This window comes from Bombus fervidus, chromosome 4, assembly GCF_041682495.2.
Source record: "Bombus fervidus isolate BK054 chromosome 4, iyBomFerv1, whole genome shotgun sequence".
Classification (NCBI taxonomy): domain Eukaryota; kingdom Metazoa; phylum Arthropoda; class Insecta; order Hymenoptera; family Apidae; genus Bombus; species Bombus fervidus.
Window position 1 is genome coordinate 18,993,096 of NC_091520.1, and position 141,730 is coordinate 19,134,825.

A 141,730-nucleotide genomic window follows, 5' to 3' on the forward strand; every position below is an offset into this window, starting at 1 on the left:
CATTGACTTATACGAGCGGACAAAATACGCAACGATAGGTGAACGGGATAAATAAACAACGCACTAACATTTTTTTTTTTTTTTTTTTTTAACACGTATATTTCACTTTCCGTTGAAAAATAATGCCGTAAATCGTCGTAGGAAATAATAGAATCTGCACAAATCAACTCACTCGGCGCACCACTATTATTCGCTAGAGATATTTACAGTAACTGGAACTGTCTCATGATCGAGGTCTTTGGTTGCGTTCAGGGGGAGGCGGAATCGAAAGGAGGGCGTTTCGACCTTCTGCTCCGCCGATTTCCTCTTCGAGAACCCTCGTGGAAATTAGAGAAAGAGAGGGTGGACAACATTCACGTGGAGACACGAGGCTTTCTTTTCATTGTACAGAGATAGCGAAAAAGTGTGCAGCGCTAGCCTACCCTGTTCCTCCATTGATAAAATAAGACATCGAGGAAGTTACGATTACCGGATACATCATAGTGACGACGATTTCGTAAAATAAATCGACTTTAGGACGTCGTAATAAATAGTAGCGAGCAATAGTTACTTTAAATAGTAATATTAATTAGTAGTAGTGAAATGCTCGTAGGCAATAGTTACGAAGTGAGATGGTAGATTCAGCTTTTTATAATGCGTCGACGAAGAGGTATAGTCGAAAAATGGGGCTGGGAGAAAGGGACGAGAAAGAGAGAGTGCGATAAAGTTAATGGTCGTAGTCAGGAACATGCGACATTTACACATCGAGTACATTTAAACGTGTGTGTTACGTCATCTCGCGTCTTATTATGAATTTTTCGTCGCGATTATCGCTGTCGTTTCGATAGTTTTAAAGAAACCCAACAACAACTTTCCTCTTTCCTACGCAGCGAATTAAATATCTCTCTTTTCGCTCTTGTTCATTAACTTACAAATTAAACGTTATCCGCAAATTATTTTATGACTAGACGTCAAGCACAAAAGTAGATCGTTGATTTTGAACATCGAATCGACCGTGTTAAATTATCGAAACGATGTTGAACGACGTATATTCTCGGAATAAAATGTCTCTTTCGGTAAGCTCGTGACTAACGTTGACATATTACTAAACAATTAGACTAGGAAAGACTAGAAAATAGCTTTTTTTATCCTTAAATATATATGTTTGGTATCTTTAGTATCTAAAGATATACGTATATCTTTTGGAATAAAAATATCCTATTAATTTCTGTCGAAGTATCTTACGCTCGAAGAATAGGACTCGACAGTGATCGATCTACGCGGAGCGTTTCCTTCGATAAACGATTCGCAATTATATCATAAACGTATTAAACGTTAGTTTCGAATAATTCTTTGCGATTTTCCATTTGGATTTACCAGCGCATCGCCTATCGATTCGTCGATCAGCTGGAAATTTAATCGAGTAGTAAAACACGAGTCTTGGAACGTAACTCGCCGTTTGTTAAACGCGAAGATGTTTCACCACGAGATTTACGGTACACTTGTCACGAAGTTGGAACACACACGTGTCAAATGATAAAACTAGAGAAAAGTATCGCGGAGACAAACGGTGACAAGTGTCCGCTTCGATTAATATGATAAAACAGACTGGACGAATGGTAGGAAGAATAAGCCGGACCGCAAACGGTTAAATGCTCAGCGAAAACCACGACATTGCGACTTGTTTGACATGCTGCATAATTTGTGCAATCCGACGCGAGACGTGGATATTTGAAGTGACTTGCGCGGTGTGGCTAATAGGTACATAACTACAAGTACGTATAGTTCGACCGCCCATTTACGTAACAGTATATGCCTATCGAAGGTCAGATACGACAATTAGATTCCTATGTGATTCCCGAGCTTTGCTTTTGCTCTCTCCGTCGTTTCGGTTATTACGATTATACGAAAGTTTCGCAATCGCGATACTTAACGAACAACCATCGAATATAATCGTGATCTCGCGCACTCGGACGGTGCAAGCGCTTCTTCGAAGGAATCGAAAGGATTCGTCGAAATCAACGGTTCCATGTTCCCACATTGTTTGATCTTATCCATCGAGACAGGGAACAGTAGCGATATCCTGCTATTCGGACAAATATCGTTTTATAGAATTAAATTGCGATTAAAAAACATTCTAATAGGATGAAGCAAACACACGAGATAGATTTTTCTTCGAGATATATAAATATAACGAGCTTTTGGTATCTTCTTTTTAAATATGGCCCGCTGTAGATCGTAAGTCGCTTCTTTTCATTCGTCAAGAATCAATGTTGCGACCGATAATAGAATAGTATAACGCAGATATATCGTAATAAATTCGCACAGACAATCTTTGCGATAAATTTTTCTAAAGGTAATGCTGAAACTTCGCAATCAATGCATCGCAAACCTCTCGAGCCTCTTATTAGGCTCAAGAAACGCTAAACGTCCTTGTCCAAATAGAATCATCTTGATACTGTTTCGTGTCTAAACGGATAATATAAACAATCTTAAATTACATACGAAAATGCATGTAACGTTAGTTTTATAACTTTCCGCGTGATAGGCCTCGATCTTTTTTACGCAATACGACATTCGCATATTTGTGCTTAGATCGTCGCATCGTCAAGCTTTTCTGAAAATACATTCGCGATATCGGGCTTATTTCAATTTTTACTAAATTATTTGTATTACGTACTTCGTTCGAGGGAAATTATGTTCACGAGGTTGCGTTTAGGAATCTGAGTGAAATTATTTGTAAATGTTCGCACGTTTGCGAAAGTTTTAATAATCGGAATAATTTCCCGGAAAATGCGTTAGCAAGAGGCAATATACCGTATTCTTGCCTGTGTTCTGTCTCTCCCCTCTTGCTGCAAACTTTCCCCTTTTCGAGCTCTATGCATTATTTATAAAATCGTTGCGAGGAAATATTTTTCAGGTTAACGATACCACAGAAGTTAAAGATACCGGTCGAACAGATAACTTCATTTATAACTTGCCAAAACTCTAGAGTTGTTTTTCTTATTCCGTATGAAGAGTATATTTTTATGTAATTCAATATCGTAATATTATACCATAGTCGATATCGCGAATGTACTTGCGAAAAGACACTTGAGAAGAACGCAAGACTTTGTACTCTTTGCTTTGAAATTTGCTAGAAGAATTTTGCACGCGTAGCTGAACAGTCAAATATTGACGCGAATAAATGCGTTTGAAAATGTCTAAGAAAATAGACATCCGATAATTTTCGACCTTGCCAAGCAGCAGATTCGCGCATTTTGATCCAATACAATTTTGATTATAGAGATTTTTGACGCAGTGCTCGAATCGACGAGACCGTTTAAGTTTCGCGAAACATTTTCTTCCAAGTTGGGCAAGCGAAAATAGTTGCGATCTTTTCTAACACGGTCCGAGATTATGGAAAAGCAGCGACATTGTAAAATTTGGAAAAGAAAGAAACCAAGGAGAAGGTTGCGAAAGCGCGCCTGCGAACCGATGATGTAACGCGCGCAACGGACAGCGGTGATTGCGAGTTCACAGGCGCCGCGCGTTTTCCGTCGCGTTGCATCTATCTGTCACGTTATTAAAAATGTTGCGCGCTTCGAGTTCCTTTTTTTAACTGCTATGGACGGATATATCCGCATCGATCTTTTCGTCACCGATCGGGCCGCACTTCGTTCGTTTCTTCGTAATCGAATCGTTTTAATCCGCGGAATTGCACCCCAGTCTTGGTCAACCATCGTCACCTGTTTTGATTCTCCGGTTGCTCTCCAAACGGAATTTCGAAAACAATGTGGCCCGCCGATACGCGCCAGAGGGAACGTCGAGTACCGTTGCTGACAATCAATAATATGGGCAGTGATTTTCAATTCTGTACGATTGCAAATGGGCAGCGATTTTCAATTCCATACGATTGCATCTCCACTTTCGAGTCTCGTCTTTCTTTCCTTTTTTAATGAAAAACCACGCCCTTCTGGGCGGTGTTGGTTACTTTCAAAAAAATTCGTCATTCATCGCCGAGCTATCTTTATCGTGAGTCTCTCTCTCCATGAGTCTTCGTTTTGATTCCCGCTCACGTTGAATCCTCTTTCTTGCGTTCGGAACTCTCGCGAGGGACGTTGACGGAAAGGTTCCGCGACGTGATTCGAACATATCATTCCAGAATGCTTTGCCGTTTCAAGGAACATCGTGAAACGTTCGAGTATAAATATTTTAAACGAAGCCGCCCAGGGCATCGTGAAAGTCTTGTAGATAGGCGAGAAGTTGAGGCATGGTCGGCCGGTCTCTTGAAAGGCCTAACCAACAGACGGCCATTACGGCGAAAAATTCGTCCGGGCATGGCCTCGGTTGGGCCAGTCGATAACCATCTCGAAGACACGCCATCATTTCGAAAGGATCCACCTCGACGTATGGTTGCTGGCCCATCGTCGCCAATTCCCACAGGAACACTCCGAACGACCACTTGCAAAAAGGAAAGAAAAGAAAAGGAATAATTACTTGTCACGTTTGATAAGAGTTCGCTTACGTCGATGTCACCGAATTACTCGTATAATGGTTTTACAGCGAACGAACAATATAGCGTTTATTACTTTCTTACGCAGTTTCATCGAATCTGCGGTTCTCGATAAAATGTTTTTTTTTTTTTTTTTTTTTTTTTTTTTTTTTTTTATTAAAATTCGAAACTACGGAATTCCTCGTTATTCAATAATCTTGTCCATTTTGTCCATTTGTACGTCTTTATATCCGTAATAGCTTCTTTCAAAGTAAAAAACGCTTTTCGATAATGTCAGTTGAAAATGATTTACTTTGTTGCAAGTATCTACTTTCATATTTTATGTATCAGTGTGATAATATCGTAGCAAAAGTTACAACGTATGTTATATATGTATCTTTCACGAAGTATAAGCAAATTTAAATAGGTAACTATTTACGGAGTCGCTTCTCATTTAAATAAATTTCCTTTCTACGTTTTAAAGAATCTTTTTTCCTCAAAGAAGCGATCCATTGGATACGAAATATTTTTTTGTTTTCTGTCTCGTTTAAAAACGCATCATAATTTAATCTATCGCACGGATACAAATTTGACTAAAGTTTGTTTTAATATACACAAGTATATTTTTTAAATCGATTATTCGTTCACGATCGAATCGACCCGTGTACAATAGAACTCCGTTTATACGAGTTAGTCGAAACGTAACGTGGGAGAACAAATAATTTACATAATTCCAATTCATGCGATAAAAATCTATCGATTCTCTCTCCATCGGTTATGATCGGAACACGTACATTGATACAAATATTTGGATCATCAAACCGCGATAATAATTCCATGCTTCATAATCGTTATACTTGCGTATAATGGGAATATCAAGAGCCGATTAAATTGGCTTTTGAGAGCCGATACGCCAGCGATTTTCAACTAGAGTGCCGTGAGAATTTTTGAAACATCCGATACCTAACTATTCGGTTTACCTTTGTTTGCCAAGTACAAAAACGACTATCCCGAACCAAATATATTATACTTATTGTAATTTTAGTTGTATTTCTGTTGACTTTTGGTAATCAGTTTATACGTGCCACGCAGACGAACAAAGTTAATATATAATAAGATATAATACGAATAAAATAAAATATAACGCGACGATAAAACTGACATTTGTAATTGTCTATAGACTCGTCTCGTTGCTTGAAAATTTCTTTACGTTCAGATTCGTAATTTCTGAATTAAAAGTCAAATTCAGAAATTAGATTCCTCTAAATTAATAGAAAGGCGTCTCACTTAAAATATACGTAATAATATTTTACTTAAAAATGTATATATATAGTATATAATAAATAGTAAAAATAATCTTTTAATAGATAATTTAAATGTATATAGTCTACTGATTTTATTAGAAAATTCGGTCGTCCGTTATCGTCGGGGAGCGGTACAGCTTCAAAAGTTTATTGGAATTCAATACGAATTATGGTCCGTACCACGTCCGTCGCCGTGCTATACTGATTGTGCTGGAGAGTCTCCAAGGCCATCCAACGAATGGGTCTGTTCTCGTTATCACCGAGACAATGGTAATCCTGAGGGAAGAGATCTCGCGCCAAAGCCGTATCAGCTAATCGCACGCGAAGGCTGCTTGGCTCGATCAAACAGTTTCTGGCAGCGATATCCCTGCAAACATATTGTTGGTTATACAGGACGTTCCAAACCTTCTTTCCAGCCAAACTTTGTGTCAGCATGTTCTATGGTATAAATGGTGTTACAGATACGAGAAAGCTATTACACAGGATGATTTGGAAGCCGTAACATAGACAGAAAAAATATAGTTCCTCGCGTAATTTTTTTGCATACGCTCCATTTACAATAACGCTCTTTCTGTGCCATGATTTTCAAATCACCTTGTATAAATAATAGGTTGTTTTAACCAAACGTAAGTTTGATCAACATAATTTTAACGCGAATTGAAACAAAGGATTAAAGCACGTCGTTTTAATCTCTTCGGGGATAAGTTTACCGAACACGTTTATTTCTCATTCTTTAGTTATTTAATCGAGACAGATAATTTTGGAAAATCCGCTAAATTGGCTTGCAATTGCAATGTCGGCGTATGTAGTTAGTTATTATACATATGCCTTATTACAATTTTTATTCGCGCATTATCTTTCAAGCTTGAAACATACGATTGATTAACTACAAATATATTTTCGCATTCGTCGATCTTATGAAAACAGTACTTTATAATTCCATTTGAGAAGCAGAACTCATTTACACATTGTTCGCATAATTTACACCTACTGGCAACGAGTGGTATTTGTGTATCTTAGTCACTCTCTGTGACAGCAATTCAGTTCACATTCTAATCAATCTACCGAACAGAGAAATATGTAGATGCAATCACCTGTGCAAGAGCCCTCGACCGTGCAAGAATGCCCCTGCTCTAGCAACCTGCGCGCCAACGTGCACCAAGTCCCTGGTCCCAGGATGATGGTTTCCGTCGGTAAGGTACAACTTCAAATTCAACTCGCCTGGCGAACTCGTGTATGCCAATAACGGACAAGAACTATCCAGGCAGGCGGCGGCCAGCGAAGCTATGTTTGCATGCACTAATCCCGCCAACTGCGAGCCCTCGACCACCAGCAAAGAGGCTTGATAAGCCGATGCCACTTCTAAAATCATTAACATCTCTTATTAATTCCTGTAGTGATTTCTGTTATCCTTCGTGTTATCGTTAACGCGTTTGATAGTTGTAAAATTTAGGCTATAGGACGTTAAACAATTTATAATAATTACGATTTTCCCATTATTTTTGTTCTCTTTAACTAAAAGGATATATTCATTTTGTAACAGATTTTGAAATATTTTCCTCGTTTCGTTTCGTCGTTTTCTTTTTTTTTTCTTTTTGTTTCGTTTTGCGAATCTGCGGCAGATACATGATTTTCTACCTTATCGCGCGTCGCTAGCCTAGAGTAGTACAACTTGCGTTCAAATTTGAACACCTGTACGCATAATTGAAAATAAAATTATCGAATAATATTTTCAATTTTTCGTACTCGTGTTGATAAAGTTGTTTAACGTAGTACGTAAACGTATGCATATAAATCACCTGATGGTATTCAACACTTTGACATACAAATGGTAAGCAAAACGAAATGTCTTTCCTTTCATCGAATTATATATATCAGAGTTAAAAATTCGACGCTTAATTACACATTCAAAGATAAACGTATAAAACAACATTTCCTCTTTATGAAATTATGTTTACTACGCAGTGGAATTGCAACATTTTACTCAATTTTAATTAACATATTTATCAAAATAATGTCTGAATACTTTAGCAAATCGTAAGTTACTTAAATATGTATTATAAGGAGTTTTAAAAGTAGAACTTTGTATAAAAAATCTTTGTATAAAAAAAATGTTTCATCACGAACTTTATTAATATCGTGTTGGTCGATAGAATGACGTAAATTCTCGAATTTGTCTGATCGTAAAAGGTTCGAGCATCAAGCCTTTACAATCCCTACTTACGTACTTGCGAAACGTTTCAAGATATTCTAACGATTTGTACAAATGTTCCAATTAATTTAAAAAGTTAAGAAGAAAAAATACTTTGTACGATATTGATTTATTTCCTAAAAACATCAACGACTCTGTTACTATTGCTAAAGCGACGAGTCGTTACTATTCCTAAAGCCTGATATCACGCCTCTCCAACACGATACTAATACATCGATACCTGTGACTGTCTTTATGATGACTTCTTGTTCACGGCCAACCAATTCCAAGGTACCTTTGTAGACGCGTCCGAAGGTGCCCTCCTGTACGAGATCGCGACAGTAGAGCGCAGACCTCGATACCGCGAGTGCCCTAGCCTTCTCGCAAGGATCGGTCGACTATAAATTAACAGACAGGACACGATGGTATTAAGCGTGATGCGCACAGACACCAAAGAGATTCCTAAACAATTTGCAACCGTTCTCGACGTCTCTCGATCGCGTAACACGGCGTCTGCATAATTCATCACGGAACAAAATCCCTTCGCGGGGGAACTCATTAAAAAAGCATTTGTCGCCTGTAACAGGATACGAAAGAGGTCGCGAAGTCCCCGAAGGACAAGAAGAATGGCAAGAAGAAAAAAAGAGAAGGACCAGCTTCCCTTCGCTCCCTCCCCTTTTGCCCCACGTCCGGCCGTGTCATCGTTATATCGTCGTTTCCATCGTAGCCACATTCCCCTTTGTTCCTCAACGGTTTTCCAGCGGTTCCTGCGTTGCGAAGCGTAGGACAGCTCCGACGGGGAGCAAACAGGGCTGCAGGGAGACCGGTTATTCATTAATTTCAATTTTCCGGAGTTTTGCCTTCGGCCCCTCCCATTCCATTTGCACGCGTCTACGCGTGCACCGAGCTTTGTACGTGTACGTGCGAGACTAGCGACACTAGCGAGAGAAAAGAGGCGGAAGACGATGGAAAACCAGCTCTGAAAAGCATTGGCGGCGTGCAAATTACCGGAGGGCGTGCCCGATTTGAAAAGTAACGCGATGACCAAGTTGAAAAGAAAGATTCCCCGAGCCGGAGAAGGATGTCGCGGTTGAGATCATTCGTCGAAACTTCGGGGACAACGTTCGACGAGGATACGGCCGGCTAATATCACGACTTACCGTGCTCTGTAATTCTTATCCGACGCGACGACCGAAAAAAAATCTACTTCGAGCTAGCTTCTTTCTTCCGCTTTGTCCGCTGGTTTTCATTACCGCGTTTCGTTCCGCTCGTCGGTTTCATTCTCCGTTCTCCTCTCGCCGGTTTCAGTTTCTCCCTTCCTAATTTTCTTTATCGCTTTTTCTTTTTTTTTTTCTTCTTCTTTTTGACGCGAGAGAATTCTTGCCTTGCTCGTTTTTCGCTTCTACTTTCTCTCTTTTCCGTTTGTTAATGAAAATGCAATGAGACAATTTAAAATCGGCTAGCGAGCATGCCGAGAGACTTATAAAGGACCGCTGGTGGAATTCGAAGCGTGGAATTTGGAACGCGGAATAAGCTTATAAATATAAATAGAAAAGAGAAGCGCACCTTTGTTTAACTGATAATCGCAACGCGAAGCGACACGACGGCCCGGCGCGGTGCGGTATAGACAGAGAGAGAGAGAGAGAGAGAGAGAGGGAGGTTTTCCGGTAGTTGACGGGACGCAATAATTTCGTTATTATGGAAAGCAAAGCGGATGCTTCCATGTTGCTTTCGCCATGGTTTAAACGCGATAGCCGGCACCGCTGCTAGGCACTTTTAATTATATTGTTTGCAACCAGTAACGAGGTTTTCTATGGCGAAGCGAATTACGCCCGAATGCGCCGTGTGCTATAAAAATAAGACGCTAATGACGTTATCAAATGCTTCGCTTTATTCGCCGATATAACGCAGCAGTGATTAAATTATTAGAGCACTTTACGTGCAAGTTACGCTTTTGTAGTTTAATGCTATGACGCAGGCTTTATCAAACCGCGTAGGAAATCGGTTATAATGCATGGTCTCTGTTTCAAAGTTCTGCTTAATTTGTTCCACGTTTTTCTTTGTGCGTTTATAAAAAGTGTTAAATAGATCGACTCGCCGTAGTATTATATCGCTGTCATATACGCATACATATACATCACATTGGCCATAAGTATGGTATATATAATATTCGCTTTTTTTATCGGAAAATTCTAGCTTTCAACTGTTTTAATCGGTATTTCATATTACAACACCCATATGATGAGAATTAAGTAACAGATTTATGATGAAATAATATTGAAAGTAAAAGCAGCGAAAATAAAAATATCCCATTGCTCCCTCATCAACGCGTTTACTGTGTGGTAAAAACCTTAATATATGCACATGTCGAGGTTAAGGTCACAGAGACTAAATTTCTTTCTCTAAGAATATTTTTACGATATCTCCAAATCATATATCTCAAAAAATTACAATCTACGAGAAAATAAATGGAAACGATCCGTGCTGTGTAAAGTTTTATCTACGTGTGGCAACGTGATACATTACTAAACAAATAAGTAATAAATAAGAATAAAATGTACGTAGATGATAGGTCATCGACTGATCTTAAGAAGCAGGAAATTGTCGCGTGGAATAATTCGTTGAGGTTCTGTAGGAAAGGTGTGCTTTCGCTTGATATCACGTTTCGTATGTATCACGAGTACATGCTGGTATTACGATTCGATTGCAAATTGGAAGCAAATATCGTGGGCGACAGTGGAAAACGGCGCAAACGTGGTAAATGAGATTTCGGAAAACGAGTAATAAATATTATCCCTCAACGTTGATTATTGTTATTTGTTTCGTGCTCGGCCGCGTGGCGATTGTTTTGCTCATCGCTGAATTACTCGTCGAAGCAAATAAAATTTTTCAATGCTAACAACTACGTCCGACGCATAATTAACAAGCGGCTGCTATTAGTTTGAAAAAACGGATTCGTAATTGCCGCGAGAAACGAATGGGAAGAGGAATTGAACCGGCTGCAAACGTATTTTTTTGTAATGAATGTAGACTGACGAGTCGCTTTTATACAATCACAATCGGTCTATTGATTTAACGGTGCCAGCAGCGAACTTTTTGCCGGACGCGTACGATGCAGCAATTCGATTTATTTATCGAGAGGGTCTCGTCAAACGTCGTCGTTTGTTTCCCGTTCGAGCCACTTTGAAAGCATCGTTTTTAGGCACCGCCTAGCCTCCTCGTCACGAGGGTCGTGTTGGAAACTTTTAATTTCAATCCGGCTAATTAATAATACAGTTTCCGATTTAACTACGTTAAACCATCGACCATGGGACGAAAGACGATATCGTTCGGCCAGGAATTCGCTAAACCAGAGGATCGACTTATTCGACTTATTCGACGCGTTTAATGGCGACAAGTTTAAGAGCTGACTACCTTGCTCTTTAATTCTCGGCTAGATAGAATTTTATTCGGCAAAGAAACGAAGAAGTAAATCGATAAGAGAGGGAAAAGCGAGAGGATATGCTTTGAAATTGAAAGACACGTGAGACGTGTATCTGATTTAATCGAGTTCGATTTTAGGAATTTCGATATCGCTTGTAAGAGCTGGCAGAATTTATTAACTTGAATAAATGGGAGCGCATATTAAAACCGAAGTATAGAGTAACTTTACAACAAATTTACAATTTCTGCCAGTGTGTTTAAATCGTGTTCGACAACTGACGTTCAACGTTACGTACAGGTACGGTATAGATACTATCAAAGCAATCGGAAGATAAAGCGAAGACACTCGACATTTCCTTCTGGCACCGAAAGTTTTCCAATGTTTCTACGTCGTTCGATTATTTTTAAACGGAATAAAAGTTCTTCGTTACACAGAATCCACCTAGAAGCTTCGTGAATAACTACAGGAACCGTTTAAATAATTCAAAGCTTCAATTTCAGTCGACGAGTTTACATCAAGAAGCTTGATCGAAGATAAAGCGACAAGAACTTCTCGAGGCAACACTGACCCGAATCGTCGATTCGAGGGCCGACATTTACAATTAAGATACAAAACGTTAAATACGGGCTATCAGCCTATGCATGTTAAGCAGTTTTATCGTAGCTTCATCGTAGTGTAGTTTCGCGTACCATCGACTACAACTATTTTCTTATCTTTCTTTCGATAACGAAAGGGTGGTTATTCTCCGCGTCTATCGGGAAAATCAGGAGGAAAGCGCATCTGTTCTGAAACCGAAGGTCTCCGGTAAACAGGAACGGTAATGGCTTCTTCGGCAATGGGATCTCAAGCGTATCGTTTTACAGGAGGGATAAGACGTTGCTGCATTACATGACTGGCTGAGTTTGAAGAGAGCTCGCGAACGAGCGAACGAGCGAGCGAGCGAGTAAGCGAGGGAAAGGGTGCGGAATCAGGGCGGAGGACAAGTTTTCCCTAAGGATCGTGGTTACATACAAATATATGTTTGTGTGTGGTGTGTGTATACTTGTATATTCGCGTCTGAGGTGCGCGTACTTACGTCTGTACGCGTTTGTATAAACACTCGTCTCTTCGTGGTTCTTCGTGTCGGTGACGCACAGTCGCCGGTATAGCAAGAGGGTGGCGTTTCAGACGAGGACACCGAGGGTTCAGGCATACGCGTATACCCGGTAAATTGATCCAAGATCAAAGCCGAAACAATCACAGGACCCACTTGCAGTTTCTCTCTAGCTTCTCTCCACCTTTCACCCTGATTCAGCCCCTTTCTCTGCCTCTCTAACCGCGTGTGTAACCTTCGTCCGCCCCCCTTTGCCAACCTCCTCTTTGAATAGCCGAGCACAGGTGGTACCGAGCCGTTTCTTTTTCCCGGGAAATTAATGTAAAACGCTCGTTTCGAGCCGGAAAGTGCCGGCTAGACTTTGTTACGTGAATCGAGCCATGCCCGGCTGCTCTTTCTAAACTCCATTGCATATTTATTCGACATTTGCGCGATCTCTGTTTTTTCCTTCTCCTTCTTTTCCCCGTTCTCTTCCCTTCTATGTTTTCTTTGTTTTCGTTTTAAATACGCACCAAGCGGAAAGGCGAGTCACGTCGAGTTGTTAAAGAGGTTATTATTCTAGCTATTTCGCATTTACGGCATGTTGTGCCCCGTACGTCGAGATTTTCATACGTATATACGTTGTTCGTCGATGAATTTCTATCGTGTTATTTTGTTAAAATTGCGGAAATCACGAAATCTTCGTAGAATCTCGTGGAACGTCGTTGCATAAAGTATTCGATTTCTAGTTACCTTATCTTGTGTCTCCTGTTTACAGAAAACTATAATTAGTTCAAGGAATTAGCTACGTTTACCACTTGCACCGAAGTGTATATAATATACAGTAGTATAGAAAGAGATAAGAACTACGATAAAATGCACTAAAATGTGAATTTCTTTCCTAACGATGCCACAATTTTTCGATAAGTCGCTCGAAAGGAAGAATTCTCATCGAACAAAAGTACATCGTCTCCTTTCACACGTCCTTCGATTTCTGTACTTGATATTCCATTGAAATTTGAATTCTAAGCGATCAAAGAGATCAGCGACCGAAGCGTGCCTGGTCCGAAAGCAATGGCAGAAGCGAATAGAGGGATCGTGTTCTTTAATGGAGAACGGGAGAAGGTGAAAGGGCGAAAAGAAGAAGTCACGACCTCGCCCCGCGCCAGCGTCCGCGCCCCGTCGTCGTCGTTTCACCGCGTCGCCTCTATACGTCTTCTCGAAGCAGGATAAAAATTGTAAATTGTCGATTTATTCGCTTTATTAATTATTCACTCAAGCACCGATGATCGATTACACAGTTACACTCGGTTTCCCTTTGTACTCACGTTGGCATATAACGAGGGTCTTATATTTGCATTTATATGGAATTAAGAATTTAAATTAGGCAACGACGATGATGGTTTTTTTAATTAAAAGAATAATGTCACAGGAAAATTACGTTTCTTTTAATCGTTCGTCAAATCGTATAACTATACGTATATTAATTTTAGGCAGAGAATAATACTTTCGTGTCAATTTGCGTTAATTGTGACGTACATAAAAAGGCAGTGTGTAGATATATGATCTTGTGCTTGAATGTAAAAAATTTCTTTTCTTTAGTTTTAATAAAATTCTTTGCGAAGTTAGCCTTCCACGAGGAAACATGTTTTCCACATTCCATGGATAAACTGGATCGTTTATGATGAAATTTAATTTTTCTAATATTATTTTAAGTTCCAAAGAGACCTAAAATACTCTACAGTACTTATCGATATTAATACATTATATAAGCATTTGTTACATAAAGTCGAAACTTTTCGAAATTTCGTACAGATCGTCGACTCGCTGTTCACGGAGTATTAACTACATATCTTTACACTATATCGAACTTTACCTTAAATTCCTTTAATATTCTTCCAAATATCGTTTTTGGGACTCGAAGAGAAACATTTATCTGACCGATAACTTTCGCACACTTCTGTACGATTCCAAAGGATTTCAGGTATCTATAACCAACAAAATAAGACGAATAAAATGATTCTTCTCGTCGAAAGTCGCGTAGTAAATCAAGTATCGGATTACATGTAGACTCAGGACCAAGAAAAGCAGATCTTACCTTTTCCTCCGGGGGGAATTATCTCCCCGAGGAGGACGGAGCAGGATGCTTGACAGAAGCAACAAGAGGCAACGGGAGCAAAAGGGGGAAAGGATGCGAAGGAAAAGGGGTTTATCGCGTGTACCAATTTCTGGTGAACGGTGTGTGTTCGGTCGGTTAGAAGGAAGTTGTAGGTTGGCAGGTTCGAAGCAGCTGAATAAAGAGCCGAAAGGTTTGAAAGCACTGGGAGGAGAAAGTTGTTGGTAGAGAGTGGCCCCTACGACCGCAAATTCGATAAAGTTTTTGAATGCACCTCTCGTCTTGCGCGCGAGGCCAGACGAGACTGGCCACGCCGGAGAACAGAATCGTCTCGCAGTGTTCGCTCTCGCTACTGAAAGAACGAAAAGAGAATACGAGGCGGCGTTCGCGATGAACATGCAGCCAGGATAGAAAGAGAAGGGCTGAGAGAAAATCGGATTTCTCTATGAGAGTTCCTCATCTACCTTCGACTTTGTTTCGCGCACTGCTTCACCGCTTTTAAAGCCCATCACGCTATTCGAAAAAACACAATAAGCCGACATCATATTGAATTGTCCAATCGTATACGAGAGTCATAGTTTATGAGTTCGTGAAACATCGTTCTTAACTCGTTGACACGCTAATTTTTTCGCACTAACACGTTCCTGTATACGTATCTCGATAATAATTTCTTCGTCTTTATTGGTCATAGACGTCTGGAATTCTTTGAAACGTACAGTGGCGTGCGAAAGTTTCCGGTCAGAAAATTAAAAAAGAAATATCTTTTTAATTACTATAAGTATAGCATTTAAAAACACAGTTGAAAACACGATAATTCGCATTTTCTATTTTTTTTTACAAGAGAAGCAGTTTTAAACTTCGTTCGCAGCTTTAAAATCGATTCGATATTATCAAAATTGTCTTTTTATTTAGCTTTGGAGTTAAATCCCTTCAAAATTTCTTAAATATTTACTTATCAAAATATTACATAATGTTTGTTTTTGTTTTGATAATTATGATAATTTTCAATTATCATCGATTTGAAAGGATCGACACGATCGAGAGATTCGTCCAAAGAAACAAACATTTCTCGATTCCAGAGAATCAAATTAAAGAAGTAAATAATTAAAAAATTATTCAGGATGTTTTCTATAACAAATTGTAGTATCTCTTATTTGTCGCGTCCCGTTCATCTAGCAGAAGCATATGTTTTAAACAAATTGAAATTCCTCGCCTCTCGCAGTAATGCTTTAACAAGTAGCATGGAACCATCTCTGTTACAAAGAACCTATTCGAGTGTTTTATTTCGCCTGCCTTAAACGATAGAATACGTAAGAATTAAGCTTTCACGATATTTACTACCGATCTCTCTTTGCTCGGAGTTGCGTCGGACCTCTCGCGAGCCAATATATCGTCTCGATACTTTAACGCGTTTTCAAAAATTTAAACCAGCTCCATACGATCTCCATAAAATCGTATATCAGGTTCGATCAAATATAAAATTGATTAGACCGAAGCACGGATGTTTCGTGACACGTAAGGTAGGGCTGCACTCGGTTAAACTCGGAAACTTTACAGGCAACTGGGTAGCGCATCTCCTGCCTGGAGAGTTTCACATTCCCCCGGTTCGAAACCAACGTATGTAGGTACTTAATGCAATATCTTGCCGAAGTTTCCGTAAAATGATTTTGCACTATACCTGGCTCAGATGCGTCACATGGCTGGAAGCGTAGTAACTCGCTCTGGAACCGCAAGGTCTCGCATAGAGTGGCTCTAGGTCGGCAATGGTTGCGTAACTTCCGGAATTCGCGCTTCCGGGTCGTGGGTCGACCCTAACCAGGACAGAACTTCTGGCTAAGCCGCCGGTGTCTGCCGCCGAATAGCTACAGCAGGGCAGTGTTTTCCTGAAAGAACGGACGATCCTGTAGTCACCGGGTAATGATTATACACGAGGCTAATTATTTCTGCAATGCACGACATGCTTTGCACCGGGACCCGAGTTGCACGAGTTATAATCGCCAGAGACACTTGCTACCGTTGCGCTGCTGCTAGCTTTTTCTGCCTCGTCGCTACTTTCATTCTGATCCGCTGAATTGCCTTTGAAACCTCGATGCTTTTAAGCGAATTTCCAATAACGTTAGAACAAGGATGACAATCTCTCGTCTGTGATAAAATATCTTCCATTTCTTTTCAACGTCCTAACGGCGTAAAATGTATTATTTAAAAATTTTTGTTCAAAAGTTTAACCAGAAACATGTTGTAGCTTGCCAATGAAATTCATATCGTGCAATGAAATTTTTATGGTTCCACATTTTTATTTCCATGTAATAATAATTTATTCTACGAGATAAAATAGTTCTTTCTTGCGATGTTAATCAGTTTGAGAATCAAGTTTTATGACTTTGTTTATTATTCACATCGAGTCTCACAATGTCCGCATAAATCCCGAAGATCTTTCGTTGGTTTTTTTCCTTAAATTCGTCACTCGACGTAACAGAAGGTTTGCCAACGCATTCGGCAGCGTATCCGGTATGATCGATCCCGTGAAAAGTCCTCGTAGCGTGTGAAATTACCGCTTAGCCTTCGGGGAAAAATTTTCAAAGAGGGTCTCGTTCCCCTTTGCAGCGAGATATTAGAGCAGAAAGAGGCTCAAAAGCGGCGAGATAGAAGACGAGGAGAACGATAAACGGGGGTACGGATACCGAGAAAACTAAAATACTGGCAGAGAATTCGCGGAGGAACGGTAATTCCGATATTTCGTCGGATTTATTGGCCGTTTTTCCCATGTAAATCCACTACCGCGATTCGGCAAAAAGGTGAACGAAAAAGAGAAACACATTGCGCCAACGATTTCAAATATTCCACGCTCGGTTTTTTTTCTCCCAATTCTTTGTATTCATGTCCGAGGACGGGCTTATATTTTATGCCGTAGTACGAGTTCGGATTTAGTATGCCCGATTTACTTTATTTCGCTGCTAGTGACACATTCGTGCGCGATAATTTCTGTATAAATACGTAGCAAATACATAGCAAATACGTAGCCGTAATTTATTGGTGCATTAAATTAAAAAACGCTGTTCAATTTGTAACGTTCACAGTCGACTTTATCGCTACAGGCTATTTCAACATTGATACATGGATCGTTATGCATGAACCACTGTTTACATCTCGTTTCAATTTATTTCAAGTTACTGACATTTCTGGAACTAGTTTCACGTTTCAACAACGCGTACGGAAAAGCTGCTTCAGTTTCCTTCTAAATTTTCAAATGTATATAATTGTTATAATCGGATGTCAGTTATTCCGTTTAATTACGACGATCAATAATAAGATTTTGATATTTTTATTTTAAATATTCCTAACGATAAATATACGCGATATATAGTAAATTTTAATATACTTGATAATCGACGATAAGAGAACGTTTAACGGGTAATATTGGCCTATCCTATTAGAACTTGGGAGTATCGATATTTCATATGTACCGGTCTAATGAGATCATAAACTTGATATTGTATTAAAATAAAATGCTATACACATTGTTTGCGTAAAGATATTACCAAGAGCATAGAACGAAATATCCGCCGTACACGGGATATAAGGAAAAAGTGCGAAGAAATTCCTTGTCTTTGTTTGCGAATGGAATATTTCATCGCAAAGGACAACGTGTTCTCGTCCAATCTCAAAATCGTGCTTTGCGCGTAGAGTGGAGATCGACGTGGTAACGGGAACGAGGGTGCAAGGGCGGATGCTGTGTTTACTCGAGCGGACGGATGTAAAATCTGCAGCCTCGCCCCCGAAGGAGACGTATAAGGGCCGGAGAAGGATCCTCGTTTTCCCGCGCGTTATCAGCCTGGAAAGACTCAAAAGAGCTAATATATCCCTCGAGAGACAATTGGCCCATGCCGGGCCGTGACTTCCCCAAAGCGAAAGACGCCGCGGGAAACGAGGTAAGGAGGCATTTTCGGAACAACAAGGGCTACTCCTGTCTTCCCTTTCTCCTAAAATTTCCGTTCCATAAAAATATTCCTCTGTTGGGGGACCATGATAAAAGTGCCCACTCGATGTATTAAAATTTCAGATTACAGCCTTAGTGGTTGTGGACGTTTGAGGAATGGTCGAAAATTTATCGAAAACCGTTATTGGAACTGCAACTACTGTTACTTTGCGAAATGAAAACGAAACGCAATTCTTAGTAAAATGTAATATCTTAATAGAAGATACCGTGTTTGCAACTATGCTAGAATCGATGGTTCACCTAATACTATTTACAAAATATAATACGTGGTATTCTATATCGTATAAATGTAAGAGTAGAATATATTTTCGTTAGATACGCGCGTTTTGAATGATTTCAAAAACATTTTTTATGACATGAAACGAAGCTATTCTTTCGAGTAGGCGTATCTTCCTCGTTGTGGGAATATCGTAATAGGTAGATAATGCACATTTCCGTGTAAAAATTTAACGCCGCCTGCTTCGAAATAAACAGATTTTACAGTTACTTTCGCGATAAATATACTGCTACCAAGAAATAGGAGGAAAAGATATTTGCTAGAATATATTGCACTCTTGAAGTTGCGAATTAATTTCTAATTAGAAATAATTTCAACAAACTATTTTTTCAGAAATCACAGTTTCCGCTATTTCGCTATTGTAAGTCGCGACATTTTAACGTATGCTAATAGCGAAATAAAGTAGATTCTCCTTATATCAGAGTATTCAAGAAATTCGATAGCTACGCTCAAAAATTATTCACACTTACAAATTACAAGCCCGATGATTAAAGTTTTATAAGCTTCTACATATTGTTCGCGCGACAGAAGTCTACGATGGATAAATTTATCGCTTCTCAATTAATATTATTACCTTTCGACCAATATTATTAATTAAGTAAATTATCGTACAACAGGCTCGTGGTGTAACATAATGTGATGATTTACTGAAGTGTACGATCCAAGTAAACCCTCATATCTATAGATGTATTTTATAAAAAAAAAAAAAAAACCGTAACAACTACACAAACAAAAAGCGTATTTCGAACGTGAAATTATCAGATAATTCTGGAAATAACGAATTCATCTTTATTACGATTAATTAATCGTTACGTTATTATACTACGTTTGTTACAACGCTCGTTTTTCTAATCCGTATACTTAAGAACAAAAAAAGGACATTCGACGTTACTTTAACGCGGAAGTGAAAATTGATATATTTATGAGTCTGACATGAAAAGGATAATACGTCGAATGAATAATACATTTGAACACGACGATACTCTTGACCATAAGAATCAGTAGTAGAAAAGGCAGAAATGGGTACGTATTAAAATTAGCGGCTCGGTAATATTCGTCGTCAAAAGGGATGTTGAACTATTTGCTTCTTAAGAAAAATTCATGACGAGCAGCTTCAAAAGATTTAATAATGCCCGTCAGGAGACAATTGGTCTACTTTGGGGGAAATGGGAAAGGCGGCGTACAAAGGGAACGAAGATGAAAGGTCGGTGGAAGTTTTTGCCTTTTGATCTCATTTTTATAATTTTATCGTGCAATGAGATTCGTTTCATCGATATCGGGTAATCGAGCAAGAAAGTATTTAATTCGTTAATACCAGATATAACGGAGTTTCAATTGAATGTGTAATTGAAGTACCTACTTACGTAACCTAGAGGCTCTCCTACCTGCCTACCGTTAAGTAGATTTCTCGTACGCTCGAGCGTTAATACGTGTATTGCAAAGAGCGTCTCTTAATTAAAGTTAGACTTAGTACGGGTTTTAATCTAATAACGTGCTTCGTAGAACATTTATTTATAATACCTCGCAGGGTATTTCTGTTAATGAAACTATTTCATGCAGCATCTAAATTCGAATACATATTTCCAAGGTATTCTACTTGCAGAAACGAGAAGAAGGCGATCTCTAGACTTTAAATTTTCGCAATGACTAGGTAACACGTTCGTGGTTTTTCGGCTTTCGATCGAGTTTTTAATTTGATCGGCGAATTAAAATTTCAGATTTCAAGTCTGCCTTGAGAAAGCGAACTGGAATGTCCATGAAATGTCAGAACAAAGCGCAATAACAGGAAAAATTGTTTCGGTGTTTCGTAAAATAAAGCACGTACACCTTGGAACATGTTCGTAGAAATTGTACTTCCATCTTTTTTGGACCTACTTTTGACTATGTTATGTAAGTCCTGTAGGATGCAAACAGATTGCGATATAATTTGTCTATTAATTTGTATATTTGGATCATCTACAAAAATTATAGCGACGAAGTATAAGCGGTTAATTATAACAGAGGAGAAACAACAATTAGGAACGAATAGAGTGCAATGGATCGCGTTGCCGCAAATTTGAACGATACTTTTTTTTTTCGTAAGTCGCGTGAAAAATCGCATGCCAAAAGTCTAGGAAGAACTAATATATTCAAAGGAAGTATACGACGAGTCCGCATAAAGAAGAGAGAAACTGGAGAGGTAGTAGAGAACAAAGTATAAGAGAAGTAAAAGTTCTCCCTTCTTGAAACTTTGCCTCAGATCTTCTTTTACCGCAATCTTCTTGGATAAGTTGCTTTGCTATATACGTATAGCTAATAATTTATGCATCATGAAATAGGTTATAAAAGCTCGATGGAAAAACTATCTTTATACGATGTTCGGTTAATGTCTGATATCAAACACGTACTTATCACAACGGTATCTTTCAAAGTTTATAGTAACTTGTTAAGTATATAATACGTATATATATATAGAGAGAGATATCAAATTTTTGTAACTATCGCTTCTCAACAAAAAAACTACTATCTATATAAAAGTCAAACGTCTAACGTAAGAGAAGAGTGGAAATAATTTTTACAAGCTAGGCGAATCGGACACGAAGAAAGAAAAATTGCGGTATAATGACTTCATGAACCCTTCGGAAGCTTTCATTCCAGACGGATGCGAAGCATTTCAGTCGATCGGTACAAATAAGAGAAGCATTTTCCCATGATGCCAGACCGAGCTAGTTCGTTCGGTACATCTGCAAAAGAGACAAGTGGTTCGCACAGAGGGAAAGACGAGTCGAGCGGAGGCGAGATAGCAGGGGGAAAAGGTGAGGAACAGCCGAAGATGGAGAACGATTCCATCCCTCTGAATTCGCTGCTTACATTCTCTCCCGCAGGAGTCCTCTTTCGAACGGGGGCGTGTAGCCGTGCAATAAAATGTCGGCTGCCGTGGCAAGCGACCGACGTATCACCGGGGCTTATTGAAAGGATATTTCATGCGGACGAGTTCCTATCCAGCTTATCCCATGAATTTCCCGCGGGGGTGTAGAAATCTTTCTCTGCCCTTCTGTCTCTTCCCTACGGTGAACCGGGCCGAGAGACCAGCCCGACTCGGCAGTTGCCGTATCCAGCGGAAAATTCACGACAACCAGCAACGCGCGTCGACGACTTTTCACTCTCCGGTTGTTGCTGGGAAATGAGAATGCGCCCGGCGCGCGCGACGATACGTGAAAACCTGCCAACCGTGCGAATCTTACGAGCAGTCAGTGGCCTACGCGTCGCCGCGTTCCAACGTCCCGTTTGCCGCTGATTTTCATTTATTCGCTCGTGTCCGATTCTACTCGTGACACGATCAGCTTAGGTCGTTTAATAAGTGACTTTTATCCTCGCGGGAAGGTACGCTTGTTCGTACGTTTACGACATCTGAAATGCCAATCAGAATTTAAAGCGCTATTCAAGGTATTTATGTACTCTTCGTCTATACAAATATTGTAAGATGGTCGCCTTTAAGATGCCTTTAAGATGCATTTTGCAGTACTGTTTCGATTTCCCGACAGTGGCACTACAAAATTTTCCTGTTTGCTTTTAGGACATGTGCGCTGCTTACTTAAGACTACTAATTAAGAAGAACGATCATTAAACTGAAGACACATATAGCTTTGTAAGTACATCAATCCCGTAATATGTTTTAATCGGTTCTTTAACGTTTAATTCAAAGACAATAAATATTCGTTAAAGAACAGCGATTTAGTTTAATACAAAAAACTTTGTGTTATTCTTCAAAAAGAATGATAAAACAGCATTGTTGTAAAGTTTCTTACTTAGAAATGTAAGAAAATTAATTAAATTAACTGATCGACTTATTTTTGTTAAATTAACAATAAATAATTAGAAAATCGGGAAAGGAACGAGAGAAGAAATACTCGTAAACTTTTTTGTATTCGTAGCTGTGAATTTGACGTAATGAAATTATTCGAATAACGTCATGATTGGCAACTTGCAAAGTATATTTAACCATTAGTTTCGTCTAATCGAGTTAAAAATAAATTTCCTGGGTAATTCGAACGTGAAACCGGAATTCGTTGCAAAGTGATAACCGGCATATGGAAATTGTATATACTTACTGGGATTCTTGAATGCGAGCCTTGCTGTTGCGAATGTACATGGCGCTTGCTACGCTTCCAACGACTAATATCAAAGCGCACGCACATGTTGCGGCGATATAAAGAGCTCCAGCACCATTCACCAAAGGTCCTGGTTCCAAACGTACCGAATCATTTCTGGGAGGTGCTTGCACTCCTGCAACAAAAATCCTAGTAATTTCGTTTTCCTATCTTTGAGTCATCCGACTTATCGTTTCTATTATATCTAGCTATGTATTTCGTGCTCCGTAATACTCCGAATCAAAGTGTGGAAATTAAGTATGTACATAAATATTACAACATTTGCTGAAAATGAGATAAATAACGAGTTAATAATATTTTTAAATACAACGTTAAAAATTTTAAGAATTATTATCTTCTCTGAAATTTTAAATTAAGATATATGTATATAAAGATAGATGGAGATTAAATATAGATTCAAGAATTCATCTATTCGATATTATAATACAAATTTTAGCTTTATGACTTTAAATTTTGTTTTTTCCATTGAAGATTTTAAAGTTGAAATACTAAAACTTTTGAATAAGACGCGACAAAAAATTTCTCAATAACACATCAGCTATTATTATTATACATACGTTATAAGCTCCATTCTATAGAAAATTATTACATTTCCATAACCCCAAAAGCTCAAACATATATGATATATGCAATTTTTAATCTTGGTCAGAAGCGCTTTTGCCGATCAACTGATTAAATTTATATACACGTTATTAACGATAACCTATAGTCAAGGGAGCGTATCACGCGGCGTTGAAATCTCGTTAAAAAATTTGGCCATGCACTTTGACAGCGTAATAACAGAGAAACGCAGCCATTAACATAGATTCGTGAGCGATTTAACGAGCGGCGGTCTTCTGTACTGGCGTAAAATAATTGTATTACATTCGCAAAATGTGTTCAAGCCGCATTACGCCGTAGACAATCCATTTTACCGATCGAACCACACCCTCCCTTCTCCCTGACACGATGCATTCCGTGGCAAGCAAGACAGGCGATTTTATCGAACAATCGTTGACACGCTGTTCGATCGTTCGTTCTACGTGTATCGGACCACTATCGAACAGCGGCATGGAGCAACCGTGAAATAGCGGATTAAGAGTGTACTCGAACGCAAGCAAGGACATCTTTTTGAATCGGCCCTTCTGCCCTCAGTTTGGTTCACCACAAACTACGACGAGTTTTCTACGAGACGCGGTAAACCTTGGAAGCTCGTCGTATTTCCTTTCACGTTCGTTCGCGCTTTCCACCCTACGTAACTCTTTACCGGTTGCCTCCTTTGAATCGTTGCCATCTCGAGTGCTAAAAAATAGAGTCTTAGCATTTTCCTCCGGTCGTTTAAATTAAACGATTTAAATTAAATACGCGATTCGTGTCTTTTATGGAAATGTGTTTGTTTTATCGACTAGATCTCGAAATTTATATCTCGAAATAAGAGACACGTTCATATCGTTACGACTTTATTGGAAATTGATAAGCTTCTATTGCGTTTTCCACGCCCGGTATTCCTTTGATTTAAATTTCCGTTCCTTATCTTTCAGGATCTTTTCTGTTCCACAAACGGGATCGTAAAGGTAGGGTGAACTGTAATAAATTGCACCGGTGCTTCGCTTTGCTTTCGAAACTATACTTTCATTCTTTGAAGACATTCTTCCGTTTGTTCGACGTTTTTAATGAAAAGCCGAGCTTCGATTCCTTTAATAAAAGTAGAGTTATACAGGCCGCAGCTTTAATTTCACCTTTGAACCAGATTTTTCGATGAAATAAGTAACCGAAAATTTGTAAGATCCATTTGTAAGAGTAAATGGATGGTTTCAGCGTATTGTAGCAGGAAACGTACAAAGAGTGTAAATAGAAAAGTGGGCGCTACTTGCAGGACCGATTCTAGATATCGAGACAAGAATATCGAGACGCGGTCGTTCCAGACATTCTAATACGAATAAATCAGACGACCAATTTTTCTCTATTTCGCTTATACTTGGTGTTTCTCATTCCGAGGCAAACGATAAAGCAAAAAGATAGTTTATAATTAATTTTCCTGTTAGCTACGAACTGATAAAACATTACATTAATGGTTTCTTATTTGTTTTCCACGGTACCTACTATGTTATTACATGTTTCCACTTCCTGGACTTAAATTCTTAGGAAGCTCCATTTACTTATTTAACAGTAAAAGTACACGGGTCTGTGTATTTATCTAGATACAAAATACACGAGTAGGTACCCTTTAATACGTGGACATAAACCTTTGGAAACTACATGCGGGTAGTTGGCTTTGCAGTCACCCCGCTTCGTTCGCTTTAGAAATTCATTCAGTTGATTTAGGTCATGAGTGTTATCACGCGTATTTTATACAACGATATAACTCGAGTTTTGAGCCAAGTACTATTTTAATCAACGTATTCGAAATATCTTTAGCTGTGTTCAATTTTACGCTTAAAATATTTATATTAAAATATCTGTGTTATTCATTTTTGTTGAATATATTTATATTAGTAATATAATTTCTTTTTTATATATATACCTTCCTAGCGATCTCTGGCATATGTTAATTAAACATTTAATTTGAAAAAATAGTAAGTTTCGCCCTCGCAAGATCAATCATACGTATAGGTGTGTGATTTTCTCAACGATATCAAAGATAAAGAAACCGACGTCAGTAACGTAAACCACACGACGTACAAGTTAAGACTGCAAATACCAAATAAGATACGTAACGTCTGTTTTGTTCAAAAAATAAAGTTGCGTCGAAATTATTTTCAATTTATTTTCTAAACGTCGTACTTTAACAAAATCGTACTTTGGCCTTTCGCATACGCTATTTTTACATAATTCGTCATCTTCGACTCGACAAGAATGTAGATACGCTTAATAAATTAACTTACAACTTTCATGCGATAAAACAAGCTAACGTATAGCTACAAAACATATCTATTAAACTTCTCCTTCTTCTTAAATACTATAAATACGCTTCGTACGTTAATTTAGTTGACTTTTGCAACTCATTCTCAATAACTTTGCTTGCGAAACATTCGCCCTTGTTCACGGCGCACTTACACGCGCATGTTTTCATTCGATTAAACTACATCGTAATTTAAAACTGCAGTTTCTTCGTGAACGTATTCTCGCAAAGTGATGTAAAACTTTCTTAAGCATATTACCTGTAACCATGAGCAGGCAATTTCTCGATATTACCGGGATTTCTTACCGAAAGTACAAGCCGCTGAACAATGTAAATTCGTGTCCCGCTTTTAACGAATCGCATCCTTTTTATCCGCCTGCACTATCTCGTTTTGTTCCAGACAAAGTGGCAGGAAAAACAGGATTCGTGCCGTTGCCAGGATAAATAACGCAAAGCAGACAGACGAGCTTTACACGATAACGACGGAAACGTTCGCGAAACACTCGGACGAGGAAGAATTTGCTGAAGCGCGATGAGATTCGCGCAGGGACGAAGGAAAAGGAAGGAAGAATGAGAGGGGGCGAAGGGAAGGCCGGTGGAAAAAGTTAAATAAATCGCGCGGGCTCGTAGCTGCTTTTCCTGCTACGTCCAACTTCTTAGAGGAATCTTTTCTTATTTATTTGCAGGAACCGACATCTTTTTAAAATGTCCCCTCTTACATGGCACGATACTCACCGAAGCAGACCAGGCGAAAAACTTTGTTAAGTAACTTTGGTTTTCATTCTTTCCGCCGCGCGATCGCAGTTGCAAGTTGCTTTCGCGAGAGGCATTACACTTTTGTTGTTTCATCTTTTCGTTTCCCGCGAAGCTAATTGAATTGTTGATAAGTTTACCCGACCCTTAATTGTTCGTTTGCTTGTTCTGCCTAGTTAGCATACGTCGATTTAAATTATCGCGTCGTTCGTGGAATTGCTATTTACCGTCGCATTTACCGATAAAGAATGTTTAACATCCCTTGGTCTTGAGAATTTCCTGCTAAAGATCAATTGCATTAGAAACACAATTTGCCTTTATTAAATTGACGCTACAAGCTGCTCCAAGTTTTTCCAGCTAAACTTCATCGGTATATTCTACGATGAAACACAAGGTAAAAAAAAAATACGTCATATAAATACAGATAGTTTAGAGCTACATTAAAAAGTTGTAACAAAAATATTAAGTACAAAGGGAGTGGTAATGCATTTATGGTTACCGTGCCATGAAAAAAGAATAGGTGCACGGTCAATGTGATTACTACGCGTTAATAATCTATTTCAAAACGTTTACAGTTCGTGCCAAAAGAAGACTTTTTTTCCAAAGTTATCGCTACACAAAAGTGTGAAATTAGGCAATATTGGAGACCGAAATTGTTTTTTATTCGGATTTATTTCAGTTGTTTTATTATCACTTTGCAACAAAGCTTCGAACAACCCAAGTTCGTATAACGTTCCTTTCTTATTTTTACCCAAACTGACAAAGTTTACCATACTGACAGAGTTTACCTATTTGAAACACAACGTAAAAGGAAAAATCTCATAAAGAAGAAAGAGTACGTATACATAAGCGTTATTTTTTCTTTTATCAGTTATATTTTCCATTAATCGTCAATCGTTTCTTTTCTCCGAAGCTTTTCCAACGCTTATTTAACTCGAATAAGTCACAAATGCACGGTTTCGATTGTCGCAAAATTAATTTCGACGGTTTAGACGATGGTTTAACACGTCCAAAGAAACCGCAGCGCTTGATTTTTAATTAAAAACGTCGAAGGAAGAGATTAACGGTCGGCAAAGCACAAAGGAATCAATTTGCTCGTGCTGCTCGCGGACGGCGTAGGATCGATTAAACTTAGTCTTGGTCGACGCACCGACAAGAAACTCACAGGTTTAAGAACAAGTGCAAAGTCGAGAAAGCGCGTTTAGAGGAAAAGAGGTGTATCTCGGTTAAATCCCAGTAGGCGATGCCATCCGACACTATCAAACAAACCTTAACCGAGATTTACGAAGGTTCAGAATTAAGTCCCTGCGGGATTAATGGAATGACCCTCTTCGAACGGTGTTCTTCGGTGTTCTTCCGCTCAACCGCACGGCGTCTGCTCTCTTGAAACAAATTTCATCGCAAATTGCGGCGTTTCCCGCGGAGTGAAAAATGCTTTCAATCTCAACGTGATGAGTAATTTAAAATCTAGTTACCATCCTCCGACAACTACCGTAAATGCTACTACGTTCCTATTATAAACTTAAAAATGGGAGAATATTCAGTGATCGAAGACAGCAAAATATAATATTTTACTCGTTGCTCTTTTATAATACCTGTCCTTGCAATTCGGAATTCAACTATTCTCCATGTTCGAGTAAATATAACGTAAATACAGCGCAGATCGAAAGATTGTAATTAGCCTTACTGTGAACGATAAAATTCGCTTCTTTTTTTTTTTTTTTTTTTAGTAATGCTGTTCTTAGTACATGTAAGCGACTCGCTGATAAGTATTTTTATGGAACCAGTTTCTTAAAGACCAAGTCCCATATATAAAATTTCTGTATTGTTCGAAATACGATTGCTATGATATACATGTCGTATAATAATAATAATGAAATTTCTTTATAGAATAGAGTAAAGGTAATAGTAGTAGTGCTTTACCGTTTGATACTCTAGACTCTATGGTATGGTTTCTCAAATCAACGTAGTAACGAGACATTGATAATTACTTAGAAAAGAGCCTAGATATTCGGTATTCCGTCCGCTATGTCGAGACAATTTCACAATGATTTTAACGAGTAAAAATACGTTAAATCGATGTACGTTGCGAGAATATTAGGTATGTTAATCTTTGATAAATTTAACGTTCTCGATCGTTAAATTTATACCATGGCTACGTGTACATCGACGAGTACATTTAACGTTAATTTGTCGCGATGAAATTACGAAGAACATTTCGATTTATCGGCGAACATGACTTTGTTAATTTGTACTCCCCTGTCATCCGATTATTGCATAATACATACCGTTCCCCAGTGGTGAATTTAATAATTTTCTAACGTGATAAAATAATATTATAAAATATACGTAACTTTGTATCACTGAAATTGTTTTAACTAATAAGATTTACCGCGATATCGTTATCGTAGAGATCGATATTAGCGTTTCCGTGTATTTAACGTTCTCGTCGTTAATCGTCTGTACGGTTATCTCTTAGATAGGTACTCGTACGATCGAGCGAAGAATATAAAAAGTTTGCGTATTTTTTAACGCAACTAAATAATCAAACAAAAAGACACGATCCTCTTATTTTCCTCCGGTCTTTTCGCTTCTTTCAGAAATTCATGTTGCTTATTCAATACCTTAAATTTAAAAGTACAAAGAACCTCCTTCGGCCACCCTATTCGATGCTTTATATCGCATCGCCTTCGTTTTGCCCCTCTGGATTACTGAATTCAGAGAAAAGTTCGCACAATATCGGCATTTAAATCGTTCGCTATACCGACATTTTCCTTTTCATTCGGCGCTTTTGCCTGATATTTGCCGCAAGACCGCTATCGAACGTTTTCAACCTTTCGGTGTATACATAGCTGGAATACGAGCACTCGAGGAGCCAACACGAGATTCGATTATTTTTGAGTGGTCTCCAAACGATTTCGGATCTCCGCAGGACCTCTTAGGAAGTAAAGAACCTCGCCCGTACAGCCATGATGGACGGAGGCTACTACTAGAATCAAGAAGAAAACAAATTCTGGCGAGGAAGAAACCTTGGTCTACACGCGCAAGTACTACTCATCGGTCGACGAGTCTCGCCTCGCAGCGCTTGCTTACTTATTTCCCACCCTTCCTGCTGTCTTACTACCACCACCCCCTCATCACCCCCTCGCCAACCTCTTTTACTCCACTTTTCTACGCGGTCGATCCTCTTGATCTTAGACAGCGAGATCCTTCCTCTCTTCTCTTTCATTAAATACACCGACTCCTGACGAGATTCAATTTTATTCGGTGGATTGCTTTTCGTTGTAGCCTCCTGCACCGGTAACCAGATCCGGATCAGCGTCTGTCAACTCGCTCTTTCTATCTTCTCCTTCGCGTTTCTCGTTTTCCGCCTTATCTCGCTTCTCTCCTTTCCACACCTTCTTTTTCAACTCCAGCCGTTTCCCTTCTTTCACTTCGTTTCCTTGGTCTCTCGTTGACCCTCTCCTCTCGCGTTCGTCTCACTCGCTCGACTGTAAACACGTATAGTTTCTATCAGCAGCGAAGTCCGATTCTATCCACCTGTCTGACGAAACGTTGCTACTACTTCGAGATCCCCGATACTCGATGTTCTCGTCGATTTCCGGACGGGCAATGGGATGTTTCCACGGCTGCTGCCACGAGAATCACGTCTCTACATCATATCGTATCCTTTTCTCCACGGGAAACGTTTCGTTCGAAGAACCGAACAGCTGAAGCACGAGATTTGGAGATCTCGTGTCTCCGGAAGCGCTAGAATTGGATTCATAGCGAACAGCTATCGCGAATATCAAAAAATAATTCGTATTTCGCACCTAGTTGCTGAGAAATACTTCTTTGTAAAATAGAAGGTTTGCTATACAGTTTACAAAGGTTGTTCTGCGCTTCCTTTTCTCTTTCTTCGCATTTTAATTACCTCTTCTTTTATCATCGACGAAGTCCGTGCTACATCAATCAAGCTTGGCTAAACAAGCTCGGTAAACTGAAACTTTCAATATATTTAGTATATTTAATTAAGCTAGTTCGGTATATTTCAGAAAGTATGTTGCTGCGAATTTTTTAACCACTTGGTCAGCTCCGCTTCTCGTTGCCAAGCGGATAACAAGTAATTATCTGGCCAGTAATCGGTATCCAGTTGTTAACGTACAAAGGAGTAAACGAAGTTTTACCAGGTCGAATAGGATTAATAAAGTTACTCGACAGGTTACCAGGGTAAAGCGGTATATGGCACACGTGCGATGTAATTAAACGAAATTAGCCAGGCCATCGACGCGACCAAAGTTTAATCACTCGATTTTCACAGGGAGCAGGTATCACGGCGAGCGCGTTCGCATACACGAAATTCTGCTTTCAGAAATTATGCATCGGCGTTGTTGCCGATTGCGTGTTGCACAAAGGGGCATAAATCGTGCATAGAATTCGCGCCCGAAAGGGACTCGGAACGAATGCTCCACTCTCTCTGTTTTAATCGCGAATACGTCGAAATTGCGTTGCTTGTAACGAAGGTATTCAACGATCCCGGTGAACGTACTAATTAAATTTGCGATTGCGTAAGCCGACCAATTATCGACAGTTCGCCACACGGTGTTAAAATACTTGTATGCAAACGCGTTGACACGGTTTACACGTTTCGCGCGTGACATACGCACGGCTAGACTTTTATCGGTGTGCCGCGAACGCGTTTTCGCGAAAGCCAGAGATTCTCTTCTATTAACTTGTATATTTACTTCCATTAACAACGTGCTATTGGAAAACTAAGCAGAAAAATTTGGGAAATTCAAGCAATTTCTTTCTACCGAGTTATCCTTTTACGTTCGAGTATGAGTAACGTTCTGTTCCTAAGTATTTTTATCACTTCCAAATTATTGCAAGTACGTAAAATATACGTACTTCGAGTGAAAGTCTTTGATCTAACGTGGGTCTCTGGTATCGTCTCGGGTAACCATATACGATTGACAGGGTGTCGATAAAAATAATACTTCGTATTAACGATCATCAAATAACGCAGTAAGGGAGTAAGAGAGGTAAAAGGAAACAAGTTGCGTTAGATTTTATGGATACGTGTCCTAATAACGTGCTAGAAATATTCGTAGAGAGTGTATCTTTCAAATTTCATCAAAAAATATTGCTCCAACTTTGACGAAAATGAAATATTAACCAGTGGAAATAATACGTAATTTGTAATTCATGTAAATTAGTTCTGTCACTTACCTTTCAAACAAATCTTGTTTCTCTTGAATACTAAAATGGTATCGTTGTATTTGGTACCAGGTGGAGCTGTGACGTTCAACCTCAAAGCCAAAGGAATTTGCGCACTCACGAGACCCGAGCACGGTAGCCTGATCCTAAAGACTTGCAGCGTGACTGGCACCTCTCCCCTAGCCGACACGTTCACTCTGGGAGGAAGCAGTGCCATCATTCCGGAAACACCGCCCGGAACACCGACTACGTCGTAATCCAATTCCATCGAGTACGGTAACTGTAAGTAAACACAGAAATGAAAACAGATCTTTATAAACGCACTGTACGGTGTCTTGAGACGTTATAGTCGCGTTGTAGTCGCGGTCTATAAAATACTATCAGAGATAAATACACACGATCGCGAGAAAGGATGAAATCGAATCGAATCGCACTCCGATTTACAGTTTGTCGAGAATGAAACGGCTTTCGATCAGAAAAAATCGAACGTAGAAATGGCCAAATAAAAGCGGACGTCAAATGGAAAGCATTCCCGTTGTTCCTTGTTCTCGTCGAGTACGGCGTTTACGCGAGCCGACCGATTGCGGATACCTAATAAAAATAGCTTGAAAATCGTATTTCATTAGGCATACCAACGTGGAAACTCTAGCACGAGCTCTTAAAGCAACCTACGATTACAGACATGCGATATTTTATGTTTAATCTTCGATTGTTTCCTATCGTAAAGCAATTTGTAGCCTTTAATAACTTTCGAAATTGTTTCAAAGACAATACTCGATTTCTGACGTGAAATAAGAGAAACAAAAATTTACAAGACATTATTTTATAATAATTTTTCACTCTTTTCGGAACTAAATTGATAAAATATACTTTCATAACATTCCATATATATAAAACATGATTAAGTGCTGTTATAAATAAAAAGTTTTATCAATTTTCACTTAACCATATCTATGTCTTCCAAACGTCTACATTAATCAAATACACGTTCACGTGTATAATAAAAATGCCTTAGTAAGAACCCGTGCGTCGGCGTTGTAACGGCGAGTAAACCCCCTTTCGGCTTGCATATCATTACACGCATGCAATATTTCACACTGGATCCATTTTTATTTTACCTTTATTTGTTGCATGCTTCTTATTTCATGCTCGAAAATTGACGTTGATGCAAACAACTCCATTCTCTTCTTGCTATTTCAAACTACCAAGTTATTCATAAAATTCGATAAATTTCCAATGGAAAATTATCTTAGTCTATACTCCTCGTCTTACTTAACGTTTGAAAAGTCCAATTACGATAATACTTATTACAAGAACTCGTTTTCCCTTATTATTTACACAAGAATTAATCTTTCTCTCGGAATGAAAGAATCTGATTTTAACGTTAAATAGTGTTACAGTATATTCAAAATAATAATATTAAATAATATACAATTTAATAACAAATTAAATAACGTAGGTTTAGAACAACTAAATGAATTGGTCTTCTTTATATTTCAAACTTCTTTTATTAAAAATTCGGACATGTTATTAAATATTGTTCGTTAATTCCGTGAGTTGTATTAAATTACAAAATTTTTACAGCAAAAAAGAGCGAACTAACAATTTTTCACAGATAAAACAAGAGCTCGGTTTGAAAAATTCATTTATAAAACAATTTATTTGTAACGGAGAAATATTAATCTTTTTTTTCTCTTCAATTTATTTCGTTGTGTAACTACGCATATGTACATATTACTAAAGCTGATGTCTAGTCACGTTATTATTTTACATGTATATACAATATCGTTATTTAATTACGTTTCACACATATATTGATCACGTATATTTAATGTCGTTTTAAACAATTAAAATTTACGTATTATATAATTAAAAAGGAGCGTAGTTTATATTTTTGAAATTGCCTATGTATTATTCGCTTTCGATATAAAATTCTCGAACCGTGGTAAAATTGTAATCCTTATTATTTATAATTCTATCGCTAATGTACGATATCATAGTATTATAACTACATATATATGTATATAGTTACGGTATTGTAACTTATAAGGGGTTATAAATATAATGTTACAGTTTTACAGTATCATAAAATATGTGAGCAAAAATAAGAAACAGATATGTAAATGATAATAAATATATCTTTATATTATATCTTCCTCAATGGTAAAGTGTATTTTTTCATTCGATATCTCTTTCCTCGGTCAAAACTGGAATTTTGATGTCATGGCTGAAGATTGGCGCAAGGATCGCGCAACGTCTAGTCTCGTTCAACCATCGGTGATACAAGCAATACAACCGACGCGGCGAGCGGAGGTGGTGAACTTCGCGAACAAAAGTTACTGCCCCTTCTCTGATCTGTGTAACTTCCGAGCAAAAGGGGAAGAGCGGTGGGAACGAGTAGTGTGTTTAGGCACGCCACAAGTTTTACGAGGTGGCATAAATAATGTGGTTAGTGCTTCGTGATGCAATGTCAACGGAGGCGATTCCACCCTCTTCAACCCCTCGGGAGCCTCCTGTAATCGTCGTAATCGTCGCGCCGGGGGTTTGCGATGGCGTGACACCTGCCTATCGCATTCGTTCGGTCAAGATCTTGCCAATTCTTTCTCTATGTGCTTTTTCCTTTCTTTTTACTACTACTTGAACACACGCGCTGCGAACCGTACACAGACAGTTGATTCGCAATTTGATTTGCAAAAGCCACTTTGTACTTTTTCCTCGCGAAGCTTTCCGTCAACGAAGAATTATTAATGCACGTTAACCGAGGAACTTAATTATAAGCGAAGATAAGTCGGAACGAAATCTTTTATAGCTTGACCGTCTTCCATTTTTCGTTGCGAAAAGGTGGATTTATTATATCTTTCCCGTACTTTTTTAATTCATTAATTAGTACTCTCTTACAATGTAAAAGATTTTAAGTACCCTATTTAATCGTACAATTACGATATTATTAACGATAAAATTGATTTTTAACGATTCGGGCATATGTAATACTAAATAACGATAAACTTGATTATAGGGAAATATAAAGGAAATTCGTTGCTTATTATAAATGATTTATGAAAATATAGCGATTAGGTCGATTATTACAAGCCTAAATATGCACAAATGCGCCATTTATCATATTTCTTGACTAGGCGGATGCGACATACGGTGGACAACGATAAGCATTAAAAGCTTGTATTTACGCGATTTTTACATGAGATAAAGTGCGAGCACGTTATTATAGTTAGGGAGAAATCTCTAATACATCATCGTAATTCATCCGTTTTATTCGACATAACGTTAAAAGATAATTTGTTAATATAAAATGTATAAAAAGAGTCTCACATTGTATGTCACATTGAGACTAATTAATCAGAAGAACTGAGGTTTGAAATTTTGTCGAATACTATGTGTATTATAAAGAGACTTCGTGTTGGGAATATGTCTGTTTTTTACTCTCGTTCGAGTCGACGACGAACCCAAACGAGAGTACCTTGCCGAGGGATGTGACATTTCCCTCTTTAGTGCCCCTTTTCACATAATTATTATAAGGGTTGCGAATGATACGACATAGAGCCATTCGTCTCTATCCGGGGCTGACAACCCTGCTGCCATCAACGTACTTAAATCATGACAACAATTCACTGGGAAGCTTTGGAAGGAAATAGAAGCCGAGTCCTTGATTCGATTCTTCGGATTCTTCTGTCGAGTTTTGTTCTTGTTAAAATTTTCAAACTCCTAAAACGTTCAATATTTTAAAGGTACTCTTCGAGTATATCGCTCGAGAAATACATCGTTGCTATTTTTAAATTAGACAGTGATGTAACATCATCTTATTTACCAAATTTTTATAGTCGAATGTTTATTTAATTCTATCAACGAAGGCTAACGAGTCACTTGATGCTAGCCAGGGAAATTAACCGTAACTCTGATAAACACGACTGTTCTGCCAGGACAATTGCATCCCTGGATAATCGAGGAAAAGCATCTTTACGTAATCTGCGGAAGCTCCTTTCATCCCTGTAATATGTTTTAATTATATGGTAATTAACGTTTATTACTGCGCAATTACTTGATGTTGTTAATTACCAGAACGTTTGGCGATCTGTTACGTAAACGAAATACTTCGTACTCGATAAAGTTAGGTGACTTGTTCGCACAGAGTGAGAAAGAATAATTTTAAGTTGTCAAAATAATGAAAAATTTATCGACAGAAGAAGAGATTGATCTTTTCTTGTTTCATCGAAAAGTATCTGCTTATTAATAATTCACGAAACAAATGGTTTCATTCGATATTAATATTGGAAATTTCACATGTCTCATAATTATATCTGTTATTTTCCTCTTCGATACATGCTTATGAAATATTTACATATTTTATAATTTCCACGATATCACACTCTGATTAATTAATTTGTACACGAATTAATTCTGTCTTAATATCGTTTTGCTTATTTTTTATTGATATTACGCGAAATATTTATATTTTTCACACTTACGATCGATTTTTCTGTATGTTATTTATTTTAACGTTGTTACGATTAACACGTATTTACTTTTGTATGTAACGATCGAATATTATTCAAACAGAATGCCTAGTAGCAACGAATGCCTTTTCCTAACTATTATTATATGTATTTATACGTACGTATATAATTATTTATTTTATAATAATACTTACATAAATATATAAATGCTAATTACTATTGGTAAACTATCTACTGTACGAAGAAAATGTTCAAACAGGAATTGAATAGAAAGGATATTGAATAAAAGGAGGTATAATCTATGCGGAGATTATACAAAGGTGGCATATGTTTTCTTAAATGGTATCATATAATTTTTAATGACTAACCAACCGATGCGTTTTGGTATTCTTTATAAAAAGTTATTAACCTATTCTTAATACATTGAATATATTTAATATATTAAGTTATTATTTAATATATTATACACAGCTTAATATATCATATTTGCAAACAAATCTTATTAAAATATAAGATATAAGATTTTAGTAGAAAGCAATACTGGCCTAACATACGAAAGATTATATTTAATTCGATAATAAATCAACGTTTTGTTTAGGATTCACGGCATACGTATATCGCTGTCGACCAGCTTATAATCTGCAGATCAAATTAGCTTGTCCATTCCATCTATCGAAGAAGACGAGATAAGTTAATTTCACAAATGCTCGAGTAAAATTTCGTTGAGTCGGAGATTCGATGCGATGTCCAGGAACAGAGATCTTGATAGAGACGAGAACGATAATCGATCAACTGAGTTCAGTTACGTTCGTTTGCTTGATATCCACTTCAGGATCCTCGTAATAACGTAAAAACGTTTACTTAGGAAATGTCTGCTTTCATTCAGGGCCTGTTAACTTCGGCACGCAGATTTCGAATCAGCTACCACGAACACTTGAACCGCTTTCCAGCCACGCACGGCTTCGCGTATACTCCATTGTGTACGGAACAAACCTCCGTTCGACGTGAATCCGTACACCGTACATTATAGGCATTGTTGGTGACGACGAAAAGGACGCCGTGTACGCTACACTATCCAGCCCCGTGACAACATCAACGAAACGCATGGACCTCCTGATGGATGCGGACTGCTTCATTCGAATATTTCGAAATTGTTTTGGTGATTTTGTTATCGGTTGAACGAAAGAATACACGGTACTTTACGCGAGAATTCGAACGTTTACAGTGACGTAGAAATGTATCTGGCCAGATAGATTTTACATTTTATATTTCAAAAGCACAGCATCTAAAAGGATTTTACAGATACAGAATGGATTTACAATACCAATAATACGGAATTTATATTCGAGAATTTAGTTTCGAATAACATATATTTCACTCGTTATATCTCCATTTAGGTTTTATCTCCCTTTATCGTTTTCGTCTCTCCTCGTCATTTTGTAGCGTCCGAATATTACATAATTGGCCGATTAGAAATAATTTTAGACGATAAATTTAAAACTATCCGTGAGAAAAATTTTATCTAATAATAGGTATAAGAGCATGGAACAACTAAAGGAAAATAGTATCCACGACAAATAATCATTGTTGCGTGGTTATACGTAATATTAGTTAAATTTCTTTGAAATATCGTTTTTGAAATACAAAATAAAAAATCTATCCGAGCAAAAACTTTAGCTTAAACTTATCATTGCACATATGCACCGTATCAATAGACCGTATCGTACGTATAAAATATATTTGCTTCGTTTTTATATTTATTACATAACGGCCACAATCTCGCGATATGTTTTTGCATTTTGGGCAGTGAAAAGGTGAAATATAACGGAAGGATGTTACGATTCGCCGATCGTGATAAATTTGTGTCAAAACGATTGCTGCGAACGAAATGAAAGTTTTAAAACGATATATAATTATTGAAGTAAAATCGACAAAGAATCGAAAAAAATGACGTAAAACAATTCTTTTTATAATTTATGCGATTATTCCCTTCGATCTAAGGAAAAGTGTATTTCAAAAGAAAATGTAATATATAATTGTAGCAGCGTTATACTTATGAAAAGTTGCATTCAAATATGATATAAGCAATAATACGCTGCTACTTTAAGGATTACATGATCGTATTTATGTATAATGGATCGACATCAAAGATTTTAAATGAATCAAAGGTATTATCGACGTTTTAAATCGAATTGCTGATTATTCGCGTCCTTTGTGCTATTCCGGTGAACGAAGCGAATTGGTTGATTCCGAGCGATGTATTTACGCGCGTGCCATGGAGCGTGGGTGATGAAAAGTGTGCAACCATGCAAAAACTGCGCTGATAAATGCGGCATGTAACGCGGGGAAAAAGATTACCGATGACTGCTGTTTTGATGATTAATCGGCACGCATGGTTTACAATCTGTATTTCAATATTTTCAGATAGACACCTATAATCAATTATATCATGTTTCCTGAATGTAACGTAATGCTTTGATGCAATTTAAAATAGAATAATTTATAATATAAAGCCATGAAAATCGAACATTCGATCGAGGTGTCATTGATATAACGTGGAAAACGATAAATATTTCTATATACATAGTACAAATACATTAGGTTAAGATACTTTACGTAGAATATTATTAACATCTATTATCATTTGTAGAGCGTCGTGTGAAATATAAATAAAATACTGTAAAAAGAATAAAACTACGGAGTATTTGACTTGTCTTTAGCTATTCTTCGCACAAATCTTGCACATCGTGCATAACATATTCCTATATGTTCGAATACAGTTGGATAGGGTAGGATAGTACAAGCATTTCGTTTTTATTTCTGTTGTTTCCAACTTGCAGAAACTATCGTCGTTGGAAGACAATTTTAAGGAACAGTGCTGGCCATCGAAGACCCTGACGCGACGACAATTGGAAAGCGTGCAGCCAATCATCGATAACCTCCAGGGCGTAGAACGTGTTAAATTCATAGCAACTGCATCCCGTTTTTCTCCTCAAGTATCCGACTCTTTTTCATCTTCGACAAAGGCCTGTACACGCGTGACCTCGATTCGGTCGTGCGCAATCAATTGTCAGATTCACCGAGAATAAGGTACATAAGAAAGAAAGTGGAACGCGATTCGTCACGTAGGAATCGATTCAGAGACAAGCGGCAGAAAAGCGAAGAGCCACAAGAACGAAAGGGAGAATGAATGAAACGCGGCGAAAGACCTTGCGAGCAGCATTTTGTTGTTTTTCCATCTGTTGGCGCAATAACGAAATTCCATTGTTCTTTCCTTGTTTCGGGCTCTCGAGGAGGACAAAGACGCGCGTTTACGCTTCGATTCGACTTTCCGTCTTTGCCGTTCGTCCATGTAGCCCGTGAACTTATCCGTCGTAGAGCAGAAATTAAATTGAACTCTTTGACAGAAAGTGCGAATAGAGAGAGAGAAAGAGAGAGAGAGAGAGAGAGAGAGAGAGAGAGAGAGACGCTGATAACCAGAGATACTTCTTGCACGTCGAGAATTTTCAAATACAGATCAGACTTTGCTTCGAAGCTTCAGCGCATCCCTCGAAACTTCTCAAAGTAAGAAAACTTTTGGTTGTATTTGACATTACGTGTCACTGTTTGCAGCTTGAAGACAGAAATCGAAAAGCTATTTCGCGACATAACGACGAACGATCAAGTTTTTAACGATTTAAATAATTTAAATATTTGATAATATCGTATAGTGCACGGTTTCTCGAAACTATATTGCTGAAGATGGAAGCGTGATACGTTAAGCGTAATACTCAATAATCGAAAGCTTAGGCATTCGTAAATATCTACGTACATGTATATCACAAAGCAACTTTCCGCAAGAACCGTATTTAATCCATCATCTTATACCTCAGTTTCTCCGACATTTTCACGACGCATTGTTAAATATTATATTTACAGAATAGATGACACAATTGAAACGCGGACGAGACAAAGGTGTATCTTTAGTTCGGTCGGAAATAAAAAGAATTTTTTTACACGAATACAACGATAGACTTAAAAAGTACAGAATACGCTTCTTTCCAAAAAGAATAGAATTCTATTTTTTGTTTTCAAGTAAGACGATCTTCCAGAGCATTTGGCAGAAAAAGGTATTGTCACGAAATTTAAAATATTTCATGAGACGTTTAAATCGTTTACTAAAGATATTTGAATTTACATTTAGATACATCTCATTCGGCCAACTAATTATACATTTAAAACAAAATTTAATCTCTTGGCTTACCATCGAAATAAAATTATCGATTTTGACAAAGATCCAACTCGCTAAACTAATTTTTTTCCTCAACACACTCGCTTGATCGCGATCCTTGCCCTTATAATGCCAAACGAATGTTGTTATAAGTATTTCCTAATTCGCCTTGACCGCGATTACTATGATTGACTTTCTGCATAGCGTATCGAACCAACTTCCACGACCATGGATCACTAACCTCGATATAAACGATGCACAATTATTGGCCACGCAACTAACGTGATTAAAATTCCTTGGTAGAAAGTATGGAAATAAATCGCAAGATTATTCACATTAGATTACGTAGTGAATTACATCGGGTTTGAAAAAAGTATATTAAGTAGAAACTGTAACTCGAATTAATATTCAAACACAACCCTATTCGCGAAAGTACCTACCCTATATACTTACTTATAACTGTATCACTGAATTAATTCTATTGTATTATTTTAGAATATATTATATTTATATTATAATTAATACGTATCGTATTAAGAATAATAATAAACGCAAATAAAGGTAAATAATGCTGAAATTTGACGTTGCAAAAATATGCATACGTTTTAATGTACCTGTTATGGTAATATTAATATTTTATGGTTTTATCTAAGTATATATATATATAACGAAACGTCTAAGCGCATTAAATGCAATTTTTTTAACCGATTTTTTGCAATACGTCTCTGTTATTCTATTATGTGCTCTTTCAATTCTATCGTTCTATTGTTCTTATGGGCGTTATATAAAAGCGTTATGATCGACAATCTTACAAATTCTTCGGTGACCAAACGAGAGGGTACCGTATTTTAGATCAATTACATATATAACAAACATTTTTAGTAGTATTTTGCAAACCAAGTGCCATTCTGTGACCCATAAGGGTTAAAATGATATAATAAGCGATATGATAGTTTTAAAACTAAAATCGATAATAAATTTATACACGCTTTATGTTATCGTTCTGATCAAATTTAAAACAAACATACATCTATATCTATATGAATAGCACATTTCGTTAAAATACTATCAACAAAAACTAATTCATCTGCACCTGCAGTCAAGATGCAATCTCACCGCATTACTCTTCCACTGCCGTATCTCGTTGTCGGTTTCAAATTTTTAAATTGAAATTCTTCGTTGACTTTTCGCTACACCGCATCGTTCTTCATCCGTCTGATCCGAAAAGATTAAATTTACCTTCGTCTGAAAATATTACATCGTTCCATCACGATTGGTTTTTAGAAATATATCCTTTAGCGAAATTCAGTCTTTTCTTACGTTACCTCTTTTATATACTGTGGGCCATTAGAGCATAATACGTGATACAGGTAAGCGAAGTTTGAGAGAGATTCTACGTCTAAAATAAGAATAACGAAATTGCCTCAGGCTTGCGAACAAAAAATTTTAGTTTCAAGGAAGTTGAAGAAATCGAAGGATTTCTCGAGTTATGAAACAGTTACGCGAATTAAATAAATAAATAAAGTTTATGTAATTTATGTAAAAATCAACTAATTCGATAATATTATTACCAACAATCATAGTATAGAGCAATAATCTCTCAAACACCGAATATTAATGCGAGTCGTTACAAATATACTGCATTTATCAAGCGTGGCGTGGCGTCGCGTGCACGGTAGAGCATATCTTTTCTCGTTTGTGTCGTACCAACGGTTCTCTTGTCATCGTTCGGGTATTATTCGGAGACACGCGAATGCGTTCAAATCCTCCGCGATATCTCAATCACATACCTTAATGGTTTTATGCGTAACCCGATAGGAAGAGGATGAATTAGTCGTAAAAGGGATCCCACGTTTCCTTCCTTTCTCTCCTTTCTCCCTCTTTCGTTTATTTCGGTTAGACAACGTTTACACGTAAGCAACTCGTTGCCACTTTTAACAACACGATGAATTAATCATTAACCACCCTTCTCTGTAATGTACTAAAAGCCCGCCTCTCAGCGATCTCGCTTACCGGTGCATTCCACGTAAACAGGTTAAAAGCGGAAAAGAGCTTTCGCCACGCGACGCAACCGATCGAGAAAATCGTTAATCACGGCAATCGACTCGGAACAAATGGTAGAACGTGAAAGATCACCGTTTCTCCTAACTCCAACGGCTTCTCAGACGATGACTTAAAAAAAGAGAACATTTGATTATCTTTCTAGAGTTCATTCTTATAGTAAGAATGAGAGAAACGTTTCGACTATTTATTTTAAAACAGTCTTTCTTTACTTTATTTCTTCATAAATTGTTTATGATAATATAAATTGTTTTTCTTTATAGGAATTTCAATACCAATAGATACACCTATATTTTTGTAACATTGAACTACAGTGTATATTTACGATATGGTATAACAATATCATATGAGAATAATTTCTCGTCGTATTTGTAGTAATTAAAGTGTTGTATTACAACACTTAGCGTTAGAATTATGTACATTCAATATGTACCTAAATAAATGACGGATGAACGATTAAAGAAATATAATAAAGCAATATAAAATAAGTATACCTACACGGTTACCTTCTTTATTTCGATAAAAGTCGACATCAATTTTGTCAACAACGATGATACGAACAATTATGAAAACAAAAAATCCGAAGAAACGATGGAATGATTTTAATAGTTCTACGATTAAATCGAATATAACGTAAAAATCTCGATTTGTACTTGCAACGTACCAGTTATGGTAGATTCGTAAAACTTTCGTCTTCTTGTTTCGAAGGTACAGGATGTAACTTTGATAAGTTAATGCGCGGATTCTGGTCAGTGTCAATTAAGAGGACAAGCGTTACTAATTGCAGACCGAAGAAACGTTCTCGACGATGTAGGGCACACGCGGTACGATTTAACGAGCGGTTTTAGCGACTTTAATTATTAGCTTGACTGTACTCCGGAGGGTCTTTTAGTTTATGCAAGCGTGACAGAATGCTGAAAAGAAGGAGAGAACGTGAGAGGGAGCGAGCGAGATAGACAAAGGCTGTTTGCACCCTCGGTGTTAACGCAATATGCTCGACTCCGTTGAAGATGGAAGCGTTTATACGAGAACGCTCTGCTTGCCTCTGTCTGCCTGCACTTTGTCTTGTAATCGTTTGGCCACGTTTGTTCCTATTCCCTTTGTTCCTTTTTCCTCGCCCCCTCCTCCTCCTCCTACTTACTCTCTCCTGTTTCGTCTATTATTATCCATGCTCTTCAATTTTCCCTCTTAATCCTAAATTCCAACTTAATCTCTTAGACTTAATAGTATCGCGTGGGTATTTAAATTATTCGATTATTTTCCTTTTACGAACATTGTTTTTTAACCGCGGTTCTCGTTAAAATTACGTCCGAAGTTTCTTCTGCATCCTCGTATCTATACTCTCCTTCTCTCTCTCTCTCTCTCTTTCTCTTTATTTCAATCTAATACAAAATATTTTCTTTTTCGTTTCTTTCATCTTTTTGTCGTATTTCCCTCTTTTTACATCGTTTTCTCCCAGCGATAGAATCTCATCCTTATGTTGCTACATTTGTTCATTCGTCTAAAGAGCTTTCGTGTTAAATTCCTAAAAAGGAAGAGAAAAAATCGTTTTCCAACCATTCTGTCGACGTCGTAGTATCTAATCGCTTGTATTTTATATTTTTATCGCTCCATCGCATCGAGCTCAATTTTCTCGCGTGATCTCCATTTTCTGGCGTTTCATTCTAATACACCACCGCGAATCTTATTTGTCTCCTGTCGGAATCATCGACTATCTCCCAGACAGTCGCGAAACTATCGAGTGTCTGGCAAACATGGAAACAGAACAGATTCAGTTCGCGATAGCAATAAAGTGTCAAGCTTACGGAGTACCGTTTGGACCGTTTCGAATTCGCGTGTCTGCAGGGCTGAAAACTTTCACCCTCCGGCATTGTCCTGCCAGGATTCTCGGTGTCCCTCGGAAAACTGTCAAGCCGATTGCGTCGGCTACGTGATGAGGCGTTCGCTCGGTCGGAAGACGATAATATGCACGAAAGGAAAGCACGTTAAAAGGATGAAACTTGCTGCTGCCAGTGAAAGTTTTTTTAAAAATAGAACGACTACGGAGTCACTCGTTTGTGTTACTTATTGACGATCTCATTGTAATTTTTAATATTATTACTCATTACCATGTTCGTTTACTATTGGAAAAAATGTCGTTTCATTGCTTGCTTTATCGCATCGAAATGGGACAGCGTAAAGATTTTAGCATCAACAGAGACGAAACGTAGCTAGGAGCCTTAAGACAATGATAATAAAACTAAAACTACGAGCTCGTTGTTGGTTAACTTTATCAAACGTGATGTGAAACGCCGAGAACATTTGCGTCGAGAAAAATATCATCGCTGTTTATTCTTTCATCGCTGTTTCCTCGTATAACTGTTTTATACTCCTCTTTTCTTCCTCGTCGATTCATATCTGTTTCACCGTACTGTTGCGCGGCATTGTGTGCACGGTTTGCCGGATTCGTCTCCGCTGGAAAACAAAAAACAAGAAGAAAGGAAGACGACGGCGTTGGCCATAGTAATGGAAATTCGAACCGCAAAGAGAAATTAATTTCTTCGACGGTCAAAGGTCGATGAATTGTCCCCGAACGGAACGTTCGTCAATAGCGTTTCAAATAAATTACATTTTCTGAAGTACGAAAGAGCCACGACTCTGTTGCCCCTTCACCATCGACGAGATCTGCCACAGTAACGATTTGTACATTCCATACATCTTATATAATCTATATAATATAGTAAAACGGCGAGAAAAAATCGTAGATCAATTTTTGACCGGTTGTTTTACAGGGGAGATTTTCCTTCGCAAGATTATCTTAAAACAAATTCGATAAGAAGTTTTTTTAGCTTTGTACGATCGTTCGAATTTGTAAAATCTTCGAAAAGAAAAAGTCTTTTCACTTGCCCGTTCGTTACACGATGTAACAATGTCTCCGGAAGTAAAAGACGACCAGAGCATTACGAAAGAGGGAGCTTCGAGCTTTAACACGAGCGCGGATAGATCGTCGTACGATCCTTTTTTCACGAAGTTATATTAATTTAAATACGTTTAAATTCATTGCATTCGTCCTAACGATAATAAAGATTTAATTATCAAGTCAGAGTTGTACCCGTAACTGTAACTAAATACATAAATTTTTACGTTTGTTAATATATCTCCAAAAAAGCTTCCATTTATTCGGAACATATTCATACATATTCAATTACTAGAGTAACGAATATAAAATTACGCATCGAATAAAATAAAGGTGTATTGAAATAAGTTTATATATATTTAATTCCATATTTTATTTGTTTTCTGTTTAAATCTTTTAAAAATTAAATCCAATGATAGAAATTATTCAAAACTTTTTACGCGATTCCTTATTTTTATAACGAATTCTCGATACTCGATAATTTCGTCCGAAGAAACTGGGACTGATCTAAAAGAAAATCCTGCATCAAGACCAAAGTATACACATATGTGTGCGTGTTCTATTCTTTTGTTAGTAGTAAATAACGACAAATATTAATAAAACAAAGCGATAGAAGTAACTATATTTCATAAGTAAGTAAATAGTTCATAACATGCCAAGCAGGCAATTTATAAGAAACATCAGAATCGGACAAACTATTTCTCGGTCAATGTGCGTTCACAAAATACATGTTTGCTTTTCATTTGAAGCTAAATTTATCCTACAAGTAAACTTCGTAGAAACGTGTTTTTTTTACCGCCCGTTATAAAATTTCAGAAGCTTCTACATATCTTTTAAAGCAAGGATTAGAAAGATGTAAGGGATCGAATGGACAACTTTTTGCGACGTTGACCTTGCGTCTCATTGGTCGGTGGAAATCACGCGAGATTAATTCCATTAAAACTAAATTCGATTAATAACGTCCGTAGCGTATAAACTGCAACGCGAGGGTAATACAGCTTTCTCGGGTCAACGACAGGGTGTCCCTTAATGCGAAAACATTGTCTCCCTTCGGTGCTACAAAGCGGACGAAACTCGAGACCGAAGGAAGAAGTCACGTCGAGGATTGCGAAGAGCAACTCCCAGAGGAGGTTTGTGTAACGTCTAACTCGCTTAAGAGACCAACGACTTAATGATATTGCAACTAACCTTTTAATACAGCTTGATGCTTATTAAGAAATAAAATCGAAGCCAGTGACGAAAAACATTGTCTCGAAGCAGCTGATAAACTACGATAATGTAAAATATAAATGAAAACTATATGACATAAACTTCTCAACTGACAAGTACGCGTTAACTATGCGTTAACGTCAACTGCCAAGTCGAAGGACTTTCGAACAAATTGGTCAGAAACCAAATAAAGTTGCGCGTGCGTAACATAAATTTTACTTACGCGATCGGTATTACAAATATCTAGCATCTCGTATAAAATCTGGCGTAACGAAGAAAATGCTTTCGATGGTAAGAGAGTATGGTATCCGATTGGAACGAAAGGGCAAATGTCAAGGCTAAGAAATTTCATGTACAGGTACGCTTCGGTAGGATCGTTTATCGTCGCATTCGTAACACGGGAGTTCGGAATTACCGAAGTCCTGATGAAGGGCGCCAAGGGGTGGAGTGCGAGAGGGGGTCGAGGGTACGTAGGGCAATTTTCGCGTAATTCGACGGGGCGTGATCGTCATAGCAACTCCCGATACCCCCGTCCACCCTCTTTGGAAGCCGGAGCCTGTTCAAACAAGCCTCAAACTCCATACCCCGGGTCGTATCTAGCCTCAACCCCTCTCTGTTTCACTCTGTTACTCGTGCTATCTATCTGCCGAGTCTCCTTTCACGTTCCGCCTCAATTCTCTTCCTCTCCCTCCTGTTATTTGTCAGTTTCGCTTCCCGTAACTATCCTCCTCTCTCTTTAGACGATTCCACCACGGATCTGGATACGTCGTTCGCGGAAGTTGCAACAACTCAGATTTCCTCCGCGCCGTGACACCAACGGCTCAATCGTTTCATTGTAATTACACGCTCGTTAGCGGGCCGAGCACCGCGCCACTTGTTTTCGACGATTTTCACCGACAATGAGATACGCAGCTCTCAGACGGCGTATTTTGTACGTCGCGCTAAAAATTTTATCTTTGCATTAAAGTAACTGTATCTGCGTACGTGTAATAGAGATTACCGGTAGCCTAAACCGTGCCTCATCGATTTCTTGTTATTAGATATATGCGACTTCTAGTAACAAATGTATCGAATAAATCAGATACGCTAACGAATTTCGTCAACTTGTACGGCTGATAATCGAATCGAATAACCTAAGATTTATCACGAGTCAGCGCAAAGAGCAAACTGCATTTTCATAAAGGTCTTTGTATTTCTTAAATCGCGCTACCGTATAGCTTTTAGCTTATATTATTGCGACTAAGTATATCGTGCATAAACGATCTTTATATTTGTCAACGAATAAATATCGCGTGCACCTGTAATTGTTACAATACCAGTCCGCACGAGAGAGATATTACCATGGAGGAACCATTCTGATAAAGCGGAAAGGAAGATATATTATCCGAAGATACATTTCTTAGTAAAATTATCCAGGTTAATTGGAGAAGACCAAGAGCGTGCAAATCCTTTAAAATACTATGTGCGAATGCAAATTCGTGGGAAACTTTTAGATCTTTATTTTACGCTCTGAGTTACGACTTCTAAAATCCCAGGAAGAGCTTTTTTTCTTACGTATCGTTAATTACGAAAGCTATCTTCTTTGCTGTAATTTGAACTCATTTATCTATGTCTTCTTCGCGAGCGAAAATACATAATTTCACTTGGGTAATAAATCGAAGGCGGTCTATTTGCATACATTTTCAATCGATTGTAATTATACGGACTGGATTTTATACGCTAAAGCAGGAGGGCTCCATAACGAAACTCTCTGCATAATTCAGAAATTTCCCCCATTTCGCTACTAATTCGTATCCCTTTATAGCCAATTACTTGAAAATTATGGGGATAAGATACGTCAAGAGTCGAAGGTCTTTTCTTTTCCGTCTAATAGTCTCTTGCCGTCTCATTTAAATGTTTTAGTCGGTTCAACATGCTTTATTTTTAGTATAAAACACACTTTCGCGTCTTTCAATATTGCCAGTTCCTTTGAATTATACTACTACTTGTTCAAAATTATGAATATTAGCCGATCCATTAGCCAATGATAATACAAAGTTATTCGAATATCGTACAAAATGAAAGTCGCGTGAATCTGTAACATAAAATACAAATATCAAAGGACGACTATTTTCTTATATAATCGAATGAATTTAACAGCCATTGATAAATCGTATACAGTGAAAATTCGTTGCGGGGGCATTAACCGATGAATCGATACTTGAAAATCTTTAAATCCCAACCTACTTTTCTTCAATTTTTTGATACATCAACGAACACCGTTGTTTCATCTCGAGATACGTTACTTTCATTAACATCGATCAATCTATTTCGGACAGCAATCGTCCATCACCGATCGCTCAAAAATCATGATCGATGCTTTCGCCGTGCAATAACAGATAACCTTTTAGCGCGTTCCAGATGAAACAACGACTCTGCATTCATAATAGCCGTATCTCTCTGCAAGGAACTTTCTTCTGCTCTTTGATTTTAATTAACCATCTTACTTGCTAAACTATCTCACGCTGTGTATCGGAACTCCTTTTTTCAAGCGAAAAGAAACTACTCGCTACCTCGTTTCGTTGCCTTTCCTCTCTGTAACCTGTCCGTAGCGACGTGAATTATCAAAACATTTTCAAGGAACCCGAATGCGACTGCAGCCAAGCAAGTCGGGAAAAAGAATACGGAATAAGGAAAATCGAGGTGAAAAGCGAGACGGAGCTAGGCATCTTAGGTGCTACGGAAGACATAGGTCTCACAAGGTAGAACGAGAGATAAAATATGAACGAGTCACTCGTCTGGTATTGCGAACCCGCGCTTAATTATAAAACCGATAAATTCACCCTGTGGGACACTGGAAAGACGCGTGGAATCCCGGACGGTTGATAAACGAGCCCCTGAACCCGACTTTCTACCTTCTGTAACTATCCGAGCACCTTGCGCGTAGTTTCGCGTCGCGTGGCTCACGCGGGTCGCTCGAGTCAACCAGCTTCCCTTCGCGTTCGGTACCTCGAAAACCGAGGATCGTTCGGGACCCTTCGAGCCCTGTGTTTCCGTAGCTGCGAGACCGCCGCACACGCCTCGGCCAACTCGCACCGTTCGATGCCTCGAACCAAGGCGGCTACGTAATTAGATCCTTGCCTCGTAGAGCTATGTGCACGTAATTACATTTATGACGCGCGAATATGTGAATATCGATCGAGATGTCCTTGCTCGTGGCCACTCTCGATCGTCCACATCACGAAACGTGCGGCTACCTCTCGACGCGTTACCGTTCTGTTGTTATTGACTCGCCAATTCGTTGCTTATACCGCGACTTCGATCGCGCGAAAGTGAGGAATATTCGATACGTTTGTCTCTTTACGTACGTTAAATCAGGGTTTAATGCGGATGCAGATCGATATCTTCTTATGGAAGATTGCGTATATTTGCGAAAAATAACTGCAATATTTGCAATAAATAACTTCCTAGACTTTTAAACTTTTATTTGAAAAGCTTATTTCTTTAGCAAATTATCGATTCGAACGTACTTAATATTAAAAAAAAAAAAAAAAAAAACTAGAGCTCCAAAATGATCATCGCAATTTACTTAAATTCGCCGTTTCATCGCACGAACCCTTCCTCCGTACAGATCGGCAATTTCTTTTTCAAATTTTGATAGAAGCGGCGATTGATATCGCCCAAAGAGGCGACTATTTAGATAAATGACGTTTCAATATCGTACGAAACGTAATAATACAGTTTCGGGGATAGATAGTTAAAAACTTTTATTTGGAAAATTAAAGAAACGCGAGATCACGGTCTTCGAATTAGTGCTTGATATCGCGTACACGCATTCCAACGTTGAATCTATCGTTTGTAACAGTTCTGATTTCGACAAAAATATCTCAAAAAATAAGAAGTAATTAGCAAGAAGTAATCCAACCTTCGATGAATCCACGATTCGCCACAAATTGTTTTATCCAATTAATTAAAGACGCGTGATTCTGATACGATAGCATTTCTCTAAATTCCGATTACCTCGTCACACATCTTTGTTACAATTTACGTCATTTTGCACCAAAGCTTTTATTACAATCGTTTCCACTAAATTTTGTTGCTTTTTTGAGTAACACAGACTTCAAACTTGCTTTTGCGAAAATCAATTTACAAAATTCGACAACGTTTATCTTTTATGACGCGATGGACGGTTGATCAGGTTGCACGGTGGAGGGACATTTACTGTCTGTACTATATTGTTACAATTTGGTCGAAAATAGAATTACTCCCGAAACTTTATTGTCATAACACGTATGTCACATCTGGATACCGTGTAATTTTCGAAAGTACGGTCAAAGTTTTGAAAAATATTACAGGACGCATACTCTACACGCAGAAATTATTCCATATAATCGAATTCTGTCGCGCATCATCCACGCATATTCAAGCTTCGTAAAAGTTTGTTAATGTTTTATTGGTATGTTAGTTTATTAGATTTATTAGCTGTAGGTTAAGTATAAGGCAATAAAAACACATTTAAATCGTCGGGATTTCCTAGTTATTTTAACTCTGCCCTTTTATGTTCAGTGGTTCCCCTTTGTTATTACATCTAATGGGAAAATAAGTTGTTTCAAAGGTAAGTGTAAGAATAATATGCTGAGAAATTAATGGCGAGAAATATTGCAGCTAACGGACGAAATAAAATACTCTGGCAAATAATAAAACTACTAAACTGATACGCTTGATACGTTGTTCCGAGCTATGCAGATCATACCATTTCCACTTATGGGTATAACAAAGACAAAATATTGCACATATACGTATAGATACGATGCAAAATTTAAAAATAATATCGATCTCACGTTTATGTTTACCGAAAGGGAACAGTTTTATAATTAGTGCAATACGACAAATTGTTACCCATTAACTTCTTGCGTTCAATCTTTAGTTATTCAACGGTCCGTTCGATGCGCTATTACCTAATCAAAGTACACCTTCGAGGCTTAACATACTTCATCGACATAAAATATTAATAAAAGTCACCGTCATATAATATGCTTACCATCGAAATGATTCCAAAAAAATCTAGGTTTTTAACGAAATAAAAGTTCTTCGTTCCACCGTTGAACTTAATGACCAATTACGTTTAATAACTATAATAATTAAAATGTATTTGTAATAAGATGTATTATCCATAACGAAACGAATCTGGAGAAGGGGAATTCGTTTCTCTTCCACGAAAAATCAATTGCTACCACTTTAACATGTTTGCGTCGTTTCGCATTAATCTAGACCATTACTCCATTGCTGTAACCAATTAAGTTTTCATAATTAATCAAACTTTCGCTGGCTTCGACACGTTCCGCTCAAAATAGAAGAAACGACTCTCGGCGAGTCGTCGTGACTACTTAACCCCTTATCGTCGACCTTTATTAACGAGAAACTGATTTTAAAGCCTTCCAAGGTCTTCGATCTTCGATCACGCAGGCAAGAAAAAGAGGATTCCCTCGTTAATCACCGACGACAGACGACACGAAGGCAATATCATGCTGGTATCGAAGGACGCGTCAATGTTGGAAGGTGGGTGCTCAATTTGGCGTGGCTCCAGAGCGGACAGATGTCCCTAATTCTTAGTTTGACAAACGACCGTCTGATCTCGATTTTTCTAGCGCATCGCTTCGCTGTCTCTGACGGTTGGATGGTTAGACTGCGCATTTTTATGCACTTACATTTTGGGAAATTCGAAGGTGCAAACATACACAGAACGCACATAATAAAAATATGTATGAGAAGATATATAAAAATAGGTCAAATATCCAAAGTATAGTCTGGTTCTGTAGCAAAACGAGTACATACAGAAATATTAAAAAATATATGTATAGAATATCCGGGCTACTTACAATATCTAACAGACAAGAGAGACTTTTCTTACAATATCTGATAGATAAAACAATTTTCTAGCTACGTGCCATCTCTTAAATTAGATTCACAGAGGTATGGATTTACATAAATATTCGCGGTCTAGCGGCGGTGCTTCTTCTTGGTGGAGCAGCCGAGCCCCAACACGCGTGTCATCGTTTCGTGACGCTTCGAAGACAGCTCGGCAGGATGTCGAAATCGGAACGACTATGTAATTACGCTCGCGATTCTGAATCTGACACCCGACACACAACGACGCAAGCGCCGCGCCGTCCAATCGAACATGCCGACACGGCAACCACAATTGGTATAACACGTCCTGTTCTACGATTCCCAGTTCCTGTAATAATTCAATCTCGTCGACAGTTCTCAAATGTACCGGAGTTCCCGATGGCTGCACAGTAAGTACCACATAGTCGATAGAGCAGTATTCGCGAACTTCTTCGGGACAGCACGGTTTAAACTTCACTCGTGATATTCGTCGGTATAAAGCAATAATTCTCAATGGCAGAGCACATTTATACGAAAGTAGCTCCGATTTATTTTCTACCGTGGCTCGCAAAAGTATTTGAACATTTGTCGTAAAAAAACTCTTACGTGTATATTGTGTGTGTGTGTGTGTTATATACAAATAGTAATGAATAAAGCAAGTATCTAGTAAGTGTTGATGGCTCAACTGAATATCAAAGTCTATTGGTATAATGGATAATTAATTGACTATATAAATACATGCATGAATTACATATTTTCAGATATACGTATATGTAAGGCGTATGTATGTGAAATTAAGATTTAGAGTTTAGGGTATACGTAAATCTTGTACTGTCGCGGGTTCCATGAACTGTTACGTTACGGCGTTTGTGGTTTCAAAAGCAATAGACGCGCCATAAATCCATGACATAGCTCACTAGGAATTCCTGTACACGGAGTCTTCTTTTCCTTTGGCCTAGTCCCAACGTTCACCGTGCTATTATTTCGTTAACTTGTCATTTCTCAGATTGTGCATGATGCTCAAGATCTTAGGAGCACTATCGAGATCAGCGACGTCCACCGATTCGTTAACGATGCCATATATTTGATACAAATCGATATAAACAGGCATCGAGATTCTACCGTTCATTGTTTCTATCTATATCGTTTTATCGATATTCGTCGTCCTAATCGTTTGCATCTGACTTCTATCATTCATTTCTTCTGTTATATCGCATAATTCTTGTAAATCATAGCGATAACGTGAAATCGTGTCTTGTATCGTTTTTACCGTTTTCGGCTGAAATATTTTGTATTTAGTTATCGATAATTCGGTCTTCGAGACATTTTCGGACATCGAATCTGTTCAGAAAATTACAAAGGGCATCGTGGATATGGTTAGAAGCGTAGAAAGCAGTGGTGCGGACCCCGGCCTTTTCCAGAGTTTGCCAACTATGAGTGAACCTATCGCAACGACAAATTTCCTCATCTAACTTTCTACGCCGAGATGAGATGATCGCTCAATGCCACCATCACCGGCGTTGCTATCTTCACTATAACTCCACTCATCCACCAACCTGTTCCCCTCTCCTGTTCTTCTTCTTCCTCTACTACACCTTCGAGAAAATTAATGATGGAATCCGAGAGTTTTCTATAGGGAACTTCAACGTTAGATCCCCTAGCACGGAAGAAATTCGCAAAGAAGGTGGAATGGAAAGTAACGACAATAGATTTTTCTCGGCGCTCGATCCGTGAATGAACCGCTTTTATCCCCTTTCTAGTTCCGTTGCTTTTCCGTACAGCTTACGCCGGGACCAAATATCATGACTCGAGTCGTATAAATTATCCTACGATCAGTTAATCCTTATCCGTCCCTTGTGCAAATCTAACGCACGCAATGTGTAATAAACGTAAGAAAGCGGTATTAAGTACATATTGCCTTATCATTTGAGGATTCCAGTAGGAGGACAAGCAGTATAGATACATTTTTCTTGTTTCTCCGACGTTAACCGTCACTGTATCGTTAAATTAGGCAATTTTCGCGTGACATAATTGTACATTTTTTAAAAATATTCGATACGTTGACCAAGTTTCGAAGAAACTTACAAAAGGGTATAATTGTTAAACGAGCGTTATTTTGTAAATTGGCAATATATTTTCCTATAAAACTAGGTAAACACAAGCATATAAATAAGAATATTTTCTTTCTATAACTCGCGTGAATCCTTATACGTACTCGTACTTGTTACTAGTTATTTTTAAATTAAAACAAGATATATATATATACGTAATGTAAACAAAAAGGGAATACGCGTATACAGTTTTGCCACGAAATAAGCAATTCGCCATCCCCTCTTCTTCGTTTGAACTTGCCGACAGAACGAGAGATCGGAGAACGAGTGAAAGGTTCATGAAATTGAGAAGCCATAAATTTTTACGGTCGAACGAGCAGTGTCGTCGTTTAGTAAAAGACGAATAAAGAGTGTATAACGTTTTCTCACTCTAGTATTGGCGATTCTGACGCGTTCTCTATGCTGTATAATCGATCCCGAACGTGTTGTTCATTTCGAGACAAAACTGTACAATTTCACTGAAATTATCGGACGTACTTATTTCCTTTATTTTCAAAATAAAAGAACTTGCAAATTGAATTATTTACCTTTTCGTTGTTTGTATCCTTTTGTTATTTTTATCATCGATTTGAATGTCACGATGAGACATATTTTGTTCTATCGAGGACAAGGGGGATGGGACGAATGGGAGTTAACTATACGGTTGATTCGAATCGTAAAACAAATAATTTCGATTATCTCGTACAATTCAATGGCCACTTTACTCGCTTCGTTCTTCCTCTTGCCTTTTTATTATCTACAAAAGTGGTGTAGGAAACATGGATACATCGTACACGTTGCGTAGCCCGACCTACGCTACGGTGCAAGCATCGGCGTTGAGGTTGTGCACCGATTGACGACAACGAAGCCTACCCGATAAAACAAAGTCTGGCTCGGCAACAAACGTAGCAGAAAATAATTCTGCGATATTCTCTGCAAGATTCGCTGGACGAGTCGACGCGTCTTACAATTGCAAATTGTTTCTGTATATTTCTCACTGTGAAAAGTCTATTCTATTTCCTGAGAGCTTCGAAACGTCGAATAATGTCAGTAGAAACACGTTTGTTTTCTTAAAAGTGAATGAATTTATGGCTATCTGCTTGTTTAAAGCATCCGTCGAAGGGTAAATTAATCATCCTTTCATAGTAGGTGGTGAATGACGCTTCAATTCAATTGTGAAAACTGTCGAATGACTGGCTCTTTTCAGTACATTCAGAAAGGGGTTAACGCGATAAGCAATATTTTTGAGACTCCTTGAAGACAAGTCAGTCGGTGTAAAATAAGCTTTCAGCGGAAATTGAAAAATTAGAAATTTATAAGAACTACTCCTGCCGGAATTGAGAGGTAGGAGCTAAGAGAATCGCCTATTTATCAAATACTCTGCAACGACAAGATCGTCGCGATATTGCACGATTATTAATATTAATCGTAGCAGATTATTAGAAGATAAAAAGAAGATCTGAACGAATTTAAGAAACGAGCAGGATATCTTTCTCATTAAGAATCAAATGTTGCACAATTAAATTTTATTGTTACGGCGTAATATTAATAAAATTAACGACGTTCGTATTGTCGTACAACAGACAATACGATATTTAAATCATCCATTCTCATAAAAAGCGACAAATACAAAAATATGTCGCGCTGTGTCTCAGATGTTAACGTAACTCCGAGTATCTGGACTTACAGATCGTGTTTATTCTTAGTACGACCTAATTAAATTACAGAAATTAACTATAAAAAATTTGACGACAATTTCATTCTTTATTATCGTTGTAAGTCCGTCTCGTACAATGCTATATGACACGATAAAATTTGTTTGCGAAAGTTAATGCGCTGCAATGCCTGTAGTAGAATCGAGATTTGTAAACATCACGGAGTAATCCGGTTTAAAAAATTCTCTAGTTACTCCGTGTACTTTGAATATTTCTTCGACAGCACTTTATCCGTAACTTTCGAAGAAATTAGTAAGAAATTATAAATTAGTAAACTTATGTGTCGCAACCTCACGAAGATACGCTACTTTAATCAATTATCGATATATTATATCGATACTACAACCTTAACGATTTTCATATAATCAAACGTAGTTTTAATGTAACGTATGACTTTAATGATACCGACTTTATTAAAAAATGAAGACGGTTTAATTAAACTTCAAATTACACGTAATACGTAAACTATGGCTGTTCTTGAATTTGCTACCTTAATTATGAGCTTCGCCGTTGTGGACGATAAAATAAATGCAAAACGTCCAAGTGACGTTTCAGAAGCATCGGAGGAAATCAGAAGAAGAAAAAAGGTCGAAGAAAGGAAGACACGAGAGGAAGGGAAAAATGAAACAGAACAGAAAACTGGGATTTATTCTTTGGTGTAAACGACGGTCTACTTAGCGAAGAACGATTAACGTTTCGCAAATATCCACTTCGTTTTCTATCAGCGTCTCGACGGTAATGAGCTTCACCGAAGGGTATTTCCGCCACCAGAGCGTTTATTCACCTTCGCTTGTTTGTTCGTCGACCTTGTCACACGACTGAATTACAAACTCTTCGGGTGTAGCCGATGTTTCGCGAGTCTCTCTTCTTCGCCATCGGTCCTTATCCTCGTCGGAATTAACGAGCTCTTCGAAGAATCGGCTCGGAATTAAATCGTGGCGTTCCAGACGCGCGAGCGCGCGGGGTGCACGCAATTCCGCAACTTGAAATTGAATATACTCGCGAGAGAAAGAGGAGCGCAGGGGGAAGAAAGAAGAAACGAGAGTGAGCGTAAGCGCGAGCGGATTCGGTGCCTCGGAGAAGAGGCCTCGTCAAGGCCCCTGGAAATGGGGCTCTTGACGCGACGAATGAAATTATTAAAACGTCAACGCCACGTACCTGGCGATGAAGCTATTAGTAGCGCAGGCGCGGGAAAAAGACCAAGTTTCCACGGGTGAGAGCGAGTTCAAAAATGTGGCTTCAACTTATTCCACGAGACCAGCCAGTCAGCAATTTCCCTGTGAAATTCATTTTAACCTTTCGTCTACGATTCTCGCGGACCGTGTTTAAACCTCCTTTCTTCGCCTCGCTTCAAGTTCAAGCGGTATTTGAATTTTATCGCATGGTTAATAATACTCGGCGCGAGAGAAGAGCTCAACTTGGACCGAAACGACAAATCGACTTACGGAATTTTTCTTCCTCGAGGACTTAATTCGTTTCCCAAATACAGGAGTTTTACACGTCGATACAAGTTGTACGACGTTTTGTACTCTTTTCACAGACCAACGAACGCTTTTACGTCATTCAGTTTCTTGCGTTATTTTTCTAAATTAAAAATAAAATACACGTTGATCGAACATATAGAAATTAGTTAGCTAAACAGTAGTAATCCTTTCAGTACGGTACGATTTAACGTTTCGTAACAAAAATTGCACTTAACGTCGAAGATTGAATCTTACGAAGAAATCTTTCGCAATTTGTCGTAAATTACCGATCAAATTACCTACCGCTACAAGATGCGATGAAAAGAGATACGCATAACCTGTGGAAAAATCCGGAGAAAATGACCTTGAACATCTTTTCTACCACGATATTTCGCTTTCGAAACCATTTTCAGCATATCTTGAATATTTTGCGAAATCATTAAAAGTAAAATATTTTCAAGCGTTTAGACTGGGACAGTTTGTACGATATATAGATCGAACGAAGAAGAAGAATAAGCTAAAAAGTCCTGTTATTCCTAGCCGAAGGTATAATTGCTAAGATAAACGATACTTTTATATCTTCGGTATTCGAATGTCTTTCAATATTTTCACATTATGACATACGATGTATCTTTGAATTACGAACGGAGTGGAAAAATATATGTCTAGTCGCAAAATCCAATAAAAGGATAATTTTCACGACACAAGACTAATAGACGATGCAATATTATCAACTTTATCTTTACTCGCTCGCAATGCGATCTAACTTGTCAAGATGCTAACGAATCCCAATGTAAATGTACTTGAAGAAAGATAATGTTATTTGACGTATCGTTACGTGTTAGAAAATCGTGAATTATTACTAAACTGCAAAATCAAAGTTCGATAAGGAATCGATAAAGGAAGAGAGAGCTTTCGAAATATTTCTGATTGTAAAACAATCAAAATTAGCGTAGTATGGAGAGTATAAGATCAGAGAAAATATTGCTTTAATTAGCGCAGTTATGGTAAGCGAATCTGTTTCAACTTGGAGTAATTTCAATCCACGTTCGTCACTCGAAATAACAAATTCTGCTGGATATGCATGGAAATGACAGCAATCTTCGATTTTTCCCTCCGATATAGTATATGGAGTGCAAACAGACCGGGAAAGCAAGTGGATCGTTGTTATTGTCGATTGCACGAGCGGATACTACGCGGCAGCCGTCGTTTCCCATCTGCTTCGGGATCGGGAATCGGTCTATGAAGCTTCCGATCAGCGACTGCATTATACATTCACCCTCTAGGACCGGTCCTAGCCTACCGTATACCTTAACATAATAAGATCGCATTATACAGTATACACAAAATTTCCAGTTTAAACGCGGCCCACGTTCGAGTCTTAAGGTCTTGTCGAGCGGGCGTTTAAGTTTCGCAACTTTGCAGAGTACACGAAAAGTTAAGAAGTACGACGATATCGCGCGTGGTAACGGCACGTGCGTTGAACACCCGCGAAATCGAAAGTTACTCGAATCGCGTAACTCTTCCACGGCGATTCGCTCGGCACCGGTTTGCTTGGAACACCGCTTTCATCCAGTTTGAAATATTGTTATACTTTGTCGCGTGATCGCGTCGGGTCGTTCAACCTCTGCAGCCACCCTCGCTTTGGTATCGAGTTCAGTTTGCTAACGTTGGATCAGAGGAAGCAGTTACCGAACAAACTATTCGTTAAGAATTGGCAATCGTGCCTTGCTTCTAACATCTTCTTTTTTCTTCCACTTTGCAATACTCTGCACATTTAGCTTCGTTCTTTCTCCGTTCACAGCGTGATAGCGTATCCTTAACGCCATCATATGGATTTAATACGGTTTTAATGATATTTTTAATGCTACTTTTATGTTCTATATTTACGCTCTGCTGCACAAGTTTTTCTAACGACACACGCGCAATTTCATACCTAGTAACTCATGTAATATCGTATACATTGATAATTATAAATCGATGACTTACTGAAATATTTGACTCGAACAACATACATATTCGACAAGATGTTTATGATTCAACGTCGCAACAGCTCGCCTGATTCACCTTACGTATTATATGTATTACATATTGTAAAAATTCAATTACCGATCGAAATTCAGCGCAGAGAAATACACGGGAATTGTATTATTGCGAATATCGGCCAATGACAGAAGCTGTGTCAACCAATCGTATAAAAGATAACAAATTGAATCGAATTACATTTTTCCCGTCTTAATGAGTTTCTTAACAGGCATTCGCTTATACTACTACATATAGTGTAGAATAGTCGTTCCAGATCGATCAATCTGGTATCAGATCAACGGAAGTTGCTCAACTGTGCCACGGAAATTACAATGTGCCGCGTTCGTTCAACCGTTCATCGTTGGTCCGCCCGTCGCGTTCGATGGTCGGGTTTCGAGCGATTATGTCGTATAATCCGCAGTGGGTGCGTTTGTCATGAGCCAGGCGGCGTGTAGACCATTGGTATCGGGTGTCCCCGTGGGTGATATTCCCTGTTATCCGAAACGCGAGGTTGTTATCCCACAGGACTTACCACACGGAAGCGGCGCTCCGTGGCGCGAGGCAACGTGGGACGATGTGTGGCGGCGTGAGGCGGCGTGAGGCGGCGTGAGGCAGCGCCAAGCGCATCGGGAAGCAAGGTTAGCAAAGAGAGGGTGGCAAGAAGGGGTCGAAAGAGGGGCGGAGGAAAGGGTGCGGCCGGTCTTTGGATTAACAGCCGAGCGGACATTAATCATATCGCGTCGCCGGCCGTGAGCTCAGTGAATTTGCAATTAATTGGAAATTGCTGTCATCGTTGTGTTTCTAAGACGAGTAGTCTCGTTCGTGTCGTGCCGCGCCGTGCGCGCCGCGCTGCGCCAGCGAGAAACACGACGATTCGTGCGGCTCTAACAAGCGGCTGTATGTACGCGCACGTGCGACCACGTTTCCGTGAATACCTATCGCGTGACGTAATAAATTGTTTGCGGTTTCAATTTAATTAATTAGCGGTCGCTCGCATAAGCGAGCCAGCTACATGGGAGGTAGTGATTAAAATGAAAAATGGACGTTCGTCTGATAACGAGGATCCGAGTGGACTTTATATGGAGTTTGTTGGAACAGCAGGGACCCTGCCAGTTCCGGATAATTTGATTTGAAACGCTGTTATTTTCGATCGAGGGGCGGGTGGTCTCTATCGGTGACAACCTACACGATCAGAAATAGACGATGAATTACGAGAGCTAGATAATTCTCTCGTTCGAGAATTTATTAGATATACTTAGAAATATTGGCGGGACGCGACCTGCCGGGGTATTAACGTTCCGCTTGTCTCGTTCATTTAATTAATCGCGAAACGACGTGGAACGTGTTCGATTAAATCGCTCGTAACGTCACTTTGTCTTTTACATTTACCAATTTACGGAGCGGTTTAATGAAGATAATACTATCAGCGATGGGTAACGTTATTCGAGAAAAAAAAATGAAAAAAAGAAAAAAAATAATAAAAGAAATTGAATGGTCATATCGGACTACAGAATTTTCTGAACATATATTCTCGTTTGCTCGTACATTTCTCCTTCGTTAACGATTAGTTCGCGATATCGAACAAGATAAATGCTCGAATAATCTGTATTGCGATTAACGTTGATTGATCTTTACGCTTTGACAATTACAAATTAAGACAATCATTTACAAAGCGGACGAGCTCGCCGATTTCACCGAACGACTTTGAGATATGTTGTCAAGGTCAACATTCTGAACAACTTTCCCCTATACGTGTTACCGTCGTGCGGCTTTTAGTTACATTAATTCATCATCGATGAATTTTACGCGTCTATAAATATTACACGCATAGTAAAACGAGCACCGAAATCGACGATGGTTTCTGGTGGGTCATCGACTACGTCAAAGAACGATACGACGAGACAAGGGGCGACAGGTCGCGCCCTTCCGGACAATGGAGTGGAGTCGAGTCGATCTAGACTACAGTAATATCCTTTTTTCGGCCGAAAGTACGCCCCATCGAGTTCCCATCGGTCCCACGAGACCGACGGTATTACAAGTAATTGTCGCCCTGGGGTGGTCACGCCGAACTCTCCCTACGTTCATCCCGCCCTGCTATTCGATCCTAGGGTGAGACGGAAGACGAGGACCAGAACGACGGCAACGGCCACGACCAACGAGTAGAGTACAAAGGGCATTAATAATTTCACGTTGAAATAAAAACAAAGGAACGAGAGAAGATATCGTAGATAAGGGGGAAAGAAATTCTGCTATAGGAGAAAAACGAAGCAAAAAATATGAAAGGGTGGAAAGATATTCGGAATTCGTAAAAAGAACGCTAGACGAGTGGGAAAGGAAGAAGGAAAGAGAATAACTCGCCATAATTTTGCAGCGAAACGTCCTGACGGTACGAGTAGCGAACCCCACTTGCCGTCCAAAGTCCTAGCTCGGGGGAGAAAGTAGCGACGAACTTTCGCCTAACAAGTGGATGATTCACAAATCATCCCCAATTCCGCGTGCGCCATCCCACTCCGATGAGAAACTTCGTTCCAGTCTATAGCCCCGTCCATGCCGACCAATAACTTTCTTTTCGTTCGCCTCGTTGAATTGAAAACAAAAAGAAGAAAAGAACGTCGAGGGCAGAAAGAAAGGGACGAAATAGAAGGAGACGGACAATTTGATTCGCTGTTTCAGGAATCTGCAGCTTAATCGAGAGTGCTATCGTTGGAAATTTAGACCCTCTCTTTTATTTGTTTCACTCCCGATCCCTCTACACACGCTTCCGTTCCGACTTTCCCGTCCAAGACTTTCTTCCTCTTCGTTTCTTTCCTTCGAATCATAAGACTTTTATAATTGCTTACATTTATTTACGACTTTCGCATATATCTACATTATCCTACATTATCCTACACACGTTAAATCGCGCTAAAGATGTCTTACATCTTCGTACAAATATAAATAAGGGATTTAAAAAATTTTCATTTTGTTTGTCGTTGTTTTATTTATCGTTGAATTGCGTTCTCAAAAGAAACGTTCACCTATAAACACGTTACGGATTATGTTTGATTTGTTAGCTACGAGGAAGAAGAACACTCTTTGCGGCAATTACCAACGACAAATGTTTTATTCTTAACGCGAATTTACTATAGAATAATTATATATTTCACTCGTTCCGAAATATCGTTCGCTATTCTTAATAAAAATTAGTAAATTTCCATATTTTATGAAAGTGCATTACCTAGAATTAAATTATTAAACGTACTTAAAAACAACGTCGTTTAAAAGTTCATATCTGGATAGCGGACGATAAGAAAGATACGAGTTTGTAATATCTTGAAATCGTCTCAGCTACAGGATTGCGTAATAAAAAATGCAAGTTTGTATTCAACGAATCCAATATGATCTTCGTAAGACGTTGCATGGCCATCGCAAGATCAGGTAGACAACAGTAAAATATTTCACACCCTTGATATTTTTTCCTATTATTCATATTTTTCAAGATATTTGAAGTTTTTCAGTTGAATCGGACACGCTGTATGTAGCCTATCCGTTTGACAACAGATGGTATGATATGGCAACGGTTCGATTCTACAAACAAAAATAAATTGTAAAAAGAAGAACACAGTTTGTTCGTTCGAGGCTTCGTTTTTGAGAAAATAGAGTTTGAAATAGGAGTCGTCGACGCGTCGATGATCCATACGGAACGCGTTCTGTACGCAGTTACATAGCGGACAATGAGTGTACGTGTACGCACTCGTATATACTCGACGGATAATTCACACTTTCAACCTCCATTTACTCGAAAATTGCGTCCGAAATGAAAAAATTTTATTATCTTCTTCCAACATATCTTTTTCGTGGAATCCTATCCACCCGTTCTGAAATACTGACGATTATGCATACCGATCAATGGCAAATATATAAAATATAAATTTTACGTTTAAATATTATATTTGAATGAATATATACGTACGAATACAATAATAAACATTTTTTAAAAACATCGTGGTAAATATTTAACATAAACATTTCAAGGAGTTAAAGAACTCGTTAAAATCTGCGACGAGAATAACTTTTTGCAAGTTGACCGGTTCTGAAAGGTACAATCTGAACGGAGAAACAATTTAGAAGGAATCTCCATTTCATCCGCACGAAATCAAATGTCGGCGGTAAACGAGGCCTTGTTATTAATCGCGTTTTCGACGGTGAAACCACGATAAACGGACAAGGAATACATTTAACGATGATGTCGGATAAAGATCGGCGAACCGACGAGCCGATTCAGCCACTGAATCGCAGGGCGCTTGCATCAGGGTTGATCGTTCGCAAGATAAACGAAACAAAGTGTCGTGAGTCACGAGGGCGCGATCGAACTTTCTGGTCCAGATCGGATCAGATTAGACGATGCGCAATCCCGGAGACTTTTCGTTTGATCGCAGAACAGAGATAAACGAGACTCGATATAACGCGACGAGTCGGATCGGGCAAACCGCGACAGAAATTTTCTCCGAATTCCTACTGGAATCCTGTTACGAACGAAGAGGTTACACGAAATGAAACTGAAGCAACCATAAATGCTACGACCGAGTTACGTGTAATCGAGATTGGTCAATTTTCCATGAACACGGTGCAGCGTCGAGATAAGTTTGGATCGTGCTACAAAATCTCGACTGGAATGTAACGTTTCCGTCGTTGATCGAACGAGTTTCGCTTCATCGAGCGAGCAATTTTCTGCGATCGCATTTTGGATTCCATCGTATTTCCCGTTCCGTCGCGTCGTGCCGACCAATTCCAATGTAAATTATCGCTCGTGGCCGCTTACTAGTCTTTCGCTGCCCCTGTTTTCTATTTCACTTATTTTTGCACAAAAGCGACGCTTTTTGCTTACTTCAGAGAGATGCGATATTCTCGCTTTGGATCGAACTGTTATTCAGAAAAAATGGAACAAAGTAGAACGTTCGAACAGTCTCTTTGAAAAACAATTTATAAGAATCGTTTTTATGATCCAATTTCGTATTACCAAATTGAAAGTATACGTTACCAAACTTTAGCGAGCATAAATAAAATGATATCGCGTAAATAAAGATAATTAAATAATAAATTCTATAATAAACTTGAATGTGCATGCACGTGTTCTTCATTCATTAAAATACATATATTAATGTTAAATGATATAACATCATGATCGATTGATCATTAACATTTCGTCACTTTTAAAATAGTTACATATTTTACTAGCTAGCAGAATTTTCATGTTTTTCGTGGCTTTGATCAAATTGAAATGATAAAATCGCTCGAACGAAGGTTGATCTTTCATTAGAAATAACTTTTTAGAAAGTTCCAGCGGAACAAGGTTCGTCTATTACGGAAATGGGACCATAAGGCTAATTCCAATTTTTCTTTATCTGGATTCATAGTTTCGACCGAAGGGACGTAGGAACTGTCTTCGGGCAAAGAAGATAAGCCGAAACGGCGCTTTCGCGACCGTGAGAATGGCGAGATTTTGTGGTTAACCGAGTTACTGGCAAATCCGAGAGATAACAGGACGAAGGGATGGAAAATGCTCCCACGGGGTAAGACGGGCCGTCGCGGTGTTCTCGCAGCGACAATAAAGCGTGTCGAAACCGTGCATTCGTGTATGTACCCCTTTCGTTGACGAGCGTCACGCAACCGAACAATTTTACTCGAGAACAGCACGTAATGCCAATCTCGAAATTCAAAACACAAAATTTAAAATTCAAAATTCGAAATACAAAATTCAAAATTTAAATTCAAAATTTAAATTCGAAATATAAATTCAAAATTCGAAATTTAAATTCAAAATTTAAATTCGAAATTCAAAATTCGAAATTTAAATTCAAAATTCGAAATTCAAAATTTAAATTCAAAATTTAAAATTTAAATTCAGAATTTAAATTTGAAATTCAAAATTCGAAATTCAAAATTTAAATTCGAAATTCAAAATTTAAATTCGATATTCAAAATTCGAAATTTAAATTCAAAATTCGAAATTCAAAATTTAAATTCAAAATTCGAAATTCAAAATTTAAATTTGAAATTCAAAATTCGAAATTTAAATTCAAAATTCAAAATTTAAATTCGAAATTCAAAATTTAAATTCGAAATTCAAAATTCAAAATTTAAATTCAAAATTCAAATTCAAAATTCAAAATTTAAATTAGAAATTCAAAATTTAAATTCGAAATTCAAAATGCGAAGATGGTGCAAATTTTGAGCTAACGTTACTATTATTTTAATAAGATGTTCCAACCCAAGATAATATTCTTAAAGCGTCTGTCTCCTGTTTGTGATCAATATGTAATAATTCGACGTATCATCCGTATCTATTCGTTCGTAACGTATAGACTTATAATTAGTTTCAGATTTAGCATTGTGGAGGAAAGTAAGGTAGCGATAAAAAGTACAGTTGTTTTATTATGTAATCGATCAATATTGTACCAATGTGTACATCGCAAGATTCTAATCAATATCGTAGAAATACAGGAAAAATATTCGAATACGTGTAATCGCATTTTATTTATAGATTATCAACTTTTATCTCCGTGTAACCGCCGCTATGCCTTTGTTTCCGAGATATTCGGAGAAAACTTCATTTTTTTTTTTTTTTTTTTTGTAGTTTCCATTATGCTTAATTCCGACATACAGGTGGTGATCACATTTTTATACATCCCAATTTAGACTTAACTCGTCGATGCTGATCATCTTTGACGTAAATGAAAAAAAAGATAAATCAATTATACGTTGGGTTAAATTAATAGTCGGTCACCGCTTCGTGAGGCGGTCGGTAATGTTAGCACGATCTCATTTTTATTTCATACGATTTTCCGAGTGTATCGTAGATTCGATTACTATCATTTATAAATATATAGCTGAAAAATTAACATCGTGCATGGTTATCGTTAGGTTACGCCTGGAGGATATCTGCTGATTCTAGTTACGCTGGTATATACGTGACGCGACGCGATCAGACAAACAAGAGATAGCGCAACATTTCGTATATCAATAGATTCATTGAAAATTATCTCACGCTAGTGCTGCTGGACGGCTACTGTCTACTCCAGAATGAATAAAGAGCAGCGTTGTGCCGGGTGAATTTTTATTTCGACGATATTATGACTGAAATGTTTCCAATTAACGAATAATAATATATTATAAAGTTTCATATAAATGTTATTTTGTTATCCACTATCTGGACAGAATTTACTTGGGCCAAATTTAAAACCGAACTTGAAATATCTCGAAAATTAAAGCCAGGCGATAGTGGCACGTATAGGGAAAAGTTACTCAGAATATCGTCCTCTGAAATATATAGGATCAGATTTCATTAAAAACTTCGTATTATCTATATTCAACGGTCTCCACTCTATAGGCAGTTATTTGTCGAAAAGAATTCGTTGAAGCATTAATCGTAACACGGACGTTAATTAATAGAAATTATTTTTCTTAGCATCGTGAAAGCTAATTGTAAGTTACCAAGTAATTTAATTAACATAATTTATAGGTAAATCGAAAACAATTTATAATACCGCTACTTTAAAATCGCTTATGCACTTCGCTCTTCAACTTGTTTCACAAACTAAGCTATATTTCGTTACTTGCCTGATGAAAGAATAATTTAATTTAAACCGAAGCTTCCCATTACACCAGTCCGCTTATTAAAACACAATGTTTGAAATTAAAACTGCCAGGTAAACACCGGCAAAGGCGTCATCAACGAGGCGATAATCGTCTAACGATTATACGATTCCTATCGTTCGTATAATTGCCTCGTTCATGAAACACGCAACTCCGCGCGGTTGAACAACATCCTGATCAATTACCATTAATAAGGGCTGCCAACCCGTCTTCGACATTCAAGACGCTAAACCAACAATTACGTCCGGCAATAAAGTGGAGCAACCCCTCGTCAGAAATTAATACGGAATTCACGAGAACCGAACCGCGTAACGATAAGCACGTAGCGTAGGCCCGATTTCCTTGACGTTTAGCGTTCCACGACACAGGGGGTAAGAAAGCAAGGAACGAGAGGAGAGGAGGAGGAGGAGGAAGGTGGAAGGTAGAAGGCGGAAAGGGAGAGCGCACGACTTTCCGCGTTTTCCTCGATGCTGTTCGTTTCAGAGGGTTTCAGAGGGTTTCGACGGCGCGTTCGGTTTCCTTGGTGACCGAAGGGAATGCAAAACTGAACCGCACGGTTTGTATCAGCCACCCTTTCTCCCACTCCCCTCGAATACTGCCTGTTTGTATTTCATATTGATAGAGTATTGATACAGCCCTCGTGTAGCCCCTCCACTCGACAAACTCACCCCTTTGCCTCACCCCTCTGCGAACCATCGTGACGAACCGTTACTACCGGTCCCGGGAACGTAAACGAGCATGCCGCGAGTTACCATTTCGACCGAGTCACGTGTTTACTTTGTTCCACATTGTTGCACCTCGCTAATGGCCGGTACGAGCATTTTCCTCGGCTGTGCCGGGCTACGTGTACCGTTATGCGTGTCTCTAGTCGTATCCTGAAAGGCAGTTATAACCTGCACCCACAATGGATGGATCTCTTTTAGCGAATAAAGCAAGAGGACCGAGATAAAGCAGGAGTGCGCGAGAGCAAGTGGATGAGAAACGGGATACGAGAGAAAGGGTCGTGCGTTGAAACGAATGAGGCGAACTGTCCAAGTCTAGACTCTGGACACACCTAAATATCCTAGTTACCTTTGGACTAACGAAAATTTAGTCCGGTACATTTGGAACGAAAAGCACGGAGAGAATTTTATATACGTAGCTTAAGAGATAAACAATGATTGTAACGTACGTCTATTCGCGATCGTGGTACATTAGCAGACACGTTTAATACGCAATAAACGTCTAGAAGAATAAAAATATTAAAAACGGTTGCTATATATCGAAGTAATGTAAATAGAACAGTTTTCAGATAATAAAATCTATGATCAATATGATTAAAGGAATGAATTTTAATAAAGAATTACTTTACTTACGACTTTGTAATTTTAAAAGAGTAATAACTGCAATTCTCTCAACGTAAGAAATTACGATGCGGAGATATTTTATTTATCTTGAGAATGGCATCGCATTATTATCCGCATTGCGAATCTTGTTCGTAAAACCAATACCAGTCTATGGTCAACTTTCAGATACTATTTCATGCATTCGTTCAAAGATTCATGCAAACGTAATACATCGATACGATCCATCGATATAATTATTATCGATATACATACTGCATGTCCGGCAAGACTCTGCCAAGAGAATTCGAGATCCGCGATGTATGCAGGCACAGGCACAACGAAATTCATCGCGTACGTATTAACCACTCCTTCCCTGACGTAGTATAACTCAGCTTCGAGCCCTGAAAGCAAAACAGCAACGCATATCGATCGGTTGATCAATTATGAAGAGGCAATACCGACCACGCACCAACGATAGAGCAAAAGTTTCCGTTCTAAGTACATTCGTCTTTGTGAATCGACCGATCATAGGACACGTGTAAACCTCCCCTTGCCGAGGACATTGACCGGAATACCGTTTAAAATATACCTCCTATACACGGAGCAGGTTATAAGTACGCGGAGAACGTTATCAATTTTCTAAGTTGTAATAAATTTTAGTTTAAATTGCTTCCCTAGCTTCGTTAAAGTTTTAGGGCTATCTTATTTTCGTTGTACGTACGTTACTGGTTGTACAGATCGGTAGATGCGAAACATCTTTTCTTCAAAGTTCGAATTTCACGACTTAATATCGTCCGTTTAATTTTACATTACCAATTTTTATGAAAAAGCGGAGAAATTTTTAGTAACGTGTGTAATATATCGAAGGCTAATAAGATTTATGACAGAAGTATAATATCATAGAAACTCATTGTCGAAGTTTCATTGCATTGTCGATTAGAAATTTGAACTAGGAGAAACGTTATAAAAGTTACTGATCTAACGTTTCGGAATGATTACGTAGAAACGTACATTTCACACACGTGCCATCGATAATAATATCTAACGATATTTTAATAATAAACTAATTATAATGCGATATAATTTGTGCGAAACAGTTTGGTTCAGAGTTTGATGTTGCGAAACCAAAAAGATTCGTATCGTAATACGAACATGAAATAGAGATGTACACGGAGGATCAACGTTACTCGTTGTTCTTCTTATTATTATTCTCAAGTATCCGGATAAGCTTCGAAGTTAGTAGTAAGAAAAATATTTTTTTAATTCTCTTCCTCGACTGTTTACTTTGTTTGTGTTTCGGTGTTTCCCTGTTGAAACTTGAACGACTATACCACTAATGCGAATATATAAACGTTTGTATCGTGTCAAGGGTAAGTCTATAAAGCGTTGCAAGTAAACATTTTCGGAAATATAAATAAAAGTTGATGATTTAGGAATATAGAAAATGTTATCAAACTGAAAAACTAGCGTTGTTTGTATTCTGTAGAAGTAATTTACAGGGAAGTGTGATAATAATAGGATTATTAACTTTAAGGAACCGGTTAACTCCTAAAAACGGTTGATTTCGAAACGTATGCCATTATATTCGTCTTACCTTACAGAAATTCGTCGTATGCGTTGGTAAGGAAATATGAGACGTGTGTCGTGGTTAGACAAATGACGTTAGATCATCTTAAGTAGGTTAACATAAGACGCGACTAGGGCAGAACTGGTAATCCGGCACTATTCTGCGTCCTCCTGTCAGAGGACGTGGGGTGCTACGAACGTTTCTTCCACGCGTAAAAAAAGAAAAAAAAAAAAGAAAAAAGAAGACGTACATAGTCCGAGCCGTGTAATTTTACCTTATAGTCTCTTATTAAACAGTTCACTCGCCTTAAGCGATAGGGTTTGATCTTGAAAGCCATCCTTATCAAAAACCCCTACAAATATTTCACTTATTAACGTGTTATCGTCCACCTAGAAATATACGTAAAATACAAATCACGTTTATTATTTCAAGACCATTACGATTACCGATGAAATACGATTTCGTACCCAAGGCTCGTACAAGCCGAAAGTATTAAACTAATGGCTTACCGGTATCCATGAAACACGCGTAGTACGAACGTTAATTACAAGGTGTCGTCTAAAAGGCTGTAACAAATCACCCGTAGTTCTGCTATCCAGCCAAGTATAATCTAACACCGTGACGTGTAATTACACGACAAGGGTAAATAATCCATTCAAAAGTTGCGCAGCTCAATTTTCAGTTTCTGAGCGGTAATTATCCAGGCAGAATACCGAGTTACATTTAATCTACGTCTCATTTTATCTCTAAGCTACGGCAACAACGATCCTGAGCGCTCGAGCGGATTCCAACCCGCGTCCTTGACACTATCACTTCGCAAACAATCCGCTGCTGGTAGAAACTTATCCAGCGATTACCGTCGCTACGTTTGCCACGCGATAAGATCGTATCTTGAGGGTATACACCGCGAAATAACCGTGAGTATTTCACAGACGGATTTTGTAACGCGAATCCACCCGAATCCATCCTCTTCTTCTCGCGGTGTTCCACGTTTTTATTTTCTTTTTTCTTTTTTCTTTTTTTTTCGGTTCTCCCGTTCGCCACGCGTCTTCTGGATTCTGGATCGCGATCTACGAATTCCTGAAGGAAAGCTGGATCGTGCACACGTTTCCCGTCTCGTTCGCGGAAAATCTCGTAGACAGAATGGATACACGACGATCTGAATTTCCTCGGGCGATCGGTACGTCATCCGTCTGGCTTCACGTACGACTAAGCAATTCGATATCACGCTCGCGACAAGCCCTTTCGAATAAGTATGCATCTCTATTCGTATACACGCGTATGTGTTCGCACATTCCTGTGCTCATAGGAGAAAAAGGTGAGCGATAAGATACCTTTAAGGGTAGGAAATATTCTGGATCTGGAATACGTGTGCATTCTCGGGGAGAAAGGGATGGAAGGAGGAGAAAAACGATTCTAAAATCTGGTCGATGTAAAGCACGTCCCGAATGGACTGTCTTTTCGTAGAATATGAATCAGATGATATTTCTCAGTGAACAGTGTTATCGGATACGCTCCCCGAGAGAATAATTTTAAGCAGTTTAAACGACAGGATTTACGTCGAGTGCAACGATTTATATCGAGCTTACGATACGAATGCAGTTACGAGTCCAGTTTCAAGATTAGCTTTGAAACGTAGGGTTTTGATAAAGTTACTTTTATATATTACTTCTGTAAGTATTCCTGTCTTTCCTTGCCCCGTCTAGAACGCGAAGAATACTCTCGAATTTTCAGATCCTTGTTTCCTACGTCCGTCACATTCTCAATAGCCGAGAGTATCATAAACGCCAGCATTATTAATTATTAGCGACGCGTAACGTTACCTAATTGTTTCGCGTTCGTCTAAGTCTAGATATCGATCACCCTCCTTCCACCAACGGCGTCGCACGGTACTACACGAGCGATGCCCAGCGAACACGCTGACTGGATTTTTCTCGCGTTCGGTGAAAACCAGTCAGGGTGCATGTTTTGGTGATTTTCGCTCGGAGCTTGTGAGCTCGGTCGAGTCCGACAAGGCTAGTCTCCTATAACTTCTCCATTGGACGTATCTCAACAATCACGTTTATGCAGTCGAATATCGGTGAGTAGCGGATAGAGCTTTACATTCGTAAACGTTTCTCGGCGATCAGAGAGAATAGTTCGTTTGTCTCCAAGCAGACGTAAAGCAAAAATCATTTGTTCCTCTGTCGATCGGAGAGTGTAGGTTTCGTTCGGGGATATAAATCGTTCGTATTGTCTCGGCATTTAGTGATAGCAAATCGCGCGTTCATCGATTCGTGAACCTTGTCTCGGCAGCTGGAGACAGGAAGCGTTCGAAAACTTCTCATTGTTCAGAGAAGAACACCCTTTTGTGTCGTTTGACAATTCATTAGTCGGAACGTTCGCTGCTCTCGCGAATAAGTTACCCAGGGTTAACACGGCGGGTAATAGGTGCAGCGTTATCGTTATCGGCCACATGCATACACATACACCATCGCCCTTAGGTAACTGTTTTACTTAAATGATCAGCTATCTCTCAGTAGGTTTACCTACAGCGTGCCGAGAAATTGTTGCGTCTTATAATCGTTGTGTCACCCAGGCGCAAAGTGCTGCAGGGAGCAACTTAAACTACAAAATTGTAGACTGTGTCGTGAGTAAACTACTGGTTCGTTAGGTGGTGATTGTATAAGGCGGTGATTTGACAGGCTTGGAGGTGCTAATTTGTGGACTAACACTCAGCGTCGTGACTTTGCGAATTCTGGATCGCAGAATTATTCCGTACCGCAACAATTAGATATCGATAATACATCTTTAATTAATCGTGAGAATCAAACTTTTAGTTTTTACGCGGAATTTGATGGTACAGATAATACACAGAATGCACATAATACGCGAAAATATTTACAACGTCCAAGTCCTATTTTTTGAATTATATTCATAAACGTACGAACTTGCATAAACATCCGCTGTCTACCGACGATGAACGTTAGAAATTGCTAAATTTCGATGGAAAAATATACGTGGAGAAATACATTTGACAAGCTGAAACAATTTTAAGCGAAGAAATTTGATATCTTTCAAGTACATATGATACTTCCTACAAGCTGTGTTCGAATTTATTTTAAATACTCTCTTTTCCTTTAAAACCATCGTTCATAATATCTTTCTATTCCTATTAAAATATTAATTTACTACTACTGAATATACTATTGTAATAGTATAGTCGATTGTTTGCTACAGATCTAAGAATAAGTCCGACTTTAAACAGACTGTTACTACTGCCGTTTCTTCAAAAAGATCACGTTTCATATCCTGCACGTAGTAAATCTAGCTCTGAAGTTTCCGAATCGATATTTCAAGAAGAAAACTTGAAAGAAAGTAACGTTATCTTACAAAAACCTTCATAATGTTCCGTGATTTATCGCAGAACGTGAAAACGTAACATGAATGAAGAAAATATCGAACGGAACTGTATATATGTATGCGATATATACAAGATACAACGTGGATGCAAGGTGAATGTAGAGGATAATACAATTAATATAACTATTTTAGGAACAACTTCCAAAAAATACATTTGTACAGAAAAATATTTAAGAAATTTTAATTGCGTGTAATTTTCGATAATTTGAACTTTGAATATACGTACACATACAGGTTAACGTTATTCTTTATTTTTTTAAATAAGATCGTTTCTCGTGTGTGTTATATAAAGGTAGTGCGTATATCTTAAATTTAATGCATGTACCTATTAAAATGATCCGATCGAAACCTTCGTAATCTTCGTCGAAAAGCTGTATTCCATTAAATCTCGAGCACCACGCTCGATGTATTATATAACTTGGAACGAGTCGTATTTATAACGCGGTATTCGATATAATTAGCTTTACATTTTCCGGATATACGAGTACAGCGAAATATCAGCGAGCAGATTTCAGGCGGTATAGTCGAAGGTAAACGTAATAAGAGGATTAAGCAACTTTCTACTTCGTGATGCGTCACTTGCTAACAGAAAGACCAACATTGAGATTCCAGGAGAAGCCGATGCGACAGTTTGTCGAATATCAAAGCGTATCGAGCATCGAGTTGATCGAATTAATATGTCAGCGTTTCCATTTCATCCTGACGTATTCGACGATGAATTTTGCTCTTTGCACAATCGGCACAACACCGTTCGCATCGAACCATTCCTAAATTAATCGTTATTTCTGATATTTACACTTTTAACGTTCACGTACAATTACATGCTTAACTCGATGATCGATATATTCATCGATAATGACCATTCGAAGATGCTCGCGTTTATGACACGTTCGACTATTGAGAACGCGATGGACATGGAAAACGAAAAGCGTCGCTACAATTATCGAAAAGAAATCGACCCGAGTCCTAATGTCCCGACTCGATATAGTCTCTTATACCACAAAATAGCCTACGAAATGTGTGAATTGCGTCAATTACCTACGTGTGCCGTAAAATTATCTACGAAAATCCTCTTCTTTTTGTTCCTTCGAGCCGAACAGTTATATCTAATACTTAATAGCAATAAAAGATCATAAATACGCGATTGAACGTGGTACAAGCGTGAGATATGCGAAAGTTTCTTGCATATGTCCTGAAACATAACATATTTTCTTAATCTTCTAATCGCATAACTTTCTATGCGGCTTTTATCGTTCTATTTATACCCTATAACATTTTTACTTTAATGCGTAATATTTGTTTGACAATAATCGATTACCGATGGAAAAAATCGAGTTTTAATTTTCAGAATCGACAGAACAAATCTTCTTCTAAAGGTAATGCGTCGAATATTATTTCAGATCTCGGCAGAACCAACCGATGAACATTAATTAATCTAAGCATTGTTGAACAAGTCGTATTTTCTAATCAGCGTTAGAAATTCGTACTCAAAGGCTCTTTCTCGGATCGTGTAAATCGATCCATCCATTTTCGAACACGAGTTAATTTTGCGAAAGTAATACGTAGCTGCTACGCAACGTACACGACACAGCAAATGAATTCACAGACGTTTTATTGCAGGGCAGGACAAACGAGGCCTCATAAAAGAAGTTTGCCGTGATCGAAGGTTAAATCTTGGCGCACGCGAGATGTCTGAATTTTATAATTTCATTTAGCCTCGAGCGGATTTTACACGACCAAAGTAGCCGCGCCTCGAGATACGCCCGATGCAAAATCGTCGACATATTTACACGTCAGTTTATCAGCTGAATCTGTCCGGATATACCTGCAGGAATGCAGCACGCGCAAAAGTAAGAACAGGGGTTGGTGCACGTACAGATGCAACGGTGGCGCGAAAGCCAGTTGGGGGAAAAACGTGTGATTGCGTGGCACTGTTCCAGCACCGTGGAACGCGACACCACGTACACCAAAGGGATGCGAAGATTAGCGATGGGATCAAGTTCGATACGTTGAATCCGAATCAAATCCAATGCTTCTTAGATATTTCTAAGAAAATGGAAAATTGAAAATGCGGAATTGCACGGAATTGCACGGCAAAAATATGAATTATTCGATGTATCTACCAAGTATTCGATCTTCGTAACTTGTTTCCGAACTCCGAACGTCACAGCGGGTACTTGCAAGTTTCGAAAATCTGCTTAAAAATATCTCGATACTAGAAGAGTCGTAAGAATCTGAAAAGCAGTACATATTCTAGTGGATATAGTCAATTATTGAACGAGGCTGTAGAATTGGATAATGCGTGAAAATTTAGTGGCTTCCGATGATGTCAAGAGAAACGATTTTAAGAGAAATCTCATTTTCGAAATATTTATACAAGTTGGAATCTAGACGACCAACGTCTGAACCTACTTGCGACGTACTTGTGCCCATCGCTAGCGAGGATGTGTTCGTGCGGCCAAGAAAATATTTCAACAAGATATATCTTAGGTGATCCCTCGAGGAACACGTGCAGCTAACTCAGGTGGATTAAGTTCCACAATGGCGGCGAGGGATTCGAGCGAGCAACAAATGGACACAATCAAGTCCCGGTCCTCTTATGAAACGTTCGCTCGCGTTAAGTTACCGAGATTATGGCAACTTCTTGTTCAACCTTCCATTCGTATGCTTTTATCTTGGAAGAATCCGTTTGTCTTTGCCAGGAATAAGAATTGGCCGTTGCGAGAGTAGCGCGGCGCCTGAGCAGCTTAATAGAGATGGGGTGGATGTTCTTATCTGGTAAGATTAGCAGACAAAGTAAGATTGCACCCTCGTCATCGTAATTGATTGCCGTAGTAGAGATATCCACTAACCAGGATTACCACTAATTACCGTGTGTTGTGTGCGATTAGTTACCAGTTCAACGATACCTTTAATTAATGATTGTTAAAAATAACTTGCACAGTAATTTTCAAACACTTCCATCATCTCGTTCGCTAACGATTCGAGATGGTGTTGAATTACGTTTCCTGCTAAAGTACTTCAGTTCGGTGTGATAGATTTCCCTATTAATTATCGTAACTTCTTTTCAGTAACTTTCAAAAACATTGAAATCTGGCAAACGTGCAGAGAAACGATCGCTAACATTTTTGCCAGAACTGTATACGTTGATACATTGCGAAACTGTAAACGGTGCGATAAGTTTGTTTATTGCTCTACTATTTAGTATATTTATAAAACACAAAAACGCTTGCGAACTTTTTGGGCGATTTGATAAACGCGGCGATCCAAATCCAAAGTAAATAAGTGAATTCAGATAGATGTATCGATATGATTGCAGAAATACAAAGATTTAAAAGCGTGAAAACAGTGATTAAACGATACGAGAAGCGAATGCAGCTAAACAAATCTATGTCGTGATCATTTCTAACGATATTTCAATTCTATTACAGTAAAACGGTTTCCTCTCTTTGGATTTGTTTAGGTAATTGAATTCGCAAGTTCGCCGGACCGCGGTATTACAGGTTACCCCATAGATCAGCCCCTACGATAGAGCTTATTCCTTGCGAACCAACACTCTGCGATAATTTTCGATAATTGCTTCCTTCTCTGTACCAAAAATAACATCTTCCTTACACTCTCTTTACGCTGCTCGTGCGTAAATATTATATCAATTTTGATTCGTAACTTTATAACTGTACAAATGAAAAAAAAAAACAAAGCGCAAGGGGTTGAACGTGTACAATGCACATTGCACATTGTACATTGTTGCAAATAAGAAACTCTATCTCTGGATATATCATTTTGGTATTAAAGAGAGAAATTTTTAAGCCGTCTACCTACAGGTTTTCTCCATGGCGCGTCTTTGTTCTCCGACGTAATAGTATCGGAGTCAAATCCATCAAACGCAAATTCCTCGCAAGTACGTACCGATCGGGCTCCAGAGTGGGTCACGGAGCGATCTATCAATTTGGGTCTGAGATCGCGAAAGGAAAAATGCGGAAAAACGGTGGCCCTGTTCTCCTCCCGCGGGACTCGAGACGGCATATGGGCAAGAGGGTAGGAAACAAGAAGATAGGTTATGGGTTCCACTCGGGAAGGCGTCGATGGCTGCCTCTTCTGCCAGTGCTAAGTAGAAAATCATGTCTGCCGTATGAACAGGCAGCCACTACTGCCACTCACTGCGGACTACTAATGTCGAGGGAGTGGATGCATCTTAAATGCTCAGACCGAGTTAGACGATCCCGATGCATTTCGCAAAGTTGCATCAAGGTAACGCGAACACCAACAGTTTAATTCGAATTAGCAATTCTGGTTGACGCTTCTCCGTGGTTGGAACTTCCCGAAGTATTACCGAGTATTCCTTGGATTCATATCGATATTCTTCCTCATACTGTTTCTCGTTTTCAAAATTGCAAGCACGTTAGAACTTTGCACGATGTTCATAGACTACCGCGTCGTCGGTCTTTTCCCTTACTACCTAATTTCGACTGATTGCGTTTATTTCAGTCTGACACAAACTCAAGACGTACTTTAAAGTCGTAAACGATTAAACATAGAAGGATTACAACCGATAAACAATTTTTATTTACAACGCTAATTATTATTATTATTATTATTATCCTCATCTCATGTTACTAAAGGTCTTAAATACTACCTTCGGATTGTAATATCAACGTCTCTTTAACGCTTCCTGACACCACGACAGCATCAAAGTTTCAATGCGTTATTAAATTACACACACGATATTCATACATATTTTCTCATATTAATATCATCACAAATATAAACGAAGTCACAATTAATCTTCCATCGTATTTAAAACATTACAGGAAGATTTATACAATTTTTGATAAGTGGTTTCATTGCTCGTTTCATCTTTGCTATTTTTAAGCAGCGTTTTGCCAATTTAGATTTCACGTAAAATATCAGCTTAAGTTACGAAACATTTGATATAAATTTCAATTGAAATTTCGTTGTACAAGAGATACTGGAAATATGATTCTGGCAAGGCACAGTGTGTTAAATTAAATCAGCGCAGCATACAGATCGACGTTGCATCGTAGCCTGATGCAACGTCAAAATGAGTTTGAAACGTACGGATATGACTACATGTACATTCGCGTGGCGCCTGTCTTTACGAACACTACACGTTGCATTAATTTAATGGAAACGTATATGTATCTTACATGGTCTACGTAAAATTATGTTGCGCTGTAAAACGTGTACGTATGAATTGACGCTTCGTTCGAATTGATAGTTGCAATGGTTCTTACAGAGCCTTACTCTTTCCTTTGTATTTACAGAACGAATAAAAATTTCATAACAATTTACCCGTTTAATTAGGAAATACATTCAGAAAGTGCCTCGATTCTTTTTTCCAACATGCTGCATGTATATTCGCTGCGTTCGGATTTTCTACGGACTAACTTTAATAGCGCCTCTGGGCTAATATTTCATTTTCAATTGTTTCTCGATTGCCTTTTTACTGTTGTACAGGATATACAACAAAGCTCTCGTTTCGGATAACTTGGCTTTCGATATTTATCTGGCAAGCATTAATCTCACATTTGTGAATGCACGATTTTGTCCTATATCGAATTTCAATTAAATAAAATTCCTTTCGTAATAAACAAATAAAATTTATCATGTTATTTCTCCGTATCGTGTCAGTACTGTTAAATTCCAGCGTATAATATTCAAGCTAGTAGGTACGATACGTCGCAGTCACAGAAGACACTCGCAAACAGTCCACGGATTAAAATACACAATTTAGCCAACGATTAAAGTCGTATTCATATTCCACTAAGACAACTAATCGAGCAAGACGTTAAGTCCTATTTTTCTATTAATTTGCCCCTATTCGCGCAGCAAAGAAAATCTATTGGTAAACATATACATTTTTTCAATTTCTGAATATATATTTCAGGAAATATACACACGCGTAGATACTTGATACGTCTGAACGATAAATTAACGATCAGTTAATAAAGTACACAGATGTATCCGTTTCTGTTTCGCGGGATGCAAAGCAGTCAAAAGGACGGGTAAACACCTTTACATTTTGGCGTGTATTCGAAAAGCGAAGCCGGAAAGCGGTTCAACCCGGGTCAGGAGCCAAGGTAAACACATTAAGGACACAACATCCCTGGTAGGAAACATATCTCGGCCAATAGGGGAGCTCGATGCGATACGCTCGATTACGACGGAAATTCGAAGCGTCTTGAGAATCGAGGGTGAAAAAATCTACGGAGGGTTTAGCACAGTCGCAGCGTCCCGGAATTAATCTAGCCTCTGTAAATTCTGTTTCCTTTCCGGTAGTTCCCTTCTGTTTATCCATTCGTAAGTGGAGACAATCGTTTCCTTCGATAGGAACGGGGGATCAAAACATTACGTTCTCCGTGTGTTTGTACGAAAATCTCAGATAAGATCGTCGATAAAGGCAAATGGTCAATTTCGGCCGAAAGAAAATTAACTAGATCGTGGCATTTACGCAGGATTTATAAGAACAAATTATTGCCTTACTTTTCTGCTTACGTCATGTAAAAACGAAAGAAATATTTCGATCCCAAACCTTTGAAGTTTGATTCAAAACCTTTTTAGAAACTGTCAGTATTTTATAAAACGTCGATTTCCTAAATAAGGATAATTAACGTAGTCATAACTAACGTTTTATAAATAATATTAATAAGTTTTAGGTAGATACCAATAAATATCTCGATTGTTTTAGTTTGTATCCGCAGGGCGGGAGGAGGCGTTAATGATAATATTATATAATAGTTTTCGCCGATAAAAAATGAGAAGAAAATACAAATATTATGTAAATAAATGTACATTTACTTTTTTTTTTAAACAGAACAAAGTTCTTAATTTTGAAAAGTTGCAGCGCATCGTGCAGTCCGATGGTAGGGCGTAATTAAAAATTGGATTAAATGAAAAATTTTTGAAAACGCAAAAGGTTAAAAAATATCGATACAAAAGTTTATAAGAATGTTTAAAAGAAATAGGAAAAAATAAATTTTAAGATATTTTTGAAAGATTGGTTATTTCTATTTCGCTTAAATATAATTGATATGTATATAACTCTGGGACGGAGCTTTCTAAAACGTTATCTCTGTCATCGGTAAGATAATGTATTCCTTTGCTCTTATAATGCGACCAATCGGTGCACTGAGAAGCCTCGAGGTTCGATATACACTCCTCTTGTTCGCAGACATTTATGCGATCGCGAGCCGTGATCTCGAAACTTTTCCGGAATTCCTCGATTCGCTCAACGACGATCGACAACGAGCGAAAAGTTTCGTTGATTCGATGAAATTTAGTTACAGCAGGCAAAGTTTCGAGAAAACTATCGGAGTTTCCGTAACTGTTCGCCGTTACATTTTCATGAGTCAACGAAACTCCTCGTCGCGTGTAATCGATAGATGTTAATTTCATTCCGGCCGATTCTGGAAAATTTCGTTATCGCGGCAATCACTGGAACAGCAGGAGTTTGGTCGTTTATCTTGTTATCGTTGTCAACTTCGTTTTCGACAACGAGCAAGTTCTCTGCGCGGTATGCACAGGTTCCTGCGTTACGTAGCATCGTTATAGAATTTGTAGAGAATCGAACGTGTCAAAAGATGTTGATAGTTAATATCGGTAGTATTTCTAGCTCGCAGGTAATATTAGTCAGTAGTATAAATTTCTTCGAGTATCAGTTTTCGAGCGATACACGTTTAATAAGCAATTAAAAATAGAGAAACGAATAAACGCGTAATTTGCCCAAACATCTTTCGATTCCGCGCTAATGACTCGTTATCTCTTTCGTCGTTATTTCCTTGACGTTAAAAGATATCGTCGGCTTCGATAAAATATAAACAAAAAGCGTTATTGAATTTTTTATTTTACTTCTATGTTAAAGGTTTTCTTAAAACACTGAAATATAAAAAAATTCCGCGAAATTTCCAAGATAGAAACGGGACAGGATTAAGTGGAAAGAAAATTTTATAACACGTAACAAATACGCAACGTGATGTATAACGAGCAGTTTCTCGGGAAACTATCGTAATTCACGGTGATGGAAATCATTATTACTATCATATTCGTCGAGTAGAGTACAACAAAACGAGGAAAAGCTAATACAGCATAACGCTAGAGCGTAATAACAATTACGGGTGAAACATGCTTTAATAATTTAGCCCTCAACAACTCACCAACCAAGCTTATTTTATCCGAGTCATTTATCGCGTCGCGATTTACGTTTTCGCGTTTCCACTGGCGTCGAATGGAATTCCAGGGTACTCATTTGTCGTAACTTGGCGCCCAGAGTATGGCGTCACGTTGACTGGTCGAATTTGCAATAAAGAAGATAGATGAAACGTGGGGGATATCACCGACTAATCTTTTACTCCTCCGTTTCTCATCGTTTCCCTCTTTCATTCGTTATTCATTAATGTTCATTTTGTTTCGCTAACTAAGCCACGCATTACGTTACTTCTGAACTTAAGTTAAATATATCTTTCCTTTCGAGCTAGTCTCCTCGTAGCGGTACCTTAAGAAATCCGTTTACACCGTTCGAAACACTGTTCAAGACCGATAAACCAATAGTGCAGCATATCGACAAGGAAACTATATTTCCTTATACGTATACACAATTTAAAGTTATAATTCGCTAAGATATGACCTTCGTACAAACATCTGTTTCATAAATTATAATAATCGCCGATAATAAAATTACCCGATGTAAACGATATCAACGTACGTTTAATTATTTTATCGACATAAATTACCTATCGAGACTGCACAATTAAATAATCCTTCCTTTTTAACATTTTGTCTCTTTAGTAAGATACAAACAACGTTCTCTTGACAAGAAGTTACGTTGAATTTCCATGCAGCGTTAGGTCTACGTTAGGTCCAGAAAATCTATAGCCCTACGGCGCGGTGGCGCGTTGGTGCGGTGGCCCGGTGGCGCGGCAGCGCGGCGTCTCGACGAAGGAGATCCGCGTGCACTCGATATTCTTCTCCGGCGTTATCCCTTCGCGAAATTCCTTTAACCCTCCATAATCGCGGCATGATATTTTCATAATCCCCCTCGAACTTTTACGGGCTGGCCGGTCTATTTTGACGTCGAGTGTACTCTCAAAGTGGCCCATTTGGAAGCTTGTATCTAGCCTTAACGTCGAACGTAGCCAGAGAGAATCCGGATGAGAATGGTGAGACAAAGATGGAAGATCGTTTCAGCAAGCTGGCGTTACTCTTCGCAAATTATCTCGCCAATGAGAGCCCGGAGCACTTGGTCTGAAAATCATCTACGCTCATCCAACAGTGGCTCTTGTCTCTCTTCTTCCATCCCTCTCTTTCCTCCTTCGTGAAAATTTCTCTTCCTTTTTCGCTTCCGGCCACCTCTATCCGCCGTTTCTTGTCGCTTTCGCGTTCGAAAGGGTTGCGCAGGCTACAGTTACGTCGGATCGTTTGTGGAAAAAGTGAGAAAAGAAGTGCCGTGAGAAATCGGGCAAACTCGAGGAGACGAGGAAAGGAGAGACAAAGGGAGAAAATCGAAGGGAACGAGAGCGAAAGAACAAGCTGCCCTGCCGAAGGGAGAACCATTGTTTCCCCGAGTGGGCCGCAAAAGAGCGTCGTCGAGTTAGAGGGATGTTTGTCTTTAATTAAAATCAGTCACAACCCGTTTCACGTGCTCCGACGATCCTCCCTTTTCTCCAGCGGCCGTCGTTTCAACCCTCTATCTCACTCAGCCACTTACCGGTTTGTCAAGCAGAATTCTTAATATTCAATTATTCCATGCTGCTTTTAATTAGTTGCGCATCCGCCTTTCCGTGTTTAGTTGTTTTCGATTGCGATTCGTTGAAAACCGAACAGTTCCTGTGGGACGACAACTTTCGTAAATAATGCCACGAATCTCTTACATTTTAACATCCACTCGTTTGATAGAACAACGAAATACCGTAGAAATGTGTAATAAAGACTCGAAAAAAGATACATCGAATGTATTTCAATAGAGGCAGAAATTAACGTAATTTCTCATATCGTATCGTAATCTGAGTTTTAGAAATTGGAAAATCCGTTATAAGGAAAGAGCTGTAGACGCGGCAGTGGCCCTTCCAAAATCGATAACCAACTAAATAGCAAATAACGTATGTCAATAGCATGGCAATAGCAGTATGTCATAAAACACGTAGTTGTTAAACGTTCGGAAAAGAGCGTTCCCGTGTAGAAAACCACTCCACGTGGAGTTGGTGACTCGGGTCGAGGAAATCCGCTTTGTTGCCTATTCTTCACGCCCGCCTTGCATTTGTGAAACATTTCCTGATAAGGGTAGAAGGGGAAGCTAACGAAGGGTAGCATCTTCGGAAACCCGAGAAGAAAAAGATCACGTTTTGCTCAACCTCGGAAGAGAAAGGTGGTGGAGCTCGAAGAAACACGGAGAAGATAGATCGATCGCATTGACGCGACTCATATTACGCCTCGTCGATCGTATCTCGTACAATTTTCGCACGAAATAAGTCTACGTCTGAATTGAAATTTGACGATTCAAACTCTTAAATCCCGCGCGACGAAGGTTCCATTAATTCTGGCTCATTCCTGTCAACAACAATCCTCTATTACTATTAAGTGGCCAAAAAGTGGTTAACCATCTCAACAGATATCGCGCAATGCGAGCAGTATCGCAAGGATCGGCTTATCGCATGCTGATAGGCTTATCTCGGTTCAAATTATACTAAATATGTATTCGTCGAGTCTATTTTCACAATTCATAAATCTCATAAACGAATAATTCTTAAATGCCTTTCCGTCTTTTTCTTTTTAACTTTTTAAGCGGAATTGAAACGCTCTCTTCCTCTTTATCTCACACGCCCACGATCGTTATATTTGTAACAAAGGCTAAACGACTCTTTTTCGTACCCATGTTCGATCTATTTTCGGTCGAAGCTCAGTGCCTCGACGTATTTACAGGCAAAACTATTTAACGGTAACCGATTGTCAGGGACAACAATGAACCAGTATGTTTTATCATACACCTGCGCGCGCGACGAGAAAGGTCCTCCCGTATGGAAAATGCGACTCGAGCACAGCGTCGTGCATTAAAGCTGCCTGCAGGCGATGAACGTGACTAATTGAGAAACTTGAGGGAAGCGTTCCACAATACGGAACCTCCTTTGTAATAGGATTGCTTTCTGTCGTACGTTACTGTTATTTAGCGGCACTAATGTAAGGGAAAATTTCATGGCCCTTCGTGGCTATGAGAATATCGTTGTACTCGTTGAATAGAACTGAATGAAAGACGGCAACATGCTCGCGGGGCGTTTCTACGCGTGACAAAGATCTCTTACAACTTGATATTTTATATTCGGGGAACCGCGTGTATCGTCCCAGATTTCTATGCGAAATTTTGAGACATCCGTGTTTTTAATTCATTCTTAATTCGCGGAGCATCGATCCTTTACGCTCGAATATCTTTCGCTATAGGAAAGCAACAACTCGAAGCTGTCTCGATGAAATAGAAAGTAAACTAGAAGTAAATAGACTATGTAGAGATCATAGCTAAATTAGCGATAGTAGAGAGACAAGAACATTTTGCTGGAAACAAAACGACCTCGTGTAATGGCGTTTAGCAACGATGAAGAGAAAACATTACGCAATATTAACATGTAATACCTTTGATTAATTGTCGATTATTCTAGTAACCATATTTCTCTTAGTTATGAAAAACGAATAATATACTTTTATTAATTTTCGGGATCTAACTGCACTTTTTGTACTAGTTCTGTACTTCGGAATCTAACTACCCCGCTATACGTGGATACCTGTAATTCTTTGCTTAAATTTTATAATTAGCGCTCATCGTAAAAAGATATTCTATTTTTGACGATATGCAACTTCAAATACCGCGGACGACGACCGAGTATATGGCGGATTTCGTTCAATATGTAGATGCATATATTCTCATCGGATATATATTCTCTTCGTTATACAGAATATATCACTGTGCTTACAGATTACCTTTAATTAAAAGGGATCACGTATTTCTGGCATTATTGGATTTTTAATGAACTATCTAGTACATATAGGATGAATCAGTTTTCTCATAATGAGATGTTTCGTATTATTCTAGAAAAATTGGTTTCAACAGATATATTTTTTCCATTAATTCAATTCCATTAATTCAATTCTGCGGCATTTTGTTTTATCAGATTATACAGGTATCGCAACTTACGAATACGAAGAAATAAATGACCAGAAAGCAAGTATCGATAGCAATTTCTGTACCCTATGGAAACTACGCGCATATGTTTACGTATAAAATGTACCGAGATAAGACTATAATGATAAGTTCGTTCTCACTTACCACGATCCAGCACACGTATTTTACTTTTAAAGGCTATCGACGAAGAAAATCACGTTGCGCGTTCATAGGTGAAAGTTCGCCGCAGTGCGTTCTTTCTATTTTAAAAATCAGTGAGTCGATCAAACGCTCGAGTGCTTTATCGCGTTAATGCTGAAGAACAAATGGAACAGTTATCCTTTGTAAAATAATTTAATCAATTTGTAATTTCAAGCGGAAATTTTGTAGAAAATTCTCTAATTTAATCCTCTGTAAAAGCACTCCGAGAGACTGTCAGAGCGGTATAAAATCGAGACACAGCAAATGCATAAAAAAGCCTTCGATCAAATGCTCAACCACCAATTCCGATCGTTACCACTTCTTCTTCATTCTCGTGGAGCGTACGTAGCTGGCTTTCAAGAGTCGGCTATACAACGTACCCGAGCATCAACGAAAACATTCATTAAACCGGTCTCTGCTGTCCTGTTCAAATAACTATGTCGAACCGTCGCGTCGACGAGAAACGAAGAAAACAGTGAAATTCGTTTAAACGTCTCTTTAGAAGCAACGTTCGACGACCGATTCGATTGCTCTTCCAGCGAACACCGGCCAGATACGAGTGGTTTCGGTAAGTGCAAGTCGTGAAACACAATCAACGCGACGACACCGATGCTAGATCGATCCAAGCACAACCGGATGAACAGAAACTCCGATGGCTGGTTAGAAGGAACGCGTTAACGAGCCTCGTTATTCGAAGGAGGGGAAAAACACGATTGTGGTCCTCGGCCGGCTTAAAAGTGACACACGAAGCGTAATTAGCGACAATTATCGTCGCCCGTGGTTCGTTCGGATTTTCCTGCAACGCGATGATACATCAATTCCACCGAGTTGATTCACTCGCGTATTAAAATCTCCACTCGCGCGTATTCACGGCCTATTAAAGCATTCGCGAGGAACGAAACTAGAACCTTTTTCTCGCAATTCTTTTGTTCGGCAGTTTTACGCTTTCTTCGATAGTGTAGCATCGAATGCAAAACGACGTGGAATTTTTAAGCCGGATTTAGATCAAATGTGCTGCACTACGTCGCTTCAAGCGTTGAAAAATCGCGTGTGATTGTACAAGACGGTGTAAAAGTTTGGTTCGTGCTCGCAATTTTTCCATACTACGCAAAGAAAGAAAGAAAGAAAGAAAGAAAGATCGTGTAATATTCAACTAACTAAACCGAATGTCAGCAAACGCGCGGTTCTCTTTCATGTTCCAACGTGCATCGAACACGGCAGCACAGTTACATATAACCAGACATTTGACGAAACATTTACGGGAAATGTTACAGCTTACGCTTTAAACTAAATTTTATAAGCTTCGATAACGATCGCGTAAGAAGTAATAATATATATAAAGTAAATCACAAACATTTATAATTCACGGCAGAATTATTTATAGGTCAACTTTTTTATTTTATATTTCGTTATTTTAAAAAATATTCCGCTACTTGAAAGACGTAGCAGGGTTAAACGACGATACTCGGTGAACGCGTCCATTGCAGATATATCCTATCCACGACTCGATAACCTCCACGATGTTCCGATATTTCTATCATCCTTTGTTCGGATAGAACGATATTAGAAACGGTACAAGATATCATCCTTGGTTAACGCGAAATAACATACGAAAGGATGCGCGTTGCAAAACCAAACAAATAAAGCGCGAGGGTGAAGTACGAAGGAAACAGCGAGAACAATTATCAATTTAGCTGGAGGAAATAGCCGTCAATAGGCAACGGACAGAGAGCGGCTTTAGCGAAACCATCTTTGCCTCTTCTTTTACCTTCCTACTCTTACCGATTCACGTGGAAAAAGAAAGTAAAAGGGAAACGGGGAAAATGGTACAAAGAAAGTTGATGGTCGATGGATAAAAAAAACAACGAGGCAGCGGTAAGCGTCCGTACAAAAGCTTCCTTTTTCAGACGGTTCGCTTCGTTCTCGAAACTCGTCGATGATCACCACGGTTTCTTAATTAACCGTCGCTGATCGAGGAACCCATCGTACCGTTCGTGGCACCGGCGATAATTAGGGAAGCTCGGCAGCCAGTCGGAATTTTTAATTGACGAATACTGCTGGAACAATTTCTTTTCGCCTGAATCGGAGGGATGCGGAAACAACGAAATCGGAACTTTCTTCTGCCGAGAAAGTTAAATCGTCGACAAAAACGGAATTGCGCGGCATTTTCGTTGTCGCTAACTCTGTAAATCGAAATATTATTTCTCTTTCCGCTATATAGGGTGGTTTAAAAAAGGGTTAGATAAAAAAGGGATTATCTACTAGCGAAATGAAGAAAGTACATTTATCCGGGTATAAAAATTTATACTTTTAAATTTTTCGAGCTATCCCGTAAGTAGTACGGTTTTCCCGGTGTTTAAGCTAACTTCAAAAACAAAGTAATATTATTTTTAGTAGAAACACGACAAATTTACATAATTGTGGGAACAATGGAAATAAGTTACCGTACACGGTATGTAACGGTATAATTAGATATACGTTGGATATTACCGCAGAATTTACGGAACGAAATACCACTTGAAAATTACAGCCGTCGTTCTTGCGACGTCCACGCGTCTACATTTTCGAATATCTTACGACAAATTTACCATAGATGGTCGTGCACTTTGAACTAACGTTTCATCATAAATTGATCGTACAGTTTTGCGTGATTCAAAATTCGATAAAATATTTATTTTATAAGTCGTATTTAAGAAATTACGTCGAACTAGGAAACCTGACTTTGAAACGTTAGAAGAAATACATATCGTTTTATACGTTCCATTTAGAAAGCAATCTAGAAGAATAAATTTACGTAAAGGAAGTCATATTGATTTTAATTGTGCTTTGCAAGTACGCGGATACACCTTATGTCATAACGTAGCAGAACTTGGTCAAAAGTACAAAACTTTATATAGTCTGACCTAGTTGCTAAAATTATCCTCTATAGAGGTATGCAGGTAGATACTTGCAAGTTTTCCAGCCACGTTTTTTTATGCTTTTCGCATAGCTTAATTGTAAGTTATAATACGTTGCGTCGTTTGTACGTACGTAGAGATGCGTCTCGCATTATCCAAGTAACATCGTAACGTCTACAGCTTTTATAAAGTTCAAGACTCGAGTAGTTCCCTTCGAAACATCTTTGCTTTATCTTTCCGTTTCTATCGAGCATCAAGTAGAAAGTAAAATAATGCATTCGTAAACGAAATATTTTATGTCCAAGTTGTCAAATATATTTGTTATATTTGTTAAATCTGTTTTGCTCTGAAAGCTCGTGCTCTAAAAATATGCTCGTACAGTGATCGATCGACAAACAAAATCTTGTACCACGAATTAAACAAAGTATCGAGAACAAAAATGGATCGCAGCATATCCTTTCCGAATGTGAGTTTATCGCATCGATTCGCTGCGATAAATCGTATTACACACATCGTGAAAAATACAAAATCATCGTACAATCGTACAAAAGCGGAGTAATCAATTTTTTTCTAAATCGGAATTCGGTTGTACCGAATATTTTATATTTATATTTATTTTAGATAACGAATTATTCGGTTAATCCACCTTCGCTCTCGATGCCTCTGATATTTTATCGCAAATTCAATCGTTACTCTCCCCTTAACGTAAATTTACGATCGTTCGTTTGGAATATGTTGTTCGGCTTGATTTACCCTCGGAACGTGACTTGCACCGTATCCCCTTGTACAAAACTCTAACAATAGCTACAAATCTTAGACATAACCAAGCGGAGAATAAACTTTCGTCAATTTCTCCATGGCAGCAAATCGAACGTTTCCCTTCCTTTGTGCTTTCTGCATTAATGACGATAGATGCTTTCTCATAAGTCTCGGCAAGTTCCCGGCTGTTCTAAGCGGAATCCTGCTTCAGACACTCGTCACTGGATTTATTTCCTTGACGACGCGTTGCAGGTTACGTACGAGGCTTGTCGAATTGGATTTGCGTCGAAAGGATCCTCGCGCAGACGTCAAGAACTTCTCGCTTTCCTTCCCCTCTTCCTACACCGTTATCCTGCCAACTGCAGCCGGCGATGCACCTACCACTTCTACGATTCTCTCGACGATTCCCTTCTATTCCGTATCTCTGACTCTTGACGCCGGATTTATCGCACGGTAACACCCTGCTCGCTTATCGATACATCTGCCCAATCCACGCGCGAATACCTTCGCCGCATACAATTTCCCACTTTTGTGAGTATCGCGTACTACCTATGTACGTAATGGAAATTCACAAGCCTAACGTTAACTTCTAATAAATAACAATTCTAATATCTCGTAGTAGCTCTAGTATCTCGATCACAGATTATCGATTATCGTAACCGATACAGAAAATCGATATCGTGGACGATCCGCGTGTCAGCGATAAACGATAAATACGAGTCGCCTATTGAATATTCATTCGAAGCGCTCAATTATTTATTTTCCCAGACGTGTCGAGCTTTTCCACGATGCATTTTCGATCAGCAAAAATCCGCTACACAGGCCTGTTTCAAACTGGCGATTTATAGAAAGTCATCGAGTTGCCAGAAATTATAATTAACACCCGCGCCGTTCGTTTTAAATTGCATTCGACATGGTATGGTGTATCAACGCGTATATTCATCGCATCGTTGCTTCGCACAACTAATGACAGTATTTATTAGGTACCTACCAGAGAAACTGTAATAAATTTTCAATCTCTTTTAACGCAATTATACCGCGAAATTCTACCAAAAATGTTATTAACAAAATACCAAAATATCAAAATTTATAACGTTGCGTTATAAATAATATTATAAATAATAATAATAATAATAATAAGGAAATTTGTATTAATAACCCGAGTTACGAGTTATTAATGTGATATGTATGAGAAATTTGATTTTTAATACAGCGTGTCACTTGTTATTTTGTTTCCGATATAACTCGGAAAACAGTCACGAATACAAGGATGAAGTGCTCGTTCGCTATTGCTTCTACTAATTCCTTCGTACTCTAGCAAAACTAGTAACAAAAACTACACTAATGTCAGTGAAACAATATTTTTGTATCCTTGGTCAACACCGCCGCACGTACTGTCGTACGTACGTTAGAAACTAGTCGGCTACAACGATTCGAAATCCAATAATATTGCATCGATACAGTAATATGTACAATTAGCGAGTCAATATGCGTCAGATATACAGAGAATAGACAATTATCGATAGAGAACGGTTAACTCTTTAACGGTATACCCTTAGAGATACTCGAACGAGCAATTAAATGACGCAATCGTTACGTATGTATCATTTGTATCTGATATGAAAGATGTAGAGCAAACGGCTGGGTAAAGAGGTAATTATTTTCAAAATGCTACATTCTAAATTTTTGATCGTTTTATTACAGAGTTAAAAAGGTTAAACGATTGGTATCGTTTCAAAGACGACGATATACTTTGTTTATAAAAACCAGAATTATTTTTAACAGATGACAGCATCGTTAAACGATGCAATTTAATGGACTATCAAATGTTCATTTGTTCTACGAGAATCACCGGCGCTACCGGAATCACCGGAGTGAAATAAGAAGTAAAACGGGCGCGTTATCCACCTAATGAATTTTTTAGTGGACCAGCTACATCGGTAGTAGCTCAGCTGAAAACGATAAAGTACATGGTATTAGACGGAAGATTCTCGCGAAACGGCAGAAAAAGACAACGGCGGTGAAGAAAAAAGCCAGAACGAACGAGCGCGAGCGCAGAGGAGTGGAAACATAAAAAGTGTCGGAGGATCACGAGCAATTTCCATTGGATGCAGCGGAACGGGTATTACGCCTGCAGGCCGATTTTATGCGATGATAGAGTTCGACAGGTACGACCGTTTTGCAATATGCGCAGGCGCACGCCGCATGGCCATCCGACGATTTTCTACGCATTCTGATTTCCATTCGTCCCAGGAAACGCACGGTTCTTCTTCGAAACACGACATTTCCCTGTCATCGCGTCATTATCCTCCAGGCCCACCGTCCTTGTTTGTACGAGCATTATAGCTCGACCACTTTGCGAGCGCGGCAAGTCTAATATTTTACCAACGAGAGTACTTCGTCGCTCCATTTGTATAGGCGCGCTAGTTTGCATCGTGCACGTTGAAATACTTCACGTACGCGACCGAGCAAACGTAACGTTGCGTGAAAAAATGTTCCGGCTAAAAATTGCGCGCGTCGAAATGTCATGAATGGGAACGAACGCTATTTGCTCGGCACAACGCATCCTTTTTTTAACCGGTATTTTTTACTTACCACTGCGTTTACGACTGGCACGAGAAGCATTTACAGTTTCCTCCCGTTATTATTACAGAGATCGATGAATAACGGAAAATATTTTATGCTCTGCGTAGATATTACTCTCTTCTCTCGATTGAATACTTTGCAGAATTTTTAATACCGGCAAAGCTTCGTTTTTATACATTTTTGATTTCGTTCTTATCGTAGAAAAGTAAGTTCTCGGAGTAAGCTTCGAGTAGTTTGTCACACAATGATTTCAAACTTTTTTCCATTTTAATAACTTTAATAAAATGTAACGATGCAATGACAGAGAACAGTAGCGTATAAAAGTAAACAAGTTAATATGTAAGATATACACACGAGTCCTTACATAGATATCATAGGATACTTACGGAAAATAGGTTAAATCGACAAATTTGTTAGGAATTATTACTTTCTTTAAAACCATTAAAATCATTTTCTTCCCATATCAAATTTCTTTTGATTTTAATCGAATATAACAACGTATTTTATGAAAATTATTATATCTGAAATAGGTAAATCTATGCCGTAGATGTATACGCGTACGTATCGTATACAAATAGGAGAAGTACTATCTATGACATGGAAATAGATTTCAATCCTAACTGCAAATCCTATTCAAGACGTTTCACACACGCGTGTACTTCGTACACTCGTACAAAGCCACGTTGCACAAATGTGCTATATTGTAGCCAATCTGCATTAGATACACAAAGGATATCCAATCATAATTGCAATATGTACATACATATACTTAACGATACATGTATCGATATTAGCACACGTCGTATCGATGCAATATCGGTGGTTGCCTATCGCCTTGTTAATACTATCTCACGCATCGCTATTATCATTATTTTCTACATAAAATTAGTCGACGATATACACTGCCGACAATAAGTATAAAGATATCAGCATATCTTCTGATATTTAGTATAAATTAAATGCATTTCACTGCTTTCATTTTCTAGTTGTTTCGTTATATGTCCGTCGTTCCATTTGCTTCGTATCTGTCCTATAATGCGAAGTACATATTACCAAATAAAGTAAAATTTGTTAGGTCTCCGATAAGTATAGCGAGTAGGTGGTCCAATACTTGTGATCCGCATAGTACATCTTACGATACCGTAGAAACAAACAGTTTATGCAATGTCGAAGTAAATTTCTGAAAGTAAATTATCAACTGTAATTAAATGGCCGAATGCTTACAAACGAGGAACACGACAAACAGGTTAAATTGAATCTAAACACTGGCGAACTTAATTGCCAAAGCTGCGACGATTAATTAGTTCGATAATTAAACGGATTAGTCTGTTAATCAGTTAATAAGAGATAGATGGGAAAAAGTTGTAGGATTAAATGGAAAATATGCAGATACATGGGAGACAAACGACGATATTAGAAGCATCTTTCTAGATTTGAAATTTTCACGATGATCGGTCGTTGACGGTGTTTGTGATTCATCGGATTTCCATCGTTTTATTACCTAAAGCCAACAGAATTTCTTTGATAATCTTGTATCGATGTATCGTTCTAAGATACTAGAGCGTTCCGCGATAGCAATTTTCATAATCCCTTTTCGCTATACGCTTAAATTTATCTAAATCTGCCTGCCTTTCCCTTTTATTTTCTCACTGCTATATCGCTAATACGCACATACCTACATATTTATGTGCAAACGTGCTAAACCACTATGGACGTTATTCGTGCACCATGCATTTGGCACGTACCATATGTCACGTGAAAACCGACGGCACCTCGGTTCGATCGATGGTCCTAAAAATGTCGAGTAAGCTTGATGTTATTCGATCGCGAATAATATGTATTATAGTAGGATATTAATGTCGAAAATTTGAAATCAAATATATAAGATATAAGATATATTATATAAGATATAATAGATACAATCGGGTAAGCGTAGGAAATGTCTCGCTATGTACAATTATAATTATAATTGATACAATATGCGAAATTAACGGTATCGGATGAAACAATTAAGGAAAGTATTTCAGGCTATTAGGAGAAAACTATGCGCTGTTAGCTAGACATTTTAACAGCGACGAGGTCAGGCTTGCGGATTAAAGGAAAATCCCTAATACCATTTTCCTCGCCATTAGGGGGTTTATTGATCCTCCGGTTCCTAATGTATTCGAACGGGAACGATGCAACTACTCAAGAGTAATGCGAACAGTTAGCTGGATTGGAATGCCTCTGCGAATCAGATAAATCGTATTTTTCCACACAAACGCGTCGGCTAGACGCGTCCACCGTGAATTCCCCGATATATCTACGTGCTTCGAGGGAGAATAAAATTTTGAACGATTAAAATAACTTGGATAATTCTCGTGTTTGCTCGTGTCGACATCGATATAGTTTATATTCGCCGAGATTTATATCATTCTGGTGTTCGCGCATCTCCGCGCGATATTCCCGAAACCATGCGGAACTGGATGGCACCGCGCGGTGAGGTGGGGCGTGGCGATGGGCAGGGTTGGTAGCGAGGTGAAACGACTGCACTTCACAAACATAACCCGTCCGTACTCCGGGCAACGAAATTGTCCCGGCAAACAGAGAAACGGCTGATGAACATATATTAATTTGCCGTGCAAATAGGCGATCGCGAGGCTTAACTCGTTTCATCGACGGATCGATGATCCGAGGGGAGAATAAATTTTGACGCGTCTTCCGTTCTCGCGAGTGTTTGCGTAAATCACGCGCGCTCGTCGATGCGAGACACGTGTAAATATGTACGGAATCACGGATATGGAAGCTCGTGTATCGCCAACGCGTTCGTGTTTGTCCGTATATAAATTTCCCATGTAAACCAGCCCGATGGCGGCCGATGGCCGACGTTCGTCGATTGGATTGCAAATCACCTGCATACTTGCCGGTCGACGTATTAATCGCGACGCATCCTCTTACACGCGCAACCACTGCATTCAGCGTCAAGTGGACAGCGCGGAGGAAGCTTCGTCACGTTCGTTGCCCATCGATCACCGTATATTTCATGAAATCCAGCCTCCTTGCCAGCCATTATATACCTGAAAATCCGCCTATCCCTCCATTCATATCGGCACAATTTCAACTTTCTTTTTTCATTGTTCGGTTTTGTACGCCGTTTTCTTCGCTCTTGCGGACCAATGGAGAAAACGAACGTTTCGACCGAGCTACGCGCGTTCTATCGCGTTATTTACAGCGCGAGTACATCACGCGATGAAATTCGTTGAAGAACGACGAGATAAAGAACGACGTTGCGCTGTCAAATTAATTCTTCCCATTCCGCGTCCGACAGTGTAAGACAATAGTGAAATAACGCTCGCCGGTAAAATCGGTACATTGTTGCAAAATATTTTCTTCTTTCTACGAATTATTCTCTATCGGCTGCAAAATCATAACAATGCTTGTCAATGGTGTTCGTATAAATCTCAAAAAGGACGAATCAAAGTTAGAGATTCGAGTTAACGATTTCAAGTTCTACGATCGATGCCAGCAATTTCAAAGAAATTACTTTTTCATACTACGGATGTAAAATATTTGTAAAATATCAATTCTTATGGCCATACAGATCTAGTATTTTATCGCGTAAAGTACGATATTTTTCTAAATATATATTCTAAAACGTGCTTTATAATAGAATACCAACGGATGGATGAAGATGGTAGCGTATGGTGATAGAATAGTTGGACTGAAAATTGACTGTCTGGAAATGCGTTACGTAACGAAACGCACAAACTGATTCTATCGGATACAACGTTTAATAGATGGAGATTAATTATTACGTTTTACTGGTTAAGTAATTCCTAAACGAAACGAACGTACCAAAGGAAACGGATAATTAGCGTAACCTTGCCTCTATCTATCTGCATTGGGAAAACTCGAACGCTTCGATGACTACTTAACGGTATCTTGGTCGTCGATACTTACTTGCCGCATCTGGTGACCGCTGCGAGCAGCTGTTCGATATTTGCAGTCTACGTATCTTTATGCATAGCTATTCTTTTATATAGAGTAGTGGATTCGCGATGTAACTATACTTTGAATTGCTTATTCGCCATGTAGTACTTTCAAACGTGCAAATACGAATACAATATCAACGTAAATTGGCTAACGTAGGTTGAAGAAAAATATCAAACGAGTAAAACAGAAATAAACGACTTATAAGATATTTTACGTTCCAAGTCAGGTACCTTTCGATTCATACTTATGTTCTTAAATAATTAATTATAATTAACGTACTATTTAAGCGATTTCAAATTGTATCCAGTTGAATCTAACTTTCGACGAATTCCATCGAATACCGTCGATAAACTGTATTATCGATCGATTATTTCACTGCAAGAATAAACTCTCGGTACCCGTAATTTTTTCTCCTATATTCGTGTATCGCTCACAGTGAATTACCGGAAATCAGTTATTTCGTGTCATTCATTCCGAATACTTTGAATTTTTATTATTCCTTTAACGGCTTAAATATCAACGCTGTTTCTTTGCTCCTTATAGCTATAAGCTATAATTACAATAAACTATTCGATTTAAAATTTTATACATAATTTTACGTAAATTGATCGGGCTCTTAACGTAATAAACAATAATAATGCGGGAACCTACTATTAACACAGACTCCATGAAATTTTATTTTCTCCAACAAAGATTCCATTTTTATGCTGGTACTGTCAGAGAATATTTGTACTTAATTGTACATATTATGTTTAATGGGATGGCACTTTACGACAGACAATTAATTAGAAATCTGGTATTATTACACGAATTATTTCGAATGCATGTAAACGTGACAATATCGTAGATTAAATCCGATATAATTGTGATTGAATAACGGTAATAAATAACTACATTAATATGATTGAACTTAATAGGATTAAATTATTTCTCCTAAGTAGTTGTTTGACAATCGAAACGAATTACCGGAAGTGAGGAAATTACATGTTCTTCGCTTTATTTTCAGTCAATTACTAACTATCATACACGCGTAATATAATATCCATATAAATAGATACTGAAATATTTTCGTTTATTATACTACATACAGTGTACGATAATACGAAAACAAGGTGCCAATGTACAATATATTTAGTAACGATAACGATAAAATTTGATGGAAAAAGCAAGTCGACGAGATATCGGTCATGATTCCTAGACGACCGCCAGTGCTCGGGATAAACTGTAAATCTTTACCTCCAGTTTCCTCGTAGCTTATTTAAGACAACGTATCCCGTGTGTACGCGTATCAATCGCGCGGTTCCACCGAGCTAGCGGCTGTATCAATACGTAATGTATTTGCACTTGTGTCTACGTATGTCCTGTATTTATGCACATATCGACGGAATATGTGAATCTACAGGTACAAACGCGTATTCGCACGCATTCAACCGTGCGTGTGCACAAACACGAGACACGGCAGATCGCTCAGCCATAAACCATGGCGGTTTACGTTATCGTCTGGCCGGATCTACCCGTCGGCAAACTGCTGCAATTTGGCTAACGTTCCTTGCAGCCCTGTGTACTCGTGGAAATTGATAGGGCCGAAACGTCGCGCTTCTATCCACCTCCCTGCACCCACTCATCCACCGACGAGCAACGCTTTTTACCAATATTTTTGTAACACACCGAATGATTAATCATTCCTCCGACACATCTACGTCGTCGATTGAGAATCGAATTCCTAAGTCTATCGTTCGTCTAGTATCGTTCAGGAACGATAGGTGTACGGACAGCCTCGTGTTCAGTTCTTCTCTCAAACTCCATCGATCGACATTTATCTCGATCACGGCGAACAAAATGGACGTTGGAAGACATCGCGGGGGCGACGCAAAAAGGTAATTGCTCCTGAAATCGAGTATATCGTCTATCGTTGGTCACTTCTACGTGAAAACCATGCGACTAAACATGGCACAGATGCCATATAGAAATATTAGTAGTTTGTTCTTAGTCTATTCTCAACTGTTGCGGTAAATACGCGACAAACGTTAGTCAAACGTCCATATATATTCTCTTTACAGATTGCCTGATAAAATTACAATTTACCTGTTAACAGTAAGTTGTTAGAGTAAGCAGTGAGATTCTGTTCTTATGTAATTTCTAATAAGGACGTCCTGAATTTAGGTAAAGGTAGGTAAAGGTAGGTTTCACGATGGTGAAAATCGTAAAAATGATTTTAGCGAGTGAAAATCAAGTTACTGGATTTCAAAGAATTGTTCGGCGCATAAACTCGGGACAAAAATTTTGGAAACGACGAACAGCTCGAGATTCTGTCGCCTTAAACGTTGCGAATATTAAACCTCAAGAACCTTATACGGAACTATCGATCAGAATACTCTGAGCATTTTTCCAAATACTTGTACTCAAAATACTAGATGAGATAGTTTAATGCTTGTCGGAGAAATTCAAAATCGACCACATATGCAAACGATTTGACAAACTTTTGCCATAACGAACTTTTTTATCATTTACCCCTTTAATGCTGTAACAGAACACAAATACGTTTAACATAAACAAATGAAATATGGGAAAATAAAACGAGTATAAAAGCTGTATTAATTTCCACCTTGTTTCGCGATTGAATTTTTAATCCCTTGCCATCAAGCGGCATATTTCATATGGACTTTGCGTTTTCCGCATGTCCAGCGTTAATAAAAAATGTGGATTTACTCAATCTTCCATTCTTTTTTTATACTAATTTTCCACAGATTTTTATACAAGTTTTCATCGAGCTTTGTGCAGGAGAAAAGGCTTCCATTCAATTTTTCGTTTAATCAGAGTCACAGTTTCCACGTGGCACAAAGATTTTGTATGTTGTTTAAATCTTTCGATACCAAAAGCGACATCAATGGCAAGTGTAAGTTACGCGTAGATGATTTACAACTGTATGAACAATTGAAAAGGTAAAAGTTGGATCTTTGAGGAAAAAGTTCTTTGTGTTTTATGTTTACTTTAATTAAATGGACGTTACGATTATATAGCGATGTTAACTTATTCAGGAGTGCCTTAATATTTCTTGACCACTACTGTATAAATCAGTCACTTGTATAGAAAGCGACATCATAGGTGGCTTTCCATTTAACGTTCCGTCTACTGTTCAAAGGGGTTAAACTTGCCGAGTTTGGAATAGCAGCGAAATTACGTGTACATTATACAGAAAGTTGATCGATTCGTTATAAAATTGACACGGTATGCCTCACATAGTTAATAATATTTGATAGTAAGAGAGGCCAAAATATCGAACGATTCCAGACCGTTCAATTTTGTTCCAAATCTGACGATACACCAGAAAAAAAACAACTTACGTTTTACCATTAAGCTAGAGTCACGCGTTCTCGAATAAAAACATTAAAATAATCGAAATAGAGATACTATGGAAGGAACAAAAGGTGTAACATTTTATTTTAATCGCTACGTTTCTTGAAACACGTTGCTACATTCCGAACGTGTGACACGAATGGAAAATCATACGAAAGGAACAAGACGAAATAGCACGTATTCAAACTTATTTTTCAAAACAATATGTACTTTTTTTTGCTTCTCTTGCTTCTTCTTCTTCTTCTCCTTCTATTTTTAACAATTTGAGATAATGCAATGAGACAATTGATTTTCTTAATTTCCACAAAAAAAAAAATCACTTTTAAAATTAGAAAATGACTTTGGAAAAGCGTCTGCGCAAACAATGTTCGCGTATAGGAGTTTGCGGAACATTTTCAGAGAGTAAGAACTGTCGCACGATTTTCCATCAAACGCGTTCTTCTGGGATAAGTGATTTTCCCCTTGTCGTTTCCACTGACAGAGGTCGTAGCGAAATATCAACGGGAGTTGTTTTACGAGCTTGCCCCGACAGTCAACGAGAATGAACACGTTGCCGACTGTTTGTCGGTCGGTTTGTTTCGCGGTCCAGACGAAGCAAACACACTGAAACCGATTGCGCTGCACGCACCGCCGTGTCTGGGAGCAAATTAAAAATCAATTCCAGGACCCGGTAATTTGAAAGTGTTCGACCGGCTGTTTCTCCGGACGCGTAGCGAGCTTTAGTCTGCGAATAATTTGCCAAAAGGTTGAATGCCGCGCGCAAGTCGACCGTCACAGAGGTTGTACCGTTTGGGAAAATATTTCTGTCCGACATAAACGGGTATATACCTTCGCGGCGGCTTAATCCACGTCGGTGATTTAATTAAAAATTGTTTGACCACGAATTTTAAACGCGACCATAAAATTTCGCTATTGCGTCGTCTCTACGCGCAATATTTTTTATTCACGACTGGCTTATCTTCACGGTGGACGTTCAACCGCGTGCGCCATCCATCCCGATATACCATATACGTAGGAATCCCTTTTGTCCAGTTTCGATTAATCGCTGAAAAATATTTATTCGATCGGTAACCGATGAAATGCGTTGAAGTGTTTGACACTTTAATGTGTAATATATATTTACGAAATTACAAACATAAAAGATATTTCAAGAGCATGTGTATATTGTCAAATATTTAATCAATACGCGATATGACTTTTTTTGCAATAATATTTGTTAAATGCATAAACGAACGTATGTGTGATCCATACATGTGAACGTACATACGTTTAAAATGGGAATCAAAAATTTAGAAAAGAAATTTTTCCGATAGAAGCGTTATTACTCGTTTTTATTATTAATTAAAAAGTAATCGGGTGATCGTGTTAACGGATACTTGAGAAATTCCAACTACTCGTCGATTTTACTCGCACATATTCGTGTAGAAAATAATTCAAATAAATATTTATAATAATGTTGTATCAATTTGTGTTATATAACATTATATCAGGTTGATAAAAAATATTTCTCTTTACAAATATTACAAGTATTAAAATAGTGTAATTTCTTTTAGAAATACTACCGATCAAGAATACCGATTACTTGTTAGTTTATTAATTTTATTTCGAACATTTCTGCCAAAAGTATCTAATTGACAAAGAACGGGGAAATAGTTTTTCATTAAAATACGTATTTTTGGCGATTCCCGATTATGGAAAAGATTTTATGACACAATCTATGCACATAAAGGCATATTATGTATGTATGTAAAAGCATATTACGTATATATGTAAATGCAATTTCAGTTTGTAAAGGCATATTATTATTCATCGAAAATGAAATGTAGTTATCGGTCAACGATATGATATCCGATCGATCGATATTATAAAAAACACGTAAAAGTTTAATGTTTAAGACATTTCTAAAGTTTAAGACATTTCTATAGCAATTGTTACAAAGTATTTCACTTACTACGTTATTGCTTTATTATATTAGTTGGGAAGCCACACGTTTAAAGGTTATCTATTTGTTTCGAGTAGCGATAAATGCAAATTTCATCTCCATCGATGAAAAATAAAGCAGGTATTCCCAATGAATCGGAAAAATACCCTACCTATATATCTGTGATAACATGGTACTATATGCAGCGATAGTAATGCAAAAAAAGATATTGGAATCGCAGGGGAACATAATTTCCCGTCCCCCGTATTCGCTGGGTTTGGCACTGATAGATTTCAACTTCGTTCATTACAATGTAGTTTAGATGAGAAAAGTTTGAATAATTTTCGAATCGTGGAAACGGCAGCGCGTTCTTTTTTGTAACGACACCAGAAACTTCTTGTCCAGAAAACATTAGGTATCTTGTTAATAAATAAGAAATTGTTAGAAATTACAAATGCATAGATGGAAACGCGTATAATTTAAAACACGTAAAACATGCGTAATTTGAAAGGCTATTACGAAAGCTACTACAAAGGCTACTACGAAGGCTATAACGAAGCATCGGTTCGACTATGAACAAGATCTGTATATTAAATTTGTGTATTAAGTTTCAAAATATTTAAAAAATATTTCGCTGCTTCTGCAATATTATAATTTTACCTGAAAATATTTAAAAAGTATAATAAAAAAAAAATGTAGAATCTCCGCGTTCTTAAGTAGCAAAGATCTCGTTTCATCGCCGTAGTTCAATTCACCTTAAAATTTCGTTCAGTTTCGTTCACCTTAAAATAATTGTGAAATACTTGTAATAACGTATCTGTTTAACACGGAACATCCGGCGAGTAACTTTCAATTCGGTGGCGTTTCCACGCTTGTGCCCGTTTCACAGTTGAAAACTTACTTTTTCGATTCTCTAACTAGCTTGGCTGAAACGCAGAGTAGCTTCGCGATAGTCCTTGTGCTTCATCTGTATAACCACAGTACGCTGCGAGTCCTCCATCGAACGGCAGGCGTACCCTGTATAAATGTTTGAAACTTTCTCCGGAATACGTGCCGAGTTCGCACGATGAGAGGCGTCAGCCAATGATGTACTTGTATTTCCGTGCTCGAGCAGGGCTGTCTGCTTCAGGCTAGAGCGAATCTTCTGTCTGCGTACGTCTGTCTCTCTTCCGCTTGCGCTTTGTTCGTCGATGCTACTACTTCGCCGTCCTCTCTCTCTCTCCAGTTACCTTTCGCTCTCTGTCACCGCGCATTCTTGCTCGTCTTCCCTTTTACCTCCTTTTTTCGGTGCTTTCGAGCAATGCTCCGCCAGCGAAACGAAGTTTTCCGGGGAAACTAAAGTCATTTCGTTCGTGCAATCTAAGTTAAGTGACTTTCGAGAGCTCGGACGACTAAACGCGCCCCCGGTGGGTCGCAACTCGCACGACGCGATCAACCCTTTCTCTTTCTTCTCTCCGCAGCTTGCAGGTTTACGGAGGTCAAGTGGAAGAGGGGACGAGGGCCGGAAGGATCCAAGATCTGACGAGGATTACGTCGTCCGTTAGGTTCCACGGGTGCTTAGCTGGCTGAGAAATCGACTCTAAAGCCACCATTCTTTCCGACGACGTAGCGGCACCATGGTTACACGTCGTTTCGTTCGCCGATGTTTCGAGATCCTTGCACCACGGCTAACCGGCCGACGAAGACTAACGGTTTAAAGTTGCATCGTCCCGTATCAGACATTTTTCAAGGTGACAGCCCACGGTTTTATGCTCCGTAGAAGCTGTGGCGCGGGCGTACTTTTGTCGAGCCGACGACTGATAAGTTTGAGCCAAGTATTTGCGACACCTGAATACCTTGGTCGATGCCAACCTAGCTTCCAACAACTTGAGACGTTCAACGTCGTAGATCGTCAAGTAAGAGGTGACTTTCCTTTTTTTCTTTCAAGAGAAATTCTTTCGAGGAAACGAAGACTTGGCCAGGGTCGACAAATTTTATAACTACGAAGGATGAAATAACAGTTTCTCTTGCCTCGGTTATTTTCGTGATTTTCGTGATTTTCGACAACGTGATACGGACTTTCTGCAAAACGACTATATTTCAGCAACAATAACGTTTAATTCAAAACTTAAATACGAAAGAACCCGAAGAACTTGGGAGCAATTTTGTATAATTTACCTGATACCGGATAGCAAATTTATTTCGAAAACACGAGCATACTATTTACCGCGTTAGAATAAGCTATAAAACAAATTATATCTTGCTTTAGCGAATATCTGACTTGTTTTCAGTTTATCGAGATGGTAAATCTGACATCCATTTCAGTGGAATGTAACGAATGCAAACGAACCGTGTATAAAGACAGTAAACGCGTTAAGAGATCTAATCGTATTATCGCAATCGCGTATGGCTCAACGATATCAGTCAGGCACGCTCAAATTCGTTGCATTCTTTCCGATCTACATCCAACTGCCTCTATTAACCGTTGGATAACGACGTATCGGTGTTAACGCAAAACCGTGGAAAAGCACACAGATATCCGACCGTAAGACCATTGACACCAGAAATGAGCGATGAAGCCATTTTGAGCGACGCGACGCGACGCGACGCGACACTGGGATTGGCTCGATTTTCGAAGAGTCACGAGCGACTGCTCGCTCGTAAATACAGCTATTCCACTTTTTCCTCTTTTCCGCTAGTAGAAAAGTGACGCGTCCAAGCTGTGTGTACATAGGCTCGCTACGTTCAGCCAGATAGAGGCGTATGAATCATGGAACCGTAAAGTGATATCGAATGGAATAGAGACTAAGTACGTACGGCACGGTACACAAGTCTCTGCTGTGTGTGCGTAGCTGACCATCAAAAACGAACGCCTCCTACAGCAGATCCCACCGTGTATTCCACGCAGCTCACCGACTCCTAGTGTGATTTAGCTGCACTTCGAAGAAAGCGTGGGAAACGCGGTTTGGAATGGTCTTAAATTGAAGGAAAATGGCCCGAACGTATGTTCTACGACCGGCCTCGTAAATCAAACTACCGCAGAAAAATGAGGAAACGATAAATTCTCTAAATCAAATGCAGTTTAATGCTTGAAATTTAAAAACGTCACGATGAAACGTTACGTAACGATCATTTGCTACGAACAAAGTTAAATTTCGGAAAATTATTTAGAAAGAAATGTTTTAACCATCTTATTCTCGTCGTTAGATCGTTTCGTAATAAATTTTTCTTCCCATATAAATAGGATCGCGAAATAACTTTAACAAATTACTTTATCGTCTTTCCTCTGGATCGCGAGATTCCGTCTCTCGCGTTATAAAAATATAGTTTGTTTTAAATAGAAATTAAAGTATCCGATCGAGGTAAGAAATAACTCGATTGATATATTTCTTTCTTCTACAGTTGCATTGATTTCACTTTCGTAATGGTAATCGTGTAACGAACATCATCAAAATGTATTTATAATTATCCGTTAGAATTAAAAATTAGGTTTCCGTATCTGCATTCACTTTTCACGATTTTAATTAAGATCTGCGGCGAAAATATCAAAAGTATTATCACATGTTTCACATCTATGTATTATAATCTAGGCTAAACTATTTTTTAAAAAGATACAGTCATAGGATAAAACCCTGCAAGGTGAACCCAATTCCATAATTTCAATTCAGTCTTTCACACAGGATTATTTCACTGCCGATTGTAACACAATTTTCATTACGCTTCCTCCGATAAACGAGTTTATGACATTTTTCCCGACGCTGCTTGACATTCCATTAAAAATGCCGGACCAGGAGGATTCGATGTGATTAAGGCGATGTTAAACTCGCGCACTGTTAAATTCAGTATCGTTCATCAATGTTATCGTTAATTCGATAATCATACGCGGTCGTGACTCGTTACCGAACGGTCGTGCAACGATTCTAATTAAAAGTTCACGATACGCATCCATTGCGAATGTAGTTTTAGTTTATCTCTATAGATTTTGCTGAAGCATAGCATTGATGGCAAGTTAATTGAGAGTTCGCGGTTCTTTTGACCATATGGTCGGTCGCCGCTACGTCGATAGAATGCTTGCATTTAATTTGTCACGCTCATCTCCTCGTCCATTCCGCTCTTTCTTTCGATTTCGACGATGACAAAACGTTACAATTGTAACGAGATCCTTTAACGGCCGCCGCGAACGCAAGATTTCTTCAAACTACCATCGAGTCCTCTTGTATTTTTAAATTCGTTTCATAACGAGGAGGGACACTGTTTCACTTTCGTCTTAATTGAAAGTTCTAATTAGAGAACCGGACATTTGTAGAAAATAACTTTTCGAGAGGACTTTTCATCCTCCGCTTACAGCATAAGATATTTCTATGTGCATATTTCTTTACTCGTTTCTTATGTAACTCTTGCACAAAATTGCGCAGAACGTAATATGAAAAAATAATTACATAGTATAGTGCTTCCTATAATAATTGCTAGGTAAAACGATATTTTACCGAGGCTGTACTTTTTAAATTATATTTTCAAAACTATCTATTTGAATAAAAATACGCAGTTTAAACGTATACCATTCAAATATATTGTTGCTAGGTTTCGAGCTAACGTAACGACAAAACAATTGAAAATTATAATGAAGTTAATGCGACATGTAGTTGCGATATATAGCATACATCTTAAGTTTTAAGAACATTATAACATATTCGTTTAAAGGCGGTTAAGATTTATTCCAAACGTTAAATAATTAAAATCTTGCGCGAAAAAGAAGCTTCTCAGCTTTGAAATGATGTACGATAATATATATCTACAAAGAGAAAAATATTTATTGGGAAAAAAGAAAAAAAAAAAAATACATTTCAAGAAGAGATAGAATAAAATTGAGTATTTCACGTGTCATAACCTAATAAGCGGAACCCAATGGCAAGCGTACGAAGTAAATATGCAACGAGAAATTTAAATAAAAGGAAGCGTTATCCGCTGTTTCTTTGCCTTTTCAAAGTAACCGATCGTTCAACGAACTGTATAAATTAAAAATAGGTGACTACTTACCCAACAGTTTCATAACCTGAGACTGGCTGATAAAAATGTTCAAGTATCCATCGCTGCAGCCAACGAGAACCAAAAGAACGAAAAACTTGCATCGCAACAGATCACACGATCCATCACCCCACCGCATTGTCTCGCATAATAACATCACGCACCGACGTAATCATACGCGCAAAACGTACCACTTTTATTCCGTTTCTTGTTTCCGTTTCACGTTATACACGTGACAGCAAGCGTGTAAAAGTTCTGTTGACTTTTTTCGCAAACGACGACAAACATCATCCATATTTTTTCTATACACAAAATCATCGTTCGATATAACGTTTCCACGTGTTTGACTCGAAAGTTTTTCAAACTCTTTTACCAACAACTATTTCATTTTTAAGATTGCATTTCTCCTAAGCTATTAAACTTTCGATTTTGTAAGCCATTAAAATGTATGATATAGCAAAGAGATGTTACGCTCGATTATTATGGATCATCCATGGTCGAATGAATATCGAGGAGAGCGACGGTCACATGGTTACGTGATCGACGAGACATGAAGGAGAAGTATCAAAGCACAGGAGAAGCGATCACAGCGTCGTCGGCGTCGGAGCGCAACTGACGGACGTCGCTCGGTAAATTGAAGGCGCCGCGAGACTCGCGCCTGCGCCCGCTTAGGGGTGCGACGCCGAATACGCAAACGGCCAACGACGAATCATTGGGTAATACACGACGCGCGTACGCCCTGTAAATCGCGGTAAGTGTAAATCACACGTTTGGATGGCCAACCGGCCGTGATGCGCTATCAGAATCGCCAAAGTATCAGAATAGGGGAACGTACAATTGCCTGCGATTTAATTGTGTTTTTGATATATGGTGTAGGGGAGACACAAAGAACGGGTTATCTGGGTAAAACTAAGGTCTCTTCTACTATTCCTTTTAAAATGATCGAAAAGAAAGTTTCGAACGGTAAAAACATCAATGAAATAAATGTCGATATGGAACTACTATAAAGATATACATACATAAATTTATTAACTTTCGCATAAATGATATTCTTAGTATAAATACTATAATTAGTATAATTAGTATAATTCTTGGTATAAAGTAGGGAATGTTTTGGCAACGGTCTCTGTACATCTAAATAATAAAAAAAGTTCCTATAGACATTTGTCCTGCTTAATTTTGTTTTCGAGTCATAGCGGATTTTGTCTCGCGCCAGAACACTTATCGACATATTATGGTCAAAAAATAAAACAAAGTTTCCAGCAAATACGAACTAGATCTGGACACGTGGGAAGAGCAAAACAACAGTCGTTCGTGAGACGTCTGCAGGCTTACATTGGGATGCAAGGAAACACCAATTCCAACATCTCTTGTGACGGGTAATAAGTCGAAAACAAAGACAAATAGAACGTATCGCTGCTGCGCTTCGATAGTGGCACAACCATTTGAATGTGAACTTTAGAGGAGAGGCGTTTTAAAATTTACAAAGAAATATTCGCGACTGGTTTAAACGACTTAACACAAGGCATGTCGTATAATATAATATACATGCAAAAGACAGAATATTATATATAAATTAGGCTATGATACAACAGTAACATTTTTTTAGTCAGAAGAACTCACTTTTTGTTTAATATTTTAATTGAAAAGCTGAGATTAAAACGCACTCAACGATCTTGAAACGAAGATGAAGATGAATTACAAGAACAAAATAAACATCGTAATCGAATCATCCAGGTACGATGTAAGATTTTTGGATTGGAGCCAAAAATGTTATTACGAGACGCATTTTGTTCTCAATTAGATACGTCCGTAACTATCGGTAGGGAAATGGGTTTTTTCTCACAACGCTTTCATCGAATCTTCGATTTTCTATCGACGTTTCGATGAGAAACGCATAGCAGTTTGAAAATGGTAGAATGGTAGAATTTAATTAAAGATCTTTTCTCTCTCTATAGCCATTAAATCCCCTTCTCCCTCAACCTTCCCTCTGTCCTTCGCTGTTTCCCTTTTCCGTCTTCCTCTCTTCCATCCTTTGCCTTTATCCGACCGTCTCTCTCTCTCTCTCTCTCTTTTCTTCCCTCACTTTCTCTCTCGCTCTTTCTCTGCTTGTTTCTCTCTCGCTATACGACTGCACGGGCACCATGCACAGTTTGCAACTAGGATTCACGATTTGATCTTCGTCAGTTTAACTTTCATGGTGTAGCAACGTTCCCTGCCGACGAAACGGGACTTTAATTATACCACGGGGTTAATTAATTCCGTCAAATCCTGCGAAGCGCGTCTCAGTATCCTCTTTGCTTTTTCCCCCCTTTTCTGTTCATTCTGCCGAGCTTCGAACCTGAAATTTATCCTCTAGCACGATATAACCGCGGAAAATATCCTGATTTTTCATCTATCGCCATCGGATGCGTGGATAAACTTCTTCATCGTTATTCTACGGATTATAGCAGAAACGACTGGTAGAAATTTCTTTGCTTGCCGCGTATTTGATCCATATATTAAGGTGCAGGCACGTTATCTATTTTCTTCTATGTACGCGCAATGTTTCTAACCCCTTTGTATTATGAACGTATTATTTAAAAAGTGAACATAGTAGAGAAACGAATGTGACTAAATGATCGACAAATTGAGATTACCAAGACTCTCATCTTACGTTACTACAAGAATATATAATAAGAGAAGAGATCATTTTCAAATGTGTTACTTCGGCCGACTCTCTACCTAAAGCAGGCCACTCACCGCGGGCAAGACGGCATTCAAATGTCTACACATCCTTATTGCTTACCCTCGATAGTCTTAAGGACCGATCATAAATCTCAGAAATTTTCTAGCTAAAGTCCTTCAGATCGAACAAAGATCCTTTTGCTAAAGCGTTTTCTAAAGTTTATCGATTACTACGAGAAGACGCGGGAAAGTTAGTTCTTCAAGCGTACGATGCTTCCCACTAGCAACTTTCTATCGAGGGCGGCTAAGTCCACCTAGTCCACCAACCTTCTTATAGAAACAACGTCTACTGCCCTCGCTTTCCTAACCAAAGTTGTCATCAACAAATCCGATGGTCCCGTGTGCTAGACACACTCATCGCTAGCTTTCCTCCGACACAGCACCGTCGCTAAACTACGTTTATTCTTCATCGTTAGAATAGTCAACATGTCTGTACCGGGTCTCTACCCTTAAATCAATCACTTACTTAACTTGTACCTACGCAGCAGCGTAACTATCTTCTTTATAAAGTTGTTGGAACGAACATTAATTTATACGCGTTAATTCGGTGTAAACTCATTTGAACCACCCTTATTATCTTAACAGAAATAAGAGGATCGATCAGTTCGTGGCGTCGATTATCTAATCGTAACGGGATTTTACGACTCCCGTTCACCTGCTTTCTCGCGATCGCGTCTCTCCGCGAATAGTCGATTAAACAAAATGTAATTACATATAAGAGAATAAGATCACGTATTCGATGAAAGATTTGTTGTATTGTAGTAATTACCAAGTATGGGATAATCAGTTTTATATTACTCGCTATTCTTTTTAGTACGTGTAATTTTTATTAATTTCATCGATTTTTATCGTTATTAGGATAACAATGACAATTACGACGACATTTAAAAGTGATAAAATACATATATTACTATAGTACGAGTACATATTACTTTTTATCATATTTGTTCCATTTCTTCCATGCGTTCATAAAAATATAAACTTTCATAAACAACCGCAGTCTGGTTAAACATTTAAATCATCAAGGTTACAGAATTTTATTCCTATCAGCAACATTTTCTAATAATGAAACTCGATTTATTCATACAATAACAAAGAACAAACAAAGTTTAACAGGATGTTGACAATTATTTAAAGAAATATCGGGAATATGAAAAATTTTCACGTGGAGGAATAAATACTTCGTATAAGACATTTTATAGAGATATATGAAGTATTCAGTAATTTTCCATTCTAATTCACGTACGACGATTAATTAATGCTCGTTTTGCAAAGTGTTTCTTCACACGGACGATTGCGAACGTTAAATTGCTTTCGAATTCAGGTGTCTTCTTATTTATTCGAAATGAGGGGAACACGTGTGCAACGAGACGGAAGTTTAATTATACAGGCGAAATTAATTAACTGCGTGAAATCTCGCGGAACACATCCAGAGGTAGATCAGTGTCGATCGACAACTAATTAATGGTCAATCTATTTTTTCCTTATCGGGTTCTATGGCTTCGCTTCGGTTTCAATTCGCGCGTCAAACTGTCGTATCCATCGTTGCCACGAAGAGAAGCTATTTTCTTTATACTTTCAATTCTTACTTAGATATTTCTGCGTATGGAAGTTTCTTCAAAATATAACGTTTCACGCTGTATCGGTTAAATGCGTCATACGTTATATGGAAATTAACACAAATCAATACCAAATTATCGCACTACGTGTTCGTACGATATTAGTTCCCCTTGTTCTTCTCATAAGGAAGATTCGTAAAAGGTATAGGAAAAAGAGAGCTTTCGCTATCTTTTAGCACGCAATACCATGACCGGAATGAATTTTTCGAGTCATCTGTGATTTAACGACGAAATTATGAATATTTTTAAATCGATAAGTATAATTTCTGCCACATTAATATACGAAAGCAATTGCTGTGTCGAGTTCAGCGAACGGCGTACAATAATAATCAAATATTGAAATACGAGATTTCAGCTGCTCAGTTTTAGCACCTTTTAGCGCGTATGAAAGGGATGTACAGTAATTTGATACTTACTACTTTTTGAATCATAGTTTCTAATCATATCGAAGAGTACAAAGAATATAATGCATTAACTATTATCGTCTCGTCATGACTCGAAGATCATGACGAGTTAAATAGATCTACTCAGGGGCCAGATTACAGGGTGCGGCAGTACAACCTCCCACATTTCGTTTAGCTATTATTTTCAAGTCGCAATGGAGTTTTTCGAGCACATACGACTCGCGATTTTTAACCCCTGCTATATCTGAACGGGTACGAACGGGTATCCGTTAGCGAAGCGTTTATAAAAAAAAAGAAAAAAATAGCGACACTGCGATCGCCACACAGAGAGCTTTTCGCACCCACTTCGCGATCGACTGTTGTTATGGATCGAAAAAATCATATTGCTATAGCTTGAAAATTTCAGGGCCACAGGTTTCAGCGTTGAAAAGAATAGCACGTGGAAGAACTTGAAGCACTCGAACGCCGCGACGACACTACCGGAAATAACCTTGGTCTGGTGACGAAACATTTCAGGAATCGTAAATCAAGGCCACCATCTTGCGACATTGTTTTCATAACTACATGGAAACAAACGTAAATCCTATTTACTTTTTTCTCCTATCCTATCCTATTTAGCAAATTTTTTATCGAGTTCTACATTTTTCTAAGGCGCGGCTTAAGGACTTCGACAAGAAACGTAAACGTGAGATGATAGACATAGAAAAGTTAAAAAACGTTAAATCATTACGTTGCTTTAAACCGAATCACGTTTTTTAAAAAAATTTTTCGTACTCGGTCTACGATCAAATTCGATTTATTTCAATCGCTGAATATTTGAATTTGTATGCGCATATGTATGTTATATCCCATTTTTGCATTTTCGCGTCAGCCCATCCAAAGGTAAAGATCAGGCCGTAAAATGCAGGAGTTGTATACATAGTTTGCATAGTATTATAGAAGATAATTTTGTATCGAACAAGGGCTCTGTATTTGATACCAATTTTTATATTTATACTGTACTTTACACGTAGACTGTTTGTAAAAGCAACAACTATATAGATTATACCATAAATAAGACTACGTTCGTAAAATTTTTCAGAAACGTATTACACTTTTTCAAAGAATCAAAGTACGCGATCACTTTCAGTGAATTTTTCTTAAAGAGATAGAAAACTGTAACTTTTAAAATGTTCACCTAATCTGTCACGATCATTCGAATATTTTCTAATTATTCTATTATTCGTTATTATCGTTATTTCTTTTTTGAACTGAAGAAACAGCTTTTTCCGCCATAGGAAGAAGTGCTTTCCTTTAGAAACCCATCCACTTTATTCGTTGTAGACATTCTTTAATTTCCGCATTTCAGGCTGCTAAGTATTTATTGTAAACTGTAACGATCGCTTTTCTTTTCCTCTAGTTCAATTTAGAAAGAGCTGTTTTATACTGCAGCGTAAATACTTTACTCTTGTAGAATCCAATCGTCCCGTGAGAAACTTTAATTCTTCGGTAATAGTTAACATTTATTTAAGCTTCGACTAGTATCGCCGGATTGTAGATTATCGCAAAGGCTTCAGTTAGAACGTTTAACTTTATTTCGTATACTATACTCAAACGATAAAAGCCATATATAAGTACGGGCGGAATACAAAGCGAAACTAAATATCCTACAATTAAGTAATCTAACCTGTTACGGATACGTCATGATCAGACCATACTTAACGACGAATTGCGACTATCGTTCTACTAAATTTTATTTCAACAGAAATAAATTACATCACTCGTATCAATCAAATTTATTCGATCATACCAATCTTTTACGTTTCGAAATAATAACAGCGATAATTTGAAGCCTAATATTATATGAATATTTTTGTGACTCGCGATACGTCGATGGACAGTGAATCGAGTGAACAGCCTCGTTGGTAACCTTTGACGATAAAACGATTGTTCAAACGAACACCTGTAAAAGGCTGCACGTCCCACGAATACATGACCGTATAAATTGAGCTGCGAAGTCATCGTCCACACACAACGGAGCTACTCCACTGTATATAGAAAATCGAGGAGTAGATGTAGCCGAATCCATTAAATATTTGAACGGACGAAACAGGCGAGGGAAGGTAGACTCCCGGAGGAAGTCTCCCTTCGGCTCTTAGCCACCATACAGTATCCGACTCCCTGTATTAATATTTACATTTACATTTCTTCGTCGTCGTTCCTCTTATTTCAACTTGATATCGTGCTACAGCTTTTAGGACACCGACTTGAACTATCGCTTCCTCTGCTCGCTCTCTTTTGACGTATTATGATGGCAAATATCTTTTGCCGAGCACACGCTTGCCGGCTGGTCCTATCTAAATCATGTAGCAGACAGTAGCTTTAGTTTTAATCTTGAATTCGCGTTTGTACAGCGTATTTCGTTTTAAAGGTGAGTTTTACGCAGAAAAAAAAGAAAAGCAAAAAAGAAAAAAAGCAGCATCATGAAATAGTTTAAAATATACGCTCAGGGCATATGTTTTGCGAGAAATATCGTTTTGTTGCGAGTGTAGTAGAATTATGTTCTTTCCATTTTCAGACATTCTTTAAATACAGGACGATATATTTATGACCCGTTTCCGTTAATATGCTTCGATGAAAGTTTCTTATTATTCACACGTTGGACCTCATGCGAATTTTATATATTTTGCCTTGGAAGTCGCAACAGATTAAAATATATTACATCGTAATATTTAATTTCTTGTTAAATACTATATGGTAATAGCGAACGTTTTTCTGACAATGTTATCCAAATAATTCTTATTGTTGAACGTTTCTTCGTTCATGAAATTTCTAAAATATTTCAATAATTTAAAAATGTTTAGCGTTGTGGTTTATCGATGATTACCGTGGCAGTCAACGCGTTGATTTGAAGTATTATTTCAGTTTTTCATTCATTACGATACTTTAATTTTTGTCAAAGTTATAAAATCGAGATATAATGTATATAATATATTACCACGAACTAACGAAAAAGTTAATGCATTCCGCAAACCCAACAGGATGCACAAAAAACGATAGAATTTTCCAACAGAGATTAATAATTAGTCGCTTATTAAGTCTAATAAGCAAGTCAACACAATGTATTCAACAAATTTTGTAACAAAGTTATATTATTTATCGCTACATATACCGTTTTCAAGCTTTAAATTTGCGCAAAGTGTAGCTTGTTCATTTAGTAACCAACGGTAAGAAGTAAACGATAAGAAGTAACCGAATATTGTTAAAATTATTATAACGATAAACGTTGAATATTTTGCGTATTTTGCCATGCAACTGGGCGGATGTTTTTAACGATGATGATTATAGATGAATAAAAATATCAGAGAGCAGGAATAAATGAAATGTCCTATATTTCCACGTTACTTTTCTTTTTGCTTTCTTCGTGCATTCATGTTCCTGCAAAGCATACAGGGCGTTTGTGGATATCTTGGATAAATTGATTTATACAAGAAGGATTATAAAAGAACGTATCTATAAAAATACACGATAGAGAAATATAGAAGATGCGTCGCTGAAACATTTTTTTTATCTCTAAGGACTTTAAAGAAAATATCTCCGCCTCTGTGATTAGATTCGACGCTTGAATCCGATACAGTTGAATCGCTTCAAAAACACTAGCAAAAGAGTATGGCCGCTAATTACAAGCAAAACATAAAAAATGAACAGAATAAATGGAAAACGCCGTTAGCTGGAGCTGTTAAACGAGCCGTAAACGTTTTCTGTAAACGTGTTAAAAAGTAACATGCGCTCGTCCGCTTTAACGCGCGAGAACGAAATTCTCGAGAGACGCTGAATAAGCGGCAGAAAGGTTGGATGTAGCTTCAGCAGAATATTAGCATCGAGTGTAATTAATTAACCAGCGTATCAGAAGTAGGAGGAAACTGCATGGTGGTGTAAATTTTTAATATCGGAACGAGAACGAGGGACCGGAAGTGAGAGTGGCGCGCATTAGAATGCCCTGGAGACGGTGAAGGTTGTCTCAGGATCCTGCGGGAAACGGTAACGATCCAACACGTTGGTAATGAAAAGCCCGAATACAATTAGCGGTGAATTTATTTAATTAACGATCACCAGGACAGTCGGTGAAACTGGCGCGGCAGACAGGACGAATGAACAAATATCTATATCGAAGAGGCAGCCGACACGAGACTAACGAGGTCCTCGAGACGGTTCCCTCCAATCAGCCAGATCATTAACTCTGATAATTAATAATGATTGGAAATCGATCGTCGGAGCTCGTTGCCGATTGTTTCGGCACTATCGCGAACGGTTGTACTTTTAGAAGTTTCATCAGGGACCAAAGCAATTGGTGTCGACGTAGCGATTGTATAGAGCACGGAAAGAAAGTGACAGTGAAATAAAAACTTCCATATAAGCTTTTTAATATAGAAACGTTTCAGTAACTTTGGTAACATCCGGCGTATCGACGAGGCTCAAATACGCAGCGATATATTTGCCAACTGAAGTCGCTGATAACACGTCCGACAAGTATTCGAATACTTGTGATTAATAATTCTAATAGGTAACATCTTTAACATCGCATGTTTCTAACACGACACGAGCTTTATAGCACAACATCGGTAACACTCTTAAAATATATGCAACAAATTTCACAAACATCGTACTTTACGTACTATTTATCGTTATATGAAAAATTCTCCTGCCCTTAGAATCACAGGTAATTTCTATTCCGGTTGTGCTTAAATTACGAAGAAACGCTACATAAATCTCTCTATAATGATATTAAATGGCGATGAAATTCGCTGATTGGCAATATCTTGGTTTATCGTATATTTTATATTTTTCAATGTAAATTGTTCGCGTTATAAGCCGTTATATCCGTCTTCTTGGTGTACTTTTTACGAAAGCTGTATTAACGTCACAACGAAACTTTTATCATGTTACATCAAAGTTCAAGGTTGCATAAAGGGTATTCTCCAATTCGATATTGATCCACGATTGGTCTTAATAGACAATCCACATTTTTATAATAAAACAACTATCGAAGCACGCATTATTTTTGTGCAAACTAGCCCCAAACTGTCGATTAATTGTACGTAATAAGATTGTGTACTTATTATTCGATTAATAACTAAAATTGTTAAGTTTTTAATCAGATATATATTACATATTTTATTATTGTCATTAATCTAAACTGTAAAAATATTAATCCACTTCGAGAGATAATCTTTCGTCAAAATAAAATTTCCTATCTTATCTTCCTACCTTATTACTCAAATTAAATTTCTTATTTCTTACATTAAATCTTGAACATATTTTTAATATGGAACTTCTCTTTTCAATGAGCGTGAGATTTATAAGACTTCGGTAAGCAAACAAGTTCGCGTTTTGCTATAGCCAATCCATCATTGTCATCCCTTATAAAAAGATGTAATACGTTTCCAGTAAAATGCGTTGGAGGTTTATCCATGGAAACGATATTGCACCAAACATTTTAAATAATTTTAAATGATTAAAATAATTCATTTCTATATGCTTGATCGCATAGATTTACTTCGAGTATTTCTTACCTTATCGCGAAATGATTGTCACATTAGTTATATTTATCAGACGCTTTACGTATAGACCACCATCGTTTTTCCTCATTTGAAAAAGCATCAATCTTAAAAACAAGGGGATACTTTTCTTTTCTCTTCCCCTTTTTTGTCTTCGCGTGGCGTATTTTGATAAAAATGAATATTAATTCGAGATTTCTCGAAGAAATTTCAGCGTCGCGAACTGAGACAGAAAATTCACGTTAGAAAGTAATGAAACTGCGTGTAAGAAACTATTCTTGGACAGGATGCAGCGTAATTTAGTTCGATTCTTGATGGATTCAATTTACACCTATTTTAGTATTTATAGTATTATCATTGTACATGGTATTATTTCCATCACGAATACCCTTAGAAACTTTTAAGAGAATGCACGATGACTGTTTTTTACTTTAGTAAATTTTAGTAAAATACAAAGCAACGTTCATTTATAAGTCTAAATTTCATTAATACAGTTACTCACATACCTGCTAACTACATTTACCATTTTCGTTATTGAATTCTTATGAAGCTTTCGTTTCAAACGAAAACGAGTACTTTACTTCAAGAACTAAAGATAATTTCGTGACTGCGATCAAACTGCAACAAAATGCACTTATTTGTACGTGAAAGTATTTCAGGTTTGAGTTTGCGAGAGTAAAAACGTTTTTACACGAATCGACAAATTGTGAATGGTAATTGCTCTTAAGTAAATAAATAAATAAGCGAGCGATCGGTATGAGCATGCGAGGCAAACAGGAAGAAGAGAGTCGATGGTCGTTGCTGGAGCACGCGAGCGATCCATTTAAATCATTCAAGGTACTTTCAATCGTTTTCCCCTGGAAACGTGATCCGATGCAAGTAACTCGTAGACGGGAAATTCTGTTTGAGAACTTTCCCGCACCCTGTCGTATCTAGCTTTGAAAATAATTAAAAATGGCAAAAGTACGTTCGCCGAGTGTTTTAAAATGTTTTACGATGAACGGTACAGTCAGTCGCAAAAGTTTACGCGCATTTCTTACAAGTAAAATATTATAATAAAAGCGTTGACTACGAATTTTTTCGTACATTCGGATACACGCATATCGCTGTGAATGTAACTAGACTTATTCGCTTTTAGCTTTATTAAAAAGTATAAATATACAAAATCTAATGTTACGAAAATCACATACACCTACTATATCTACATAAAGTGAGAAAAACTAGTAGACTCACTGTTATATAAAATATTTTGTATCCTACTTGATTCTCTACTCCGTTGATTCGAGGCAACGAACCCTCCACTTGACTTGCGAACAGATTAGAAGGCAAAGTGGTTGCGGGAGGGATACTTTTAACGATGTTTTCTATCATATCGGCAGTGACCTTTGCTATTTGGAGGCCTCGAGTCGATTTTCCGTTCTAGCGGATGTCGTCGGTGGCCAAGCAAATCCGGGGAAATTCCGGTCGAGCTGGTTGAGCGTCGGTGCGAGAGAATGAGCTTTCAAAGAGTTTCACAGGTTTTTTGGCGAGCGCGAGCGGTGTGCCAAGCCAGTAACTACCGCCGTAAAAGCGGCTACGTTTCAACGAGGATACGATGATGTTACCACGGTTTCACAGGGGAGACCTATACCCTGACGTGTATCGGCTCGATCGATATTTGCCGAGACATAACTCGATAGAATATCGAATGAACGCGTCAAGCCCTGCAGGGCCACGTCGATTCTCCCCTTAGTAATGAGTCAACCTCACGGAATTGTCCTGCGAGCAACGACAATTTTTCATAGACAAAACTTCTCAATGTCAATATCTTTCATTTTATGCGACTTGTTTTCTAATTTTCACATTTTCGCATAATCTTTGCTTCCATCCATGTTCCCATAAACATAAGCTGATCGATAGCTTACAGATTTCAAATATTTTATGGGCAAAATTTTGAATTGGTCAAGCAAGTATTTGATATATTATAGGAAGGGAAAATTAACCGTACCAGGAAATATAAATCTAACGTATTTGACTGGAATGTCCGAAATATGAAATACGAAATACGAAATACGTCGGATATCTGTAACCATGAGTATTTTTGTTGCTTGCATAAACGTTATTTTGTTCGTTAATCAGCGTGTTGGTAATAATTCGTAAAACGATTCGTGTACCACGATTATCGTTGAAAGTCACTAGAAAAACTGACAAAGAAGAAGAAAATAGAAGGTTTTTGCCTGCTTCTATTTGAGTAGAGGGAATCGGAAATATGGAAATCTTACTCTAAAGAGTGTAGGGGGAGCCTGGCACTGCGACTGGCAAATCGAACGCATTAAAAGTCCATTATCGGTCGCTCCACAGAGAGAACGAGGCAAGCCGAGAACAGAGAGAAAGAGGCCGATGGAAAGGGGATGCAAAGGAGAATATAACGAGAGAATTAGCACCCTTCTACTTGTTGACCCTTAACTCGGCAACTTCACTATAGTCCTTGAACAGGACACACGTGTGCAACGTACACGTGCTCGTCGACACGCGTATCATCGAATATTGCCCTAGCGATTTGAAAGTTTGGACGAAAATTTTCATAATAATCACATGTGAAACGGTCAAGCGTATAAGTAGAGAAAGCGCTTATGCCAAATTTTGCTCGTACCTGTAACTCGATTTGTAGGCTTGTAGGCTTAATTTAGCTTGTAATTATTACTCGGAAATGATATTTGAGAACCGTGTGTGCATGCGTGTGTTTTAAATTGATTGTTCCGTCATATCAACGATTATCATATCGTATCAGTCGAAATATCAAATTTCGCCGTTTCCATCTTTTTGCGCACAATCTTTTAACAAATAGTTGCAAAATAAATAAACTGTAAAAGCAACGCAAGAGGAATCTTTTAATCCTGAAATTGATGATTCTTTCGAAAAAATTCGAAGGCGATTGTATCCTCTACATACATATTTAATATTTCTAGGATATTGCTTGAAACAAATTTCAAAGCAATCTGAACCTAGCGTGATTCTTTTCTACGATTATTAAAAGCAACGAATAGAAATAATTTAATTTTTCCATGGATCAACGAACGTTCGAAACAAAGTTTCAAGGAAATCTGAATTCCGAAGTTTTCAAAAATCTCTATGAGAAGGTAAAACTATTTTCTTATTTGACGCGAGTGTCGATACTCTTCAAAGTTTTGAGACAGCGACTGCAGTTTGCGAGAACGAGTCTGACTTTCTTTAAGATTGCAAAATTTTTCTTTCGCGCTACCGAAGTAATTTTCCAACGTTTGAAATATTACATTTCTATCGCGACTTTTTTCTCAAATTCTCCGATTGTACGTGTCCTACACGCGATGTGTCACAGGCGATGCATCGGTATTAATAACCGAACAAAACAATGAAGGATAACGAAATAACGAATTTGATATTTTACTAATTACCTTTATCATAATTATTTAACTTCTCCGTTATTAAGTATTAGGAACAAGTATCGGGTATTGGCTAGAATAGGTATTAGAAATTAACGTTATTAATATAATATTCCTTTCTCTTTATCTTCGTTTTATTCGAATCAATTCACGAGTATCCTCCCCCAAAGATAGAAAGCACTATTGCGTTCACTCCATTAAGGGAATATATGGGCAATAGGAGAGCGTTTTCCAAGTTATACGTCATAAGCATTACACATAGACCTTTTGTAAGCCACCATATTTCTTTTTATAGGATAATGGTCAATTTATAGTAATTGAGTAATACCATTAATACCATTCATCGATTCTCCCTTTCTTTCTAAGATGAATTCTATGAATAGTTATAAATACACGTATTACCCTTACTTTTTCCCCACTATAATAAATAATTTTATCTGTAACTGTTTAACGCTGTTAACGTTATCAACAGTTACGAATACAATTAATAGCTACATCGAGAAATTCCGCTTTTTATATTCCGTTTTTTTATACTGCTATATAATTACACATATACATACAAAGATTACAGAAGAAAAAGACACGATAAATTACATTTTCTATTTATTGACGACAATTTCGCGTACGTTCTTAATTAATCTCGCGTCTTTCCAAAATTGTCCTCTTATATAAAATTAGAGCTTTTTCTTTCAATTCTACGTTTTATGGATTAGTTACTATCGTGTTCTAATCTTCTAATTTTCTGATATTAAAAAATTTCCTAAATTTGAAAAAAAATATGAAAAAATCATTGATGATGTGCGTGATATCTCGTTTCAATTATATACTAAAGTTCCTATGAAAATATTAAACATATGTTCGGTCAAAAAAGGAAAACATTATAAAATAGAATTTCAGTGACCGTATCAAGATTCGGAAATTCAATAAATTCAATAAAATATACGAAACAAAGGTTAATTTAATTTAATTTAATTTAATTTAATAGATCTAACAATAAGGCATTTATGGCATGCATACGTTTATTATCAACGCATTAACAATGATAAAAGACCTAATCAACAGGAGAAATAACGAAAATTAAGATTTCTTGTGCTATTAATCTAAAGTGTTGCAGTCAAAAGGGTTAGTGCTTGATCGATTCATCTTCGTCGAATTAATTCGATTATATGTCCCTCGTGATAGAATAAAAGAAACTTGCTCGGTATCCCCATTCAGACGTGTTGGTCGTCGAAAGCTGTTTGCTCGGTTATAAGGACTAAAGAAGGGCGCGCTCTTCGATTGGAATGCTGTCTGTTAAAGATAAGGGTAGCTACCCCTCGACGAAAAGGATCTTACAATATGCTAGACACCACACTGTCACATACCGGGTGACCATTTTCTAACCACCTACATACTAGATTCATTAATCAGTATTTATTTGTCAATCTTATAAAAAACTTTACAGACGAAGAGAGTTTTCAAAATCTCGTCAATAATTTATCTTTATTCAGAATACCGTATCATTTGAGTTCATGCATCAATGTAAATCCAATATATATACAATATTTCGCTTAAAACAAAGTGGAGTTGATCTTCAAGCCTTCAAATCTCTATTTGCAGAGAACTTTCGGCATGTATGTAATTAACATAAATCTACGAAAAGTAACTTTTAAATATTCGTTACAATCTCAGACACAAAAAGTTGTAGAAAATGACTTTTGCTATTTTCTTCGCAACTTTGACTAATTGCAATCTGTTTGAAATTCTTTACAAATTGTCTAGTGAACTAATCCCCTTAGCTTCTCAAAAAAGTTCTCTAATTTTCATCTATCTAACTTTAAAAAAAAGCACGTACGAATACCTTTTGACCCTTCGTTGCCTTTCAAAAGAATTTGTAGAGTTGCTGCTGTAATATTTTATATTTCTGGACTTTTGTAAGTGACTGCGTATCGAACAATACTTTGTTAAAAGACACATAATAACGTTGTTAAATCTCATTCAACAGGCTCGCAAAGCACCCTGTAGAGGCTCGTAAACATGAAACGAAGGGCAGATTGAAGGGCGGTCGCCTTATCACATAGCGCCACATTGACTAAACGACAAAATACCATTCCGCACTTTGTTTCCGCACGCGGGGGCTGATAATTGCACGGGAGCGAGAGGTATTGCGCCGCGTCGCGTCGCCTAGATTACGTTCGCCTGGTGCCTTCTTTGAGAATGGCCACGAATTGCTAGCGGCACAAACGGCCAAATTTGAAGGCGATGAGCGCGAATAATTGCTTCGCCAGTCTCGAAACGAAGGGACGAACAGGTCAGTCTGAAATGAAACGGATTTGTGCACGTACGCGAAAAAGCAACTGATATTCTCTCTGTCTTCCTCGTTTATAGCGTCCTCGATTATTCTGCATTTTGTTTGCTCAACGTCCGAGAATATTAACACATTCAGCGTGCACGTGGATTTAACGCTTCGAGCTCACGTTTTAGCTTAGGCTATAATTTCATGCGAGTTTTGCAAAAGTGACATGGAAAATTTGCTAAAATCACACATCCGTATACGTTATTTGTTTGTGTATACTATATATGCGTGTGTGTGACAGGTATATACGTATCTTCGAATTAACCGAGTATTAATTTATCCAACTAAAGATTTGATCTCGTACGAAATGGTTAAGAGCAGATCTACTAGTATAGCTCTTTTGCCAAAATAATGATCGAATTAGTTTTAGCGTCCTATTTTCTGATCTAAAATCATAATCAACTATAAGTATACTACAAAAACTAAGAGATTGCAAATTTACATAAGAAATACAAGCACAAAATTACATAATAATATAAATACTAAGAGATTACAAATTTACATTTACGCCAATGTCTTTATGATATCGGTTAAAATTAAGCCTAAAATTAAGCAACTACATGCGAACGTAAAAGGGTTTTTAGTGCGCTTCGACCTAGCCCTGCCGCTTAAATTAAGATAAACTTTGAATCGTGCATCGAATGTATCAAACGTGCTTCGTATACCAACACGGATATATCCCTACAACGTAACATTAACGTGTTGCAGCAAGTATCATTTTCTGCTGTATCGCGGCATCGTTGGTGTAAAACTTTCCAACACGATGCTTCTAATATTCCTGCATTTACGTGCAAACACGACTTGTAATACGACATTTATGTTCACTGCGACGACGAGATATTTTGTACTTCGCATAGTCTAACTTTTATTTTTCTTTCGTAACGAGCCAACATATTTTCCGATCCTTTTTGATATAAAATTATTCGGTAAAATAATACAAATTGAATATTTTTTCTTTATTCTTATGAAATTTCTCGTTTTGATAAGTCGGGATAGTTGGATGAAACTTTAAATTTTGTTCAAAAATATGGATTCACGTATGGACATTTATAACGACGCCCATCTCTTACACGTACATTTTAAAAGATTTCTTTTTTCAGAATTATTTTATATAACATAAAGCGTACAAATTTTAGCATTAGCATTGGCATCTGGAATTTTTGGTACGATTCGTTGACTGATATCGAAGTTGTTAGTTAAATATTTACTTTTTTCTATCTGTAAAGATAGTTTTCCTATGCTACCTTTCGTAAAACGGTATTTCACAAAACATTACGGCGCATTCAAGATATTAGCATCTGCAAGGTATTATTTTTGAAGGAAATCGAAATAATCGTACAAAATGAGAATGAATAATTACAGTATTTCTAACCATCATTCTGATATATATACACGTATAAATTACGGAACAAAAAGCGTCAATTTTCATACATGGCGAAATCAACAATAATCAAATCTTTTCGTTTTCTACTTCTACTAATTTTCTATTTCAATTTTTATGGTCCCTCTATTAATACGTTTTTATTCGTTTGTAGAATATTCCATAGTCTAGCTCGAGCCTCTGAACATTTTTATACTTTTTGCGTCATTCGTTCTATATTTTTTTCAATGGACATGTGGTCGAGTGATTGGTGCGGTCATTCCGTTACTTCTGTTTCTCCTGTATTTTGTATTTCTTCTAAATAGTTTCTACGCATCATCGTTCTGTGTTGCAATCATAGCAGACACGATTAAATTTACTTGAAATAAAAATAGAAAATGACAACTCCAAATAATAAGCGAAGTTTCGGCTAATTTATTACTTTTACTTTAATTCTCCAATCATTTTTTATCCTAATTAACATTCTCAAATAAAATAATAAGTAATTTAGAACGCTAAATACTGTATATTTCATATTATTTGCTTAATTACTTTGAAATAGTTACGAGTTAAATAAGAGAGTACATTATTTAAACAATTATTTTCCAAATATTTTATTAAAATAATGTACGAACTCGCGTCATTATCATGCGTGAAAATAAAATTGTTTCTAACTAATCCAAGAGTCGCATAACTAAAAACACTTTTCTTAATAAAGTTTTAATACAGAATGGAAATAAAATATCTGAATTCATAACATATATGCAAATATCCACAAAGTTGAAAAATAAACATCGAAACGAAACTGTATATGTGTACTAGCGCGATGTACGAAAATATCCCATTTAACCTGAGAAGAAAAATGGTTTCCGGAAACGTTCTCGATCTTGTTGAATACACGCGTGAACGGAAAATTAAATCCAGACGCAAGTCGAATACTTTAGCGTACGATTTGTAAGCTGTCTTGATATATTTTTCATCTCGATAAGCGATGACGAGCGTCTAGTATCGTACCGCATCATGAAGTTGTTTAAAAGGAAAACAAAGTGATTTCACGGCATTAAATTAATAGATCCGACAACCGGGGAAGCTGTTTGCGACTTAAGTCTCCCTACGTGACTCCCGTTAAGACCGCCAGCTTATTTTCTTCTCTTGTCGATCATACCGAGCAAACAATTGTATCAAAATCTGTTTGAAACAATTCGATGTTCACCTTTTTCGCGTGTACTACTTTCTCGTATCAACGTTACCCTTCAACGGGTTACTAACGCGTATTAATTTAAAAATTGTATTCTGCTTATTTCTAACATTTTAAGGAAATTTGAAGGAATTTCCTCGAAAGGCACAAAACAGCCGGCGACGCCACGCTAGTGCCTGGTATAAGTGTTCATTTTCTACGTACATATGTATGTATATATGCACATATATGCACGAACTGATTTAATCTGTAAATGCAAATTACTAGTAAATTAGTAAACTATCTGTTACCCTGTATAGAAAATGATTCAGACAGAAAATGGATGGTTTCGAGATCATTTTATCCTGTATCCTGAGTACCATTTTTTCGAATATTATTATTCTATCATGCTGGTTCTATAGTTATGAGAATAAAGTGAACTAATTTTCTATCGATTTTTCTTCCAACGAATGTAATCTATCCCTTTTTGAGGAAGAAAATTAGGTATAAATTATTTTTCGATACGATACGATTTGCTGTGCCGCAGAATTTTAGTAATGAGTTTATTTGTGCCATGAGATGGAAAACGTTGGAAATCGCTTATTTCGTATCGTAAAGCTACCAAGTAGAAAGATAATGCCACCACATCTATAAAGGCAAGGTAATATTCATCGTAAAAACTTAGCTATCACCATAGAACTCGATCGAACGACGCACTTTCTACGTGACGATATAATCTTATACTGTAATGGATGTAAATTTTTGTTTGAACTCTTAGCCATGACAGCATAAGATATGTTTATCTTTCTGGATATTTGTCCACGCAGCAAGTACCGCTTCATATTGTCCGGGAAGTTGCGACCAAGGTTCCCTGTGGGTTAAAGAAACATCGGAAGAAAGAAGGTGAATTTATAGTTTATTAGTTTCGAAGCAACTAGGAAGCACAGGCTATTGAGCAAAGTCCATTGAAACTTCCCAATCTATAGGGATAATAAAAAAGAAGAGTAAAGCAAGACGGAAAAAGAGGAGGGGCAAGCAGTAAAAAAAGGCAAGGAAAGCAATAGGACACGGACAAAACCCGCTCATACGGGGTGAAATTGGGAAACGCACAGCAACCCAAGGTATTGTCCTACTGAGAACATTTCGGACAGCGAAGGGTAGAGACCGGGCAGTTGCAAATTTTTTTGCTCTACTCACAAAACGTAGAAATATTCTACTCTATTCTTCTCCAGTTCAGAGACACGTACCTTCGGTTTATTAAAAAGAATGTCTCGACTAAACTTAAGAAATTTAAGAAATTTAGGAAATTATTCGATCATTTAGGAATTAAAAAATTGTTCCCCCTTTAAAGCGTAACTAATAATCTATGGACTACCAGGGTATCCAGACTATCGATATACGATATTATTCGTATGTACTTATCGATTACTATTTGAAAAAGTATTAAAGCAATGCTATTTTAAATTGTGACATTGCGCTGGTCAAGTAATTTATTGAAACTCTAACATCATCTCTCTAGTAAATAGTTTACTTTTAGACTCGGTTCTCCCGGATATCTGAAAATTAACGATTTATCGAATCGTCGATATCATCTTTATTATTTAATTCTCTTCGTCTTTCTTAAAAAGTAAATACTAATATTTTATCGATCGAGTCATCTCTAATCAAACGATTATATAAGTTTAGAAACAAATGTAGTCCTAGACATTTTTTTGTCGACTTTAAATATCATTTTGAAGTTATTCTTCGAAGCTTTTTATAGTATACTTCTACTCTCTATTTATTCGTTGTTTTAAACTTACACGTTATACGTTATATTACGTTTATAAAAATATAAAATTACACTGACCTTTACAGTATAAGAAAAGAGTATAACAAGAAGAAAAGTTATCTTTGTAAATAAATAATTACTAATAATAAGCTGTTTAACTTCTCTAGTTAAAGATAAAGTTTAATTTGCTACGCGACAGTCAAAAACGACATCGTGATTGCAAAAAATATCGATGAAACTCTTGCTATTCACGGGAGATTTCGTTTCCTGGTGGAAAGGTGGATGAAGTGAAAATGGCGGTCGGCCAAATTTTATATATTCCGTTCGTTCATTCGTCGACTGCAATTTGCAGCTCTTTACGATGTTCGCGGGGTTGAGGTCCGTTCTTCTAAAGGAGGTATACGATTGGCCAAAACGCGTCGTCGGACACCCCCTTCCCTGTGTTGTTGAAATACGCTCCTACAGGATCACATTCACCCCGATGGGCTTAGGTGGCAGGGGATATTCGGATAGGAGGCTGAGCTTTTACGAGCTCTTGGCTCAGTTGAAATTTGTCTGGATGCCACCCGACTATCCTCAACGTCGCTCTCTCTTCCCTTTCCAAAAGTAAGGGGCAAATCAAGAGACAGCAAGTAATAAAAGAGTTGAATCACCCTTTCGCTCCATTCTTTCTCTCTCTCTCTCTCTCTCTCGCTCTCTCTTTCTCTCTTTCTCATCGCTATTTCCTCACGTTCCATATGACTTTCTTCTACTCGAGAAAATATATCGCCGCCTTTGTTGAGATTTCACGAATCGTTAAGGAATCCGTGTCCAACATGAACGAGCGATATTGCACGCCTCGCTAAAAATTTCCCGACGCTCGTACGATTCGAATGGAAATTAGATATTTATGGAAATACATGCCGCGCGTGTATTTTAAAAGTAACATATTTCGAACCAGTTTTTGAAAGAAACGTGAAAAACTAATACTTACAACAAAATTATTTATATATATATATATACTTAATATAAAAGCTGGAGGAAAGTAATAATCTCTAGGAAACAACGGACAAATATTATTGTCGTAATATTTGATTCTTAACCCTTAAAATTCCTCTTTGACCGTTTTCATGCTCTAACAGAGGATTGAATTTATTTTAAATTACGACACTTGTCAAATATGTGCGATATATAGGAATAATTGATATTATAAAAAATATTAAAACGTTTTATGAAAAACTTAGTTAATAATATTGATTCAAATTATAATCAATTTTGGTGATATTAATATTACGAACGTAAAATACATCTTTTCGAAATAAAAGCTACTTCTTTATATCGAAATTGTATAAAGAACGTGCAACTATTGGTTTAAGCATAATTGTCATTAATTGTGCAAAATTAAAATTATTATCGGTAGAAATTTTTAACACGCTACATATTTCCCTGATTAACGTTACATACGTTATATTCGCTCAATCAAATATCCGCCTTGAAAAAGAAAAAGAACTGCGATTTGTAATTAAAGAAATAAATATATTGCTGGAATCGAAGGATCATGAACGATACACCGCGTATCATATATTTTTACGTGTCGTCGGAAGAGACACGGGGTATCCTTACTCCGATTCGTGACTTCTCGACCCCGAAACGTTTTGTCACTGCGTCGGCCTCTGAAACATTTATCACCAACCTTTTTCCGACCGCTTTCCCGTATTTCTTGTCCCTCGAATCGCTTCTTTATCCTACGAAGGTTCACAAACGAAACGGAAGAGATATACTTGAAATTCTCTCTCTTTCTGTTTTCTCTTTTTCTTTCGTTCTCAAACCGGACCATCTCTTCTCTTCTCTTTCCTTGTGACAAGAAGTAAACGAGAAAATGCAAGTTGCACGGCCGCGAGCATATCTGTGCGAACGTTCGTAAAATATGACATCCAGAGGGAATATAATTTCATAGGTGTATTGTCATGGAATACATAATTCCATGAGTTTCTTTTGATAAAAAGGCGGGAAACGCCGTAATTCGAACCAAACAATACAAAAGTGGTACTTTAATAAGTTGTAAAATATATAGTAAGGAATTTCTTTTTGATTTATATTCTCTTTTTGAAATGAAAAATAATAATATTGACCATCGGGTACCATTATACAACGGACGATTATTTTTCACATTCGATAGTCAGAGTAATGGATTCGCCCGAATTGCCCAACATACGTACGCAAATTACGGATCAATTACAGATATAAATCCAATCAAATCGTGAAAATAATACGCCCGAGTGGAGCACGAGGGGTATAGAGAGAAATAGAAAATCATAATCACTATGTGATTAAACACGAAACATCGCAATTGTGAAGTTACCTATACGAGCTATAAGCAGGAGATTTGCGTTCATAACCGAGCATTACGTTTTCTGCATGCGTCGCATTGGTTCGGTTATTAATAAAATTAGGTGTAATTAGCGTATCGATTAAATTATCAAGTGATTAAATTTTCATTGATTTACAACCAGCGGCAAATGCACGACCAAACAATCGACCATTATACCGGTGTAAATATCGCACGCTCGTTTACCGTGAACGCCGAACAAAACCCCATGGATAATCGACGCGCTACGATATTATCAAAATCCACGATAATGACTCGCCAGCGGTAATTCGACGTCGTATCCGCGAACGATAAAATTAGCATGAACGAGGCTTTCGTGCGCGTACGTACCTAGAGTTCAAGAGTAACGGGCCATGAATGAGTACGAGCGAATTGCGCGAGAAATGGTGCATGAATGGCAGAGCCTTGAAAACACACTCACAGCTTATGACACGTATATATTTCATAATTTTCGGGAAATTCATCCGAACTCGTGGATGGCTATTACTTTTCAGCAATATTTGCAATTTCTTATGATAAATTCCAAGTTGTTCCTGTTTCTTTTCTTTTATTTTTTTTTTCTTTTTTTTTCTTTTTTTTTTCATCAAAAGTAGTATCCTTTTCTTTTCGTAACATGTGAAATTTCTAAGCGTATTTATATATTGTACGCGCCGGTTTACAAATTTTTATTCTGTAAACAATTTTTCAACGACGATAGGTATATTGGTTACTTGGTTATTTGACTCTAGACCAGCTGAAAATAAAGCGTAACACTCCATACATCAACCGGTTCATCGGAAATTATTTCACGTTAGCGTTGCCGGGTAACGGATACTACTCTGTCCCGACCCATAGTCAATCGATTTTCCTTTTTTATCTATACAATATCAAAATCGAAGGATTAAGTTTAGATCGAGTTACATAAAAATCCGGCCGCCTACCGCAGAAGGAAACGTAATCGTGGTCTAAATTTAATTCAAGTTTTTCCAAATATATTTTGGTAATTAAAGTCGCGCGACGATTATTCGTATAGGAAACAGTTCTCGCAGCTATTGAAATTAGTGTAGAGACGAAACTTTTAAATAATTATCTACGTGAAAGTATAGAAATTAATTTTTTGATTGGTTCGAAAATAATTATATAATGCCGCTTTCTTTTTTTTAATACAGAATCGTTCTTGGAAGCTCTCCAGATCACTGAAGAACCTTCCTTAGGTTTAAAATCTTAATCCTCGATCAATGGTATCGGCAGCTACGATGGTTTGGATGGAGTTATTTAATTCTAGATATTATTATTAATATTTCACTGATGCAATATACCACAGTTGCATTGATATGAACACCTAGTCAGGATCGCAACCAATTAGCTCATATTACTTGCCATATAATTAATAATTATACCATTTATACAGTTAATTGCTTTTCTCTATAGTGATACAATTAGTAATTATATATCAAATAATACTGATTGAGTGGAGACCCACTCTATCCGCGACCCATCCATCCTCCTTTCACGCAAAAGATCTAAAATTTATTCATCATCAAATAAATGCGCCTCTTGGTGTGCGTTTGTACAATGCTCAAAATAAACAGCAAAAGGAGGTTTAAGAAGAAAAACCGACGCGGAAGCTAGAAACCTGACTAACGCGTGAAAACCTAAAATCTATAAATTATATTAAATCTGAATCTAGTTGTAATTCTATATGGGGCACTGTTTTACATATATATCATACACATATATGTATGTACATCACAATTTTCGACTTTTATTGTCGTGAAAGAGAAAACTAATTGATTATGATTATAATAATTAATTATGATTAAGGGTTAAACGAAAAGGACAAGAGAATAAGATGAAATATATGCCATATATAATTAACGACTACATAATACGTACATTCTACTATGCCATACCTTTACTACCATGTCATGCTTTCACTACCACGTCATACTTCTTACTAGTATGTCAACCTTACCTACTTACTTAGATTACTAGCTCAAAGTAGACTACCTAACCATAAATCACACCTACGTAAAAATCTAAATATCTGCTTACCCTGTCTACGTAATAATCTAAATTTAATAAAGAGAAAGCCAAGGGATATCGTATGGAGTATGAATCCTCTTCACTCGATGCCACAAAAGATCCTGAAACAAATTCAATCTACCAAAGATTAGTAAAATTCTATAAAATTCGATCGTTTTCCACTCTATATAAACCCGATCAACAAACCCTGAGTGGAACAGAAGATTCCCAAAAGCAAACGCGGAGAGTGCTTCACTATATCTGTAATATCAATTAATCTATCATTTAGGAAAAGAAAAAAAAAAAAAAGATAAAGAGAAAGTCTAAAAATCCCCGAAATCTGATACGCAACGTTAATAAATATTAATCTACGCACTCATATTTAAGCAATACGCAACGCTAATAACGATAGATCCCAGTGCAACCATTTAGGAGGTTGCCGATGAACGATCACATTTGTACAGCTCTTGTAGCTATATCGAGTGATCCAGGAACAGTCTCCGACAAATGCAGACGGAGGATTTTGGACATTTTGTAAACGCAACTCTACTTAACAACACGCGATCATTCATTGTCGCAACGCTAAAAGGAAAAATAATTAGAAACCGCGATGGAATAATACCGCAACGCTAACTCTTAAAGAGAATTCAATGAAAATAATATTTTTTTATATAAAAAAACTACTTCGAATATTCTGATATTACAACTTGTAATACTATAAAAGTAATTAAAAACTAACATTTTTATAATGTAAATGTAAATTTTAAACAATATAAAGCAGAATAAATTCGGATACGTATAATTCTCTAAGAAGTTCTAAAAATTCATAATAAAAATTGCAAAAGACAATCGCGATATCATAATTCGCAACTCTAATTCAAATCATAACCATTCTCTCGCGTCACTAATAAAAAGCCGAGATATTATTTCGCAACTCTAATTCAACCCGTAATTAATCTCTTTCGCGACACTAATAAAAAAGACCGCGATTTGCCCAATGTGATAATGAACCGATATATACATCGGCAAAAAAAAGCTGCTACTACTACTACAAATATTAAAAGCGAGCATAGTGACAAAGTAGTAGCAAGAATGACTTTCCATGCTCTGGATGATCCAGAGGATGGAGAGCCATTAGTAGTTGCCCTCTTGAATGGCAGTTTGCCGGGCCTCTTCGGCTCGTAGCCTCTTCTTTCTTCGGGCGCAATGCCCGCTGAAACTTAAATCTGAGCTCGAGTCTTCTAAATCGCAAACAAAAAAACAACTTATAAAGGTAAAATAAAAATATAAACCGCGGAAGCTGATTCAAGTGATCGTGCTCGAGCGATAAACGTTCGTTTCGAACCCACTCGCGACCGCGACCGCGAAATTCGAAAAATCGAAAGGCAAAACCAAAGACGAGAGCATGCTCTACTCGTGCCAGTTTCACCGTCGATTTTTCAAATCAGATTTCCAGAAACAGGTTGGTCACGCGAAAACGCGCCTACCCGACCTGAGACTGTGCCAACCTGCCCGGCCCTACCTACTTATAATTAACAGACATACCAGAAAGCATACTACCTATCCTACCTAGCGCTATATTTAAAAATGGCAAAACAGGCACACCAACACACTCGCTCCACGGTTCTCGCGCAAACGCTCGGGCGCAAAGGACCTACACTAGAGAGGACGTCCCGGGACGCCTCCGACACCCGAGCTTAATGCACAGCATGCACACTCTAATGTACGTACCATTTTCCTGAAATCGACTGACGAAGGTTAGTGACCATTGCGTAAGACGCGATAAAACACGTCTGAGGAAATGATATCGTTAGAATAAATGTAAGTAAACTTGAAATTATAATTCTAATTTACGGCAATATTAAAAGAGTGGTTACACTTAATCGCGTGGATGATATTATCAGAAATTGTAATTGTATGGAGACGTAAATTGAATCGATATATATCTCGACATTTTTAATATTTGAAGTTTTAACGAATGAGAAAAAGCGACGCAATTCCACAGCCTAACAACACACGCATACATAATGTGGAAAATACGTCGTGCACGATACACTAACGCGTCGTCAGTCGCTGAGAAATTATTACATTAAATATGATCATCGTGCCCAATGTTTTTCTCCCATTCAAGTAGCACCTGAGCACGTGAATGAGATCCTGACAATGGGCACGGAAAGGGTTATACCTGAAAATCCTGATCTAAAAAGATGATTAGTTTGTGTAATTTTTATTTAGCGGACTAACGTTCTTTGATTTTATATTTTACTACTTCGTTTCTGATTAAATCTTCTTTATTAATTTAATAGTAACTAAGTAACTCTACTTTATTAATTTAGTAAATTAGAACAAAATTTTAATATTGCAAAAAAGGTAGCGTTAATGGAAAAAGACTGAGACTCGATCAAATGGAATAATTGACTCTAAATATATTTCTAAAAAAGAAATAATTTCAGGCGATCTATTTATCAAAGCATATACTCGAAAGTGCAAAAGCAGTGTTCAATACTATTGCTTTGATTCAAAAATCTGCCTGTCGCGAAGTGTCTTCTTGCACGTAAAATTTCACACATTCTTGTACGGGAAAAATGAATTTTAACTCATATTTTAAATTCTAGCCGAAATGAAATAAACGTGACTTAATATCGTCACGAAAGAGAAAATTAAATTGAAGATTATTTATTGTATCGTATATTGTCTGTATCGTCATTATCATCGAGTGATAACTGCAGCTTTCATGGCAACGAAATCGGAGGGTATCCGATTTCTCCACTACAAAATGCTCGAACGAGATCATTTCAATATCTCTTAATTATACTAAAATTCATTGTTTAAGATTAAGTATATTTATGTCATACAGCTATATTCAAGTATATATTTTCCTTTTGCAAATATTTATACCGAATACTAATATACATATTTATAAGTACCATGAATGTATTCTCAAATGTATATATTTAAACTAGCTATTGAAAAACCAATTACTATAATCGCGATGTGCAAGAAGACCTATCCTGAACTAATATAAATAAAGATTTGAAAAAAAATGTTACTACTCACGGGTATAAAAAATACCCGCGATCACTATGCTCGCAAGAAATTCTACGTAATACAACCAGTCACCCGTGCCGATTCGGACCTTTCATCCTACGACATGATTGAGTGACCGGAGGAACAGAAATGCATGCGACTCACCGTCCGAAGTGGAGAAACAGAGGACGTCGTTACCATCGATACTGCGCTATTCCAGCGAATGTCGGCAGGAAGATTAACATCAGGCTGGAACCGTTGAAAATCCAATGGTGGAAATAGAGGTTGCGAATAACCTGTTACAAAACAAAACACGACGAGTGATTGCTGATTATTTGAAAAGTTGGAGATAATGAGAAATAGAGGTTTATTAACTTTAGCAACTTTGGTAATAATAAAGATTGAAATCCTAATAAACTTTGGTAAGTATAAAAACTGAAACTCTAATATGAAAGTTTAAAATCTAAAAATTAAGAATGTAATGATTTCTGAAATATGTTAGTCATTTGTTTCATAATTCGGTATTAATACTTTAACACTTATTTTATTTTAATGAAAGAATAACCTCAAAAGATCCTAACCTCCCAAATTTTCAATCAAATTGTATTTCTTAATTGATAGTGTTGAGAGAAAATACACAGAATAGACATAATTGAAGTACGATATGTAAAAATACTTACATTCTTGGCTTTTAAGCCAGTGTTAAAACAATCCTAAAGAAGATGAAGAAGTTGAAGCAGTGATATGTCTATAACAAAACATAAGATATCATTAATATTGTTAATACATAATACAAACTTGGAACTTTAGCAATAATAAAGACTGAAATTCTAATAAACTCTAATAAGTAGTGTAAATTGAAATTCTAATATGAAAGTTTGCAATCAAAAAATTGAGAATTTAGTGATTTTTTATGCATATCAAACAGCTTTATTGCAATTGAATGTTAACACTTTAAGGCTTAATTTCAATTTAAGAAACATTTATAGTTTTTTAAATTATCGATCACTTTTATGTTGTAATTAACAATAATTCAAACAAAATACAAAGAACTGAGCAAATTGAAATACAATACATAAAACTGCTTACATTCTTGAGCTCCTGGAGAGGTTTTATCCTCTTGAGAGATGCACCGACTCTAATACCGAAAACGAACATTCAAATACATATATAAAGAAAAATAAAAGATTACGTTACCACGATCGCTTAAACTATAATCGACGAACAAGAAGTCTAATATCGCGTACAAATTGTTTCATAAAATTGTATTACTTTCGCGTGTGATTATTCGACTGAATTTAATCAAAACTATCGTGATTTGAAAATATTGAAAAATACTTTTACGTAGCAAACACTGACTCTACAAACCGCATCTCGCTCGATCCCAAATATTCTCTGAAAATAAAGTTGTGTAATGGCGGACTGGAGGGGGGGGGGGGAGAGGCGTGTGTAAGAAAAGCGAAATATCGTTTCGATATTTTTCTGCTTTTCTCTATCGAACGTTTATTTAAAAAATACTGCTATTTTTTTACGTTTAAAAAATTATTATTAAAAGATTCGAACAAGTACGAAAAATATTAGTTGAAAATTATGACATATTTCTCCATACCGAACAAATGCTTACGAATACCGTGAATGCAGTGCGATCATTTGCAAGAATCATACCGTGAATGTTCGTTATTAGAACACGAAACATACTCTCCATTAACACACAACAGTGTTATAAATATTCAAAAATATTTACAAGAATTCAAAAGTTCACAACTAAATATACTTAAAGAACACTACAGAAACACGCTCAAAACCTTGCTTCGAAGTACTTGAGTTTACTAGCGCGCCACCTCTATGAAGAAAACATAAGCTAGGAAGTTGCAAGTATATGACGTTAACTATAGCAAATTCACATAATATAGCAAAATAATTTGAATTCGACACGTGAATGTTACGATACCTATCGAAATAAGTTGAAGCTATTTTTATTAGGGTTTCTACGTTTTAAACTGTCTACATGAAGTTGTCGTTAAATTATCAAGAATTGTATATCGCGAATTACATTGAAAAAATAAAACAATTCGTTACAAATTCGTTTGAAACAAGAGAATGATTTCATATATTCAAACTAGAACAATAATTTATTTAATCGTAATTACTTTCGTCTCAGTATTCCAAATAATCACGAAATTATTTATTATGAAATACGTATCAAATATATTTTAAAGTAAATATAAATTGTACATCAAATGTTACCCATACTCGAATAACAAGGCAATAGAATTGTTCATACACAACTGTATTAGTTAAAATAAATTAAACATTACCAAATTTCCATGAAAATTCATCGAATTGATCATTAATCGTCGTTGCGTTCATATATTAGTATTCCTGTTACTTCCATTCCTGTTATCCCTGCTATCGATCAATAACCTGCACAAAGATAATTACAAGTTAAAACAAATGTAGAAAATAATTAAATGAAAACACGATCAAACTCAAATTTTATTACGAAAGATTACGATAGAAGCTACCGGTAACAGTATCATTTGATAAATAGACGATCGAAGAAAAATTCAAACAAACAAATTTAAATAAACGTATATTAATCAAACGATATTAATAACGAGATATAGACGATGGTAAACAATATAATAAAGAATAGTACGAAAAACATTAGTAATGATAATAATGAATAAGCGACGCCACCAATAGGTTAGTATACGTTACAAACCTGTCACAACGCGATCCATGTTATCGATACGAAATGAGACGACCGAATGACTCCTTGTATCTTAGTTTCGCTGAGCAACGTGGAAAGTGGCGGGGGAAGGGGTAAGGGACACACGAGTCGGTGGTACAAGCAGGCACACAAGCAGTTAACGATTACACACAATTACAGATTAACGATCTACACAAAGAAAACAGTCATATAACTATTATAAATTCAGAACATAATTATTTTTAAGTAATAGGTGCATATTGTTATAAATGAATAGTATAATTACTAATTAATAATAAATAAAAATTAATGTAGTAATTGTTTTAGATTAATAACGAATTGTTATTAATGAATAGCGTAACTATTATAAATTACTAGTTTATTTGTTAAAAATTAATACAGATTTCGCGAGAAGAATATACTAAACACAATTTATTCAAATCATTTTTGTTTGTAATATTTATTAGTTACGATAGATGATAGGTGATAGATGATAGATGATAGAGAAGGATTTAAATGTTCGATAAAAAACATTGTTCTAAATCAGAACATTTCTCCTTGGGAAGTTATAAAATGAAAAAAATGAAACAGAAATTCACACGTATCGATAACAATTTTTTCAATTTTTTTCACAAACTTTCAGAAAATTAAGAAATATATTAAAAAGAGAAAAATACGGTTGGTTGAAGAACGATTCGTATAACGGGCCAGGGTTAAATATTCTAAACACTAAATCGTAGTCGTTGGATAAGGTAGTGTACCTACCTCGAGGAACAGGATTCCTTGATGCTAACAAGGCGCAGGATGATTCACTTAAAGCTGTTCTATGAACTACTTAGCACACACGATGACGATGATCCTTTAATTCAGGGTGAAACGTGGCACAGGCAGCCGACGATGCGAATAACGGGATAGCGGATAGAAAGTGTAGCTGATAGCGGCGCAGCCAAAAGGAAATGCTAGGGAGGGGTTGTCTCCGCTTTAATAAGACGCACCACCCGCTGAACGGTTTCGAACTTTGGATCGACTTTGATTAGAGCATCCTGCTAATGACAGGGGATCGACCGGCGTTTAATCTAATATTCAAAACTGTCTGGGCTAACTCATCAGGAACAGAATATTAGCTCGTCGGTCTCCGAGGGCGTTGGTAAACCTATCCGTGGTTGCATTCACCGATCCTTGATGCGGAGCCCGCGTTTCACCTTCTCATCGTCAACGACCTCCAACAGGATATTACGAAGAGTTCGTCTCTTCTCATTTTCGCGAGAAAATTAGGAAAAATTTATTCGCTAGGGGGGCCTCCACCCTTCTTTTCTATCATCGACAAAAGCTGTATGCTGGACTCTTTACACTGCCAATCGGTCGCAAGTTACCCTTCGACTCGATACCGTCGAACGATAGGCAACGAGCTCGCGTCGTATCAAGAGGCCCATTCGACGATCTAAATCGTCCATCATAATGGAATTGTCGAGGATATAAGAAACATTTCGGCAAGTTATTTTCGCGTTTACAATGGCTGTTTGGAATAAGTTTTATAGGCTACATTAGGACGATGAAAACGTCGAGTAAGTTTTTCTATAGAGTACGGAACGTTTATAATAAACGAGTCCGGCAATATAATAGCGTATATTTATGTCTTTTTATATGTTTGTAAATTATCAATGGAAACATAGAATTTGAATATAATTTCTTACTTACACTTTGTTCCAAGTTACAGAGGCAAGCTGTTTCTAGAATGATTATAGACGAAAATAACGAAGTATATTCTGGAAATAATGTAGCAAACAAAAAGCAAAGTATGTTACGCGTTATTTCGCCTTTAAATTTCTCATAAATGCGTAAGAATCTTCGCTCTATCCATAAGAATATTAGTGACTAAATCGCAAGATTATGAAAGTTAACGGCTAAGAAAAGACAACGCATAGTAATGTCATCAAAGGTATAGTAAATAATATAATAAACACAGTTGAGTGAACTATATGTTTTTTTACGAAAAAAACTCTTAACTCTCGTAGAACATGTACATGTTAAATAACAGACATCTTCGTTTTCATAAAACACGAAAATGTAAATTTAACATTTTTTTTTCTCAACATGCTGAGTTTTTTCCGGGCAAATGCAAAAACTTGAAGTCTGCGTAAGTTCGTTGATATCATTCTCCGAGCACTCGAAAGAGAATCAGAGTATAGAGGAGCGTGTAGGAGCAACGTAGACACGTTTAATTTCAACGAGATAAACTTTTTCAACGAGACAAGCTCATTCCGGATAAACGCAGTTAGAAACGGCAGAAGAATTTCAGGTAAATCGAGCGAAGAGAAACAACGACGAGTCCGTGGCATATATGCTTTAGAATAGAGCACATTCGACTGTAATTTGATGAAAAGCGATAAAAGTGGGCAGGGAATCCGCGCCGCGGATATCTCGGTATTATTCCGGAAGCGTATTTCGACGCGTCAGGATCTTTGCAATTTTCCTCAAAGCTTTTCAGCCGCAAGCTCATCTCGTGTAAGTGCTCTCACGGTTTCGATGTTCAACCGTATGTACGCTCGCCGAACGTCGTTCGCCGCAGAAAGCGTTGAAAAGGGCGCGAAGGAAGGGATCGAACGATAGTTAGATTTTACGTTTATCTTTATTGGAAGCCAGGTTGAAATGCGCGAAATTGCGGCCCGGTTAATCGAAGACGCAAATCGAATCTCCGACGACGGATATTCTTCGCAAAGTAATTTCGGTAATCCGTCGGTGAAGGAATCGATTGCCTTCGGTCAATCGAAACGATTGACCACAGAAAACCTTTCGTCTCTTCCTTTTTTTTCTCTCTTTTCTCTAAGAGGATCTTGCGAATCTTCGACAGTTCGGGATAGTTGTTCAGTTTTCTCTGTTCCACGAGATTCGCTAAGAGAAAACATTCTAAACACTTAGAGGTACTATAAATTAGCTATATTGCGATGCAGAGATCCTTTTTAAAGCGATCGAGATCGATGACAAGTATAAAGTATGAAGAGAAAAATGATCACCTACGTTTCTCGTTTTATCAAAACTATGTCTTCTTATTTGGTTCAGCAATTAAATGCCTATTTCTGTCATGTTCATGTATATTCTAAAAATATTCATCTATAAAATTAATCGACTTTTTCATCCGGGATTTTTGTAATAGATTTTTTCTATTTCCACTTCGTAGCAAAATACCTTTGTTTATCTAGCAAGTGATGACTACTATTTAAAAATAAAAAATTATCTTTTTCTACCCTTAATAAATTAGCCGCTGAACAGATTAATACGATTGGCGACAGAATTTCGTAAAAATGATACTATTTTCCGAATGTCGTCATTTCTTTGTTCCCGCAAAAAGAATTTAGGCAACGTTTACATTCGATCGTTACGTAAACGATACCCGTTTACATTTATGATTCGCACATCGATTAAACATACCTAGAAACACAGATAGCAATCAGAGAAAGAAACAAGCTCGGAAACGAGTTGGCACAGAATTTCTGAGCTTTCAGGACGACTAACTGGACACCCTCGGGCCGAGCGACGACACATCCTTTATACATCAACTTGCACGAGTGTAATTTCTCGATTTCGTCGCGTTAAAGTTGAGGAAAAATCCAAGGTGAACCATTCTCAAAAGATTTATCAGCAATAACCGACAATCTATACTTTCCCTAAACGCATTTTTTAAATGTGAATTTATCTGTAATTACACCGGCTCCGTTTTCTTTGATCAGGCCACGCTCGAAGCCTGCTTTGCCGCGAGAAAATTTCGCTAATTACGATTTTCTTTTGCCGGGGAAGCGACCGCTGCGAGAATGTGGTAATTGGCAGCTTCCGACGAACGCCTCGAGGAATTATGTTCTTTAGGCTCTTCGTCCGTCTTTCTGCTTTCATCACCGTTCAACAACTAATTGCCACGATATTCGTGAAACGTACCGGACCATTTTTCCACCTAGATAGCGTATCGATTAAAATAAATTCTTTGCGTTACGTCGAAGAGACCAAACGAAATATGTGTCCATGTGGAATAACAAATTTGGCCTGCAGCCAATGCAAAAAAAAGTATTTGCATTACGGTATATCCCTCTCTATATATACCGTGCAAGTTTTCTATATAAATTTTTTTATATCGTTATAAATATCGTAACAAATATTCAATGTGAACGTTATTTGGCATAGTTATTCAGCATACGTATATGGCAAGAAAGAATTTTTTGATACGTCTCTAAGGTTCTGGGGTAAGTGCTTTACAGTCCGCTTATCAGAAGGCATCGATCCCTTCGCCACTGCATGGCCCAATCCTTTAAACAAAGTCTCTATTCTTTGATAATGCGAAATCGGGTCACTTGCCAGCAGTCTACCTCTCTGTCAATTTATCCTTCGTCAAAATGTTTTACGCATCCTGTAACAGTCGTGTCATCGACATCTCGTAGCTCGAATCGATTTCCAAACATTCGCTCAAGCACCCTGCCGAGATCCTCACCAAGCCCTCGATCAAAGCATAAATTATCGTAAATAGCGGCTAAGGCTAAATAGCGGCAGGCTATCTGTAGCATTATATCGGCACGAAGGTGCGTTGTCGCTAATATACATCCACTATCAGCATGCTCCAGTCGAGATCCACTACTTAGAGACCTCTTTACACACAAAAATATAATTGCGCTATGAATCTGACGTTCCTTA

General features: G+C 37.7%; 1 protein-coding gene across 1 annotated transcript; it reads right to left on the minus strand.

The window, feature by feature from the left end:
* Window positions 1-764: 764 nt before the first annotated feature.
* Window positions 765-107,204, minus strand: LOC139986527 (tyrosine-protein kinase Dnt). The gene is made up of 9 exons (XM_072001931.1): window positions 106,623-107,204; window positions 69,055-69,182; window positions 31,828-32,095; window positions 22,926-23,100; window positions 16,239-16,443; window positions 8,190-8,346; window positions 6,852-7,119; window positions 5,938-6,124; window positions 765-4,422 (listed from the first exon to the last, which is right to left on the minus strand). Exons 1-9 carry the CDS (start codon window positions 106,765-106,767, stop codon window positions 4,174-4,176), a joined length of 1,782 nt encoding a protein of 593 aa, XP_071858032.1. The 5' UTR covers window positions 106,768-107,204; the 3' UTR covers window positions 765-4,173.
* Between the last annotated feature and the right edge of the window lie 34,526 nt (window positions 107,205-141,730).

Coding starts and splice junctions, on each gene's coding strand:
- LOC139986527 (XM_072001931.1), bottom strand. CDS start 106,767: ATGTTATTATGCGAGACAATGCGGTGGGGTGATGGATCGTGTGATCTG. Junction 69,183..106,622: donor TCAGGTTATGAAACTGTTGG/GTAAGTAGTCAC, acceptor TTTTGCTTTCAG/GGCTCGAAGCTGAGTTATAC. Junction 23,101..31,827: donor AAACAAGATTTGTTTGAAAG/GTAAGTGACAGA, acceptor TTTTTGTTGCAG/GAGTGCAAGCACCTCCCAGA.